The sequence below is a fragment of the Pseudopipra pipra genome, chromosome 3 (assembly GCF_036250125.1).
Source record: "Pseudopipra pipra isolate bDixPip1 chromosome 3, bDixPip1.hap1, whole genome shotgun sequence".
Classification (NCBI taxonomy): domain Eukaryota; kingdom Metazoa; phylum Chordata; class Aves; order Passeriformes; family Pipridae; genus Pseudopipra; species Pseudopipra pipra.
The window spans coordinates 3,152,172-3,296,350 of NC_087551.1; the positions used below are offsets into that span (position 1 = coordinate 3,152,172).

Here is a 144,179-nt window from a genome sequence, read left to right on the forward strand (position 1 = left end):
AGCACTGTAATCCGTCTTACTCCCAGCTCCACAGTATTTCTCATCATTGTGAATTTCTCACAGGCCAGCTGCTTTAAAGTGAATATCCTCCCTTCCCGGTGCTCACAAGCAAGTTGAAGTGGCTCGCCTGAAAATTAATTGTGCAGAGCAACTGCTGTCTCCATGAATAAGCCTGGTGATACTGAAACAGCATTTACACAGTACTTTGAAATAAACAGAAGAGAAAGTTTCAGAAAAGCACCTGTGTCACATTTTGTTAGGTTTGGGGTGGTTATTTTTCTCCCCTCCTTTTTTGTCTAGAGCTAATTTCAGAATCTCTGCATCTCACCTGCACATTTTTGCAGGTTCTGACTTCTGATTTCATTGGACTCTGTCCCTGCAGAGCTGGAGCAAAGCCCAATAAAGCCAGCAGGAAGATTTTCCTCTACTTCATGGGGTTTTTGATCAGGATCTCAGTGCATAATCTCTATACAAATACAAAAAAAAAGAGCTACTGTCACAGGGCACAGCTATGCAAAGGCTTCCCTCAGACCTTTAAGTCCACCTCCTGGAGAAAGGCAAACATCCACTCTGAAAGGGCTTGTCCCAAACTGAGCTGCAGAGCATCAAACCCAGATTACCACTGGGGAGAATACCAGATATCCTCCAGCAAAACCCAGGTCTCAGTTGTAGAACTCCCTGTTTGCAGCAACAACAGTATCTCCTAACCAGCAAGTCCATTGGACAGGGGACTGAAAAACAACCAGGATGACCTGTACGTCTGGAAGACGCTTCAAGCTCTGACCAGTGCCTTTAAGGCCACAGGAGGTGTCAAACAATGTCTTCTGCCATGCACAAAGTAATCTCTGATAGAGAGTTTCTACCAGCTAAGATACAAGGAGCTGGTCCTTGCACTGCCCAGGAGGAAGGGGAGATGCCCACAGGAAGCTGTGAGGTGTAAAAAGTGCTTCGAAAAAAATCAAAGTATTTAAATTATCCCAGAGCTCTCCTCCATAAAACTACACAAGAGCAGAGACAATCCACGGAAAGCAGATAAAACTTGGCACACGGAGAGCCTTGAAATCACCAAGCCCACAAAGATGCTGCAAAGGAACTCAAACCTGTCAGAGGGTATAGCCTCCGACTCGACTGGTCCCCTCCCACCTGTACCTGGCTTTTTGCTTCACCCTTTAGAGCCAGAAGCTTCGACCCACTGAAGCTCAGGCTGCATTTTGGGTCACACAGACAGCTCAGGGAAGGTCTAATCCCAGCTTCTTGGGAGCGCAGCAGGGACCCCCTCGGCTCTCCCTTGCGACACAGGCCAGGGTTGCAACAGCCAAGACCCCTGACACAACATATGTGCTGAACCTCCTTACAGCAGCACCCTAAGGTAAGAAAAAAGGCTCAAGTACTCATCCTAGATGCAAAGAGGTTGCTTGATTTAGTGCACAGCAGGGGCACGCACATCTGAGCGGTGCAAGAGCGCAAGTCCGGGTGCTGGAGGTAGAAACTGCTCGTGCCAAGGAAACCCAAGGCAGAGTCACAGAACAGCCCTGGGGAAGCCCAGGCTGGTGTCCCCTGTGCAGGCATTGGGCTCCAGCAGGGCTGGGATCTTGCCCCATAACTCCAGCTGCGGGTACCTCCGTGCCCGTTGCGACACGAGGCAGTTCTCAAGCCTCGTACCTCCCGACTTTCACACAGCAGACGATGGCTCGGCAAGCCGTAAACCTCTTAAAAAGGGGTGCAGAGCTTCACAAAAGCCTTCCCTTAATAGAGTATTTGCACCAGCCCTGCAGTCTCAGCAAGCGATATACCGTCATAAAACCCATTCTCATGCTGTTACAAAACTCCTCATCAACACCCGCCGCTGCCCTGGTAGGATTTTATTTGCCGTGTTACCCGAGCAAGGAGGGTACATTCCAGTTGCACAAAATGCAAACGGGGAGCCCTGGGCCATTTTACCACCCACGCAGTTAATTACACCTGCAACAGCCAGCAAAGGGTTGGGTGCAGAGGATCCAAGCCCTCCTGTGGCTGGCAGAGACACGAAGACTGGTTGGCACCAGGAGCCACGTCCCACCAGTGCCCTGTATCACAAGCTGGGCAAGACACGAGTTAATTTTTACAAGATTTGGGTGTTCATGAGCCTTAATGGAATTTCTCAGGTTTTTTCCCCCCCCCAGTGACTTCAAAGTTCCCTCACACTCAGTTGTTTCTCTTGTTTGGTTGTTTTGTTTGGTTTTTTTCATAGGTTACTATGAAGCAAACTTGGAACATGAAATTTAAGTTTTCAAACTTGTATTGTCCATGAGCTGAATGGCAGGTGAGTTGGAAAGAGATGTTCCCTAAGGTGCCTTCCAACACAAACCATTCTACAATTCTGTGAAACTTATTTCAGAGTTCAGTGAGAACCCCTCAGATTTTAACCACATTTTGACCATTCACCAAATTCCATTTGCCTTCCTGACATGCTTCCAGATGGACTTTTGCTTTTCCAGCCCTACTAAACTTAAAGGCAAAAGCAGTGCCTGGCATAGAGACAGAAAAATAAACATTGGCCTTCTACAAACCTATATTTAGGGCGCTTCCAGGGTCTGGTTTCAGTGACCAGTTCCCTTCCACTTGAATCTGCTTTCTCCACATTATTGCTCTCCCAGTCATTCAACTCAATCTCTGAAAAATTACTCTTTGTGTTTTCTGTACAGAAATCTCATTCTAAAGAAAGGCCAGCATGCCTGCACAATTTTCTTATACCATGAATGTGGAGGGCACAGAAGAATTAAGAAAAACATAACCCTACTAAATAAAGAAGAGCCTACTTGATTAGCTGCTAATTGAGAACTACATGGCTCTTAGTACTGAAAATTTATTTCTAATAGCTTTGGGAATACAGGCATACAAAAACCCTTATCAGTTTGGGTTTGGTTGTTTGGGGGTTTTTTTCTCCTTTTTTAAATAGTAGTGCAGTTGCATTCCACACACATTAATATTATACCCAAGGAAAGGAAAAGACAAGATGAAGTTATCCAGAACTTTTACCTTGGCCCCTTGCCATTACGTACCAAGGTTGATGTGTGCTTCCTGTCATGGGGCTTGGCCTTTCTGGCAGAGGCTTGGGGAGTGGTGGGAAGAGATGATAGGAGAAAAAGAAGTTGCTGGCTCCCATAAGTCTATAATTGACTGACACAGCCACTTACAGAGCGTTACTGCTCGAAGGGGAGTGCTCGCAGTAAATTGGGTTACTTGGACTAACCTAAACCACAGGTTATTCACCATTAAGATTTCCCCATCCCCATTGCCCCCAGTGGACCCGAAGCTCCAGCAGACAGTGCTCCAACCCAAAGGGTTATCCCGTGCCATGAACACCCAAACCTGTGAGGTTTGGTGCAGCAGGAACGTTTGAGGGACCCAGCATCACCCCTAATCCATTAGGAGAGGTGGCTGTTTTGGATTCCTGCCCTAAAATCCCAGCCTTCACCAACAGATCCTCTGATACACCCTCACCGCCCCACGACTCCAGATGTGTTGCCCAACACCAGGCACTTTAGCTGATGGATCTCTGTTGACCACACAGGTGTTTCCTAGAGCTGCAGATCAATTTCTAGGAAATATCCCAGGAAATACTGAGCAGAAAAAAAAAAGATAACGGTCGCACAGACATCAGTGGGACAGTTCCTATAGTGGTTCTACTCCTAGAGTTGATGGCCCACAAAGATGAGACAAGCCAAATACTTGAAGGTCCTCCAGCTTTATACCCAATATACTTTTATTCCCAATGCACCAGGAAAATGGACTCTTCCTGGGCTGGAAATAGATACTGCAGCCTTTGCCAAAACCACTTCCACAGATCTGTACATGCAGGCTCCCAGCACTAATGTCCACAGGTGCCCATCACAAGCTCCCTCCACTGGTACTGAAGTTGAGGAAAGTTTTACCATTATCAAGCAATTTTAGGCTTTTCTTCACAAGTTACTACTCAAATAACATGAGGCTACATGGGGAAAAATTTAGCTTTTGAATGTCTAGAAATTGGCATTCAGGTACTATTTAACCACCTAATTTCCAGGTTCTCTTCAAACTTAGGATCAACGCTCATAATATTACTTCAGCCCCCACATCCAGCTGAGTGTGATCAGTTTGAGCAGAAAATTTAAAATACCCAACCTACTCATATTTTGGATGTGTTAAAAATAATCCACAATAAGCATAAATCTGATGGAATGCACTTGGATTTCAATGCAAAGTTTTATGAGGTTATTAAAAAAATAAAAATCTCTGAAGAAAACTTCTTTCTGGGGTAATTCCCCCAGCTCAGCACAGCACCAGGAAAAAGTAATTCATCCCAGTTGGAGTTGGGACTTAACCACAGTGTCTTGAAACAGATCCAGATCTGTTCCTCTCCTTTCTGGGGGGTGTAAAAATGTGGGTTTTTGCTCTGACCTGGCACAGAAAAGAGGTAGAGGTAGCATTCAGATGAGGGGTTGCATCTCAGCTCCCCATGAGAAGGATGAGGTGTTTGTGTGGGAAGTGCTGGTCCTCGACCACCACTGAGCTGCCTCGTGGACCACTCTCCACATATACACTCATGCCACGTGTTAAAACACAAAAGTAATGCTTTCTCAGACCTCTGGATATTTTACTTCATCTCAGCATCACTTACAGCTGCCATAAATCAAGCAGTCCCCCCCCCTTTCCTTCTCTAACGTTTTATAAACTGCAGAAAGTTGGAGTATGTTTTGGCCCAACAGCCTACATATCCCCATAATAAATGCCTCTTCTAATATTGCTTTATTTTATCAATATTGCCAGACTTCTTAATGGGACTCTAAGCTCCTGACTAACAAAATATATTGTCTGTCATATTCTGTATTTATTTTTCCTGCAAGGAACAATGATGCTCTATCAGCACCAGCGCCGGGTAATGGAGGTCAGAGCCCATTAATTGGAAAAACACACGGTCTGACCAGCCAGTCCCACACCCTGATGGATAACCAGCACCCAGCTCACAGCCACCCCTTTCTGGGGCTGTGAAGAACCTCTGCAAGAGGTTCCCAGACGGGGAAACACCACCTAAAGGATATTTCACAGCACGTTACGGATGAGTTTTGGGGAAAAGCAAAACAAAAAAAAAAAACAAAAAAAAAAACCCTCCAGCCAGGGTAGCACAAGGTTGGCTTGCCTTCAGGAAATGCCTGGTTGTATGCAGCAGCTGTGGTGCGAGTAGTACAACAAATTCACTTACTGAATGACAACAGCTTTATTGGCAAGCCAATTCAATTAAAGCCACTGCAACCAACAAAGTCGCAGGCAGCGCTCGCCGCATAACGAATATGGAATCATGCCTATGTTTCCCCAAGTGCCCTCAGCCCTCCCTGTCCCTCTGCATGAGAGGGAAAGGGATGAATGAATTAGGCTCAGATGATGGTAATTAATGGCTTGGCTGTCAGAGAGGCATTTTGTCGGCCCAGTGGTTGAAAGCTCCATATTACAGATAAAGTCCCAGCACTGCTCAGACAGGGCAACCCTCCTCCCGTCACAGTGGGAATGGGAAAGGCTGGGGGTGGGGGGGGGGCAGTGTTGGTCTGCATTGATCAACCTTGCTTAGTATTGATAGGTAAATAATATGTTCATTTTTCATTTTCACAAAACACGTCCTTCGGGCTACAGTTACAGGAGCTCTGACATGAGCTTATTAAGAAAAAAGTATCCTTAATGCTGGGCTAAACACAAAACAAATATTCTTATAAAATATACATAAGAATTCGTTTTAGCCTTCGGTAAAATAGATAAAACCTGGAATTTTTTTTTTTTTTTTTGGAACACTGAAACTTTTATTTCTAAGGCAACATTTGAGGCCTCCCCGGCACACACATGCACGAGATTCATTTTCTAACCTCACTGAAATTACCCAGGTTTTATTGCCTGTACTATGACAAATAATTAATTGATGCTGCCCACCTAAAATGACAGGGTACTGCTTTCCCACAAATTTCAGAAAGGGAAGAAAACGAGCCTTAGCTCCTAAGCTCTCAAAATATCTTGCAAAGCTTCTCTCATTAACTTATTTATGAATAAGAAAAAGAAAAAAAAAAAAAAAGAAAAGAGGGTACTGAAAGCTGCTGGGCAAAACCCTTGAAGCCACAGGGACTTTCGGTAACACAGTGGTGGTGGTCAGATCATCACCCAAACCTGCACATCCATGGGCACATGGCAAGCACATGTCCCACCTCGGGCAAGCCAGCTTTGCTCCTGGCTGGTGGTACCCACCTCCACCCCTCACGGCATCCCCCTTGCTACAAAGGGCAACCAGGCTTCATTAATCCCAATTTTTCTTTCCATGGAAAGAAGAAACCTTTCAGAGATGCCTTCCTGCTCTCCTTCCCTCCCTCCTCGCTTCCAAAGAACCAACTCTAGCTCACAGTTAAATACAGCCCCAAACCCCACATCCCTTTTTAACATGGAGTGGAGGCAAATTGAATTCAGAGCAGCAACCAGGAAGCGCAGGGAGTTCTGGGCCTTCCTTCAAGTTTCTCCTTATGAAATAAAAATCTCCTCCTTTCGGAGCGCGCCAGCGTAATTGCCTGACTGCTTTCCATGTCAAAGTGACCAATACTTCCTGCGCCTCTGGGAATGTGAAACTGAAGAAAACATCACTCATTTGGACATTCATTATGTGACTCGTTATTGTACATTAAACATTTGTATCCTTAAAATAATGGCCTCGCTATTACCAGCCACAAGATTCCCACTTCTCCGCTCAGTTCAAAGATGAGGGCGTCGCCGGAGCTCCAGTGGGGTGACACCCAACACTTAGGGGACCATACCTCTAAGTGGAAAATATTCCTGCTTTGTTTGTGCCGCAGAAAACAGATGCCTTTTCATTTCCAGACAGCATTTCAATATTCATTAAGCAGCAGACTAATGGCACAATCCTTAATCGCTCAAACAAGAACTGATGAGCGCGGCTCCGGGTCCACGGGAGTCAAGGATGATGTTTTAATGGATAAGCCTTTATCTTGCAGTCCTGGCTGCTGGGGTTATTCAAAAGCTAAAGCCCTGTGCCCCGTGCCACAGATGGAAGGAGTAGCCAAAATAACTTCAAGATATCCTTATGTTTTCTCCAAGTAACAACACCAACTACACCTCGGGCCACCACTGGCCGTGGCAGGACCACAACAGAGGAAGCTGGGATGCACTGGGTGGGTGTATAGCGGGACAGACACCTAACAGTGCAAAGCCACAGTCCTGGTGAGTGACTCATTCCCTGGGAGAGGCAATCCTGAAACAAGCTTGCACGAGACCGCAGCTGCCACCGGGCATTTTCAAACCAGTCTAGCCAGTTGTAGCATGGGTTTGCCAAAAAAAAAAAAAAATGTATAAAGCTGACCTTTGCTGGCATTTCCAGAGGGGAGGAAGGTGGTTTGTGGGGGAGATAGAACAGGACTGTGGTGTGTCCAAGTACAGGGTCCCCCCTGTCACCCCACCAGGGGATGGGGGGGGACACCATGCATACTGGACAGACCCTTGCGACCCAAGAGACGTGGCCTGAGCTCAGCAGACCCCAGACATACACTTGGTGGCACTGGATAAGCCTATCCCACTGCTTCCATGAGGAGGAAAAAGGAAGAAAATGTATCCCCTGGGCTGAGTGTCCTGCCTGGAGCCAAGCCAAGGGAGAGGGTGGGACCAGAAGGAGAGGGTGGGACCAGAGGAGCTGGTGTGGCTTTGGTGCAGGACCAGTATGTCCTGCACTTTCTCTCATCCACCAGTTACAGGCAGGACCAGCTGTGGAGGTCCCTCAGCTCCAAATCCTCCTGCCCACCTTCCTCCAGCCCCATCCTGCCACTTGCAGGAGGGGGGAGAGGCCATTTCAACAGCAAAATCCAGCAGTTCTTTTACAACCTGATCTTCAGTGACCACATTTGCTTCTGCAAGGTCCCTGCTACTTCCCCAAGGTAAAGAGGAATTAGCCTGTCGTGGTTTCATCCCTGACTCACCAGCGAGAGAAACACCAGTCGGGGTACAAAGCTGCCCATCAGAGAGGTTGAGCATTCCCTCCCTTTCAGCACTTCCAAGAAATGCTGCTGTTTCAAAGCAATATATTTTGGTGAATTTTTTAGTTTATCAGCACTTAGGGACCTCCAATGAGCTTCAAATCCCCAAGACAAACCTGCCAGAAACTTAAAGCCTTCTGCCCAATGCAGCAGTGAAGTACAGCCTTTCCCAAAAATATGAATTTCAGGTACAAAAAAAAAAAAAAATATATTTCTGCCAAAAAAATGGGACTACACATCATCTCACAACGAATAAACCAGCACAGACCTTGCCTCCAGCTCCAAAACTGTGTCTTCAAAACAGCACTACACAACCCTGCACACTTGTAACACCCAAAATACTTCTCTTGCTCAGATGAAGGGCTAAGCTGAGCCCGTTGTGCCAGGGAGCAGAGAGGCTTTCCAACAATCTAATGCATAGTCCACACTAAGCTCTCCCCTCTGGCAAACGTGGGGGAGAGACTCTGAGATAATAGATATTGCAGGTGCCACACCGTGGGCACGGGGAGATCCTCGAGAGATAATGTGTATTTACAAAGAGCTACGGTCTTAAAGGCAGGAGTGCTTTGAAGAGCAGCAGGCACAGGTACCACTCACCTTCCCACGGAGAGCAGCTCCCTGGTGGATGTCCCATCCTCTCCATCAGGAATGATCCAAGGCGATCACACAGATGAGCAAGTGGAGTCGAGGTGCCACCCGAGGCTCAGCATGGTGCACGAGGGAAGTTCAGCTGGAAGTACCTCATAAAAGCCTCCATCGTCTCTAAGCTCAGCGAGGACATCCCCTCTTTTCTCCCAAAGCAGCACAGCTTTGCTCCCCTGTACCCAGAGCCTGCCGGGTACCCACGGAAAGCTGGCACTTCTAAGCACCGACCTTGCACAATCCCAAAGGCTTTTTGAGCCAGATAAATGCAAATGAAGGCCGCAGGCAGCGCCTCCCAAGTCCAGGCAAAGACGCAAAGCCAGCTCAGGTGCAAGCAGGAGGCTGCAGAAGCCCCAGTACCCCACACAGTCACAGCTCACTCAGTGCAGGGGACCCTCTAGGATATACACAGAGCATCGAGGCAAACCCAGAAACGCGTAAGCTTCTCACCCGAGGAGCACAACTTGCTGCTTCTCCTTCCAAGCCCATCTCCAGCCCTCTACTCCCAAACTTGCTGCTGGCCTGTGCCTTTATCAAGTGCCTCGTGGCCCTCGGAACAAGGACAGCAGTTGGAGAAGTGGGCGGGGTGCCCCACCTGAGGGCAATTAAGGAACGATCAGCGTGGCCACAGCTGAAGGCAATTCACACCCCTGGCCAAGCAGGGCAGCCCTGAATGCTGTCTGAGCACAAAGGTGATTAGTGGGACAGCTTTCTGAATCCTAAAGGATGTAAATTTGTCTCCTCCATCCTCTCCCTCTCTGTCCACGTATCTTAGCTGTTCCTAGGATGGCTCCTGGCCCATCCCTGGGGCTGTCAGTGAAGCCTGTGACCTGTAGCAAGTTCTGCCCACCCAGGTCAGATCCTACAGGACAGCGAAGCCCCAGCAAGTGCTGATATCACCCTTGGCTCACTAATGGAGACAGCATGCTCCAGTGTCCCTTCTCCACAAGTTTCCCAATTAAAATCATCCAAGAGTTGTGTTTTGGGGACATAAGCTCACTTTTCCAGCTGAAGGTGACTGTGCTATCAACACACTGATTCTTTTCATCATTCCCCAGTAGAAATTCTTGCATGATATCAATAAAGCCTTGCAAAGCACAGATTGAGTCGAGCAGTGGGGAGAACAAACTCCTTCAATCCAGAACTTACAGTGTTCACCAAGGGTTAATTTTTTTGAACCATCAGCATTGAATTTTCTAATAAACTGGGAGCTGTGACCTCTTAGGGGCTCACCAGGACTCCCGAGGTGTGGTACCTCATGCCGGGCATCACTGCCCCACCTCTTGTGCAACCACCAGGTTTCAACAGCACAGGATTTCGGTGGAAGGTCACCAAAAAGCCCTCAGTGCTCACCTCCTATTGAATGAGACCTGTCCTGAGCTCAGTTAAGGGGAAGGGGACGCCCCACACTGATTTGGGATACCTTTTCTTCATCCTCACTTCTCCTGGCTTGTGCTCTCTTTTCTCCCCACGCCCCTCTGCAGTCCACAGAGCCAGCACATAATTGTATATCAACTAAACATCCTCCCTTCTTCCAAAAAAGAAAATATACAACATACATCTGCTTTAATCACGGCTTAAAGGCATTTGGGACTCTGGAATTATAGAAGGTATTAAAAGAGGCATTGCCAAACTAAAACTCCCCAGCCTTTAGCAACCCTGGAACCAGACGGGGGGGGAAAAAAAGAGCAGAAGGAAAAGCCATGCTGAGGAAAAGTTAATTTTTTCCATCGAGCTGCCAAATTATCCCTGAATGTAAAGCCTGAAACAATGCTGGTCATGAGGGAGCAGGCTCACCACACTGGCCCCTCAAGCTGCCCCACTCCCTTGGTTTGGCAGGGGGGCTGCTTTCCGAGAGACCCATGGTTGACCACGGCAGGCTGAGCGTCCACAGGGCAGAGCCAAAACACCCCGGTCATTAACTACAGGTTAATCATATTTACTGCAGCTCTGTTGTTCCAAGGTTCTCAGACAAAGGCTAAATTCAAGAAAACTTAAAAAGAAACAGATCTTCTGAGCTGATTTATTGGTAATGCAATTAGGATGAGGGAGACAATCTAATTACCAAGGACTCTCACTTCTCCCCCCTTGCCCCCCCCCCCCCCAAGCTGATTTAAAGAGGAAGCTCTCAGTGTAGTAACTACTTTCTGGTTTACTTTACTTCTTAGCACAGCAGTTGTTGAAACAGCTTCAGTGTTTTCCCAGCTGCATTTTTGTGTCAATACTAAGAAAGGGATGAAATAGTTCGGACATGTCAAAGGAGGGGAAAAAAGAGAAGGCACTAATTTGAAAAAACACCCCCAAAATATTTCAGAGGAGCTAAAAATGCACCCGAGGCTGCAATGTGATTGAGGAGAGGCCAGAAGAACAGGTCATGCATGTGGCTGTCCCCCCACTTCCCAGAAGCGCACGTAGGAAAGCACTGATGGAGTGCCAGGACGGTTTGCCCTCGGGCCTATCCCATGCAGATAAGTAATCCCGATGGGAACCAGTGCCACAAAACCTTGCATTTAGCCCAGCCTGGTGGTGCAAGGTGTTCAATCTGCAGCAGGGAGGTACCAGGAGGCACAGCCAGGCTCGACTCTGGGTGGGCGATCTCCTGGCATTGGCAGGGCTGGGGCTGCAGTGATTAATGCACATTAAATAATAACAGTAACACAAATGCAAAGCAGCTTCTCAGCTGCAGACCCTCACTCTCCGCTGCAAAAACCTCCTGCAATTCAGAGCAATACAGTGTGTGCATCTAGTTACTGCTTGTTATTTATCTCTCCACGAGCCTTGGAACTCGACCCTTGAAAGATTCCTACGTGTGTTACAAAGAAACTGCCATTCTGTTATTTTTATTATTTCAAGCATGGCAATACCTATGTAAGTGTGAGTTGATTCCCATCACTTACGTACCCCATGAGGAGGGAGGAAATGGTGGTGCACTGGGAGCCCATTGACCTCTTTGGAGAAGGGGAGTGGTTTTGAGGGATGGGTGGGCAGAGGAGGAGGAGAGATGCTGAGCAGAGGTCCAGGGTGGGATGCAGGTAGTGGATAAAAGTGCACCTCCAGCAGCCCAAACCCTTCTTCACTTATCTGTGGGGCAAAGGCAGAGCAGGAGAGCCTGACACTGCTTTCAGCAAAACTAAACAGATTAAAAAAAAAAATCCAAACGCGCAACAAGACACCTTAAAAGCATTCCCACAGCCCTTTGCCAATCCACCTAAATCCTGATCTGGTAGAAATCACCCCACCTTGTCCCGGGCTCCAGTGAGTCATGGCAAAACCTGCCAAGCAGTGTGGGGAGAAGGGCCCCAGCCACAGGGGGCTCCTGGTGCAGGAGCAGCACATCCCAGCCAGGGCCATTGGCAAAGATCATCCCTTTCCTGGCTGCACCTCCCTGTCCAGGGGGGATTCAGCTCTACCTTCTCACTGCAGTGCAAGAAGCAGTGTTAAAATAAAAAAAAAAAAACAACCAGCAATTTCCAGAAGTCCCACCAATTCTTAAGGCTGTTCACTGATTTTGAGGCTTCCTCTTAAATCCACACAAGTGCAACTCAGAGAGGGGTTCAGTCTCTTCCTTTAAAGAAGAACATAGGGATGTGTGAAAGGAGAACTGAGCTGGCCCTGGTCTGCAGAGCTCCAGCCCCAGGGGTTATTGGAGCAGGTGAAAAAGAACAAAAAAAAAAAAAAAATCAGACCTTGCATCATCCTCATGGTAAGGTGTAAGGGAGGTACAAAGAGAAGCACCTCTGGAAAGACATCTTGTCCTGAGCAGGACCCCTGCCACACTCTTCCAAAGGAAAAGAAAACATACCTGGAAAGACTCTTGCTGTGGCTGGATGTATCTGGGAGCCCTTGCCCAGCTGATCCACTGCAGGCAGCCCACGAGTAGGAGGGAGCACTCATAACCAGGCACAAGGCAGCCACTTGTGCTGCTGCAAATCAATCATTCCTTATTTCTCGTTATCCCCAACCACCTCAAACACACAGAGAGAGTACACTCCAGCTTCATCCAGCCCCACGGCACCTCCCAAGGAGCTGCAGTCAAGCCAGACTGGGAGCCATCTCTGGAGTGATGGCAAGCCAGATATTGGGCATCACTCCAACCTGGATAAACCCTCCCTGCAGCCCTTCCAGAGCATTCCCAGTGACAGAGCAGCCTAGCTTCTGGGAGAGGCCAGCCCTCCACTGGTGCTAATCCCGGGGCCTTTCTAGGCTTTGCTGGTGGAAACACCAGTGTGCGAGACACAAACACACCACCTACTCCCAAAAGCTAAAGACTTTCCAGGCTTAAAGAGGGAGGCTGGATTTAGGGCTGCGCATTCCCAACCGCTTCAACCGAGGCACGAAGGGCAGCTGAGTTTTTTGTTGTTGTTGTTGTTTTTGTTTTATTTTATAAAACAAGGTGCCACGTGATATTAAACGCTATTTCCAAGGGGTGCCAGAGCCACGCACGGGCACAGGTCTGCACCGAATCTCCCGGGGAGGTTTTACAATCACTTTCATAACTCGCTCGCCGGCGGGGTTTTTGTTTCCCTGACACGTCACCCCTTATCTCAAGCCCGGCTGCAGGGGAGTGAAATCTGGTGTGGGACGCAGAGACACAGTTGTTCCCTTCCACGCCGTAATTGCAAGCCATGGGGAAGAACATCCTTCCTCATTTCGCAGCTAAAGGGCCACGTAACCACAACTGCCTTCCCGGTGGCAGTAGCGGCCGGCTGCGGAGCGGCGGGAGCGGGAGGATATCCCCTGCACAGATGTTCCCCCCCCACCACCCACACCGTGGTTTTGCAGGGAGAAGCTGGGGGGGGCTGATAAAGCATCCGGGTCAGAAGGATTTACGAGGCGCCTGCTCCTAAAAAATAACTGAGGGGAGAGGGAGGTTTAGGGGGCGCACAGCGAGCTTGGAAGCTGCGTGGAGAGTTATAGCCAGGTTTGTCCAAAGGCTTTATAATGTCCTGATGTTTACCCTTCACCTTCCCACAAAAGTTCACTTTGTAAATGACGAGTGAAATTCCCATCTGTCTCCACAGCCGGATAATTTTTGGCCACGCGTGTACACACGATGCTCCAGGTGCTCCTACGCGGATTCGGGAGGAGGCGGAGGAAAAACACTCCTCAAAACGCCTCTTTTTATGGATCTCTGGGAGAGTTACCCTGCTCTAGCAGAAAAGGTTGGTTTGGTTGTTGGGGGTTTTTTAAATAGGTGTTTAATACTTGTTTGCAACAAGTGCTGAGCTCCCCCTCGGCGTGTCTGGCCAGCACAGCCCCGTAAATATTCCCAGCCTAACTAACCTATGGCCCCATACAGCTGCCCAGCTGGACCACTGGCCCTGTTACCTGCTGAATTTATGATTCTTAAACAAAATAAAAGGGTTACAGGATTTCTTTTCTTTTTTTTTTTTTTTTTTTTAAAAAACATCCCTCAAAGCAAGGAGTCTGTTTCTCAGGGCCTGGCCGGCCCAGTGCCTGACACAAGCATTACCCACCAGCATTTTATGGTCTTTGCTGGCTGGGGGCATCAGTGCTGCTTTAAAAAGCAGCAATATTTCTTGTAAACAGTGGTTTGGAAACAAGTCTTCAACTGCCAGAAAGAGGATAAGGAGACAGACTTGGGATGAGAAACAGCTTTCAATGCACAGCTCAGACCCTGTCCGAGCTCAGCTGTTGGTGTCCAACTGGAGACCACGATTTTCCTTAACAGATTAACCCAACCTTGGGAAAACCCCATTATTTCATGCCCTGAACCCCAGGCAGCAGTTAAGGTGGGGGAACAGAGTCCAACCCCAAAGTCACACTGCAGGGCCCCCATCCCAGTTTCATCCCCACAGCTGGAGAGATACTCTACAGCACTGCAAAACAAATAAAATCACCTAATCCCTGGGTTTCAAATGAACATATTTACCTGGTCTCCCTATTTTTACTCAGCCCATGATGTTTGCACATTACATAGGAGAGCAGTATAATGCCCCTCTGAAAAGCAATCTTCCAGGGTAGGGCTTTTGTTTTATTTTCAGCATTTGAAAAGACAATTCCAGGCTCCCAATGGCTCCAGCTGAACCAGCCCTTTTGTCTTTAAGGATGTGAAATGAGGGTACCACCTTTTCTCTGCTTTTTGAAAAAGTCCTGACCTTTCAACTCTAAAGCTGGATAGAGAGTGGGCCCAGCACTCAGAGGTTCTCTTTTTTTTTTTTTAATCCCAGCTGTCCCCACCTTGCGTGTCAAGTCCTTCTCCTGGCTCGAGAATTTAACCTCCAGCATCTGACAAACAGCAAGGGCAGAGCCAAGAGCAGTGATTACACCATCTTTCAGTTTCAGAGGGGAGGAAAAAAATAAATAAAATAATTTAAAAAGGCTCCAGGAAACAAGAAATGGCCAAAAAAACCCAAACTCAGCAAATATGGTTAAGCCTCAAATCACTCCCATTGTGAAGAAGTGCCACAAGCAAAGCACCCAAAAGCCCATGATCCCTCTGCCACTGTATGTTTTTTATAACCTATGACCAACAACGCTGTTGGCAGCATTATGGCAGCCCAGAAGGAGATACAACACCAAGGACAAGGAGCAGGTTGTCCAGAAAATCCAAAACCACAGACGGGATCTCAACCAAGCGCTTCTCCTCAGCCTGCAGGGCACTGCTGTCACAACTGAGATGCACAGGGACCCAGCCAGCTGCTCTGGAGATGAAACACTTAAAAACAATGCCCAGGGCAGGTTCTGCCCCTGTTTTACACCACTGAAACCCCACTGCAATGCTCCTGGCTTTAGCCACGGGCTCCTCATTCGAATCCAGTGTGAACACATCCTCTCCTGCCCTCCATAAGCACAAGCTCCTGCCTCTGACACCCAAACCCCACTCAGCATCCTCAACTCTGCCTTCAGCAGCTGCTTCGTGGCCTGACTTACTTTATTCTTTTTTATTTTAAGTACACAGCACAAAAAAACCACACACAGGCCAACTTCAGAGATATTCCCACTAGAAAAATTAAATACTCATAATGCTTTTTTAAAGTGAATTGGGCCCCTTAATTTGCATCTTATAATAAGGATGTTATCATACTGGTTTATGGCTCAGCTCTTTAGTTTCTATCTCTCAGGGGCTAGATTTCCCCTCATGAGTTCAATAGATGTCTGTGAACTAATGTAATTTTTTAAAAGGCTTTTCTTCTGTATTAACATTACAACCTTTATGAGTTAAAGGTTCTCCTTGCCGAAGCACGGGGGTGTGTTGGCATTCCAGAGCCAAGCTCCGCACTTTTGCCAGGAGGATGCTGCAACCTGGGGTTAATCCTGGGCAGCAGGTGGAAAACCTTCCTCACCTCCCCACACCGAGCAGAGCTCTCTCCAGTGTGCTCCATCTCTTACATTTGGCTTAATTATAAAACATTGTCACTCGAATATTAAAATAATGTTTAATACACAGAAGGGAATAAGCCAGTCCGGAAAAATGCATAATTTCCCTGCACCTGCCCTGGTAGTCGCATGCAATGAGCTCTGTTCTTTTCCTCCCTTTCTGCTGACTGCCTCTCGCAGCCAAGCTGGGAATACGCTTCCAAGAGCTTTTAAAAAGCATTTAAAAGCCAGGGAGGCTTTCCCCACCTCCGCGCCATCCTCTGATCCCCTCACCCTCCGGGAGGGCGGAGCGAGCCCGGGGTGGGATTTGTCCTCCTGTCCCCTCCCAGCCCCGCATCCGTACGGCGGCACCCGGGGCTTCAGGAGGGGGGGAAAACAGCAACAACTTGCCTAAATCCCAGGGGACGTTTTTAAACTTGCCCGAATTAGGGCCCAGGGGCGGATGCTCAGCGTTTCAAAACAGCCGGGCTCCGAAGTGCTCAAACACGCCGCGAGTAGGAGCGATGTCGAAAATGCCAGCCCCTGCTTTAATGTACCCCGGGATCATTCATCACCTCCACACCTTATTTTATATTGCCAGGCTCTGCTTTAAATAAGCTTTTTTTTTTTTCCCCTCCCCTTTAATCACTACAGCTGCAGAAGGTGCTGTCTCTTCGGTAGGGGAGAGAGGGAAGGGGGGAAAAAAAAAAAAGAAAGAAAAAAAAGGAGAAAAACAGCTAAAAGGAGATTTTAGGGAACAAAAAAGCCAAATGGAGCAGCCAGGTGCAGAGCAGCTCCCAAAGGGATGTTCCTCCCTGAAGTCTCCAAACGGAAAAGCCAAAGCTCAGGGGACTGTGCCAGGCAGAAAGCAGGGAAAAGATCTGTTGGAAGGAGAATAACTAAAAAATAACTTTTGTCCATAGTGGAACTAGGGGGACAAGGGGTGTTTGGGGACAGCAGTACAGGCAGGGGCCCCACTGTCCACCAATGGTGGGTTTCATGGACACAAGCCATGGAACAAGGGCTACCAGAGGACACCCTCAGCCCACAGGGATAGGGGACAGAAGTGTCACAGCCATCGGGCTCTGCTCGTCGATGTAGAGCTGCAAGAGGAGGTCAGGGAAAGGACAAACACTCACATGAAGAAATAAAAAGAAAGGTTTATTTAGGGCTCCATCCCCTGCTCCCTCCCTGCCTTGAGTGTCCCAGGTTTGCAAGGGCACAGCTATATATAAAGAGGGCTCTGGCATTCCCATAGGCACTACAGATACTCAAAAGAAGCAAGTTCAAAGCCCCATTTTCTGCTGCCTGCAGGTGTCCTTCACAGGAGGCCCCTGGCCACCAGGACCTTCACCCCACCTCTCATGTACAGATCCAGAGAAACCTGACAGAAAGGGTTAAGCAGCCTGTGGATGCTCTGCCTGTGCACTCTCCACCTGGAGCGGCTGCTCTCACAAATGGGAACCATTAAAGGTTTAGCATGAGCTGGTGCAGGTGGGAGAGCTTTTGGCTGCGGGCTCTTTGATGCCTTGGGCTTGGCAAGCTCTGGGGATCATCTGCCAGACCATAGGGAGAGGCCACATCTTGCCAAGGGGACCCTGTCATCGAGGTCAGCCCCTCACCGGCTCCATGGGGTTGGGCAGGGGTCTTACTGCTCCAACTAAACCCCCTCATGGAGGGAAAAACTCCTGCCTGAGCCTCTGAGGTTGAACTGAGCCACACTGTGCCGGGGGAGCTGGGGAGCTCCAAAGGAATCACCTTCTTCGTGCCCCTTAAATTAAGGTGTTGTAAAACGTGAAAATAACTTGAAAGGCAGTAGCCCCAATTTATTAATAGCAAGTATTTATTAGCCTCCTTGATTTACAGTACGTTTCTGAAAAGTCATCAAGTCCATCACATTCTTCAGCACGGGGGCTGAGGTGTTTTTTTTCTTGGTCAACACAATATGGAATATAGATCCGAATATGAGAAGCCAAATACAACCTTCATTTTGCATGCACATATCCCACCGACGGGAGGCCCGTAAATGAATCCTGTATAGCCCTTAGACACATGCAGACATTGGGGGGAGAGGTGGGAGCTTCTATACATCACCACTGGAAACCCGGAGGGTCATGGAAAAAAATTGCCAGGGAAGAGCCATCAGGGCTAGAGCAACCTTGGGAAGCCTCGCAGCACACACACCCCCAGCCACGAAAAAAAGGTGGAAATCCACTTTATCATCTTGCTTCTGGGTTTTGATATGAGAAACTGTCCGTCCATCCACCCCCCCCTCACTGCAGTATTCGACGCTCGCACAGCGCAGGCACCTCCACCCACCTGTTATCATCCCTATTCCCAGATTTTTGTTTTTCCCCCCTCCCCTCCCACCCTCACACGGGGGTTTTGCCTGCCCAGCCGTCTGCCCACACCACTCTGCCCATCACCAGGGCACGGGAGTGCCTTCCCTGCTGGAACTGCAGCCGAGCCAGCATTCCCAGGGATCACATCCTGCTCATTACGGGAGGCCAGACGAAATTAAATTGGGGCCCACTGGTTCTGCCATCTGAACTTCATCACTGCTAAAGATGCAATAAAAGTAATGGCAACAACGAACGAGCCTCTACCAGATGTGTAACTCTATCCAGGGAGATTAAGAGCCATATTTGGGGTTTGGGTTGTTTTTTTTTTTATTGTTGTTCTCCCCTTTCCACAACTCCATCTTTCCTTGGGAATAGTTGATTACTTGGCCCCCTCTAAAGATGAATGTTAAGAGGGTGATTTTTGGGGGGAGAGGATTAGGATGAAGGGGCAACAACATTTAATTGACTTGAAGCAGGTACAACATACAGCTGAATGATAATGCCTAATCACGCCTGAAATGGGAAAACTGGGTGGGAGGAGAAGCAGAGAGTGGGAAAAAAAAGAAGCAAATGAAGCACCACTCATTTTTGGGGGGATTGGGGGGTGTTCAGCTCAATCCCCAATAAGATTTTATAGTGGAATCAGGTGAAATACCACAGCAGAGCAGGGAGCCCTGGAACAGCAGTGATGTTTAGTAGGTCCTCTGCCTCACCACCAGAAATCCACAGGTAAAGGCTCATCCCTGGGTCTCACCAGCACCCAGAGAGCTCAAAGACACGCAGCAACACAAGAAATGAGATGAAAAACTAAAGTACAGAGCAAAGAGCACAGTTGGTAAAATAACCTCCAGCAGCCCAAGGAGGATGGAGCTTCTCTCCACCTTCCCCCAGAGTCCAGCGTCACACTGCCACCCACCAACACCACGAGGGTCCCCAGCCCGAGGCTGCTGCTGGCCCCACAGTCACTTAGTGGGACCCAACACAAAGCTGGGGTTGAAACAAAACACAGGGAGTTGTGTGGCTTGAAAACTCATTCAAAGGATTTAGATCTGTTTTCAGATCCCTTCTGGAGAAAGGGTCTCTCATCTCTTAAAAGTCCACAACCCAAATGCATCGCAAATCCAAAACATATTATTTTGAAAGCAAAATTTAAGTTAAACTTCACAAAATACTTGACCTCTGCTGCATTTTAGTGTCAGGAAGTGTGCTTAGAAATCAAACACAGCACAGTCAAATCACCTCCAAGTCTTTTTAAACCCAAAGCCTCAAAGCTTTGCTTTGAATCACCCAGTTTCTAAGCTGGGTGATTCCCAGGTATCCCATCACTTACAAGAGGTTCTCAGCACAGACATTACACCTGTTTGTAACTTTAAGGCAACATGAATTCTGAAGATGTTTTAAAGTCCTAAGAGCTGGGAGAGAGTTTAACATCTATATTAAAAAATAGACATTTTAAGGACTATTTCGTTTTACCTTCAGCACTTCAGAAGAAGACAGGTATCACTTCTGTGCTTGGCAGAGCATATTCAGCCGTCACCTCTTTGTTATTTCCTGCTTTTCCTGGGAGAAACCCCTGCCTCATGCTGGCTGCTGAAGGAGAGACCAGCCAAGCCAGAGAAAGCAGAGCCCATCACACTTGTTCCACCAGGCAGAGCAGCACAAGGATGACCAGTTACTCCAGAAGGCATCCATGAACTGAGCTTGGTCTGCACCCAGAAAAAGTAAGGATCAGACACCTCCAGAAGCAGCCAGCTCACTCAAACCTCTTATAAAGCAGCTTCCCCTCTGGCCTGGGACAGGCCTGATGTAGATATGAACCAGGTGAGTCCTGATTTGCAGCCTGGAGGAGAGAGCAGAGCAACCCCCTTGGCAGTTAATAACTCAATTAGCCCTGATCTGACACAGCTGCCTGGCGCAGACACCCCAGGGCAGGAGTGGGGGTGCCAGTAGCTAATGGAGCTGCTAAATCCCCACCAATCGTGCACTCACAATCAATAGGATGCTTAATCCAGCAGGATTCACCCTTCCAAGGCTCAAAAACCCCTCATGAGCAGACACAGAGGTGGTAGCACAGGCTGGGATAGGAAGAACATCTTCTAATGATAGAAAAAAAGCTGAGGGTGGGCGTTAGACTTTTGGGTACCTTGACCTCAAAGACCAAACCACCTTAAAAAGAAGCAGCAATAGCTCCCTTTGGGTCCCTGTGCACCAAGTCCTCCAGGCTCCCAGTGTGGCACCCCTGGGAGGTGCTCCTTCCTCCCACCCCGCCCCCTTGCCAAATTTTAAGGTACCAAAGTGTCTGTGCTTGTGCTGTGCCCAGACCACCATGAGAACTAGAGCCCAAGGCTTTAAAAAAAAACAACAAAAGAGCAACCAGCACCCATGGAAAAGGCAACATCGTTTTTCCCTATGGGCATTTCACCAGGAGAGAGTCACCACAAGGGAGGGTCTCGCCCAGATTTTAAGAAAGGAGTCGAATTAAACAGAAGTGAGATCGCAGTTCATCCACGAAGCAAATAAATCCACTGGCCCCTGCCCCACAACTCGGCTCCGTCCCGCTGATCCTGGCAGTGGGTGTCCTGGCAGCCTGACACGGCCAGGCAGCCACTCCACTTGCTACCCAGCTGGTTTCTTTCACCAAATAAGGTCCATTCCCACTCGCCGGCACAGACATGAGCAGCTACAGCCTGTAAATCCCATCACAGACAGCGCACGAGCTCACACTTAGCCCACCCCCTGCTCAGCAAAGCGCCGGGGCCCCCAGCCAGCAGCTCCAAGCAAGGGATGAGCATCACTGGCAAGCAGGAAAGCTCGTGCCTCTTGTGCAAAGTCTGGAGCGCTCCATGGGAGACACCAGGACACCAACCTGACAGCAGGTCCCTCAGCTCAGGGCAGGGCTCTGCATCCCCTGGCACTGACAGCATATCCACAGCAAGACTATTGCTCCTCCCCAAATCTGCCTTCTCCTTGCACGGACACTGACGGGCATTACGGACCCCACCAGCCCCAAAAGTACGTGGTTTGACAGCAGAAATGTAACATGACAGCTGGCATTCATCAGGAGGAGGTGGGTGATGGAGGAGGGAGCTGGGAGGACCCCCCCATCAGCATCACCAAACACCAGTGGGGGTTCACCAGTGCTCAGGTACCACTGCCATAAGCCCAACTCCTGGTCTAGTTACGTGGGACAGGTCTGTCCCCTGGGGCCGGGCAGCCCCTCGCGGCAACACCAGCCCTGGTGTAAACTCAGCACTTGGTTCTCTGCAGCCGATACGGGAGTACAAAGTCATACCAACCGCCTGGCCCTTGTTAGCATTAAAAATTAAAGACAGAGCAAACAAAACCTAAAGCTCCAACATTTATTATGGCAATTTCCCACCCACCCACAGACCTACACTGTGTTTTGTTTTATTTTTAATTCATCACATCAGATGCGCCTCCCGAGAAATGGCACATCGCGGGGATAACCAACAGGCCAGGTTGTCCATGAGAGCAAGACAGTCTTTTCCACGGGGAAGGGAGCTGGTTGAAGCCATCAGTAAGCCCTTGACCTTGGTGGGTGGGTTTGCTTTTTGTTTTTCCATTTGTTTGTTTTTGTTTTTAGAAAATAAAATAAAAAAAAGAAACAAATGAACGAAACAAACAAAAAAAAAGGAAACAAAAAAAACAACCCCAAAGAAGTGTTGTACTCTATTACAAAATATAAATACGATAGTCTTGCAGGCAAGGAGGAGCCCGGGGAGCGCTGCCTTCGGCGGGTGACTCCTCAGGCTCTCCCGGGGATGCGGCGAGCCAGCAGGACAGAGGCCACCTCCGGACGCCGAGACGCCGCCGGCCGCTCGCCCCAGCTTCACCTCCTTTCAGAATTTAAGTGCTCTTGAACTTCCATCCGAAAACTGCCAGACATCCGGGGCTCCCTGGGCGCTGCGCCAGCTGGGGGGGTACGCCGAACCTACAGAGAGCATGGGGACAGAGGAGAGAACAGGTGTGACACGGCCCACGGTGTGAGTCATTCTCTTATCCTACTTCTTTTTTTTTTCTTTTTTTTTTTGGGTCTCTTTTTTGGCTTTAACAACTAGGACACCCAACTGTCACACAGGGATACGGCAGGATGGAGCCCTTCCTCCTCTCAGGCCACACTCTCGCATCCGGCATCCTCGGCACCATGCAGGAACCACAGGGATCACTTAGGAGGGAAAAAAAACCTCTGGGCTTTACTGAGACACCTGGGCAAGGACCAAACAGACTGTCTCGAAACCTCCTATTCTTTCCCAAAACCTCAGGGACTTCCCCCAGCACCCACAGGGCATCCAGGTGCTGAAGACCCTGCTAGAGCTGGTACTGTTAATAACGGCACACGGCAGGTGGTTCACGGAGGACTTTTCCCAACTCATTACATGCTGGACGTCGCGCGGCCTGGAAGCGCACCCTGCAACAGCAAAGCTCAAGCTGCAAAGCCCCAGCAAAGCCCCCAACTCCAGCAGCACGGGATGTGTCACCAGGACAGCAGTGATTCCCAGCTCCACTCGGACAGAGCACAAGAGCGGCTGCGAGCCACTGCTCGAGGCCCGTCACCAAGCACCACGTTGCCCCACGCAGCAGACTAAGACCACAGGTGGTGGTGGTGGTGGTGGTGAGGCCGGTGCATCTTCAGCACACCCCCCAAAATCCACCTCCACAGCCCCACCAGGGAGCTGGTTTCTATGGAAATTGCTTCATTAATACTTAAAAGAGCGGTTGAAGCGAGCTGCCCTCAGGACTAAACAAGCAGCTCCTTCCTAGGCCACATCTTCACCAGGTGTAAACTGGAGTGTCTCCTCTGAAGTAAAGAGCACGTGCCCGATTTCCCCCCCAGGAGGGCTTGTTGCTGCTGATGCCTGAGCCCAACAGGTTTCCAGGCTGACATGAAAGCTGGCTGAGAATTCCAAGGCAGCCAAGAGTGCCACAGCCACCCCAGCCACAAGCACAACACCACTGCAAACCTCACATCCCTCCAAGGGGCACGGAGCTTGGGATTCCCTCATGCCTCCTGCCCCTCCTGGATCCCTGTGGCTCCTTTGAAACCAGCAGCTGAGCATCTGGGCTCGGGGAGCAGCATCTTTTCAGCAGCTCTGGCAAAGAGCCCTCTGGGCAGTATCACTCTCCTAGTCAATACTACAGTTTGCCCATGCACCCACCAAAAATGGGTTTCAACCTTTATTGGAGGAAAAAAGAGAAGGAGGGAGCTAAAAGAGCAGCTGGTATCTCTTTTCTTTTTTAGTACAAACTCTGCACTTCAGATAAACCCCAAAACTGTCTCTCATCAGATATGCCAAAACCTCCTGAATGTCAAGCAAAGACATGGTATCACTTATTCCTGTATTATCTCAGCCCTTGGAAACACAATAAATATGAAACATCTGTACTCTAAAATTCTGGATACTGTTTCAGCGCCTTCATTACATTAATCATTCAATTTGGAGGAGATTAAACACTAACGGCGAAGGGGTCTCTGCCACAAAACCATGTTCCTCCTTGAAAGTTAATGGGGTTGAGATTTTAACAATAGAGACACTGTTACCCAAATATCACTCTTATTTCTAGAGACATCATCTTTCTGCACAGAGAAAAACAGGGAAGTCTCTGGGGAGCGCAGGTCACGCGAGCGCAGGATGCCAAAGCATCTCGAGAGCACGTGGTGGGGCCTTGGACATCCACACCCCAACCCAGCAAACTCCAGTGGGTTTATCATGCCATTAACTCATTGCCACTGGCAGAAAAACACTATGTTTTTCCCAAATTCTGCTTTGGCGTGGAGGTGACAGCACGTTGTTGTTTGCAAGCTACACTCCTGCCAGCCGGTGTTCAGACAACTTCTCCTACAGGAGCAGGAGCTGCTTCTCCCAAAGCTCCTTCCTCCAAACCACCACCCCAGCCCCGTGTGTGTGGCCACAGGGCGACACAGCACCCACAGGGCTCGTTTAGCTCTCAGAAACCTGTAAAATTCAGCTTTTGGAAACGTGTAAATCAAATGCACTGCTGTGCAATTTAATAAATAAATCAATTGTACACTTTCCCCTGGTTAGTCTTGTAGCAGCGCACGGAGCCCAGATCTACCTAGTGCTGTCTGTACACGGATCTCCATGTGGATGCCTGTCTATATGCTTGTACAGCTGATTATTCCATATGTAAAATATAGTACAGAGAAAGGGAGTAGAACAACCACCACCATAGGATAGACACAGGGAACAGCACCCACTCCAAAAGACAGCCAGGCTACACTCAACCCCGGGCACACCAGCTAACCAGAGTCCTCTAGACAACATCTTGATCATGGTCTGAACCAGCAATAAAAATAATGAGAGAGGGAGAGACTGGACTCTGTACAGATACTCCACGGCACGGGATCAAGAGTCGTGTCAGCAAGGCAGCTGCAAAGCGCATCCCTGCATACACCAGCCCTCCTGGGAACAACCAGTGTCCATCCTGACACCTCGAGCTCACCACGCTGGTGGCAGGCTCTGCCTCCCCTACACTGTGCTAGGGATCCCTCTGGCAGTGCCTGCATCCACACAGCTCCAGCTCCCAAAGGGGGAGTGCAGTTCAAGGGCACTGCCAGAGCTTTTCCAGCCCCACTGCAAGCTCATCCCGCTACCCCGGACAACACAACCTTCACTCCTTCTGTCCCAGGATTAAAATGGAGCTTTATTTTTTTTTTTTTAATCTCTCTTATTAAAGGAGCAGGCCTTTTTCTTTAGATACCTATTTCTGTCTTTTTTTAAATCCCAAAGTTTCCCCTTCAGAAGGTGCCGGGCAAAATACAGGCAACAAACGATGCCATCACAAGAAGACAACAGAACAACTGGAAGGTTTTACAAAAATCAAAAAAAGGAAAAGAAAAAAAAAAACTATTAAATCCATTACACTAGGAACAGCAAGAGACAATATCACAGCGGTACGTGCTTTAATAAAGTAAAGAGATGCTGCAACATGCAGTATTTGTCAAACTGACAACATATACAGACCCCTAAGGGGGAACAGGGGGGACCTGAACTCCGGGTTTTAGAGACAATGCACAGAAACCTGCGATTCCCACCAAAAAAATAAAAGCCCAGGGGACAAGAGGGGGCAGCTCCCAGCTCCAGCCAGGAGCGGTGCTGGGCTGGGGTCAGTGCAATCCCGGAGCCGCGGCGTAAGGTCTCAGCCCCCCGAGAGAAATCAGCTCCTGCCCACGCGGCTGATTTCACCCCAGGTCCCCAAAAGCAGCCGGGGACTGGGGAGCCTCTGGGAGGGCTGCAGAGCTTTTTGTTTGCTCACCTCTTCTGCCAAAGCACTGCCAAACAGGGAGGGAAGTCCCTGCTGCAGACCGAGTGAAGGCCAGGGATGCCGCAGCTGAGGGGGTCACAGCTCAGTCCTGAACTAGAGGGGAAAAAAAAAATCCCAAAACTACGGGTCCAGACTGCAAATGCTTTCCACTGGCCGGAAAGCAAACTCCTTAGCCCAAAAATCCTCTTCCTGGGCAGAGGCGGCTTATTTAAGGCCTGGCTGGGTGGCGGGCGCTCCTCGGGGATAGGAGCACGTCCCCCAGAACGCCCCTGAGCGGGACCTTCTCCTACATCCTGCTGCTGGAAGCCACCTCCAGCGTGTGTCAAATGAGGACACCAGAAGCTGACACTGTGTACTTTAAGGTTTTTTTTTTATTTTTTCAATAAAGGGACAAAATGGGTGTATGAACAGGATAATGCAGACAACTGCCAAAAAAACACAGACAGTGGTTTTTCCAATAGAACTTAACAAAGACCAGAAACAAATACAATAAAAAGCCAGGTTGTAATGACCTTTGGTCATCCAAATAATAAAAAAAAAAAAAAGTAATAAAAAAAATTAAAAAAAAATCCCCCCCCCCAAAAAAAAAAACCCCAAAGAAAAATAAAAGATCAAATTAAGTGCCTCTGTTTTGAACAGAGCACATAAGCAATAATAAATAGTGACTCCCATAGTAAAAGATAAAATTTCAAGTTACGACAAACAGCTTTCATTACAGGAATAGAAAAGGCCAATAACAAAATATTCTGCATTGCCATTTACAAAAAAGTATTGACTCAAGCGGGCTTTCTCTTTAATATGCTTTGCATATGAAATTCTTTCCAATCTAAATATAAAGCACCATTTAGTTTTTGGCAATGAAAAAAACTGCAAAACGGTTTTTTTTCTTTTCTTTTTTTTTTCCTTTTTTTTTTTTAGCTTTTTTTTTTTTTTCCTCCTTTCTTTTCTTTTCTTTCTTTTCTTTTCTTTTACTGCATATGAAGTTTTTTAAGATGCTGGAATGTCGGGTGATAGAAGGAAAGGGACATAAAGCACACTACATAACAAACCAACGTTATTAGCTTGCAGTACTGCATACAGTATGGCAGCAGGAAAAAAGAACGAAAAAAGATATGTACACCCCTCTGTGACGGCCAGCAGCGTGACATCGGAACAGGTTTCCCCCAGAGAGCCATTATATGGCCTCGGATCTGTACAATGTCACACTTTTTTTTGTCTTTTTGTCTTTTTTTTTTTTTTTCTTTTTTTTGAAACATACAAATAATTTGCACTATATTATCCTGCCAAATTAAAAAAATATACTGTGGCAGCCTGTGGTTTTTTTTTTTTTTTTCCACTACCAAAAAAGGTACATCGATACCTTTTGAGAGAACAAGCAACAGTTAAAAATACAAGCTTCAATATAAATACTATAGTGCCTACACTAGATGAACATTTAATTCAAATACCATTCTAGAAATACAGAAAAAAGAGACCATAAATGTGTTTTAGCATAGGAATCAACATGAGTGTGCATTTTCCTATATTTAAGTACTATATAATCTTAAACCTTTCCCCAATGCATGTTTTTATACAACCTGAAGAGCTGTGTATATCCAAGGCATAGAATTTCCACTACCATTTTAAAATGAATAACAAGTCTTGTACACCACCAAGACGATGAACCCTAAAATACAGTTTCCCCCTAAACATAATGAAGTGTTGTGGTTTGTTTTTTTTTTTTTAAATTTTTTTTCCTTAAAAAAATTTTTTTTTAACATTTATATTTAAAAAAAGTTTTTGTGGCGGTTTTTTTTTTTCCTCCTTTTTTTTCGTACAAAAAAAAAAAAAACCAAAACAAACAAACAAAAATTTTCCTTGCACTGTAGGAGCGAAAGCAATCATTCATTTTATGTGAGTGTAGAGTCTGTTTCCATTCACAGCGCTGTAATGTCGCGTCCGAGAAGATAAGCTCATTAGTCAAGTAAATGGCTGGCAAAGTTTGTGGGGTTTTGTGGTTTTGTTTCTTTTTTTTTTATGCTCATCAATGAGATCATGCCCGATTTTTTTTTTTTTTTAATTTTTTTTGTTTTTTTTTTCTCCTCAGTATTCTTGCAACTTTTCCCTTAAAGTATAGACCTGTAAACTGGGAAAATTGTACAGTGCACTTAATTGTCCTATCTGAGCAGTCTTATTTTATACTCAACCTCTGTACCTTCGATTAAAGAAAAGATACAGACATCACAGGCAGAGTCAAGTGCTATTTGAACACCAACCGGGGCGGGCGCTAGCTTAAGAATAAAACAAGGAATCCTCTTCCACGTCAACACAAATAGCACACAGAGGATGGGAAAAAAAAAAAAATGAAGGACAACTTTTAGGGAGCACAGACAGATCCTGCTACTCTTTCGCTTTTTTTCCTCTTTTTTTTTTTTTTTTTAAATTTTCTGTTACTTCTTCCAAGCGTCACATTAAAGGCAAGTCTTAATAGCTCATAGTTAATCATCACTGTGTCGATATTAGCTTATACACCTGTTCTAGTTTTAAATGGCAAACAGTACCACATTGTGCTAATAAATCACAATTTATTTATTTTTTTGCTCCCCTATCTGTTACACTCGGTAAAATATTATTGCCAGTCTTTATTTTATTTTTTTTTTATACGGTATACAGGAGGTCTTAAAGTTTATAATTTGATTGTCAGCTTGACAACCAAGTGGCTCCGGATTTATTTGTTTTGGTGCCAGAATCAATAAAAGATATTATTAAAAGTAAATATCTTCATAAAACGGATTTCCTTTATTGTGTGTTTAATGGTGTTCAAGGGCCTCTGCGCGTTTCACATTCTATTTAATCATCGATGGGGAGGGGGAATAAAAGTTTGGGGAAGGCGGGGGGGGGGGGAAGATTCTACATCTCGTTTTAAGCTCTCTCCAGGAGCCAAGTGGGTCTTTAGACTGGTATGATCAGTTTGCTTTAAAAATAATAATAGTAATAACACTAGTAATAAAATAATAAAGAGGCAGAGGAGAATGATGATTAACTAGGACTGAGCGGGTCATTTCTTTCTCTTCTTTAGTTTTTTTCTCTTTCCTCTTCGTTCCTAGGGAGCCGGCGTGGTGAGGGGGCGCGAGGCGGACTCGGGCGCCCGGCGGGGAGAGGCTCGACACCGCGACCGACGTGGCGACGAGCTGCGCGTGGAGGACGAGCAGAAAGGAGCCATCGGCATCGGCCGCGACAGATCCAAGGCACTCAGATTATTTATTATTATTATTATTAGCGTGTGTGTGTGTGTGTGTCTGAAACCAAACTAACAGAAATCTACCTCTTCCTGACTGGTTACTTTCCAATTAAAGGCCTTTTTTTTTTTTTTAATTCAACTTTTTTTTTTTTTTTTTTTTTTTTTAATGTTCCTAAGGGGAACTTTCTTTCTCCAATCGGTGGGGTTTATTGTTTCAAGACAGCAATCTAAGCTAACGCAACGCTTCTTCGGTGCTATCGGTCCTGTCCGCAGAGGGTCACCCAAAGCGTGTTTTCCTTCGCACGTCACAAAAACAAAACTGTACATGATATGTATTACAGGATGTATGCAGCATGGTCGGTTTTGTTTGCTCTCGGGTTTGGTTTTGTTTCACTTTTTTTTTTTCCTTTTTTTTTTTTTTTCTTTTTGCCTCCTCCTCCTCTCTCCTCATTTTTCCTCTTTTTTTTTTTTCTCCTTTTTTTTTTTTTTTTTCCCGAACGGAATTGGAAACAGCGACGTGTTTGCTCAGCAACTAATCAGGGACAATTTAAAAAACAGCCATAACATACCATACATGCTGTCTAATCCAAAAATTAAAAAAAAAAAAAAAAAAAAAAAAAAACAACCAAAATAAAATAAAAAAAACAACCCAAAATAAAGAAAAAAAAAAACCCAACATACACAACATGTAAATTATTGCACAAGAGAAAGGCTCAAAGTTTGCGTAAAATGCAATAGTATTGCCCCGATACAGATCATGCATTCAAACGGTGAGAACAAAAAGAAAATAAACAGGGTGTGCTGGTGACAAGCACTTTCCGAATATCCTTAGCTTCCATGACTTCCATCACAAGGGACTAGAAAACCTCTACGGGGATGCGGGATGGGTTAGGGACGGGGGTGGATGGGGAGGGGGGGGTACGAATATACCTCTATTCAGTTTTTATCTCGTTATTCAAGACTCGATCACTGTGCCATTTTTTCATGTGTTTCTCCAGGGTACTGTACACGCTAAAAGGCATCTTACAAATCTCGCATTTGTAAACGTCCTTTCCCACCTGCCCGTGTGTTTTCATGTGCCGGGTGAGCTTGCTACTCTGGGCGCAGGCGTAGTTGCAAAGCTCACACTTATACGGCCTCTCGCCCGTGTGGCTCCGTCTGTGGACGGTGAGATTACTACAGTTCTTGAAGACCTTCCCACAGTACTCACAAGTGTCGCTGCGTCTGCCCTCTTTTGAGCTGGGCCTGCCAGGGCCCGGGCCACTAATATGGGGGGTGCTCCCTCCGCTTCCCGTGCCGCTGCGGCCTGAGATCCCTCCGTCCAGCTCGCCCGGCGGCGTGGAGAAGCGCAGGCTGCCGTTCTCCGAGGAGTGCTCGGAGGAGGAGGCGAAGGGCGATTGTCGGGAGTCGCCGAAGCTGAGGAAGGGGTCCTTCAGCTGCCGGGAGGCGGCGTAGCCCGCCAGCCACTGGGAGTAAACGTTCTCGGTGTTGGGCATGGCGGCGGCCGGCAGGTCGAACTCCTTCTCCAGCTTGATGCGTTTGGAGAAGGGGCTCAGGGAGCTGGGGCTACCCAGCAGCAGCTTTTTGGACAGGCCTCCCGAGGCGGACTCCCCCGGGGAGCAGCCCCGGCCGTTGACCGCACCCTCGTCGATGCGGTCGGACTCGCCGGCCACCGAGTCTTCGTCGCAAGTGTCCCTGTGCACCTCAGGCTCGGGGAGGTGGCCCCGCTTGTGTTTCTCCCCCAGGACCTGGTGGAAGGCCTCGCTGAAGTGCTGCATGGAGCTCAAGACCATGCCCTGCATGACGTCCGGCATCGACCGGCCCTCCTCGCCGGCCCGCGAGCTGTTCTCGTGGTGGCGGGCCGCCTCCAGGCTCATTCCGAAGCCATAGTCCGGCCTGTCGCTCTCGTTCAAGTCCTCCTCCTCTTCCTCCTCCTCCTCCTCCTCTTCCTCCTCCTCCTCCTCCTCTTCCTCATCCCCGTTCTCAGGGATCATGTTGGGGTCGTTCTCGCTCTTGAACTTGGCCACCACGGACTTGAGGGCGCTGCTGGCGCTGCCCACCAGGTCGCTGGTGCCCGGCTCAGGGGAGCTGGCGGTGGAGAGCCCATCGTCCGACTTCACTGTCATGGGGGAGGACTTGTGCATGTGGGTCTTCATGTGGCGCTTCAGCTTGCTGGCCTGCGTGCAGGCGTGGTCGCAGAGGTTGCACTTGTAGGGCTTCTCCCCGGTGTGGCTCCGGCGGTGGACCACCAGGTTGCTCTGAAACTTGAAGGTCTTCCCGCAGAACTCGCAGGACTTGGACTTCATGGGGGGCTGGGAGGGAGGAGGAGCGGACTGCAGAGGAGGAAGGGGCGGCGTGGCCAGGAACGGGGGCTTGCTGCCGGGCTGGAAGGGCTGCAGCAACCTTTGCATAGGGCTGGGCCGGCTCGGGGACAAGGGTGGGCTGGAGGTGTTGCCGGCCAGCTCCCGCAGCCTCCGGGAGAAATCCATAGCGGGGGGCTCCATCGCCATGGGGTTCAGTCGCAGCACCCTGTCAAAGGCACTAGGGTGATGGGTGGCCAGAGCCATTTCTTCCGCACCCAGGCGCTCAATGCGATGCGGATCCAAATGGTGCCTCGGGGGAGGGCTAAAGAGGGGCGGCGTGGGTGGGAAACGCCCTTCTCCCAGCCCCGACGCCTCCCTCGAGACCGAGCCGGGTATTCTGAGCAGGTTAAAAGGGTTATTGTCTGCAATGTGAATCCCGTGGAGAGGTGGCTGGGAAGGGCACTCTGCACCTAGTCCTGTTGGGATACCAACCCGTGGCGTCAGGGGGCTGCCGTGCTCGCTTTCTAGGTAGATCCGTAAGCCGTGCGTGTTCTGTGCGTGCTGCAAGAGGAACCAGGCGCTGTTGAAAGGCTGTTTACAAGTCGTACACGTGTAGCTGCTGGGCTCGTCTTTACCTGCAAAATAACACAACAAGCAGCGTCAATCTCCGGCCGTCCACCGGCGGGCGAGAGCTCAACTCCCCGCCTAAGCTCCTCTCCTCTGGGACACTCAGTTGGGAGCTGGGGAAGGGACACCTCAGCTCAGGTGCAGGGTACAGGGACGGGAAGAAACAAGGGGCACAACACGAAGGTCCAAACCCACCCAAAGCATATCCACCTCCTCCCAACCATCCCCAGCTCCCGGTTCAAAACTGAACAGTGGCAGGTAACCACAGCACAAAACAAGCTGTGAAAAAAAAAGGAGGCACTAAAGTCAATCAGTGCCAGCTCCAACTCAGCACAAGAGGCTGCATGTATTTGGAGTGTGGGGGGTAAATAAATAGATAAGTGAGTATAAAATAAATAAATCCCCCTCTGAAAAGCACTCACACTGATCAGTTCAAAGCAGCAACCCAAAGCATCACAACCGCCAGCAAGCTGGGCATCAACACGTTATTATTAGTCTCCTCCTTATTTTGAGACTAACAATGTATACAAAATTAGGCATCAACTTCTGCTCCTTAGCACAGATTCCACTCTGGGGCAAATTAAAAAAAAAAAAAAAAAGAAAAGGGAAGAAAAAAAAAAAAAAGGGAGCATGGGACAGGGAAAGGGGAAGGCAGCGGGAGCGGCAGCTCCGCCAGGGAAAGAGCTGGAGGGTGGCCAGGAGGCCTGGCCGAGCGCCCTGACGGAGCCGCATTATTTCTCTCGCGCTGAAAAGAAGCTGAGGATGGTAAATGCCACTTTGGCAAGTAGCAAGCTAACTCTATTTCATGATAATTTATTTTTGGAGATAACACGGACATTATAAAAGAGCAACCAACTAATAAATAACTAAACAAAAAGCCGGCTAATAATGACAGCAGAAAGCAGCCCCTTCTAATATACGGCAAAACAAAGGGGGATGAATAACTTTTTGAGGGCCGCCCGCGAGGAAAGAGTGGTGTGAGATATGGTGAAGGTGAGGGTGCTTTTATTGATTACTGGGATTTTGAAAATAATTCACTTCCATCCCCACACGGATGCTCTTTGCTGAATGCTGGTAAACCGAAACCGGAGCTAAGGGAAGGATAAAAATTCATTTCCAGCCTTGTCCAGCAGTTCTCACAGAGCTGCTGTTTAGGGATATTGTAAAAAACTAACACGGTGTTGAGGTTTGCTGAGGAATAAACCAGGAGCCCTCTATGGGCATCAGGGCTCAGGGTGATACCAGCCTTCACCACATACTCCTGCACTGACCTAAGACTCACATTCAAAGGAATCTGCTCCTTAGTCTAAACAGGCTCTTAGGGTAAACAGGCTGCACTGAGAGTTGCCCCCATTAGGTTTCTCCTATTTGCTTAATATGAAGAAGAGGAAAATTAAAAAAACAAATCAGGCAGATTTGGAAAGAAAATGTCCATATTTCCTCGCTTTATCTGCACCTGTCGTGTTTCCTATCTCACTTGGGAGGAAGGGAAGAAAAGCTTCGTGTGCACATTTTCTTCCTCAGGTGAGCTGAGTGATGCTCTGGGGGTACGAGATGGAACCAGATACCTTTAGATATCTTTAACTAGACATCCTACCCCTTCCAACCCAAACCATCCCATGGATCCTATGAGATCCAGAGCTGGCTGTACTGCTCCATCCCAGCTTTCCTCCCTGCCTCCCGGCTCTGCCGCTTTTCTACGTTTGGCCTGAGAAGCTGAATCAGGCGAGGGAAGAGACTCAATCGTCTACAGCAGGCATTTAACACTTTAATCACTTTAAAAGCCCTTGGAATAACATTTAACGTTTCATCCTGAAGCCGGAATAAAATGCACTGTGGTGTTTAGCATGTGCCAGGCGTGCGAGCTCAGATAAATACTTAAATCTGCTGAAATTAAGAGGGAAATTCAATTGGACTTTCACATTCCTATGCTCATTTGTGAGCTCAGGGAAAAAAAAAACAAACCAAAACGAAATCTTAAACAGGAAAATTTCATCTTGCTTCACCGTAATGAAGTGTAAGTTTTTAACACCGCAGTAGGAGCTAACAACGTAACGCTACCTCGCCTCTCTACCTTATAGATCAGGTCAGAGAAAACAGCATTTTATCTTATAATGAGGATACAACATCAAGCTTTCACTACCACATTTTAGTATTCCCATCAACTAGATATTCCAGATCATAAGGGCAGCTCGTGTAATCATAATGTCAATGAGAAGGGCTGTTACGACTGAGACTAAAGATTACATGGAAAAAGCTGCTTTGAAACTGGTAATTATTACCAGTCCACTAATAGCAAATGATGCATTACAGTTTCACCGTATAATCTGTATTTCACTCAGCTCCTGCCAGTACGGCCTTATTATATTACAGCGCTCACAAATTCTAAATTCCTAAACTACAGTCATCAATAAATGTGTTACTTGCCATAATTTGCGAAATTACTTTGTTCATAACATCTTCGACTGTTATAAAGACTGGAATTGATTTCCTGCGTGGCAAAATTAGGGCTACATTGATTTAGTGGAGTGTAAAATGTAAGATTATTCTTCATGTGCTTGCCTGAAAAACAAGTTTTCAATTCACCATCCGTGTTTGGTAATTAAGACAATAATTTAAATTTAAAATCATGTTTATGTACAAAACTCCCCTAAACAAAGCACCATTTTCAAGGGACCAACCTAAAACCAGGCAATAAAATAAAGGAGCGAAACAGTTAAAATCCACCGGCCATTTGTCTCCACCTCCTGCTTTGAAGAGACGTGATTTCTAATTTGTCTATTAGTGCCTGATTAATTATGAAGGCTATTGACTGACCATATCACCACCTAGAGATACGTTCCAGTCTGCTGCAGCCTTGCCAAGCTGCAGGAATGATGGCACTAATCCACGCGTTGCCCGTCAGCGATGAGACAGGTCCTTACATCGCCACGGCGATCCCTGGTTTTGGAAGGGATGTGCCTTCCCTTCCTCCCATCCCACCACCACTTTTTTTTTTTTTTTAGTACAGCATTTGGGTCCCCTCAAGAGTCAGATGGGATTGCAGGACCCAAAGGCTGTGTATCCACTGATGTCTCCCAGCTATGGGCCAGCCCCTGTGTCCGCAAAGGCTTCCCAGCCAACACATCTGGGCAAGACCGCAGGCAAGCAAGGGGGGTGTCACAGCAGGGCCAAGGACAGAGCTGGAGAATGTCCCACAGGGCTCCTGGTGCTTCATCGTCCACCGGGACAATGTGATGGATGTGTTATCCATTGTGATGCCATCAGGGCTTCAGCCGATTTCCAGGCTACCAGGAATCCCCCATATCCAGATGCAAAGCTGGTCACTGCTGAACCACCCTCCTTGGCCACCAGCAGCAGGGCTGGAGCTCACATCCTTGGCTGCTTCACATCGAGGAATTCAGGGCTGGAAGGGCCCACCAGCCCTCACTCTCTATCTTTCCTCTGTCACCCTGTGACCAACACGGTGCCTTTCAGTAAAGCATGACCTCCTCAGCATCACAAACCATCTGTAGGGCAAAGCACGAAATCTCAGTGAAAACTACTCAAACCAGCTCAGAAGACGTGAAAAACACCCCCTGCTTGCCACCACTGTCAGTTCCCACAGCTAACCACACTTACAGACGAGTACTGGGATCCACCTGAATTTCTCTGGCTCCAACATCTACCTGTTCTTTTTTTGATTTTTTTTTTTGTGGTTGATACACTGAAAAGCTCTTGGTGCACAGTGGGCCCCCCTCATGCACAGCAAGGGTACTTGTGCAACCAAAAATCAAGCCACACTTCAAAATTTAGTTATTTTTCCACCCCCTTTATCCTCCTCCACTACTCAAGGACCAGCCTAGCCCTTCTCACACTGGCACCATGCTGGGAAAGAGCTGATTTTCCTCTAAGCCTCCCACAGAGCTGCTGCCTTCTAGAGTACTGTACTCCAGCTGTGTGAGCATGGCCCCGATTCTGCTCTTCTAGCCAAGGAGCACAGCAGGCTGTACCCAGTGTGTTCTCAACACACTCTTGACAGTCTGCCCAGGCCACCCCATAAACCCACCCCTCTTGCTCTTCACCCGTCCACCCAGCTCTGCTTCACCCACAAAGCGAATCAGCCACAATTGCATATTAATTTCCAGATCACCAATGAAGCACTAACCACCACTGTGGTCCCTGCTGACCTCTCCAGCTAAGCCCCCACATTCCCAAATCTATTGGCCAGCTCTGAATCGCCTGTGCCAGCAGTACCACCCAGTGCTCAGTCCTCCCATGCACAATATCACAAGGCGCCGTGTCCAACACCATGCAGAGTCTATTTCATCTACATTTATCAACCAAAGTTGTCACCTACAAGAATGAAATCAGCTTTATTTAACAAGATCTATATTCCATAAATCTAAGTTGAGTGGTATGAATTATATTTCTATCCCTTAATTCTTTATCAATTGAATCTTATGTTGGCTCTTCAATTATTTTGCCCAGAAGAGATAAGCAAAGTGTTGCCAACTCTCCCACGTTACCCTGACCAGCTCTTGACATCATTTTCCCAGTCCATAAGCTTTTTGAAAAACTAGCATCACGTGTCAACTCTTCAGAGTTTCTTGGGTGCAAGCTGTCAGGGCCTTTTTGTTTAAAAGTATTTCTCTCCACTGTACCTTGTATAAAATCCTCCTTGGCTACTAATGAGCTAGAAAAAACGTCACCACCCTCCCATGACACAGAAACACAGCAAGGCTCCTTTCCAGGTCTACAGCAGAAGTTTTTAACAAAAATTTCTACTTTACTGTTTCTTCCATCTATCACTTCTCTTTTCTCCAGAATCCCGAGGAGCCTTCTCTCCCCTTCTCCCCACTGGTGCCAGGCACAAGTTTTCCTTGGCATCTTCAGCTCCCCTGACCAGCTCTCTAGCCGTCATGGCTTCTCACTGCGATTGATTGTTATCCATTTTCCATTTTTTTAATTGTCATATATTGATTTCTTTAATATCTAATTGCTGTTCTCATCTCGCCACTGAAGCGAGTGAAGTGGGTTTTGGATTTGGGCCAAAGTTGTCCTCTCCTTCCTGGACAGCTCATCAACTCTTTACAAATAGCTTCCAATTACCATTCGCTTTTTTGCGTGTACATTTTTCCTCCCAGTCAATTTTACTGCTCATTTTCTTCCTATTTGGGAAATTACCCCTTCTGGAGAATTACACAAGGATACCATGTACCAAATGCAAACCTGGGGTTAAGATGACACCTGACTGGTCTCACCCAGTGAAGCCTCACCCACCATTACGTATTTATTCCTTCTGTACATCCCAGTCAGCAAAAGACTAGTGACAAGGCACAGCATTTCACTACAGCACGGATTTTTTAAGTGCTTCTCGAGTTATTGGCTCCTGCCTTAAAAAAAATGCAGCAGAACAGCTCTTGCCTGCCATGCCCTGAAAAGAAGTGACTTAACCAGTGACACACAAGTGACAGATTTAGCTTCTGATCCGCAAAATGTTAACAAATGAGCGGGATGGATATTGGCATTTGAGTGCCTTTAAGGGCAGTTGGCACAATTACTCGGTAAAATATGAAGAGATGGCTGCTTTCACCATTAAGGGGCTTTTTTTATATTAAGGAAAAGCTGGTGGTTCTGGACTGTGCTCACAGATACACCCGGCGTGCTCAAAGTCCGAATCGAAGCAAGCCAACACCTCCAGGCACATTATAGCTGGCTCTGAGCAAGGCCCAAAGCCATGTCCAGAGCCACCAGCAGCAAAGCCAGACAAGATGCTGGGGAGAAGACCAGCTGGGAGGAGAAGCTGTCAGCTAGATGCCACTGCTGGGAGGGGAAAAAAAAAATTAAAAAAAAAAGATTTCTGGAGCTAGGCATGCAAGTTCAGGCATTGCCAAGTGAGTAATGGAATAATCTGCATGCGTGTGCCAATGTGCTTTGGAAGAGCTTCCTTCGTTTCTCAAAAGTCAGGGCTGGATCCAGGAAAGCTGCTCGCCGGACACACCAGCGGCTTCACAGAAGAGCAGCGCTGAAATACCACACACAGCAACATCCTCTCGGTGCCCCTGCCCGGGACAGGCAGCTCAGGGTGCAGGACACTGCTGGGGAAGGACCACCAGGGTAAGGAGTGACTGATACAACATGTCTTGTACCCCAGGGCATCTCAGGGGCTGCTCACAAACCCTCAGTGTCAGAGACACCCCAGTTTTCCCAGTGTTTTCACAAACAAACCGGCAGCGAAAGCAGCGACTGCGGACGTGCCAATGGTGTTCACAAAGATTTCATTCACAGCTGCAGATTTACTCCCTCAGAGAAATCCCCGTGCCAGAGCAAGCTCCGAGCAGACCAAGATTTGGCCTTTGCTGCCTGGATGGTCCAGCCCTTGCTCTCAGCAGCATCCCCTCTACAGTCCAGCACCACAAGCCTTGGTGGTTTAGCTCCTGTGTTCTCCTTCACATTCCTAAAACCCACACCTGTAAACAAAGCCAAGGAGTCTTTACCAGGCTACCTGCACCTACAGGGCACACACACACCTTTCACTATCAAATGCAAAGACAAAAGTGACTCGAACACCTGCAACCTGCAGTAAGCATCCCCCTCCCTCTCTTCTGCTCGCCACCAAACAATTATGGGAGCAACAGCCTGAGCCAAACCCAGGAACTTCTTTATTCAGCTTTAATGTCAACTGACTGCTTGATTTTTTGGACTGATGAATTTGGAGTTGTTATGGTATTTAAAGGGGGGAAGAAAAAAAATCGAGTTAATTGTTACCACTTGTACTTGATTCAGTTCTTCTCCATCTGGCTTGTCAAATATCTCTCTTTTTTTTTTTTTTTCCCCCTCTCTCTCTTTTGGAAATCCACACTGTTGAAATTCCTTTCAACTGAAAACTAGAGAAGTGAAGCAGTTGGGACACAGGAAGCGTCTCAGGGCTGGGAGATAAGTGGGTCCACTCCATGCCTGCAGCAGCCCAACTTCTCCCTTGGTAAGAAAGAGCTGCTCTGGCATGACTCACCTTTTCCTGGTAGTGGTGGCACCAGTGTAGATGGGAAACCGTAACTGTCCAAACATTTTTTGTTTTCCTTCTTGCACTAATTCTCCCTCCTGATCCTCCAGATTGCAAAAGGATTGTAATTAACCTGGCCCATCATTAACTGGTTTTAAGTAGCTGTTACGGCACTGTGAGCATCAGCATTGTCACTGCTGTTGTCATAATAATTAGAATAATATTAAGTAACAACAGTAGCTGCATTTATGTACAAGAAGGTACTTCCTCTCTAATCTTTTTTTCTTTATCATGAGATGAACCAGATTCAGAAACACTGAAAAAGGAAAATATCCCCGAAACTCTGAAGGAAGTTATGCGGTATTGCTTGTAAAACAAGAAGTACCACTGCTGTTCTGTCTTTGAAAAAATAAGATTCTGCTAACTGAGTCCACTTTCTTTATGCACAGGCCTGGTGGAGAGTCTTGGGAACCAGATTAGTTGTGAAAATGTCAAAAAATCCAGAAGAAATTTTGCTTTACAGAACCCTCAACATCCCACTTGCCATCTTTACTAGATTTTCCTTACTTATGACTTATTGATAAATGATATTTCTGAAATGGATATTCAGTGCTGAAATTGATATATCAATATTGATATCCCTGAAATCATTTTTTGCCCGCAAATTCAAACTTCCTGAAATCATATTAATAAAACTGGGAAAATACTTTCTAAACCAAGTACCAGTAATGCCATTTTTTTCCCATTATACCTCCTTTTAAAAACCATCTTTTAAGGAAGAACCAGGACAAAACATTAATGCCACGAACCCAAACTTCAAAAAGAATCCCAAGCCCCAGCAACAGCAGAACAACAGCACAGCTGGCATTGCCTTGCCAGTCCAAGATTTAGACTGGAGTTAAGAATTGCAAGAATTCACCATTTTCTCCCAAAGCCACATTTTCACTGGGTTTTGCAGCAGCGCTCAAGTTTCCACAAAACAGAATTTTTTTTGGGCCTGAGGAAAGAGCAGATGGGAAGGGATGGAATCAGGGAGACCGGTTCCTCCCCTGAAGAAGAAATGGAGATTTCATGGACGACCATTTTGGTTGCAGCCTCCACATATTCTGACTATTTACTCATTCTAAGAAGAACCAAACCCAATACACTTAAATTCCCCCTTCCAAAAAAATATTTCTTTAACAACAAGCAACAAAACACATGGTTTGCCAAAGCCATGATGGGGAGAAACAGGGTGCTGGGGTCCCACCGGAGCACGCCAGCGCTGCCAGGAACACCGGCCTGACCTCAACGTCTGTCACCATTTTCAAGGCGATTACGATTTGGCCACCAAGAAAACCTGCTTCGAGCTCCAACTTGGCAAGTAAGGTATGAGAGGCTGAGACTGATTTTGTGCTTTTTTAAAACTTGAGGGGGGTGGAAATCTGTCGCGTCTCGATTAGCGAGGAGCAGAAGAAACCTGTCATGGGAAAACAACACTGGGCTTGAAATTCAGCTCTGAATGAAGTTTTAAAAGAAACCCCTCAAGCAAAGACAACCTAACCAAGTACACGTATGTACCCTATACACTAATGCTTACAGGGATGGATAAATAGAGGCAATGCAGGCCATAGCACCACATGAGTAACAGCTCCATTAAATACCAACACCAGTGTGGGACCTAAAGGATGAACTACATGGTGGTCAGCCCTGTAGGAGGAACTCCCCACTGATACCACCTCATAGCTCTAAAAACATCCTTAGCAAAGTAACCAACATCCCAGATGCCATCTCTGGAAGTCTTCAGTGCCCCAGGCTGGATGGGCACTGAGCAACCTGGTCTAGGTCCCTTTAATCCAAACCATTCTGTGATTCTTCGATGCGAAGCCTTCCCTGCCTGCCTCTCCCCAGCGCAGGCACAGGGATTGTAAAGGAATGGACTCAAACAGGAGCGGCCTGGGATTGACACCTTCTAAATCAGTTCCTCTGGACCTACCTGGCACAAGGTGTGTCCCCCTCTGGAAGGTCTGCCTGAGCTGTGACCTTCCAAGGACCAAGCATCACCCCAAAAAGAACATCAAACCCCTTTCCCAGCCTATCCTGATTATCCAGCAAACAGTACCTGGCTACAACAGTCTGCAATTATGCATTTACCCAGTAGCTGCTGGGGACAATCACGTCAATAATTCCCTCTTTAAATGCAGTGTTGTAATTATACAGCTACAAAGAGCTTCCAAATCATTTCATTCACTTGTACACCTACACAATGAATTGTTTCCTTTTCTACTGTTTTCTCTCTGGCTGGCAGCACCTGAAGGACAGGCAGGGCACACTTCAGAAAGTTTCTTGCGAAGGAGAGGAAGGAGATGCTCTAAGCAGGACAGCTCAGTCAGTGATGGGATGTTTCTCCTGGTTTGTATCACAATCCTGGCATCACTCAGCTGTGCAGCCACAGCACAGGTGACTGTGCATTGTGGATACTCTGCACTGTACATCGAACACACACGGATCTCTTACACACAGAGACTCCCAGATCAACGCCAGGATGGTGCTTTCCCGGGAAGAGTTGCTAATGCTTGGTGACCTGATTAGTGCTGCAGGACCTTGCTGGAGGATGCAGCAGCTCTGCCAATGGGTATTCTTGGAGAGATGAAGTGTGCTGCTTTGGAACGGCTGAGCCCCATCCCAGGGAGAAAGGGGGGCTGGCACCTTCCCACTGCTGCTCACCAGCCATCAAGTCTCCTCAGCACCTTACAGATTTGCTTTGTTTTTGCAGATTTTCCACATCTTACAGTCTCTATTTGACGTGCTCAGCTCTGCAAAGCAAGTGCATTTAAACCATCACCTTGCAGAGATGTGGTGGTCGCCACCAGCCCTCCCCAGCCCTCCTCATCAGCCAGGCACCACCAAAGTCCCCTTCTCCCCCCCAGAGCACCCCTGCTCCCCCCCACACCTTGGTGGAGCCAAAAAATCCCCTGATGTGGCTGAGGGGCTCTCCTTGGGAGCCTTATTCCACCATCTCCTTCCCAAAATGGATCCTCTTCAGACTCTCCTCTTTCCCAGCCTTCCCCTTTGGGTCACTTTCCTCTCGCTTTCAAATTAATGATATTTAGCCAGCAGCAAACCATCCTGACAAAGTGGGTCAGGGGAACTGCAGGTTCCCCCAAACGACACCTCCCCCTGCAAATCATCTGCCAAGAAGGCAAAGGTTTATTCTGTCCCCGAGCAAGTTCAATGTCACCACGGAGCTGCAAGCACAGCAAGTGCTGAACCAGATCCTACAACACTTAGTTTCATAACTTGCACAAGCAAGTATTAGTAGAATTGATAAAATATATGTATTTTCCCCCTCTCTGCTTTGCAAGTAGGACCAAAAGGTGTCGTAAAGTTGTCCAGTCTCCTCCAGTTTATTCTGTATCCTCTCCACTGCTGAGATATCCTTGAAGTTGAAAATGATATAATACTCCGAATATCTGGAGTTTGGAGGATGGAAGACTTGCAAGAATTGCTACAGCTTTATTGCGTTCTCGGGGCACAGAGAGTATTTACCACACATACATCAAGTCCAGGAATGCAAAAAGGGCACAGAAAACTTGGCGCTTCGAGCTGAGGAGCTGAAATTCCCAGAAAGGCAGATAAAGAGCGGATTTTCTTATTTATAGATTTGCAGATGAAATCCAACAAAACCAGCCCTCTCCCCCCCCCCAAAAAAAAACCCCCACCTCCCTCTTTTATGTCAGAAAGGCTGATTCAATTTCCAGGCTTGCAAGGTCTCCTCTCGCCGAGTATTACCCGACCCCAATAACACGCACTGTTCCAAGGTTAAGATCCGTTTCCTTACAATAATGCAGAAAGCTGTTGTTTCAGTCGTGGCTGCAGAATTCAGCTTTGAAGGACAGGTTAGTACCACACTACATTTAACTGAATTCAGTTCATCTGATTATACAGTGCCTTGCTTTCTGGAATATGTAATCATCTCTTTCTGATGACATTTTAAATATCCAACTAGACAAATAATTGCGGCAATAATTGATAGCTGAGTCAAGCTGGAAGATTATTGATTGGCACAGTACCCGCTGAAACAAATGTTCATCTTTCAAACATTACAGTGAGGATGCTTAAATCTAACTTTTGCTGATAAATGATAAAAATTTGATTTACTGATAAAACCACCGGAATAGAAGATGCACTTCGGGATTTGATTACCTTGGGAAATTTTTCAAAGAAAAATTAGGCTGTGGGATTTATATTCTATTTCACGTGAATAATTGCCAAGATATGGATAAGCCGTTGGAACATAAACACACGCCGAGAAGTCTTAAGAGTTGCTGATTAACTCTCTGCCTTCCTGAATGGAATTTATCTGTTCCAAATCACTCCTTTCCCAGGATGTATCCATGGGTCTCATTACCGGCGGCAGGAGTTACGTGTCAGAAAAGATCCCCCCTTCGTTTTCCAGCGGCTTGAAGCCCTCAGTTTAAATGTGCATAATCTAACTCTGCTGTGAATGCAGCTGAAATGAGGGTTGGATCTCACTGCCCATGGTGTAAATCAGGAGCACCAGCACCCAAATATGTGGTGCTGCAGAACAGCAGTGGGAGGGAGGTCAAGATCAGGTGCATTTGCAAACTGCATTTGCTGCCTTAAAGGGAGGGGTTTTAAAGCTGAAATCAAACCACTTTGCAGCTCTTATTAAATAGGGGTCTGCTTAAAGATGGGTTTCCTGCTCATTATGAAACTCCAGACCCCACAGCACTACCTATACATCAGGGGGAGAGGAAGGGGGAATTTCTGAAACCTACTGATTAGAAAGCGGAGCGAGCGGCCACGGCAGAGACTCACAGGCGGGGAGAGGCAAGCGATGAGCTGCCTAGTTAGGGCAGAGGAGCTGTCGCAAGGCAGAAGGCTGAAATTAAGGAAAAGCGCCGGAATATTTGAGCAGGGGAACAAAGAGCATAAATTCCAGGGTAAGAGATGAAAAATGCACTGGAACGTTTTGAAACGGAGCCATTAGGCGCTGATTGAGTCTCCGGAGCTCCTGCTAAAAATCAGGCGCTTGTTAGATGCGGCGATCAGCTGAGCCCTGACACTTAAGGCGTGCGAGGGGGGCTTGTCGAGTGGCTTCGCTCTAATTTAGAGATCCTCAGCTAATTAGAAAGCCCTCAGATTTTCCTGCAAATGCAGGTCGCTATCGACAGCCCGTGCTTTTTGATGCTTTCCGGGTGACAGTTGCCGGACTGACCTTCCCGGGGCTGGCAGGGCTGCCCAGACCCTCGCCACGCCGGGGAATTCAATCAGCGCCGCCAGCGCCGGAGGGAAGTTCCAAGGAAGGTTACTCCACTCCTAGACGCCGTTTCCTTCTCTGAAATGAAATCTGTGTTTGCTTAATGCTATAAATAGCTCCAGCGTGGAATTATTACTATTTTTCCTCCCTGCTGAGTGGATCTCACGGCCAGCCCAGAACTTCAGGGCGGGAGTTTATTGAAGGCGGCGCCAGCAGAGGTTGGGAGAAGAGAATTGCTTCATGGGGGATGACCTGCTCACGCTGAACCCACATCCACAACTGCAGGAGAGAAACCTCCCTTGGAGATGTTCATTTCCCCAAGGCCCACGGCAGGTAGTGGTGGCTGCAGAGGATGGAGCACCTGCCCAGGGAACGGCATTCCCCAAGCTTCCCTGAGCATCCAGCACCCCCATCCCATGGGGATGCCTTCCCCAGCCACCAGCAGGCTCTGGTGTTGCTCTCCACGTAAAAAACACTGATAACACCTAATGCAGGGCAAATAGCAACACAGGCAACCACTGAACAAAACAAGGCTTGTTTGGAAATGCAAGGAAATGCGTGGAAGTTATAGTGACAACCCAAAGGCGAGATGACAGACCTGCAGTCACACAGGGAGTTGGCGGCAGACGCTAGAAAATTAACTCTCAGGAATAGTCTAGCATTGGCAGGGAAATGAATGAGATGATCTGAGAGATATTTTCCACCTCTAATAGGATTTGATGATGATTTTGCATAGGCTTTTGTGCTAGCCTGGCTTTTGATAAAGGCATGGTGTCTCTTTTCAACCCACATGCAAGGCAGAGATTAATAAGTTGCAAACTCGGCCCACCTCGGCTATAAATGGTTCCTGTGCCTATAGGGGAGAAAAAGCCAAGCTATGACTGAAAAAAAAAAACCCCAGTGAACAGAGTGCAGTTAGTGCTTTTACACCCAAATCCTCAGTTATTAAGAGATTTGGAAAGGAGAGAAAAATTCTACTCCAGCATCCAAAAAAAGCATCAATTTAGTAGCCAGATGGGGCAGAGATGCACAAACCGTGGCCAGTTTAGGAGCACTGGATTGAGACCTTTCCAGGGAGAGCTCTGCTGGGGGCTGTGGGAGGCAAGGGGAGATGAGATGGCTCCAGCACATCCTGCAGGAGAAGGGATTAGGTGAGGATGGCACTCATGTGGGCAGACCTGGCAAGGACATTTTTGCCTGCTCACAGCCTCAGACTGGCAGAGGATAAGACCCAAGGACTGGCCTCGGAGGAAGCATTAAGATAGCACTGATGGCAGAGAACTAAATGAAAATGAGAATTTTTAAGCATACAAAACATCATAGAGAAACCCATTTTTTAGCAAGATAAGTATTTTCTTACAGGAAAATGCAGTTAAATGTTATAACTGCCAGCACTTAGATACCAGTAACAGCCATTAAAAAAACCCTAACCTCACCTGATCAAGCAAATAATCTTCTGCGTAGTCCACATGGTCATATCATGACAGGGTTAGGGACAAATGCCCCCTTACCCCAGGGGCTGTTCTGCTGTTATTTTTCAGCAGGAAAATTTGTGCATCCAGGCCCAGCTCTTCAGCATCTTTGGGACTAGACTGAGCCTTGCTGCTGTCTAACCCTTGCATTGGGCCAAATGAACAGAACAGAACAGTTGCTCTCCTGCTCTCCATCCATGAGTCTTCCTGTTCTGGCTCTTCATCTCTTTGACAACGCATAGGATAAGGGGGCTGGGACCACCATCACCCCTCAGCCCACACATGCTGCTGTGCATCCCAGTGCACAGGACGGGGGGAACACTGTGACCTGCCTGCAGCACCTCTACATCCACACAGCCAGGACAACTCATCTGGGAGCCACATGCTGGTCCCTGCTGGCATCACTCCCCTTGCTGCTGATGCGCAGAGCAGCTCTGCTCTGTGAGAAAACAGGCCCAGCGGGGCCAAAGATGGGCAAGCAGATACATCTCTGTGTGCCTGAGCACAGGCTTTTGTCTGCAGCGAGTGCTTCAGGTTCAGGGCTGCTGTTGTTTGCACTGCAGCCCAGGCCCAGTGGCCACCACGGGGGACCAGAGCCCCTCAGAGCGCGGCGCTGCACCCAGAGATAACGAAACGACAGTTCCTGCCCCCAGAGCTGGCAACTATCATCATCTCCATTACAACCTGATGAGAGGGGCTGCCAGTTTAAACAGCCTGGACACCAACACTTCCCACTCCTGGGGCTTAAAAGCATGGAGTATTCCAGAAGGAGAACGGCAGAAGTCGCAATCCACCCCATTTGCTGCCACATCTCGCAGCACTTTTGAGAAACCACAGCAGCCCATTCATGGTTGGAGTAGAAGAAATTGGCCTCACGTCATTTTTTAGTAATAACACAATAAGAGACAATAAGGCTGAAAACTATTAACACCAAGATGTTGCACTTAACTGCACCTTCAGTCTGAGGAGCTCGGTGTGCTTCGCAAGTGGCTGTTAATGTCTGCAAGGCTTTATGGGGGAAGAGTTGCCTGTGGTCCCATAGGGCATTTTCCATCTGCTTACCTCTGGGTCCTCAGCACCTGCCTTGTACCTGCCACCTTCAACACCCTGACTGTGCCTGACACCCTGCACTTCCCAGGAAAGCGTGCTGGACACTGTGGTGGCGGGCAGCAGCTCTATAAAAGATGCACAAGTCCTTGAGTCATCACTTTACCTGAAGGTGTTATCAGAAAACGCCCCGTGTCCAGGGGTAGGCTGGGAGATGGCCACATATACAGCAGGTCTGAAATTGCCATCAGCTTCACCTCGATCCTTTGCTGATGTCCTTGGCCATCCAGTTAAGATCTGACAGCATTTAAAGATGACAGTGCTTGAGGTAATGGGACAATGCTGTAACAGGATTACAGGAAATGTGAAAGAAAGGACATACGTACGTAATGTCATTTAGGTAATGTCATCTATGAACAGTTTTGCTGCAATTTTTGCTGACAAAGAAGTCAGTCTCACTTATACAATTCCTTTTAAACTCTGTTATTGCTGTAAATAAGTTTACTTCTTCCTGAAAGAAAAGCTTTTTAGACGCGTAGTCGCAAATATTTTGTACAACTTTCTGCTCTGAGGCGGGGTATCCCGGGGAGGGGGGGAAGTAACACAAACCAGCATGAGGTGGTGAGCAGGACGAGGCAGCGGGATCGAAGGACTCCCCGCCACTCTCCCAACCTTGCTGCAGCACCCGGACTTCATAAGATCCTCCCAATTAATATCCACCCAGCCATTTCCTCCCCGCGCCCTTTTTCCATCAGTATTCCCTTTCAGTCCCACCGCAGCTGCCCCCGAAACAGCTTCCTCATTGTCCCCCACCAGAAGTGGTGTATGTGTGCCAAGCAACTGACCGCAAACAAAAGCTTGTTTGACCAACGCTTGTTCCGAAACAAAACCCCGGCTGGAGAAGGAAATCCCGCAAAGGAGGGGGGATTGATGCTGGCACAATTTGGAAGGCGAGCCCAGGCGCGCTCACCCCCAGGGACTCACATTCTTGCCAGACAATGGTGTCTGGCCTCTCCATTCACCGCCTGCCTCGCACCCCTCCCCAAAAAGTCCCCCCTAAAAGCCATGTTTATTATATAGTCTGATAAGTGGGAGAGATGCCGTTAAATTGAGCCCGTGACCATCTCACGCACTGCCCACGGCGTCTTGGGGACACAGGGCAGACAATAGTAGAAGCCTCTGAGGGACTTGGAGAAGGGTTTCTGGGGCTAAACTTGTGGCTGGGAAATACTGCAAGGAGTCAACTCCTTCCCCATTTCATGGTGGAAACAATGCCCACGGGCACGTCTGTGAAGTCCCCCCTGTGTTACCCTTTCTCGGGGAATATTTACTTGTCCTAAGCAACACGTTTCTTCCAAGCTCCCCAGCCTCGCCTCAGGTGGCTCCTTCCCCTGAGCCCGGCAAAGCGGCTGTTAGGAGAAGGCCGAGCCTTTTTGCCCCCCGCACATCTGCCTGCCATGGGCATGTGAAGCTGGTGATTAGGGGAAACACCCTCCCCGGGCAGGCAGCCCCCTCCCTCGATAAGTACGGTTGGAAACCACAGGAGTTGCACAGGCCGGGCCCGTGTGCCGCGCGCGCCGGCCCGACCGTCTTATCCGTTAATAAACAGACGTTCGGGTCTCCGTCGCATTGAGCAACGACAACATCTGCCCCTTTAGGCAACGCGCTGGGCACCAGCTGGGTTTGCGGCCGGAGGGGTTTGCTGCAGGCTCCCCGTGGGGGCAGGATCCTACCACCTGTCTGTCTGTCCAGTCGGGCACGGGTTACTGCCAGAAGACACTTGTAGTCAAGGCAGATACATTAAAACTCCTCGCAAAGTTATAATACTCAGCCCTCGAGTGGGCGCACCCCAGAGCAGTTGTCACCTGAGTGCACCTCATCAACCCCTGCACCAGGTAGGGATGGAGAAACCAGCCAAAGCAGCTCTAGGCCCTTCCCTTGCACCTGTGCTCTGGTCACCATCTAAGTAGAAGAAAAGCTTTTCCATGATTAAAGGCAATTTTCTAAAGCATCTTTACCATTTTGGTGCCGAAGCCGCTCACAATGTTCAGAAAGCACATGTATCTTTGCAAGCAGATGCACACAGCTTTTATTTCTGCCCCGCAGAAGTGCTGATGCAGGTGCTGTAACATGGTATCTGTGGGATAGGAGTCTGCAGGGACCAGCCACAGAACTGAGGTGTTGATTTTGGTACTGTTTACAGAGTGCCAAGGCTACAGCCCCACTCCTGCAGCAAACTGCCAGTCCCTTGTTTTTAGAGTAGGATGTTCCACACTCTGGACACTGTCTATCTGCCAGTTTGGCTGCTCTTTGAGCTTCCAGCTCTACACAGATCCCGCCACTGCTGAGCTTCTGCAGCCTCAGATGACACTAAAATGGGAGCTGAGGGGTTGGACCATCCCCTTGCTGCAGCTCCAGCAGCACCTGCAGCTCCTGCCTATTGCAACAGGACATGTGGGTGATCAGGATCAGATCAGGTCACAAACAGCTGCAGTGCATGCACCTACTGTACATCCCACATTTTTAAGCTGTTTCAAGCAGTTCTGCTCTTACTTTCCCATCTTCTCCAAAGCTGAGCTTTTAAAAAGTCCTCCAAAACAGTGTGTTGCTACAGTCACCACTTCTGGAACTCAAGGTGAGGATGTCCCATGCCACTATGTCCGTCCTGAGAGGGACAGAGCTACTGGCACTAGAGGAACAGCAAGGGTGACCCCTTCAAAACCTGCCCACTCCAGCTGTGCTGTCTGAGAGACACCAAACAAAATGTTTCTGGTCCACAGAGCAATACCCTACACACAGACTTCTTTCTGGGTTCATGACATTAATAATGCCGCCTTAAACTTGCCCTGAGCACTTACTGTTTCCATCTGCCTCCTCCAAAGCTGGGATGCTGCAGTGGCAGAGCACATCTCCGCTGGAAGCTAAAGGACAGGCTGCCAGGGAAACGTGCAGCTCTCCTGAGCCCATTTAGGCACTTTTAAGGACAAGCCCACTACTTCCAGAAAACCATCCCTAATCGTTCTTGTCCCAGTAAAGGCTCTCTGAGCGCAGCACTGCCCCACAACAGCACAGAGGGAGGGGATCTACCCCATGCCACCCACTGCAGCCGGGTTCAGCAACAACCCGCATCTCACAGACAAACGAGATGATTCAGACACAAGGTGTGCAGGTGAAATTTCAGGAATGGGGCTATTCCTGTCAGAACACAGACAGAAAAAACAGGGTCAATGCCCTTGTTATCTGGCTAACCACATTGCTGCACCGTGCACGGTCTGTCCAGCGATACTGGATGGTTGGGAGAGCAGGGGTTATGTGGCACTGGGTGCTGCAGGAGCAGGGCCCACACAGTGGTCCCAGAGAATTAACCAGTCATCTTGGAAAACCTGGCTTTGTTCCTCAACACAAGCATCAGGAGGCGATTTTTCCCTCACTGACTCACTCGATCCTCTCCTTGCATGTCCAAGCCAGCGTGTTTGCAGCAGCAGAGGGGATGTGCATGAAGCAGCCTCGTGGCTCTGATCCCACTGTACGGCAACGGGTCCCACGTGAAGGGTTGTCCCAGAAGACACACTGCTCTCTGCTAAACATAAAAGGCTGCCAAAGCTCTGGCTGCTAAACCTGACAGCTTGGACACTGCTCCAGAAGGCCAGTGCTGAGGCACACGTGACTCATTTATGAAGTGTATACTACCTTTTTTTGTCCTCAAATACTGTTAGGCAGAAATTCCCCAGCAATGTGCTTTGTTTCTTTGATCACGGGATTGCTACTCTTCTTCCCTTGGGGAAAAACATGCCCTAAAAACAAACAAATGCTGCACTGGAAGTAAAGAGCCCACTCCTTTGAAACCTCTGGAGATACACTTAGAGAGCTGTTGGAAGACACATGCTCATCCCTAAAAACCAAAGCTATCCTGAGCCGTGACACTGAAGGACACCAAGAACTCTGCAGCAACCCCGGACTTCAGTTTCACAACCTTGCAAATATTTTCCAAGCTCCTAATCTTACAAATAAGTGGAACAGAACAGGCAACCACTATCAGCATGTGAAAACACAGGGCTTTCTCTGCCAGGGCTGGATCAGCTACTGATGAATTCCAATCCTGCTCTGGGACAGCCACTTCTTTCCACTGACAGTGCTCGATTTACTCAAATCACTTTGGTGAAGCCTCCAGCCTTCCCAACCACTGACTCAAACTCTTGTTGGTTTTGCAGATCTGGAATAATCCCTTTGGCCTCATGGCAGCAGGCAGTGTGAACCTTGCCTGTGTATATCCGATCTGAAGTGGGACTGAAGTCACAGTTTCAAGTTTTATCCCAGAGTGCCAGTAGGATCCTGTAATCCCATGGCTTCGAGAAAGCTTTAATTAAAAACACAGAACCAGTGAAAACCACCATCAAACCATACACACCAGTAATGCCTGGCTACCTGCTTACATGGATATTTGGACTAACTTCCAGCAGAAAAGGCACAAGATGAGTTCTCCTCTACACCTAGTCCAATTCCTTCTACATCTGGCTATGCACCCCTCCTGCACATAAGCCACCACAGCTTCTTAATCTCTCTTTTGGGGTGACAACTGTCATTTTCAATGTGACGTTCAGTCGATAGGAAGCCTCCCACCATCAGCTGCAGACCTGAGGCCAGACCCTCTGTGAGCAACACAGGGAGGAACAGCATTCCAGGACGAGGTGGGAGTTTGCAGTCTGGCATTAGAACACGGCTCTCACATGCAGGGGGGTTACCTCTCCATCACCCTTCGCAGGTGGCCCTGAGCTTCTTCAGCCCACAGTCTCACTCCCTGGCTGCTCTGAGTCAGCCTCGTGCCACATAATTGCATAAATTCAGCGCTAAGCCTGAACTAATAGAGCCAGGCTCTCACGGGGCTTATCAGCTGGGGCTGGGTGCTGCAGGGGCTCAGCACCTTCCCCGCTCCCGGCCGGGTGATGGCGCGGGTCCAGCCGGCTCTGAGCGGGAGCGCAGCTCCCTCGCATCCGCTGGCAAAAACGCATGCGAGCTGCAAGAAGTACAGCCCTGGAAAGCCTGGAAATCTGACAGCTTTTTGTGTAGTAATAATGCAATTCAAAAAAGACTATCGGGATTGTATAAATATTTGTACAGACACTTATCGCTGTAGCACTCAGACGCTCGGTCCCCCTGAATCAGCTGATCGGCTCCCAAGTCCTCGCCTCCAGTCTGCAGAGCTCCGCTAAACCAAAACCGTGCAACCCCAGCGTAACCATCCACACAGCGAAACATAAAGCCTCTGTTTATATAAATAGTCTCCAGTCTCCACCCTCCCTGCTTGCTGGGAGGTTGTCAGCAAAATAAAATAAAAAGCGGGATCGGATTCCCAGCCCACTTAGAAAGAACGCGAGCAGGATGTATGTTTTAGCCAAGGAATTAATTAATTATTATTAACACAATGAATGCTCGCTAGGAAATGTTTGTACTTTGCCACTGTAATTAAATATTCTCACTCATGCAGCTCTCAGCCTTCAGAAATTAGTATTGCATTTTATAGTCCAGTTTGTTTTTTTTTTTTTAATAAGAAAGCACTTTCACACTGAATTTTTCATTGTCTGCTGGCATACAAAGACAGGAGAAGGCCTCTTAACATTCATGCCCATTTGCCTTTCTGAACAATTACAAATACTTTTTTCCCAGCAGTTTTCATAATGAAATGTCCTCTCTCCTTTTTGCTCCAGTACAAGCTTGATCTTGATGAATAAAGTGGGTCCCATCACCCTGGGTGCCTCTCTCTGCACATCCGCTGCTTCTGTTTCCACCCCTGTGAGCTAAACCACCAGGTTGCTTTATGAGCAGGTACCTATGCAAGGCTTCTCAGGGAAAGCTTGTTCAAGAAAGGACTGCAACACCTAACCCTAATGAAGGGCTGGTTTCTAATCCCTTTACTCAAGGTCTATTTGCTTCAGCCAGCTGCTCACGAAAAACAGGCAGCAGAATCCAGCCCTCCATCTCCCGTGAAATGGGTCAAAGACACGCAGGATTATTAGTAATTTGGAAAGAAAGCACCCAAGACGTAATGTAATTCCACCACTAGATTTTATCGCTCTTACTCACAATGAGCAAATAGCAGGGGAATCACTGAGCAGAGGCTGCTCACCCTCTCTCAAAAGGAAACCAGACCCAGCTCCTTCCTGCTGCAGCCACCTCCGGAGCCAACCAGAGCCGCCGCCAAAGCCACGCAGCCCCGGCTCCCCACATGGGTAACTAACCACCAGACCAGGTGAGCTTCACCTGCCTCACCCTTCCCACAAAATAAAAGGCACTAGAGCTCAGGTTTGGGGATTTAATTTCTTCTCTTTACCCTCAAATGGACATGAGCAATCGCTCCGTTTTGCCATCCCCAGCCATCATTGATTTAGCTAATGCTCCGTTCCAGCAGGAAACATCTTAACTCCGAAGATCTGATGATTGCCCCAGCAATCAGCTGTTCAAATAGTTGAAAATTAAGACTATTGCACACAAAGTAAATTAAGTAATTTTCTACCCTCCTAGGGTCTCCCAAGTCTATCAGATTTCCCACGACTGGTATGTCATGATGCCTCATTACTGTAAAGAAAATACAGCTCCGTGAGTCATTTAAGTGGCCTACCCTCAAAGACTCAGGAAAAAAAAGATCTTCACAAACACAGATCCCACTGCAAATGTAACAAACAGCAGAAGACAATCAGCACAACTTGTTTATTTACTCCCATGCTCAATTCTCATGGCTTAGGCTGCACAAACCTCTGAGAACCTCAAAAAGGGTGTATGCAGCTGTTCTTTATCACACCAACTTTGTCAACAGTGATGGTTTTGTTCACAAGGATGCCAGCAGAATCAGGGGTGAAGAAGATGCCTTCCAACCCCAAAAGACTGCAATCTGATCCTAAAGCAGGTACCACTTCAGCATCCTTAATACAGCAGTCCTACCTCTCGGTCTCCTTCCTAAAACTAAGTAAGCAAGGCAGCTTTTGGGCAGTGACTGGTTATTTCCAAATAAGCATTTTGAACTCAGCCTGCAAATACTCCTCCTAAAACACCATGGGATGCTCTGTTAGCTTTAGTCATTAAAACAAGCCTTCAGCATGGGGATGGTGCTGCGCCGCTTCCCGACGCTCCCTGGATCCCTTCCACCCTGGCTGAGGCATCTCAGAGAGGTTTTGTTCCCAAGCTCAAACAAGCTGGAATCACTCCCAAGCATTTGGAAACCTTGAACTGAGCAGTAAGCACTCGGCATTATGGAAATCACCTGGTGGAGGCCACTGTAACTTCAGTTTTACGTTATGACTTCTCTTGAAACCCTCTGATTTTGAACTACATTTTTCCTTTCAGCACAAGTTCTCCTGTTGGTCTCCAGCCAGATGTGAGCTTTTGTAAGATGAAAAAATATAAATCAGTCACTTAATTTCAGCTAAAAATAGAGGGCACGGGAAAACCCCACTGATAAGAGGTTTTTAAAGCAGTCACAGGTTACCATGGGAGGGGACAAACAGCCACCCCATGTTCACATGCAAATCAGGCCCTCAAAGAACTGAGCCTTTACAGATCAATGGGGAAAGTAAGGGGAAAAGAAAGCAAATGCCATTAACACAGTTAAATATTTTAGGATGTGCTTCAAAGCACATCCAGCGATCACTCTGCACTTCAGCAGAAGCTGGTCCGTGAGGCCAAGTCCCACCACAGAGGTCCATCAGGACACAGGGGAAACCCCACCTTTGACCTGAAAGATGGGGAAGAAACTGAAGCTCTTGGGTTCTGCAATACCAAAGAAGGCTTTCTGGAAAGTCTTGACTTTCTGAAAACACCAGCCACGACTGCCCCAACACCAGATTCACTGAAAGCACCTTGACCTGAGAAGCCACGTTTCAACACTACTTGTCCTTTTGGCATGGGCTGGAAGCACATGTCAGCCCTTCAAGACAAGAGGCACAGTATAGGTAAGGAGGTCAGAGGTTGGGGAAGAAGTAGGCACCCACTGCCCAAACAGCAAGGCCTGTCACCAGGAACTGTGCCAACGCTCCTACGGACTCCTTGCACACACCTTTAGCTACTAATTCCTCTGGTTCTGCAAGCATGGACCGCATCATCCCCTTCTGCTTCTCCAGGCTCTGTCTGCACTCACATCCCACCTCGATTCCAGCCACTGGCGAAGCCACACTCACAAAAACCTCTTGCACAGGCATTGAATCTCCTGTCTGGATCAGGAAACTTCCTCTAGTCTCCACAACCAGAAAAATGCCTTCCTTTCATCTGTGCAGGTGTTTTGCATTAGCACAGAAGCACCACTGGCTGTTACCGACATCAGCACCTTCATCAGGAGGAGATGCCCCGGTTGGCCCCATTTGCCATGTTTGGGTTCAGTGCAGCGAGGAGTTTTTGTGCATTTTTATCAGGTGCTTTGCAAGGGAAACCAAGCGGAATGCTTCACCCTGGAGTGTGCCAGACGTTCCCCGAGCCCCGCTGCAGGCACAGGAGCCCAGAGCAGCGCCAGATCCCAGGGCAGAGCTCCCAAAGACAGCACCTGGGACCTAATCCCAGGTGTACAAAAGGCCGCAAGACAAAACCTGGGTCCAAACAAAAGCTGAGCAGAAAATCTATATGCTGCAGAAAGCAATGAGTAAGACTGGGTAGAAGAACACAACTACTCCTCAGCCATCTGCTAAAGCCTTGGGGTGTTAAGACAGGGTGATCTGCACATTTATTTCTGCTGTCACCAGACCCCTGCCTCAGCCATGCCCTGTCTAGGGATGAGTGGAGTGATCACCAACTCAGAAAAGGTGGGATTTGGGGGAAAAAAACCCCACACCTCGGTTAACCATCCCAACCCAGGTAAGCACCAGGGAGAGGCTTCAAGTCCCCCCACACAAGTGTATGCACAAAACAGATGGAAAGATCCCAGTGCTCAGCCCAAAGCATTTCTCCTGGCTTGTCTGCAATACAAAAGCCTGAGAAATGCCAGGGGCCTGCTCTGCCACCAGCTTAATTCCAAGAGCTTCCCACTGTCTGGATGTTTAGGTGTTGCATATCCCCCCTCTCTTCCTCCTCCACCCTTTCCAGCATGCAGGCACCCAAAAGGAGATCGCCCACCGTGGCACAAGAATGTTGCACAAGCTGTGACTCTCCTCTGGTTCTCCCTTATCTATCCCTGAGCCCTGATAAAAACCCACCTATGACCTCCTGCTCCTTTTTATTTATATTATTTTTTACCTTTGAAACCAGACTAGCTCAGCTCTCCAGATCCTAAAAGGGAGCTGCAAAAAGCCCAGTCCTGCACCTGCTAGAAATGCCACAACTTTGGCATTTTGCTTGGAAATGGGTGCACACAAAAGCCAACACAGTGTAAGCAAAACCAAACAGCGCCAGAGAAGTTTCTCCAGTCCTCTCCCAACCAAGTCTGCTATTCTTGGGCACCGTCAAACTGAAGGAATCTTCCCCCTCTCTCTCCTGACAATACGTTATTTGTACATGTTTATGCTGAGGATTAAATCCCCATCCGGGCTGGAGAGCGTGGTTCATTCACAGCTTCTGCTCCTCAGCGGTGCTTCCTCCAAGCTGCCTATCCAGGGCTGTTTTGCAGCTCCCTGGACAGAGAAGGCAGCCCACGGCCAGAACCTGCGGGTACAATCCGGTACAGCAGCTGGCAAGCCTGGGAAATCACTTAGTTCATGACTGCAAGGACTTGGTTTCAGCCGGACAAACATTTTCTCCGCGTTGACCAACGCACGACTCTCTGCACGACTCTCTGCCCTCCTGCAAAGCACCAGCTCTCTCCTTATCTCTCCATCAGGACTCACAGGGGCCGTTTTTCCTACCCCAGGGCACTGGATGAGGCCAAGCAGACGCCCAACCAGGTAACTCCCTGAGAGCTCCCACTACGGGAAGGGGAACCCAGAGAGGTTCCCACCACCAGCCAGGACAGTGCCCAAAACCCCAAGCGACTGCACGCACTGTACTCCTGGTGAAATACCCAATTTCTCCCTCAAAAACACTCAGTGGAGTTTCAATTCCCCGCCAGCAGGCTTGAATAACATTTTAAATGCCAAGATTTATATGCAGACACTTATAAATGTGTTCCATTATAGCCTCTGCAAAACTACATTTCAACCTAAACATTCAATTAATGTAATTAAATTGCTACCTGGCGGTATTATCTAATTTCACTTCGGATCTGTGCTATTGAAAAGCATGTGTCTTTTAGCACTCCGACTGGCAAGACATGTGATAAACAGACCTATAAACATGTTGGCTCAACCGAGCTGTTTAAAAATAAATTAGCAAACTATAAAAATAAACAGTAACATACATATGTACTCAATTATGAACTAACTCTAATTTTTGTTCTGAAATACTGTCTTTGACCTTAGTCATAAACAAGCACTATTAAAAAAACATAATATCTCAACAGACAGAAGGGCAGGGATTAAACGCTCGTCGCGCGCGGCGGAATGCAAAATAAGGGATGAAAAGAAAGAAGAAAAGAAAGAAAAAGGGGGGTGGAAAAAGCTCACCCTTTATTAAATGCAGCAACCTATACCCACCGCAAGCATTTATGCTGATTAAAGCTGTTTGGATTCAAGACAAAAAACTTAAAGCCTACAGAAGTGCCTATGGTTAAAAACTTTGTAAGGTTCAGGGGGAGGAAAATATCGTTTTAGCTTGTGTGGGAGGGAGGGCAGCATGGGTCCCACAGAGCCACCCGTGGCCTTTGGCTGTCCAGGTGCAAACCCTGCTACTGTCTTGCAAGAATTCAGCGAGCCAAGAACATGTGGTAGAAAGGTAGGAACCACCACACCAGAGCAGAGGGGGAAAAACAAACAAACAAACAGATTTTTTTGAAGACTGTAGAGGAGTGTCCAGACCACGTTTTTGCCATTAATTCAGCGCTCCCGCAAGAAAAGAATGAGGCATCATGCTATGACTGTCAGCACTGTTCTGTTTTCTCTGGGAAGAAAGGCAGGAAAGGAGGAAGGATGAAATGCTGATGCACAAAAGGCACATTTTGCACCCAGGGATATTTTCAAGGCTTTCAGGCTACACGGCAGGCACCAACGTCCCTCCCTGTGCCCACATGTGCACCCATGTGTAAAACCTCACAAGAGACCCAAAATCAACAGCAAAAGCAGTTAAGCAACTGCTAAGCTCAATCATGGAGAATCAGCCTAAGACACCGTGGGGCTGTCTCCCCAAAAACACTTATATAAATAAACAATAGGAGGCAACTCGTGTTCATCAACACATGGGCACAAAAACCAGGCAGAGAGAGGCGGGTGGAAGAAAGGCTTTGCCCCAGGCCAGCTCCTCGCCAGCAGGGAGTCACGTAGACTCAGCCCCGCAGTCAGTAACGAGGCAGGGTCTGACATTTCCACGAACAAGAAGGGCTGCCAGTCGCTGAGACACAAACAAAACACTCACAAGGCGTGTTTTTTCAAGGGATGCGACAGGAAGGGCCCACAGGAGACGGTGACAGCAGGCATCTTTTTTTTAATCTTTGTTTTCCCAAGGACCTCCTCAGCAGCAGGAAGCAGGATGCCAGAGAGCTCCGTGCACTGGTGGAAACACCAACTGGATGGTAAAGGAGGGTGGAAATGGACTGCCAGGGCTGTGCCAGGTCTCAGGAAGACCACACAGCTTAAGCAGTGTGGGAGTCACTTCCAGCCACCAGAGCTGGCACACGCTGCTGCTTGGTGGGGAGCAGCAATGGCCTCTCCTCTACAGACCTCAATGCTCAACAAATCCAAAAGGATTCCCCTTAATTTCTGGAGCAAATATTTGCCGGTTCCTAAACCCCTTTGGTTTTTTCCTATTTTTTCTTATTTTTGTTTTTATTCTGCAAATAAATGTCTGCCATTCCCTCAACCAACTGCTGGACGCTGCTGCTCAGGAATGACCATCAATGATCAGTCAAATATCAACCAGCGGAGCAGCAGTGCAACCCAGAGCTGCTGTCAGTGCAGTCACTTTACATCTCATACACCTGGACACACCAGCCCCTTCCAGGATGTTACAGTCATGTCTCAGTCCACACCATAGCTATCCCCTCCCTCTTCTTTCAGAGTTGGGTCTCTCTCACACATTATAAGAGCAAAACAAGAATAATATAGGTCCTGTCTGGACTATCTGCTCCCTTCTGCTTTCTCTGGCAAAAGCCTTGTACTTGAAGCCATGTCCCAAAGCACCTCCCCAGCCCAGAGTGCACCCTGACCAAGAAGAGACAACAATTAAAAACTGCAATTAAAGCAACACTCCAGTTTGAAAATGAACACCATTTTCTGCCCATCCTCCTGCTCTGTTACCAATAAAACACTTACAGACACTATTCATGCAGACATAAAGTGCTAATGGCTACCTGTTAACGTGTTTCATCATGCCAACATTTTTGCTCTGATTTTGACAGTTCCCTTTTTGTTATTTCAAACTAAGGGAGCACTAATCTGGGTTGGAACTGAAGGCTGCAAGAATTACAATCTACAGCAACTGCACAACTAATGACACCATTTCCTTCCACTCTGCACCATTTCATGGACAGTTTTCTTGCAGCCAAGCTCCTTTCCAAACTATAAGAAGTTGGAAGTGCAGGAGCATAGAAGTAGGGTGGGAAGATTGTAAGGTGTTGCTAAGAAGTCCCATGAATTCTTGGCCCTGCCCTATGTGTTTGGGGGCCAATGTGGGGGAAAAGAGCAATGTGAACACTAAAATCAAACATACTGGGAAAGTCACTTTGAATGGCTTAAGGAGAAAAAAAATAAAGTGGCCGTTCTTATATGACTTCAGGGATGTGTCTTCAGGGTTAGGACAACTGCTGGTGCAAATTGGCCATGTGATTTACACCTCAAGGGCTGCCCTAGGTGTGACTACAGGTGGTTCACCAGCTCTTCTGGATGTGGAAAGAACAAAACTCCCTGGGTGTCACCTCAGCAGTCGCTGACTCCAGCTGGACATTTGGACAGGTACCTAACGCCTGGTGTCCTCCACACTCAAAAATGTGCTGGGCATGTCTCTGCGTGCCCCACATGAGCACACACTGAGAATACACCTACTGACATCCACGGTGTTACAGCAGGTGAAAATCTGCTTGTGTGGAAGAAGAGCCTGGTCCTCTGTGATTACCAACAGCACGGGTCAGAGCCATGATCTGATTTTCCACGGAGCAGGAGAAGAGCAGAAACTCTCTGGTCTCCAGAGCAGTTGCAGCCCTGCAGAGATACCCAGCGGCTTTGAGCATACACAGAGGGATAATTCCTTTCCCCAACTTTGCAATTGTTTGTTAGAGCAAATTAAGATTGCTAACAAGTCTTACTGGAGCCCATTGCAAGGAGGTTAAGAAACACGACTTATCTGATGCAATCAGCAATGTAATGCAACCTCCCAAGCCCCAGTTCAGGTAAAATATATGCAAGTAACCAAAAGGGATGGGCATAACCTTGAGGGAAGAGTTGGGGATGCTCCAATCCAACCTGCAGTGCCAGAGAGGAAAAACAAGAGAGCACAGCATGGAACAGAGAATTCCCTACCTGCTTGGTGTCTTTTGCTGCTTCCAAGGACTCCCACTCTGTTCAGGCCAGAAAGAGGACACCGGTTTGGAAGGATCTCTGGTCTGACTCAACATGGGTAGTTTTTAATTTTTTATGAAAGAGACTGCTCTGCAGTACAAGGTGAGGAAGACCTTTATTTGTTGGGCTGAAAGGTAAACATGGTTGAAAGGTAAACATTCACCTCCTAAGCCTTCTCATTTGATTGCAGCATCACAACAGGTTGAGGCTGCCTCATCTGCAGACCCCTTACACTCCCGGGATCCTGACCATGATGCTCCCAGGATCCTGACCATGATGCTCCCAGGATCCTGATCATGACAGGTGAGCGTGGGTTCCCATGGGAGTCCTTTGCCAGAGGGTGTTTACTTACAGCGAGTCCCGGTGTGGAGCACCAAGCCTTGCTGTGCCCACCTGGCAAGAGGGATGGGAGGACTGTATGCCCACACGGGGAGGTTTCCACCACAAACCCAGTCGGGAGGCTTGAAAGGCGGGAGAGCAGATAGTATTTTCGAGGGAGCATGAGATAAGAGGAGGTGGAGTTTCCCCGATAAAGAGGATTTCCCTGCTCAAATATCAAAGGATTCACACTAAGAAAAGGGGGGAGAAGGGGAATTACATCAGTCTGAGGCACACTTTCTCTTTTAAACTCTGACCTTCTATTGTCTGTCTTCTTGACTAGGATTTAAAAGCCCTTTGTTGGGCTGTGTTACATGGTGTGATCTAGAAAGCCGTCACAGCCGAGGCACCGTGGGCTTTCGGCTGCGCCGACGCTCGGGCTCCCCCCTTGCCTACACTGGACTTTGAGAAGGCGTTGAGCCAGCTCAGATAAGTCAGCACTTTCTATCAACACCCCTTCCAAGCCAAGCTGCACATTGCGACGCCTCTTCCAGCACGGGCTGGTGGAGCTGGGCTTCACCCTGGCACAGCTCCCAGACAAAAGGTGGGCTGCTCCACCATGCTGCTCCAGCATGCTGGCCCACTCTCAGCTCCCCCCAGGTCCTCTCCTGGCAGCGTCCTTCCCATCCCAAACACAAACAAATGAGTGAGGAGCAGGTGACAGAAGCGTAACAGATGCCTAAAATGGTTTAGAGTGATCTACGAGCATCTTTTGGTTGTAATGCTCCATTAATGTGACATTTATGTGGGGTAATATAATACCGCTCACTTAGGAGCACCTACACCAGCCAGTCAGGTTTCTGTGTGCACAAAGGATGATGGGGATAACTGGGATGGTTCTCGCATGACCAGAGACCCTACAGATGGAGTTACAGGGGACAGGAGGCACCACTGCTCAAAAGGGACATGCTGGGTCTCTCCCTGAGGGAGTGGAGGACAGAGCAACGTCTCAGGAGGCAGAACGAGAGAGCCACAAATGGGGAAAAAACCTGGCTTGAACCTATGGAGCTGAACAGTCCCTCTCTGCAGAATGGGAAACACAATATCTAAGGAAGGTCTGCCCCAGTCCAAAGGCACAGCCTTGCTGTCATCTCCATGCATCCATCTGATTTCACAGCATGCAGTGTTACACTCTGTAGCTAAATCCACCTCTAATGTCACACGGGCCTTATAAGGGCTCCTGTTTTGTTACCCTGATTTATAAACACCACTGCAGTGGGCTGGAGAAGGGATGGCCTCGCAACCGCAAGCCTTCGTTATCCCCCACAAATGACTTGTTTGCAGCTCTTGAACTGCCTAATTTATTTTGCCCCTACGTTTTGGCCATCCATCTAGTCTTTTCCTAATGGTGCTCCGAACGCTGACACTTTGGGAAACGTCTAAAATGCTGTAACCCTTACATGGCCCCGCAGAGGTGAAAGGACCAAGGGCAACCGCTGAATCTTCCCAGAACAACAGAGGGATCATCCATCTCCTCTTCCCTCCTCCCCGCCCACCACTCCACCCCAGGCACTGTTCCCATCTCAATGTGCTTGAGCAAAGCACAAAACGAGGCGAGATGTGGCCACCTCAGCACCTCTGGATGTCGAAGGCCACAGACTGTACCCGGTGACCTGGAAGGTGTCCCCCCCTCAGACATTTGCTCCTACAGCTCTGCCTCTAAGAAAAACCATCAGAGAAAAAAATCACAAGGCCGGTTGGGTTTGGGCTGTGGCAATGCCATTTGGAGAAGAAGCGGGAAAATCAATAGGTACAGTCTGCATTTCGGGCAAATGGGGAAGGAATTTAAATCAAAATCGAGTCTGATCAAAAACTCAAGTCAACAGAAAGAGTTCCACGGATTTGGCACCAGGTTTCATCATTTAGGTGCTCACTGAGTAGAAAATGAACAATCAGCACTTTGGAATAAATGCAACAAGTATCACAGGGTGTTGTCACCAGCCTTTTGTGGGACACCCACGAATCCAGAAGAGGCATCTAGTGTCACAGGGAAAATGCTGAGGACACAGAAAGTGTCACCGAAGGACAGGCAGAACAAACACAGAACAAACTCCTACCAACAGATTAAATTCACGTCGCGGTATTTTACCCGCATTTTGCACTAGTCAGATACCTTGAAATATGTGCACGCAACCAGAGCCACGACACCAGACCTTTAAAGACCTGAGAGCCGCAGATTAAAAACATGTTGGAACGCTTACCGTGTCCAGTGCCAAAAATGTGTCTCTAACCTGTAGGAAGAAATGGGTGTGGAGCCGCTCACAGAACGATCGCTGCACTCACACGGCAGGGTACAACGTCCCCCTCTTTGTTTCTCCCTCGTGAGAAAAAACAGCGACTAAAACATGACCGAGGAGCTGCCTCAGCTCCCCAAATTTTTTGAGAAGTACACAGATTCGGATGGGAAAATGAGGTGGGAATTAGAGAAATCCCACGTAATTCACAAAGACTGAAGCCACTTTGCCACGGACCAACATGAACCACTGATCTCAGTGCTCAGTTGGTGCTTGCTGCTTCTTTTTGGGGACTTCAGTCAGCTCCTGCATGGCACTGAAGCGCTGTGAGTAGATATAAAAACGTACACAAAGCCTAAAAGTATTTCATTGGAATTGAAGCTCAATTTACAGCTCCCAAGACTCAAGGGTGTGTTTGAGCAGCTCTTTGTTGCAGGGTTTTGTCAAGGTATGTTCTGACTTGTCCCCTGCATGGTTGTGCAGTAATTCTTGATACTGATAGTCAATTACTTTGTTCACGTCACTCAAACACAGGCTTTTTTTTTCCCTTTCTTTCTCTCTCTCTCTCCCTCTTGGCACGGCTAATCCGGGAAAGACAACACAGAGCTGAACCACTGCTGCCAAAGGCATGAACTCCTGGCCAGTTGGGGTGGTGCTGCCCTCCAGCCCTGCCAGCACAGGTAGCAAAGTGACCTCTGGAGCAAAGAGCCCTCCTTATCTCTCTTAAAATACCAGTGGGCCCAGGCTCCGAAAACTTCCTTCCCGACGGGATAAGCACTTACCCAGGTAATCTCATTACAGCCATTGTTCTCTGAAGGTTAATAAATACTTACCATGATGAGTAAAGGCTCCGCAATCTGACCCCAACAGCAGCAGAAGTGATTGCTTAGGGCCAAATTTTCACTCTTATTATGCTGAACACCATATTCCTCTGCGAGCAGAGCAGCGTTAGCACCAAAATAAATGTGACTGCTTGCAAATAAGGTGTTGGCCCCACTTCTGGCCTCAAGTTTTTATGTTGCCATCACTGTGAGAGCTCTGAAAATTAGCAGATGCTGCCAGTTCTTAATAAATACATGACTAAATTATTCTGAAAACAACAGAAAAAACAAACTATGGAAAGAATAAAATTCAAGGAGACGCCTTTCTCTCCAATTTCAACATGCGGAAGAAAATAATTACAGGTTTTTGTTAATTTAAGGAAACACTTTTTCTCCCATCAGACATGAGGTGTGAATTATGCAAAAAAAGATTTGAACTTGACAGGGTTTACATACTGCAGCCCCAACAACTAATTTAAATTTGAGAGTTACAGAATGAAAAACCAGGTTTCCAAGAGCTTCTTAGAAAGAGCAGCAGCCACCACCTTCCACAAAGCCAGGCCAACATACATCAAGGTGGAGAGCAGCACAATCAGCACTCTATAAAATCCTGCTCCTAACTCCCAGACTCCCAAAATACAATGGACGAGGAGGGCTTTCCATACAAACAACATACATTTCAAAGCAACAGCACCAGAGGTCAGTGGGGATGATTAAAACACATTATCCACTTATTGTAAAACATCTACTGGCAAAAGGTGCCCAGAAATCCATATGAAACCTCCATCTTGCCACAACACTAAACAAAACTCTAAATAAAGATGAGCAGATAACTATTTTTCAATGGAGGCTGTCAAGCTGTTGCACAGTCATTAATAATTTAAACTTCACCCCCTTCATTGGAGCTCCATTTCCTAATTTGTGTAGGACATAAACCAGATTTTCCATTTGATTTCCCAACAGAAAATTCAGAGGGAAAAACTGCACTGAAATAAAATAAAAGATGTTTAGATTTTGGTTCAGTGGCCAAAAGTTTTCTAATTTCTTTTTTTTTTTTTTTTTTTTTTGGACAAAGCTGTACCTAAACTCACCCAATCACACTTTCCAGCAAATACATTACCTGCCCAAAAAAGGTTCTCATTTTTCAGATGAACGCACCACCACGTGCTGAAATTGAGACAGAAACCTCCCCCTGCAACTAAACAAACACCCTGCCAAGCTGAATTATTTGTGACTCTCCCTGAGGTCCCCCAGGGAACGAGGAGAAAGCGCCAGGACCAAAACTTGGCCGGACTCGCTGCGTGTCCCTGCGGGCTGCTCGAGGAGGTCTCCAACTTGCCAAGAGTCGCAAGGGGCAATCAGCCTCCCACGCCGAGGCTGCGTCACCGCCCCGTCCCTTCTCCCACCACTGTCCCCACCTCATTCGGAAAGGTGGCAAATTTAACGTCATAACTAAGTCTCATATCGACCAAACCCAAAAGCGAGGCTGAGCAGAGAAACCCAAGAGGTGTTTCTGCTTTGCCCTTGGCTCTGGAGCCTCCAAGCCCACACAGCACCTGTGCATGCTCCCCCTGAAATGCACCCTGCACCCAAAACCACAGCTGCAGGGAACTCTCCCACGCCAGGAGGCAAATAAATGGGAAGAACGGTGATGAACAGGGTGCAGGACTGAAAGGAAAGCAGGACGGCCTGCCAGAGCTGCACACCAGTCGGTGCCAGGTTATGCAGGAAAAATGGCATTTCTTATGCCAGTCATTGACCCCAGAGCCATAAGAAAAGACACCAATAAATTCAAGAGACCCAGACGTCACCTTTTGTAACATCTGCTAGTTCCACCCAGGCTGACTCAACACGTGTGGAGTGGCTGCTCCCCCCATCTTTGGGCCAACCTTGCCCCCCTGCCCCACAAATCCCACTGCCTCAGGTTTTGGGGACAATGCCTCATTTCAGGAGGGCAAAGCACCAGCTGCCCCGGAACAGTGTCATCCTGGTGAAGAGAAAAATAATCTCTTGACACAAACAACCTTGCTGACTCCTGCCCTTCTCTTCTCGAGGAAGGTTATTGAGGAAGCAGCTTTGGAGCAGGGCCAGCTGTGTCTTGATCTTGCGAGGTGGCTTTGATCCCTATCAATCTAACTTTAAAGACAGAGGTGATATTAGATCCGATGTCTAAGAATGACCTTCAAGCAGCAGTTGAAGACCTCAGGGAAAGGTCTTCAACCAGATTTTTCCACCCATAGCTGGCTCAGAAGAACTCTGTCTCCAACACCGACCTTGTTTTTGAACTCCTTTGCCCCCCATCTCCACTTGGGATGACCATCCCTCGTGCCGCTCACCGGCAGTGACATTTGGCAATTAAGTCAGTTGCATCTCTGCCAAAATTCTGGGCCTAGCCTTGACCTGGTCTGCTTTTAGGGCAGAATAAACTTGGGGAGAACCATCTTGCAGGCCTGCTGCTTTTTAGCCAAACATGAGTAAGACAAAAACATGCCCAGCAGCAAAAAGAATGGATTGCACCAACAGACTCATCAATAAGTAAATAATATTTATCACGGGCTCTGCACTAGAGCGTTTGGACAGACACGAAGATAAGCACCAGTTTGGTGCCTGCGCTTGCCAGCTGGTCACATCCAAATGCTCTCCATCTCAACACACTTTGGTTGGTAGGGACATGGCCCCCCCACTGAGCTGGGGATGCAGGTGCTCACGCTCCAAGGGATGGTGCTTTAGGTACCTGCTACCCAAAGGATCGGCTGCATGTCGAGACCCTCCAAGCCCAAGCCGCAGGGCAAGACCAGCCAGTGCTCTCCACGTTCTCCGGTGCCAGATTACATTTCCACGGCAGCTGCTCCTTTTGTCTACACCCAGCAAAAGCCAAACCAGCCTAAAACTTAATTTAATCTGCCGTAAACCCAAGTGTCAAGCACTTAGATGGCAGCTAAAAGCGCCACTCTCAGATAACCGAGTGACACCGGCTAATAATAGCCTGCGCATTAGGGGAGAGGGAGCGGACATTTTGTGTAACCAAAGAGGAACCTGTGCCTGGGAACAGCCCGGGGTGCCCGGTCTCAGCCCCGCCAGCAGCAGACTCGCAGTGCACCCGAGCCCACCCGGCCTCTCCCGTGATTAGCTGCACTAATACCACCAGTGACCTCTCTTTCAAGCTCGGAGGCTACAATAGTCCTGGCTTTTGTTAGCGGGGAGAACAAAATGCCACCTTTTACAGCTCTGCAATCATAGCTGCTTCCCTTTTCATCTCCCAGGGGCACAGCACCAGACCCTGCTCACCGGGGAGGCGGGTTAACCCTTGCCAGGCAGCCAGGCCACACTGAGGAGGGAGGGGTGGCAGGGTCCACAGGCTCTGCTTCTCCCACATCTCTTCATTTGCACGGAAAACACCAAAGAAGCCCTTTCTGGTGGAGGATGCACGTGTGCAAGAGGGCTCTTCTATGCCAGATGTTGCGTAGGCAGTAAGTATCTGGCGGCCACTTCAAGCCACGGTGGTGCATCAGTAGGTCACCAAAATCCATGCTGAGCTCTCCCACCTCACCCTGTCCTTGGGAACTACCTTAAGGAGTAAAACACACCCACTGACCAGGCACTGGTTTAACTTAGGTGACCTTCTTTTGTCCAATCTTAAGAGCAGTTCAGAAGCAAAGGAGACCATGTTTTCCAGAGCAGCGCTTCCCAAAGCTGCCAGGGCTTAGCAAATCTCCCAGCAGAAACACCAAAGCCATGTCTCACAGAAGGGATGTGGCACAAGGTGCTGGTGTGACCGTGGATTTGGGTTTGCATGCAAAGCTCTTCCCAAAAGAAGGGGATGGATGCTCAGAGGTGCTCGCTGGAGCAACGCTTGCTCAGGACCTGGAAAAGACCAGCCCTCATCCACTTTGGGATTCCTGAGGGAGGCAGGGCACCTCATCCACCCCCACCATGCCTCCCTCTCTCCTTCTTCCCAACAAGGGCTACAAGGAGCAGGGGGAGCTTTCTCCTGGGGCGTGCAAGGGTCTTGGATGCACAGCTGACTGCACGTGTCAGTTATGCTCCAAATGGGTTGTCACAGGTCAAGGTTCTGCAGGCAGCAAGAGCAAATGCTATTTTTAGACGGGATAAGGTCACGGTGCTTTTAGAGACAGTGAGGTCTACAATAAAACCTATTGATCAGTCTCTGGAACTAGCGCTCCGGAGAGACGCCTAAATTGAAACAAAAATTGCCTGGCCGTTTTCTCTATAGACTCGGTGGGTAAAAGCTTGTTGGACCCTTTCAGGAGATAAAATAAGTAAGAAGAACCCGCGCACAGACCACAGTTGTCCATTTAGGCGGATGCATGGAAGGGGAAAAAAGGGAAAGTGAGACCTACGGGAGACACCAGTGAGAAGCTTCAAGGATATGTCTGTCGCGGTGACAAGCCAGACACCCCAAGGGGAAAGGTCATCCTTGCCATGCCCTGACTCCCACCTCTGCAGCCCACCTGCTCCAGGTGTAAAGGCACTTTACACCTGGTAAAGGCACAGTAAACTTGATTTTTAAGAGAATTAATGCTTTACTTGAATCTTGGAGGGTAAGGGTGCCTCTGAAGACATTCATCACTGAGGTCCCTGACAGCACACACGCATACACCACCCCTGGAAGTGTTCAAGGCCAGGCTGGATGGGGCTTTGAGCAACCTGGTCTAGTGGAAGATAATCCTGCCAAAGGCAGGGGATTGGAACCAGAGTTTTAAGGTCCCTTCCAACCCAAACCACTCTATGAGTCTATGATTCTATTTGGCTGTTTGTGCTTTGGTGATGAAGACTACCCAGCTGACACTTGGAAGCTCAAGGATGAAAATCAGAACCAACTTTTCAGCCAGGCAAATTATTTCACTGGGTGGTTCATTTGCAATTGGTTTTCACAGCAAAGTCCAAGTGTTTATCCAGGTCACATAAGAGCTTTAACCAAAAATACCAAAGCACTGGACTATCACACCTCCAAGCTCAGTCACAGACCTAAAGCTTTAAGCCCACTACAGGCATGTAAATACCCCTCCATCACAAGAAGCTCTTGATTGTGTTGGAGACCTGGGACCACAGGGACAAGTGTGAAACAGTGGAGTATCTTCATCTGTCATCTGCCCCACTCCCACAGCCTGGCTCACAAACAAAACATGCCACAGTAAACATAATCCATACATCACACCCTGACACCAGTGACCCCATTAGCGAGCCCAGCCTGTCCCAGCCGGAGCACCCCCCCAGACATCAGCAATATAACGACCGATGCACTAGGAGGGTATAATAATAATAATAATAATAATTGACAAATACTACTAAGCTGTGGAAAGCTACTAGTGGATGGTGGTATACATAGTTTACTTTTTACTCCAGACAATAACAACATGAGCAGAGAGACACACTCAGCTGCTCAGGTGAAAGCAGATCGTGTGGGAATTACAGCACTCACAAGCCTGTGGCGTGGCTTGCTCACCATTCCACTGCCAGGTTAGGCTGCAGTTTAAGTTCCTGCATAAAAGATATGACAGGATGCAAAATCTCAAGCAGTGTTATCTGTACAGCGACTGTGCTGCAGAGGAATCACAATAAAAAACCACGTTTCACAGAGGAATCACAATAAAAACCTTGTTTCAAAGCAGTACAGTAATTGTGATTCAGGGGAAAAAAAAAACCAAAAGAGAGGCTGATCTTTCCAAAAAATATATTGCCGCTAGAAAAGCCAAGGTAATTATTCTTCTATTTCGGAAATCAGGCTTGGGTTTTGTTTGGTTTCTTTATATAAAGGTCCTTAAGCTCCTACCAACAGTTTTATGATTTTCTTCCTAGTGCCCTGTGACTCTAGGACAAAGTTTGAGATAAAACGATTATAATAAATAAGGACAAAGTTACTCGGGAATTAAGGACACTGCTGCAGCCCCTCATCTTCTTAACTGATTAAATGAACGGAGCTTTAGTGGAATATATGTCTGAGAAAATTCAAAGCTAATTTCTGTTTATAATTACTGATAGCACACAAGCATCCCTTCCAGAAAGCCTCCTCTATCACCCAGAAAGCAGATGCAAATATGAGCATAAAGAGGGAGTGCAGTGAAGCCTGTGGCAATGCTCACATTAACTGCCGTGAAGTCAGACTTTTACCCCATATATGTACATGGCTACACACACACACACACTCCTCTGGTGATTTTTGACAGGCATCACTGGTATCCTAGCTCAACTCGACGCCTGCCACCTTCTCCCAAGTTTTTCCTGGACTTCAGTGGCTGGTAGATGAGGCTCTCCGTTAATCTGAACATAAATAACCCTAACGGGGTTTATTTACACCGCTGTGCCTACCAAGTGACTCTCCTGGCTGCAGGGGAACCACTTGGGATTTACCCCCAGGGTAACTTGGAGCAGGATCTGCCCAGCAGACACTTTCCTCTACACCTGTCCCTGCCCTCAGGTTTTGCATGAGCACAGAAGCAGGCAGAGGACTTCAAGCATCTCCTACTGCTGCGCCCAAGAGGAGCTTTTGTAACCTGCTCAGTTGCTGTTGGGCACAAAACCAAAAAGTTGGGGAGGCTGGCATGGCAAAAAGCTGCTCCCTCATTGTTTTTTACTGCAAGATGCATCTGGCTCTGTGGGGCTTCCAGGACAAGGGGGCTTCAGGAGCAGCATCTCCACGAGACAGAAGCCAGGGACATGATGTTCTGCTCCCTGGAGCCACCTCCATCCCTCTCACAGGAGGGCACAAGGCGCTGAAAGACCCAGCAATTTCCACAACAGGCAGGGGGAGGAGGGAAATAAACCCCTAAACTTTTAATTTTTGTCTTTTCCATTTATTTTTGAATTAGCATTCAGCGTCTGACGCTGTGACATGGATAGCTAAAAATGTGTGTGCGGATATGTCATCCATGAACAAAGTGGCTCATGTTTGTTCTTTATTATTTAGGAAATGCACATTAATTACTGCAGATTTTCTCCTATACATCTACAGTATCTCAGACAGAATTGCTGAGAAGGTCTGCAGAATAAAAATGTATGGGGTAATTAAATGGATATTTATAATTAGAACTTAATAATTTGCATCAGGGACAAATGAGCTCTGATTTCAATCTGTAGTGCATTTAGATTAGCCTGAAGATAGTGTAATTTGATGTTTTACAGTCCTCCTCTCAGATTATGAAACAATACAGTGTCTTTAAAGCGGCCGTGTTTGTGTCAGGAGCGTGTTAAGAAGAAGCCGCAATGAAAATGTTTGACAACGTGAAAGCAGCCATAAATTACACGACAACTGTGTAAAAGTCGTGATGAAACAAATAAAGAGCTGACCTATAATGCATCTGATTCAGCGCCGCGCCCGGACCGCTCGGCTCATCCCGGCGCGGCGAGCGCATCCTTCCGAGCGGCTACTTAGCACCGGGAAAACTGTAAATTATCACTAGTCAACCACATTGATTTTTAGTCGACGTTTCAATCAGTTTGAAGTAGAAATACTACCCGGCTGCCCCGGCAGCCTCTCAGCCAAGCCGGCTGTTCGGCCGGAGCCTCTCCGCTCGCAGCTCCGTTACAGCCCCATTGTTCCCACTGTACAATATTTATCGCGGGCTCTCCAGACACAGGTACTTGACCCCAGGGTCACCGCCTTGTCTCCTGGAAGTACAACCTACCTTTGTTCCCAGCACCGTTTACCCCAAATGCAGGGAGCCCCTGCAAAGCCCGCTGCCCCTCCTCACCCCAAACATGCACAGATGAATCTCCCCGCGGGGACGTGGCGTCTCACGTGCGCCCCCAGACCAAGAGTCTGCACCTCCACGGGGCGAGGCGGCCAAAGAAAGCGAGGGGGACTCCTTACCAAAGAAAGGTCTTGGTAAAGAGCAGGTCAGTTTGGAGATGCAACCACACCTTTGCTTATCTTCCCAGTTTTGCCCAGCCACCAGCAGGGAAGAAGGGCAGCGTGGCTGGGATGGCACCGGGCTCTTGTCCCCGCTCTGCCGCAGCTCTCCTGCCCTACCTGGGGTGGGTCACCCCACCTGTGCCCTGCTGTCCAACAGGGGTTGCCTATCTCACCCCAGGACTGCCAGGGTGTACAGGGTGTATTCATTAACATCTCCAAGGCACTCAGGTCCTCAGTAATGGATACTGTAAACACCTCGATCAGCAGATAAGAGGGAGTCCTGTGCAGGCATTACACACGGGAGCCGCGTAGGCAAACATCTGGGAAAGAAATTCCGGGGTGCCAAGTCACTGGCAATCAAACCAGTTACAGTTTGACACGCAACGTGGAGAGTAAGGGAAGAGAATCAGCTTCAGGAGGGAGATTTCCAGACCCAGAGCCCTGGCACCCGGCCCTCATGGAGCTGTATCCCACAGCCTCTTCCCAGCCTTTGTACTTTCCTCCCACAGAGCAGAGCTCAGTGCGCTGCAAATCACCAGCTTCTAGCTAAGGATGCAAAGGAGAAGGAGAGGAGACAAGGCTGGGATTTTCAAACCGTGGCATGTGACATTTCCAGCCTCCTCAAAAGCGAGGACCCACAGACCTGGATGCCCCACGTGGAGCGAGGTGGCCAGGCAAAGCTTTCACCAGAGGCCATTCCTAAGCTTGCTCCCTTTCCAGGAGGGACAGTCATGTGAGACAGAGCCTCAAGTGCCAAGCAAACCTCATCATTCCCAGCAAGGCATGATGCTGGGAATGCACTGAAGGGACACAGGACAGGCAGCTGACCCCACCTGTTCCGGCCTACCCTCAACACCTCTGCAAATGCTGCCCTTTGCAGCGGGGGGAGCCTGTGTTTTCCCAGCTATGCCCTTTCCGTGCATTTTGAAATCCACCGCCCGTCAGCGTGATGGGAAACAAGGCATCGAGATCCTCCTTTGAGGAGTCTCTTGTTTGACCAGAGTACACATTATTCAAATCAGCTACAGTGAAACGCAGTTAAGCTGCTGTTTGTTCCAGCACGATGAGACCGGCCTGTTAAAAAGCAAAAATGTCAGGATGTTACAGGCTCAGCCTCCTGCCAAGACTGGTAAGTAGCTGAACAACTGTCAGAAACAGCATAATCAGAAACAACAACAACAACAACAAAAAACCCCTAAAACACTGTGAATTCAGACTGTGTTGCCGAGTCATGGGCACGCTGGGGCCACCTACACTCCCAGCCAGGTTCCCTTGGAAAGATCAGATCCAGTGACCTCCCAGGCAGCATCCCTGCAGCCTCATTTACTACCTCCCTACTACATCCACCTCTTGCAAAGCAAGGAACTTTAAGTAAGAGAAAGGGTAACCCAGGAAAGATCTCAGATTTTGCCTTCATCCTCACAGCAGCTTTACAAGAAAGCACCTCGATGTCATGCACAGCCCAGCAATGTTCTGTGACAGTCGTGCAAAGGTTGGAAGCACAGCCACCTTCACACCAAGCACGGGTCTGCACTAGGGGATCAATTTGATGTGGTTTCCAATAAGGTCATTTAAATGGGTGGGAGCCACCACGTAAAGGTGCTGTCCTTCACAGTCTGTCCCTGGGGTTTGCCCTCCCCAGCCAGGCAGGCATTGCCTTACAGATGCTTTTCACCCCCCAGTTTAACTCCTCTATCTCTGAAATCTCCCAGACACACGCACGCCCCTCCTGCTCTCACACTCTCCAGTTTAGTTTGCCTCTCAGAACACCAACCCCCTTTTTTTTTTTTGTCCTGGGCCCTCAGGTTACTGGCACGGCGACAACTCTTTTTTCCCCAACAGCGAGCCAGGAAAGATGATAGAACCTGCGTGCGTGGCCAAGGGACTGGTCTCAACTGGTTCAGAGGGAAAAAATGGAGCTGTGTCTTTTTTCCCCCCTCTCTCCCTCTTCTTGCCCTTAGCCAAAAGACCTGGGAGCATTTGATGTACAGTCAGCAGGTATTAAAAAAAAAAAAGAAAATTATTGAAAAGGCTGGCCGGCTCTGGGGCTGTGACACTCTCTCATCAAACTCTGGACTTCAGCCAAGTTCATCTGTTAATGGAGAGCCACAGCCAGGGCCTCCCCCGCCACCACCCCCCTCTCCCTCCTCTACCTCTTCCTCCCTCCTAAAAAACTAGACATCGATTATGTCTGTGCTTTTCCCTTTCTATTCAAGATAAACAAAGTGCTTCAAGTTCAGGGCACACCCTGGGACCCTTGACAAAGCAATCTATCATCCTGTCTGCTAAACCAGTCTGGCCACACCACCGCCGAGGAGACTAATGCTTCCAGTGTACAATTTTCCCTTTGTGCTGCTGCCCTATTACTAGTAACCTCTTTTCTTCCCTACCTTCCCAGGAGCAGATGTGCTTGACCACTTTGCCTAAGCCCCTCCTGGCAAAGGCATTTTTTGCTGAAAGCAACCTCAAGAATTAAAAAAAAAAAAAAAAAAAAAAAAGGAGCCGAGCCCCTGCCTGCCCCCTCCTCTCCCCGACTCCTGACTCCATCCCTGTGTCCACCAAAGAAATCCAGCACCGAGCGTGATTTTTCCTTCCCCACTGAAGATTTCTTCTTAAGGAGTGAGTTCGGGTTTAAATCATATCCACTAATTCATTCTGACTTGCAATTAAATGCAAATACACTTTTATAGCCAGCATGGAGTGTATTAATTTTAACAGTAAATGACAAAATAAGAATACAGTCCCTCCAATACCAATAATGAATCGCACTATAAATCACGTTAGTGGTCACATTCATTAAAGCTTGTAAAGCGCTTGGAGATCCGCGGGCGCAACGTGCCATCAGCCTACGAGGTAGCATCAGCTCACCTGGACCCCACTGCTGTCACCCAGGTACCCCAGCCAGGGGGCACAGCCAGCCCCCTCCCACAGGGAACACCCCACCAAGTGCAGGGGACCCAAATCCACGCCCTGTCCCCCCTCCCATCAGTGCCACAGGAAGGTTGGTGCTTCCCAGGCGAGATTCACAGCCCAGTGTTGAGGTTGGGTCTCACAGCAAGGCCAAAGCGTCTGGGCAACACGATTTAGGTTAAGGGAAGGGTGCTCTAAAAAACAGGGCAGTTACAGAAATTAATAGGAAACCACAAATCACCACTTAAGGGCACTTATTAACGGCCAGCCTGGCCTTTTCTTAATGCTCCCGGCAGCTCTTACCCCTTCCCCAGGTCCACACAGCGCTCCATTTGCTTGCCAGCACTAAGATCCTCTGCACTGTTTATTAGCCAACATGGGGGAAAGTGAGGTTTTTCTGGCTCCTTTGTTTTGTTAGGACAGCTGTGTGCCATTCCCACCCCCTCCCACCCATCCTCTCCTAAAGAAATAATTAAATCCAATTAGGACCAGAAAGTAATTTACATTTTGGTTCTGTGTAAGATGGGGAGGTGGGGGAAGGAGAAAAAAAAAATCCCATAAAACACACTGCGATGAAATTTCATTTCTTTGCTACTTATTTGTCTGCTTCTGCTTTTGAGGAAAGCTCAGGCTGCACTTTCTCTCTTTTAGAGGTTGTACAGTTTGTTGCACGGACCGAGAGGGAGAAGAGGAAGGTGGAAGAGAGAAAACTTGTTCCCCTTCCCTGCTCTGTGAACAAGACAGTTCTGCTGGGCAGCCCATCCTGCTCCTGCTCCTGCTCCTGCTCCTCCCCTCGCCCTGCCGGGGGCTCCTCTGCCGCGGTTTACTGATTTACAGAACCTTGGTATGTGAATGGCAAAAATTCCTTGGCATAAGTGTATGTTTGCTGATCACATTTCAGATCATGTGTTGTTCATTATTATGACTTGCTCAGAAACAGTTTTGCTACAGTTATGTGGGTTTGCCTTGGATATTTTTTCCTCTTTTAGTACATTGAAAACATCATGGGGGGGGGGGAAGTGAATGAGAAAATGTTTTTGTGTCTATGTTACCTCAAACGGCTATTTTAAAAAAATTACGGAAAGGAATACACAATATTCCAGGACTGGGAAGCAAGGGGGGAAAGGAAATGAGATTAACAAATCATTTCTTAAAGACCAATGTGATGTCAAATTTTGAAGTGGAATATTTTCCTTTGGATGTGGATGGAATTATATGTGGATTTGGTATTTATACACTTCTGAACTCTCTAAAAATACATCCGGCCCAACCAATGCCTTGAATTTAATTTGGTGCATTATTTAAGCAGCCAGAATAGAAGACCTTTTTGCCAAGCAAGGCACCAATGTCAGGACCTTCTGCAGCACAGGGCAGCAAGTCCAGGACACACTGATTTCTAAAAATACTCCCCCTTGCCTCCTGCAGAAAACTTTTTTCTGAGTTCACATTCTGGCAATTAGAAAAAAGCAAGTAAGTCACCGCTCAAGAAAAAAATAAAGTTTCCAAACACCAGTGTTTCGCTTTCACCTGCGTTGTAAAACTCCAGCTAATCACAGAGAGTTTGCTCTGAACTTCTCCAGCCATCCACCTCCATTTTTGCTCGTGGGAGATGGGACACGTGGGTTTTCCCTCCCCCGTGCTGGTCACCTGGGCCCTCTCCTCTCCGCACCCGGCGCAAAACACGAACATTTACTTTTTTGTCGTTTTCATACAGTAAATTATCCATTAGATTTCATCATATCTTACTAAAGCAATTACATCAAGAAAATGATAGCGCGTGTGGAATCAATTATGCATGCACTTGGCCAGGGACCAAAGGCTATGAAGTCGGAGAGGGCAGAATCGTTCGACACACACAAATAAAAAGCCCCTGGATCTCACAGATGGACCCCATCAGTTCATCTTACTGCCGAAAAAGTTCATGCACTTAATAATTTATTTGTGTTCTGGATACTGTTTCCCAGCTGAATATTAACAACTTTGAACTGAACCACGCTTTTAGCGTGGTATGGGTGGAAGTCATGGAAGGGCAGCAGTAGGTCTCCACCGAGGTTAAAATTATACTTCTGTTCCTTCCAGAATGGTCATTTTCCCTCTCTGTTTATTTTCTTTCATTAAGCTGTTCCTTTAATCAGGGTATCAGTTTCACCCTTGCGATTCATCTTCTTACCCAGTGATAAACTCTCAAACCAAAGCTGAGCATCAATTACCAAAGACGGACAACTGAAGGGATGAGGCAAAGGCAAGAGCCCAATCCTGCAGCCAGGAGTCACGGTGCTCTCAGGACAGGGACCCACAGGCCAAGCCCCATCCAGGCAGGAGGGGTGGTGGACGGCCTCTGGCACTGGCCTGGCACGGGATGCCCGGGCAGGTTACGAGAGCTGGGCAGGCTTCCAGCCAGGCTGCTCCCAGTTTCCCCTCCCAGTTCACAAGGAAAGTTGGACAATTAATGCCTTGCCCGGGCAGGCAGGAGAAAAAGACCCTTCCTTGCGATGAGGCAACTGGAAGACTTGACTGGAAGAGGAGCAGCACCCACAGCACAACTTGCTCCTACGAACAGGGCGCTCCCTCCCTGGCACAAGCGTCCCCCAAACGCAGAACCACCACCCCAACACCACCAGCAGCTTTGCACACACACACACAGAGCACAGGATCAGGCCCGGGGGGTGTTTGTCTTCAAGGCTGGTCACGCACAGAAGGATCCAGGCACTACCATATCCTGCCCTGCCATCACCTCTCCCTTCTGCCCTGGCATCTCCAGATCACGGAAAAAAATTCTTCTCTATCTGTGCACGTAGAATTATTTTTTAAAGGAATGTCTCCCCCAAATGGGAACAATTTCCTTCTACACTTCCAACCAAGTGTACTTAACATTAAAAGAGAACTGATAGAACATATTTAATTACTCAAGGTTAGACTCCTAATTCCTCAATTCACTAAAGGAAACTTGGCAAGAAGATGCATCATTTTGCTGCTTTCTACTGGAGCATCTGAGGGAGAAGAGCCACTGAGGCAGCTAATACACAAAACATGATCAAAAGTGATTAACAACAGCTTCATATGCAAATTGCATTAATGAAGGAGTGCAAAGTCATCATGTAAATTAAATATGTCAAATCTCTTGGTGAACTTTCAATCTTGAGAAGAAAAAACACCGCTTTAATTTTTTTACATCATCAATTTTCCAAGATTGAAAATCTAAGAATCTTGGTGCTATAAAACAATTTTCACCTTTTTTTTCTCCTTCAGCAGCCTGACAGGCTGGCCTGATGTGTGCCGAATGCACATGTTAATAGGCCAATCAAAAATGCAAAACAATTCGCAATTACTGCAAGGACCTAATGGTCATTAGAATTTACAACTAGGTAATGAACTAAAGTCTGCCCACACCATGCATATTCATAAAGCAATTTAGCCTTTGAAGATTAAAGAAGTGCTTAAAATTCAAATGAGCTTTAGCAAATTATCAGTAAGATTCATCCAAAAAGCAAAAGGGTTTTTCTTCCTGTGATTTCCTTATTTTTTTAATGCAAAATTGTTATATCTTCCAGACGGAGCTTCAACTAAACACAGGGCTCCGAGTCAAGCCAAAGGGGCTGGAGACAAACAGAGGCAGAAAACATTGTTATGGACTTTGTTCAGAAAACTAAGCCCTTAAGAGCCAAACCTATCTCTAAACATGGTAATTTATCAAAAGCAGCACAGACTTGCTCATAGGCAGTATTGTGTGCCGCTCTCCGAGAGCAGATTAACAAGATTTCCACCACCCTCCAAAAAAGCCTTTTTCCCCTCAAGTCACATCTTCCGTGTAAACAGCAAATGTATTATAAAAACATTATTTTCATCAAAGTGCAGCAGCATTAATTTTGGGGGCTCGCTGCGTTCAAAAAGGAGGGATGAAAAGCTCTCCGCACCGGAGCGCGCCACCAAGAAAGTCGCTCTGCTCCCAGGGAGCGGAGCCGCGGCCGCCGACACCGAGGAGTTTGCGGGGGCACCGCTCAGCGCCAGCGGCCGCTCCCAAACTTGGCTCTGATCTCAGCCGGCCCCCAGCAGGGCCTGATCCTGCCTGCACCTTCCAAAGGGTGCAGAGGAGGGGAGGCCGCTTTTCCAGCGATCCCAGGGGCGGGAGGAGGTTGGGGAGGGAAGGCTGCGACCGCCTCCTCAGCACCCCAACTTTGGAGGATGAATGAACGTCCATACAATTTCTCACCAGGCTTCCCCAGCCTCGTGGCTTATCCTACCTGCACACCCCTGCAGAGCTAAAGAGAGGATGCCCAGAGCTGTGCTAATGCCTTGTTTTTTTAACATTTTAACATTTATTGGACAGAAAGGACCCGTGCGACAGCCACGACAGCAAACATGTGGATCGGCCACGAGTCCCCAGTTTTCACAGATTCCCCCCAACACCAATGTTACTTCACACGAGGAGAGTTCAGGGAGGGCCACGGTGGGATGTGACAGCATAAACTGGGATTAGATTAAAGCCAAAAGTTTAGAAACTACTGCCGGGTCACCGAGCTGTTGAAGGCCACGTCTCCCAAACTGCCTTCAAGACATCTCCCCCATTAGGACATTTTTCCCCCCCGCTTCTTTCGCTGCTTCCCGAGACGTAAAAAACACACCACTGGGCTCTGAGTATTCCTTAAAATAAAGCAATTAACTTATTTCCAGGCTCCAGCAAGCGACTGTGACAGCCTCCCCCCGGCAGAAAGTGGGAGCCGTGGTCCCTGACCCCCGGCCAACACAAAAGAGGCAGCCCCAGCACAATGCCTGCTGTCAGCAACTGAATTATTTTTATACAGGAATTTTTATCTCTATGGTACAAACAAGTATGTGTCTGTGCTGACTTGTTAAGCAATCCACTTGTATGTAGAATAAGATTTTTTTTTCCCTGCTACCAGTCACACAGCTCTAAGATCAGAAGAAATACATACTCTTTGAAGCTCCTCAAATGTTTTAGTTAAAAGGACAGCAGTTGTTTTCAAAGATCCAAGAGTATCTTTATCAGAATTTAATTTTTCCTTATTGATTTTTTCTAACGTAACACAAATTTAACACAGGACAGTTTATAGTTTATTACAAAATAATACAGCCTCTATCTCTTTTTCCAAATGCATCCCACTGTGTTTTAGCTCCTCAAAGAGAACAAGGCTCCCCAACTACTGTTTCCCTTTGCACAACAACTATTTCCTAAACGTGAAAATCAGCATCAATAAGAGAGAAACACAGGGAAAAGCCCCCGGCCACCCTCGCACAGTAAACGCTCCGTGCACTGGAGATGCCCCAGCTGAAGAACGACAGTTTTGCTGATCTATTCTCTCACTCCACAAAGAATAAACTCAGTAGCTAAAATGCAACGAAACCCAGATGATTCATTCAATGTCCAAAAAAAAAAAATAAAAAATAAAAAATACCCAGCTGTGATGCTGAAGCGAAGCAATTCCGGGTGACAAATTAATTGCTGTGAATTTTGGGGAAAGGGGAGGGAAAACAACACATTTTTATTTTTGCATTTTTTTACTTCCCTACCTGCTAAGCCAACTAAACAAGCAATGAATGCAAAATTAAACTCCTTACTTCCTAAAGGAATGAGGAAACTGTGTAGTCATTTTAAAAAGGTACTAGTTGTAGTAATAGCAGTAATAATAACAATAATAATATTATCCACAACAACAATAATAACACCACTAAAGGCAGGGCTCTTCTTTGAGCCTTTGTTGTTCAGCAGTAATTCCATTGTTTATTTAGGCAGAGGTTTTTCTATCTGCAGCTAAGATCAAATTGTAGGTGTAACTGTTCAGCGTTCAGGCAAAGCAGCAGGAGGGTGGAAGCAGAAAGCCCTTGGTTTTGACTGACCAAAGCTCCCCAAAGGTCTCCCTCCAGCAGAGCATCCGCTCCGGTGTGGATCCCGTACCCTCTGGAGCTGCTTCAGACCTCAGCAGCACCCTGACAACGCCTACCTGGAAGGGCAGAGTGGAAGCACTGCTTCTCCCTACAGCTGTTTCACAGGGATATCGAGCCTCCCTGCCTTGTCAGCAATGCAGTTATTTGGGTTTTGCCTCTTGCCCCACTCTTGGGTGTTTCGGCTGTTTAGTGCAAAACACAAAAATCTCAGCTCCATACCCATCGAACGGGGGGAAGCAGGGGGGTTTGGGGATTTTTTTTTTTCTAACAGCAACCTGTTCAGGTAAAAAGTTCCAGCAGAATTGCAGCAGGCGAGCGGGGAGAGGTCTCCGGGGAGAGCGGAGAGAAGAAACACTTTGGTGCACTGTCTGCAAACCCAGAATTCAGCAGCTTTTTTTTGGCAGCCAATTTGTTTCAAGTGTTTTGTTTCAGGAAACGTATGTATTTTTCTTTGTGCATTTTGTGGATTTACTACAACTGCTCCTGACAGCTGTTGATTCAGTTAAATGAGCACATTATTAAAAATCCTCGAACACAGCCACGCTGAAAAACAGACACCTTTGGATGGAGCTGAAGATTCGAACACACAAGATGATGCAAATGAAACCTCTGAGATAGGCATGTACAGCCTGGGCTGTGCCCGCAGCTGGGGGGGCAAAGGAGCCTCCAGCCCCTGTTTGTGGTGACTCTTGTTTTCTTTGTTTCAACCAGACCCAGACGCTAAAAAAAAAGAATGAAAAGCAAAGCAAACGATCCCAAGTATAAAAAATAAATGTTTGCTAATACTTGAAAAAATTACATCCCCAGTGGGCTGGCGTTGATGTGCCTCAAATAATTCTGCACCGCACTTTGTTTTCTTTCCTCACTCACTAACCAGTTTTGCAGAGGAAGGACACCTATGTGAAACCAGGAGGGAAAGAAGTGGATGTTTTCATTTTGGTTTAGATCAAAGGCAAACAAGAATGCAAACTGTGGCATATTGAATATTTTTTCCACTGCTGTCATTCACACCAGGCCATCGAAGTTTTATACAATTCCCCAGCCCGGCTGCATATTAAGCTGGCTGTGTACAGCTTTATTATAGCGTGGGGCTGAGGAAACATTAATATTCCTGTGTTGCATCTGACAGGACATTTACATGCGCCCATCTGAGCTCACACCTGAGAGCTGCTCCAAGGTACAGTAGCTGTGCTCCGATTGTAAAGGCAAATGAAGAACACAAATTCCCTGCTGGGATCGGGGCTGACCTCACCACACCCCACACCGCAACCCTTTCCCTTGCCAACCCCAGGCAATGCCACCTCCGAATGAAGAATGAGCCACCAAGCTACCAGCCCTCGTGGAAGAAGAGCAAAAAAAAAACCTCACTGAAATATTTTAAAGATGCACAGCGAGTGCAGCTGGCCAATAAAGGTTGGAAAACAAACTGGCTGAACCCCGGGCGGGATGCGTTGCATACTAAACCTGATTAGAAAGATGGGGAGGATGTTTATGGGCTTTAAAACGGGTTTGGCATTAACACAGGAGGGTTTGAATACTGTGAGCACTTGGTCTGCCCATCCATGGGGGTTTGCAGTCGCTGGTCCAGCTCCTGCAAGAGTTTGGTCCAGGTCTGGAGGAGCAAAGTGCACCCAAGATGGGGGCCCTAAAGAGCAAACTGTGTTTCATGGGAATTCACTATCAGATCACCCCAACAGCTTGGGGGATTTGTGGGTCCATTAATGCGCCTGTTATTTTTAAAAGTGTGTCACAAATCACAGCAATCCATGTACTGATACCAACCATTGTGGGCCCAAACCTGCTATGCCCGACATTACCAGGAGTCTTTGCACAAAGTGAAATAAAATATGTTCATTAGCTGGGGGGGGGACACACACACAAACAAGCAACCAATGGTTAATTTTAGGGCCATGCTACTATATGAAAATACATATATATGTCTTAATGTATTAAAATATATGGGCTCGGTGTATTTTATGAACTCGTCCAATATCCCAGTAGCTGACACATAAAATCGAGCGCTCCTGGACGGAAGCTGCGTTCAGCCTCCTGCCAGAGGGAAAACACAACCTCCTTGGACTCACGACACCCGTGGCAGCACCACGACCCCAACAAAATCACAACAAGCAGAAAGGTAACGAGAGATCCTCAGCGATTAGCTAAAAAAAAAAAACAAAAAACAAAAAACCACAAAACAAAAACACACAAGTGGCAACGTGCCAGGCCATGTCCAAGCTGGATGCTAAACGCCTTTTATTGCACAAAGCTGGTCCTACTGGATATAAAAACAGACCGGAGCTTGAAGGGAATTCTGTCCAAAAAGATTCCCGTAATGAGGATGCGTGCAGGCAAACAACTGGAGGCCGAGCTCCCGTTGCCCGACGGTGCCTCGCAAGCCTCTTGAGTCGCCCTTATTATTTGAATGAAATGAGAAAGAGCTCGTGGGCCGAGGGCTGCATATACAAAACGGGGCGATGCTAATAGGCCTCCTCCTCTTTAAAAGAGGCATTACCAAATTATGGGAATGTTTAGGGAAGACTTCGTTTCTCCCACCGGGCTAATTAGAAGGTGTTTAATTTGCTCCCTGCCTCAGTTTCCATCGCCCAGCGCTGGCTGTTGGGACTCACCGCGCAGGGCCTCGCGTTTATCACGCGCGCAATTTTCAACGCTCTCGGCACGTGATGCCAACGTGCACCTTCCAAGATCCATGTGAAGCTCAGCATATGCCGGGCTGCCTCTTAAACCACGAGCTTTCTGGACGCGGCGATGCTTCTGTTCGTGGAGAGCTGCACAGTTCACTGTCCCACACACACAAAATATATTTCTCATCCTCTAAACCAGAACATCTGATTTACAAGAAACAGAAATAATAAAAAACAAAACAAAACCAAAAACACCAAAACCAAACCAGAAATATTCAGGGCACCGCAACACTCTGATGCTCCCCTGCAAGGCTCTCGCCAAGGCAGAGGGAAACTTTCTACCCTGCTTCTGTGCTGCGAGTGAACTCATATTTGTGTTTCCAATAAAGAGCCATTTTTACATTAACTGTCTGGAACAGCAGGGAATAGGAAAACTAACACAATCTTTACCTCGTACAAAGGATGATATTGGTGTCACGTGTTTGCTTCTTCAAAAAACGCTATTTATAAAAGGGAATGGGGAAAGCAGGGAAACTATTGACTCTTCTCTGCATCCCCACGCGAGCAGCATTAGAGCAACTTTTTGATCCCCTACGTTTTTTACATTTTTCCCCCCCGAGAAGTAAATTTCACAGCCGCACAGGCCACCGCCTTTAATTAAGCTTTCAAAAGTCTTCTGACAATGCCAACAATTGCAAGACACTTCTAGAGCTCAATCATGCAATCATCATGACACTTCTATTTACAATTTGTCTTAGAAAGAGTTTCTCTGACATTGTACTTTGACAAAACAGCCAAGCTGCCGGTTCACAACCTTTCTCTGTCTTATTTACAAATACAGCTTGTACGCAGCGCTCCAAATCTCGGGAGCGGGAGCCTTTGGGCAGCACCCTCACTATTTTTCCTGCTTGCCATATTTTACCCAGCCTGTGCCCTCTGTTTCTTTGTATGGGGAAAGCAGAGAGAATCTGACTCCAAAATATGCCCATATTCCCCATTCTTTCCCCCTCTCTATCTTTAAGCTTTCATCTCATTGTCCAGATGCAATGATAACTATTCCACGCAGACAGCAATATTTTTTTTTTTTGTCTCCAGAACAAAACAAAATAAGGAATCACCATTTAAAACCTACAGAATTATAATGGCAACTACTAATAACAGCCCAAGAAAATTTCTGCTCAAAGACATTATCTCCTGAGAACTGTAATAATCAAATATACTCGGTCTGAAATTTAGTACCAAACAATATCCACCTTCCCCCGGTTGCTGCAGACAGAGGGTTTTCTTACATGATTTTCCCCACGTGTTTTATTTGAATGCCACGAGCAGCTTGAGAATATAGGATTCGAGGAGAAAAAAATGACCTCCCCTCCTCCTCCTCCCCTCTTTGTACAGTAAATACAGCATCCACGGATACACACTCGGCATTATACAGGGGAATACGCAGCAGCACTCCAAAGTGTTCCTCCAACTGCATCCAAGTAACATTTAAGCTCCTTCTTCACCCAAACCCCAACCTTTCATTAATTCCCTCGGATTTATACATTCAACAAACAAACCGCTAAAAACCTGACACGGGCGGACGATAAATATTTCTCCAGCCTTTTCAATAAGTGAACAGCAATTTTACATTCACTGATCTCCAGATACTTCAGTTAATATTTCCCCCTATTGTAAAACACGAGAGCGGATAACTAAAGCCCCGCCGTCGCCCTCACTGCAAATCACGGGCTGCCGGTATCTGGTGGTGAGGCTTTGACATACATATTGATGAAAGCTGCCTCGTTGGACCCACACAACATATCCTATTAATTTTCAGTTAAATTTATGGCGTTTCAGCTCCAGCGCTGGATCAGCATCACTCAAAATTTTTACAGCAAGGCAGAGCTACAGGCAGGCAGACACCCACATGGAAGAGCCAGGTACCCACACATGCCTGCACCCATACGGATCTCACGGCTCCTGCACAGGTTGCACACACACATATAAGCTCCTGTACTCATCCCTGCCTCTGGAAAACGGCGAGGATAAAGAGCAGCCTAGCGACGCTTAAAACAGACATCATTTCTCCCTGCATTTGGATAATTCGCTGCCTTCCTTCCTCGCCTGTAGATCCTTAACCATTACTTATCTTAAGATGATATTTTACTGTAACACCCCAAGTTACCGACTACAAAACTGCCGGCAGAGCACATACCACACCCAGAGCTCACCCACCTCTGTACCCAGGGCTAACCTGGAACTCGTCTTTCAGCCTCACAACTAATCGGGAACATTTTTACAGTGCTACAAAATACATACCTTCTGGTTTCTTACCAGAAAGAATCACTTCCCCCAACTTCTGCGTGTTTTTCTATAGGCAACCTGTGTCTTTTTTGTACTTTTTAATTACACACTCATATCTTTAGCTTTTTGCATTCTTGCACAGAAATCAGATATAAAATAGGAGAATTGGAAGAGCCTGATGTTCACTGCAGGGGCCTTCCAGAAGCCTGAACTCCACAGCTCAGGCTCAAAGGCCCTCATTGGTAATTTTACTGCCAGACCCCACAAACTACTGGCTACAGGCAACGGGTCACTCCACCTATCATCACACTTCTTCACGACACAAGGGATCTGAACTCATCCAGGTGAAAGGGGAGATGAAAACACGAAGGGTAGGGATAGTGCAAGACCCCATAACTCCTGATGCACCTTCTCCCCTTCCCATAGCCAGGCTGCATTTCCAACCAACAGGAACAACCAAGTGTCCCTTGGTTCTGGCCCAGCCAAGAAGGTGCAGAGGACCTGCACACTTGGACCTGTCCACCAGCACAGCTGGGCACCACCACACAAAAAACCTGGGGCAGGAGAGCCCTGACAACTGCAATTTGGTCTCTGCCCATCACCACAGACCCAGCACCGAGGCCGCTCCCAGCTGGGCCCGCCCGCAGAGCAAAGGTGATCCCAACAAGTAAGAGCGAGCGGGATCAGGCCCCTGCCAATGCACACCTCTCCTCACCCACTGCCTCTGCTCACCAAACCATTCACAGTCAGTTAAAACCACGGCCCTTTCGGAATTAACAGCCCCCTGACAGCACACGAGCCCCAGCCCTTCTCGCTTCGCGTCACCCGCGCCACGCAAAACGAGACTTGGCTCGCTGAGTCTCCCGCGCCAACCAAACGCCAGCGCGAAACCCCCAGTGGAGGAAGTCCCCCTCACGCAGAACTCCCCGGTGTGTCCATCCCTCCAGCCCAAGGACCTATTTGGGACCACAGGGAGGACAGTATGTTTTAATTCTTGCTTGACAGACGCTGTGTTTTGTCTTTTCAGCAGAGCGGCGCCGTACGTAAATACAGCGTTACATCACACCGCCGCTCCTCCATATTTGGTGATTTAGGATGGCTCCAGAGCTCGGAAGACTACAAATCCCTTCCGCCAGGCTCTTGCTTCATTAATCATGCCCTGCGCTTCTGCTCGTTTCCCGTCAGATCACAGGCAGCACATGGAAATGGGCACTGCCCTCTACCACTCTGGGAAAAAAACCCACCTTCAACATCCACGTCTGGGAAGCGCAATATGGGGAATTGCTGGGGTTTTTAAGTCTCACTCAAAATGTAGCTCAGCACTAGCAGAGCCTCTGTCTCCTCTTAAACGTACAGATATTCACGTTGCAAAGAAATACCTATTACTCTGCAGAAACAGTACGGACTCGCCCACACGCCGTACGCGTGTGCACGCACACGGCTTTGCACACAGACACGTGCGCAGACAGACACACACACACACCCCCAACGCTTATCTGCTGCCACCACAAAACCTCTAAAAACTCCAGCTCTCCAGCACGATTTGACGGCCGGTTTGGATAAGCCAGGGAGGCTGCGGGAGCATCCCACTGAACCTCCCTGCGCCTACTGCCCTATTATGGTTTAACTCTGTGGCCAAAGCAAGCCCAAGACAAGCTCCAGCACATCATGTGATGATGTACTGCGCCTCCGACAACCCCGAGCGGTCCTGTGGGCTCCCAGAAGAGAGGTACCGGCAGTGCCACATCCCAAACACCGCTGGAGGGGAGTTTGAAACTGGTTCAGGCATTTGTTGGTGTTGATACACTGCGGTCTCGCCTTTTTCAACCAGCAGTATTGGCGCGGTTTGAAGTGATTTGCAACGCTCGCTGCAAATGGGTAGTACTTTTGTTTACTAGCAGGGTTTTAAAAGCAGAGCGTGCCTTGTTACACTCCCAGGGCTCTGGGATTTTCTTTCACTCTATTTTTTTGACCTCATTTGTGAAAATATCTGCACAGCAAATGACCCTCCTTTTTAAAAAAAAAAAAAAAAAAAAAGCACTATGAAATGGTATTATTCACCCTATTTTTTTAAAAATCACATTTCATATTGTTTGTTGCACAAAACAGAACTCTGCCTTGGACATTTGTACGGCTGACATGTGGTTGTGTAAACCGCAAACAAAATCAAGATACATCTGTCAAAACCACATCAGAGACAAGAGAGAGCACAGCGAAGCATTTATCATTTGGCTGAGGAGGCAGGCTGCAGAGAGCAGCCTTTCCTGTCAAACCAACCTTTTGAAATTTCCAACATGCCCTTAAACTTTCCGAATAAGCATGTCTGTGCGCTTCAGCAACTGCCCTCTCTACTCTGGCCTGGCCAGTCGAAAATGGCATCTTAAAGTCAAGGTCGGTGGTGTCACTTTGCCATGGGGCTGTGTTTAATTACAGTCCATACGCTGACAGCCAATATGGAACCAAGGCTGGCTGATGCTCGGTTAACTCTTTCACCCCTGACTTTGCCAAAGACTTGAAAGCTCCTCGCTCTGTCGCGCGGAGGGCTCTGAAACCTCCTCCCGCAGCGCTACGGCAGGAGAGACACCGGGAGACGGTGGCTACAATACAGGCAAATCACGAGAGCGGCCTCAAACAATACCGCTGGAAACACCGGCTGGCACGGCACGTGCCTGTTGCTCCTGCCGCTGCGCAGGCACTAGGAAATACCACTCACCACCAACCCAAGGCAGGGAGGGTACTGAACACACCACGGGCCCGTCACGGCGAGCAGAACACAGACAGACACAGCAGTTCACAACTGCCAACACGCTACGTTTGCAACTGAAACGGAAACAAAACTCGCAAACACTTCTCCTTGCTTTAATTTACCTGCTATATGTTCCTGTTTAGGGCAAATTCCTCTAGATGACGTTGATAAACAATCGTCATCCTCTGGCGTAACCTGGATGCCAACCTCCACAGGATTGGATGCTTTTTTCAGCTCACTTGGTGAGGGTGAAGGTGGCTTATCCACAGCCTTCTCTAGGCAGAGACTGCCATTGCATTGTTTCCGTTTGTGCTCAATAAAAATAAGAATGTCCCCCAACGGAAAGTTCATCTGACACTGGCCACAAGTGAGGAGGTCGTGGTCCCCTTCCGGAGCTCCCAATGTGCCATGTTCAGGTTCGTCATCAGTGAGAATGGCTTCAAGAGGTTCGGCTGCAGTTTGAGAAACAAAAGGAGAATCATTAGAGCTCTCGGGAAAGGAACCGGGCGCAGAGGGGGGGAGGAACGCGCCGAGCCCCCTCTTCATGAATATTACACCCCGCTCTCCACGTCCGCCTGCTCCCCCCCCCAGCTAAAGCCATGCAACACGGCTGTCAGCACGGCAGCGAGGGGATGGATTCATCAGTTACGGGGAAGAGGTTTGGCAGAAGCAGCTGTAGCATGCAGAACTCGGGAGAGCGAGCACCGCAACTGTCCCCGTGTTCCTACACGAGGGCAAATTTCCGACTCGCCGAACCATTCGGTGCTAAAATTGAACGAACAGGCTGGAATAACTGCGAAACTCTCGTGCTACTACGAATACGGTGTTTTATTGCTGGATGCATTATTTATGTACATGAATCCAAGGCTAAAAGCACTGCACACACACACACGCTCTCTCACACCACATGGGTGTGTATCTTCCACGAGCCAGACCCACTTTCTGAAATTCAGAAGCCTGAAATACAGCGCAGACAAAAGGTGTTTGAATATATACAGATATCGCATATTCCCTGTCCAGGCCGTGCAGGAAGCGTGTGTATGTGTGGAAAAGAAAAGAGAGGGAGAGCCAGCCCGCATGGCCACACACACCCGGGCACCGACACCCAGGGCACACACAGCTCTCAGAACACACGTGCACACACATATGGATTTGTGTCACTGTCCCTGTCGGCCTGTTTGCAGCTTCCAATTGAAAAAAAAAATAAATCTAAAGGCAGTAGTTATTCGTGGGGGAGGGAGGGGATGAGGCAAATAAATAAATAAATAGATAGATAAATAGATGGCAGAAACCAAAATGATAAAAAGCAAGTGCAGCAGAAATGCCTGCGGGGCTGGGGGGGGAGGCACCTCTCACTTTTCAGCTACTCCTCAGGATTCAAATAAATAGCAAATTCACCACCGAGTCCACCCAGAGATATTAAATGGATGGGATATTTTCTAGTACTTAAGGAAACAAGGCAATCAGTCATTTTGTGCTTTTTAATCCTGAAATAAGGGAATACCTAAATTATCTTGAGCGTGTTAGCACTGGTGGCCCTCAGCATCTAAAAATCAGCCTGGCCAAGCAACTGCCACATTTCCTCGCAACAGTGAGAAGCGCCTTCTTTAAACTCAAAATACCTTGCCTAATGTTGTCAAAGTTGACAAATTTTCTGAATGAGCTCCAAAAAGCTTCATTATGAGGCTATTTCTGCTCACAGAATCGTCAGTGGATGCTCTAACGAGGTAGACTCGGCTCTCTTTTCTGTTGGGCTTTTTTTTTTTTTTTTAGGTTAAATTTGCAGAGAAATACCTTGGCAATCTCTGTGCAGTCTCCACCGCTATTGCCTTTCACGAGGTAAAAAAAAATAAATACCAGGAGCGTGTTGGTGTTCCTCTGCCTGCGCAATACAACACACACGCTAACAGCAGTGAGCAGGGGGAGAGGGTACTACAAATACAGCCCACCTCAAAACACTGCCAGGTAATGCAAGAGAGACAGAATACAACTCCTAAACAGTTAATCAGCCTGACCTTCTTTAGCTGGCTGCCAATTTCACATTTAATGAACTTAAAGCCACAGAGAATCAAAAAATAGATTTTAATTTGACTGCACAATATTGGAACTGATTTTGATAAAGTGCAAAAATCCAGTGAACTCAGGTTAAATTTATTTCAACCCTACCTAGGCTGAATATTGAGGAGGAAGATCTGGAGTAGCTCCCAGTTGTGCTGCGTAAAATAATATTGAAAGAGCACACTACCTCGCCGTACCTCAGCTCCAACTAGGACACAGGGATCCAGTCCATCATTTCTTGCCTCTAGTACTACTTCTAATTTAACGTAAGGTCAACCACAGGAATATGAAGGTTACATTCGCATTAATAAAAACAATGTCTTAATCGCTGGGGTTTTCTCCTAAACTTACAGACCGACAAGAGCAAAGAGGCAACAACGTGCGTGCGTCTCACACTCCTCGGGAAGCCGGGAGAGGAGCAGGGTGTTTCTGCGGGATTGCCGGGGCATGGCTGTTTTTCCTCCCCAGCCGTTCCTTGCGTTCGGACCGAGAGGGAGTAAATTATTGCAGGACTAATTCCACCAGTAGCTCGCTGCACGCCGCAGACAAAGGTATTTTGCGAATCTAAGTTCGAGCTCAGCGACCCTCCGCAGCAGAAGACACAAAACCACCCGTATTCCCCTCAGAACTGGCTTAGCGAGGAGCTCTGCATAATCATTACTCAATTATAATGTTTTCCCGCGGCCTGATTCCTTTCTGACGCTGTCACTATTATTTAGCAGGGGAAGGTAACCCGCTGCTTCAACACCAGACAGTTAAAAGTAGCGCTGAGCAAAAATAGACTTTGCTAAAAGTCTGTACGGACTGGGCTGATTTACAATCAAAACCAGGAAATGAAGTGGTAATTCAGAGGTTGCTGATTACACCTCCACATTTCACCTAATTAATTTTATAGGAGGCAAAGTTCTTGAAAATAACAAGATGATCAAATGTACAGATATAAAATCTGTAACCTCAACATTTTCTATGCTCTTAACGTAAATTATTGCTAATTAACAAGAATTATATACTAATGTATGAAATACGGCTGGCACCGTGTTCGCTGCAAAACATTTGGCTCCTGGTGGAGGCAGAGCCGACAAAAAATATGCTTTTTATTATGACTGCTACTTTTAAAACAAAATATAAAATACCGGGATTACAAAGAAAGCACCGGAATACAATTCACCTGGTCTTGCCTCCGATATGCAGGATCCATCTTTTAATTCTGGGGCAATCAAAATTCCCTGCCTGGGTCCCTAATCATCCGTCTCTATTTTTCATGCAAATTGCCCTTCCACCAACATGTCTTTTCAGCTTTCCCCCTTCGCCCTCCTACTCCCCCCTTCTTCCCCCTGTTCCCAGTCACCAAAACAACCGCACCGGCAAAAGCGGGATGGCTTTTGGAGTGTCGGGAGAAAGGAGGTACTGGGGGTGATGGGGCGGGGAGGGGGGGATGCCACGGTACGGTGCGGGGAAATGCCCGCGGGGCAACGCGGATGCGCTGTCGGGGCATTTCCCCGCACCGTACCGTGGGAAGGATGGAGAGGGGTGGTTTAATCCCAAGTTTGTGTCCTGGGATCGTGCGGTGCAAGGAAAAGACTTGGGGGTACAATGGGAACCGCCAACACGTTACGGGGGAGGGAGGGGAAACCCGGGGAGGGGGAAGGCGAGCATCCCCCGCTGCCTCCCGGAGCAAGCAAACTCCGCGCAAAATTAAGAACAAAGAAGGAGAAGGAGGGGGGGCGTGGGGGGGTGGAGGGGAGGGAGCTGGGCGCCCTCCCCCTCCCGCCGGCCGGGAGGCAGCGGCGGAGCCGGCCAGGTTCAAGTTCGCGGGGCTGCCCGGTTGTTTGATCTCGCTGTGCCTCCTAGCGACCGAATCGGGCACGGAGCCCGCCCGCCGCCTCCGCCGCCCCGGCCCCGGCCCCGCCGCCGCATCCCCCCGGCTCGCCGCTCCCCCGGCCCGGCCTCCCCTTCCCCCCCTCTCTGTCTGCCGGCCCACCCACCCCACCCCCTTCCCCATCCCGGGGGCGGCTCTCGCCGCAGGGACCCCCCCGGGCCCGTCCCGGCCGCCGCTACCGCCCCGCACGTGCGGGAACTCCGCGCTGGCCCGCGGGTGCCTCGGCGAGGAGCAGCCGCGGGGATCCCGCCCGTCGCCGCTGCCCCGGGGGGCGAGTGGGAGTCCCCCACCCCCTCCTCCGGTCCCCGGTCCCGCCGCGATCCCCCCCCGTTCCCCGCACTCCAAGGGCCGACCGGGGAAAGCACGCCCCGTACCCCATTTCGAGTGGGGGGGCGCACCCCCGTAACCCAGTGATGCTGCACCCCGAGCCCAGCCAGGCAGTCAAAATAAAAAAGCGCCCCGAAAAGTAGCGGGGAAAGAGGGGAAAAACGAGCGGGGGCGGGGGGAGGAGGCGAGGGGCCGAGACCCCCCCCGGGTTTTAGGGTAAACTTGGGGCAGGCAGAGCCTCCGGTCGGCCCTGCCCGCCTGCAAAGAGCCAGCGCTGCTTCGCTCCATGTGCGAACCTGGCTGGAATGTTTGGGCGGCCGGAATGTTTGGGGGAGAGAAATCGCGGCGGAAAGTTTGGGGGGTTTTGCGAAAGGCTGAGGGAGCCAGGGATGGTTGGCAGGAAGAAACGGCCCTGGGTTTTCTGCCATCCCTGGGAGGGAACAAAACCCGCGGGGAGCAATGGGGGAAAGGAAAGGAAGAAATAAAGAAAAATAAAAGAAGAAGGGGAAAAGGAGCGAGGAGAAGCATGCAGCATTTCCCCTTCCCCCCGGCTCACCCCGAGGAAAAGGGGATTTTTTTTCTCTCTCCCTTCCTTCCCACCCCCCTCGCCCCAAACCTTTCCAGCTCGAGTTGCCTTTTGTTGTGCAAAGAGCGCTCCCGCTTATCTTGCATCTAGCCCTGGTGTGTGTGGTGGCGGCTGGAGGGAGGGACGGAGGGAGCCGGAGAGTTTTTGTTGCGAACGGGGTGGTGGGGCTCGGGGTTTGTTTTTTCTCTCCCGGGGAGAGCGGATTTGGTTTGGGGTTGAAATGCGGCGGCGAGAAAGGGCCGTTCGCGGGTGTGAGGGTGCGAGTGTGTGTGTGCGTGTGTGTGTGCGCGCGTGTGTGTGTGCTCAGCCCGGGCTCGCTCTCGCCTGTGTTTGTTGGCAGGAGGCTCCCCGCACACGCGGTGCTTGTAAACATTCAGACACGAGATTTTTCCCAATCAAAATCCACTTCCACTTTTTTTTTTTTTTTTGAAAATCTTCCAAAAAATAGTAAACGAGCGGGAGAACGCGAGGCGAGGGCGAGGAGGGAATCCCAGCCGGCGCGGCGCGGCTCGGCTCGGCTCTCCCTCGCCGCCCGGTGCCGCCCCCCGCCCCAGCCCCAGCCGGAGCGGCGGCGGGGCGGGCGCGGGGCGAGGTCGGGGCGGCGGGAGCCCCGCACGGCGCCGGCCCGGGGCGGCGGGGAGCGGGGGGCGGCGGGACGGCCACCCCGCACCCCGCGGCGGAAACAAAAGGGAGGCGGCCCGGCTCGGCCCCCCCCGGGAGGGCGCCGCGGGGCGAGGGGGCGAGCCCGCCGGTAGCCCGGGGGGCTCCGGCCGCCGGACCCGCTCCGCGCTCCGCTCCCCTCGCAGCTCCCCGCCCGCACCGCCACCGGGGGTGTCCGGCGCGCAGCCCGCCGCTCCCGCAGGAATTTCTTCCCACTTTCGGCCGGTTCTGCCCCCGGCAGCCCCGCACCTCGCCCGCGCCTCTCCCGGTGCCGGGGCGAGAGCTGCCGCTCTTGCCGCCAAAGAGCGCGGAGAGCGGGAGGCGAGCGCGGAGCGGGGCAGCGGAGTGCGCGCCGGCGGGCGAGGGGCACGGGCAGAAAGAGAAGAAAAGTCATCAAGGTGATTAAATTAGAGAGGGAGAAATTAACCGGAATGCTGCGAATCCCGAGCCGGCGCTGAGTTAATTTTTTTTTTTTTTCCCCGACTCGCTCACTCGCTCTCACTTTTAAATTTTTTTTTTCCCTGCTCTCGCTCAAATTAAAAATTAAATCCGTGAAGGGGAAATTAAATAAATTGCTCTCCGGGTTACTTACGTGAAAATTCCCGTTTGCTTAAGTGCTGGGGTTTGCCTTGCTTGCGGCGCGACATGGTGGGTTGGTGGCTTCGGTGGCTTGTGAGTCGCTCGGTTCACATCGGGAGAGACGGGTTAGAGAGGAAGGAGACTCCAGAGAAAATATCTTCATCAATGTCTTTTGACATCCAAAATAAATTAGAAATAATACAAAGATGGCGCAGGGAAGATGAATTGTGGGATAGCAGTCATGGCTTTTTTTTTTTTTTTTTTTTGTGCAAGGAAAAAAAAGAGAGAGAGGGAGAGGGAGAGAGAGAGAGGGAGAGAGAGAAGGAGAGAGAGAGATGAAAAAAATGGCAAAAGCCCCCCTGAGCTGCAAGTTCAAGTGCGGACGTGACGTCCCTGCGAACTTGAACGTCAGGAGCCTGGATGGACAGAGACATACAAAACATGGGCAGGGCAAGCCGGGGAGAGGGGAGGAGGGAAGGCGAAGGCAACACCAATGGACACTCATCAGGGGCTGGACATGAAAAAGAGAGCAGGACAAGCCAATGGACAGTGATCGCAGGGGGGAGAGGGGAGGGGGCGCGGCGGGGGGGGGGTGCACCGGCCGCCCGGCGCACGCTGCCGAATGGAGCCGGGGGGCCGGGGGCGGAGGGGGCGGCGGCCGGAGCCGCGAGTGGCCGCGGAGGAGCGGGTGCAGGAGGGGAGCCGGGAGAGGGGCGAGGGGGGGAAATTAAACACGCACACGGGGAGAGAGAAGGGAGGAAAAGGAGCGGGAGAAAGCGAGCAGGCAGGCAGGCAGCGGCAGCTCTCGCACGCACACCCCCGCCGGAAAAGCAAACACATCGGTGAAGCCAGAGCCGGGCAGAGAGGGCTGCGGGGCACGCTGGCCGCGGGCTGTGCCGAGGAGCTGGGGGAGCTGGGGGAAGCCAGGTAGGACCGGAGACCACCCAAAAAGCAGGGGGGGGCATCCGGCTCCCGGCTTCCCCGCTCGGCCCCCCCCGCATCCCCCTCGAAGCCGCGGAGTCCCCTCCTCCCGGGAGCTGCGGCCCGTCCCCGGGGGACGGCGGCGGCGGCTCCGCGGGGAGCTGGGGATGGCGGGGGCTCGGCCCGGGCCGCGGGAAACTTCGGCGGGGAGCGGCGGGCCTTGCCCCGGGGCGGGCGGGGGAGCAGCGAGCGGAGTTTGGCGGGCGAGAAAGCGGCAGGCACGGCAGGAGAAGCCGCAGGAGCGGGGCGGGGGGGAGCGGAGGGCGGCGGGACCTCGCGGCTTTCCCCGCGGGCTGCTCTCGCCCGCCAGCCCGGAGCCCCCCTCCCTGCCCCGGCGGCGCTCCGAGCCCTGCCCGCAGCCACAGGCTCCGAGCGAAAGCGAAACGCGGGTCTGCCGGCGGCGGGGCGGCGCGGGCAGCGGGCTGGCACCGGGGGAGGGCGGGAGAGGGGGGGAGCCGAGGCGGCGGGAGGCACCGAGAAGTGGCTGGAGTTGGGAGGATGCGGCGGCGGCGGCGGCTGCAACTTCGCCGAAAGGACCCGGAGCGAGGCGAGCGCTGCCGGCACCGCGAGGGATCAGGTTGCGGTAGAATTACGCTGCGGAGGCGATCGGGCGTGCGGAGCAAAGTGAGGCGGCGAAGGGAGTGCGAGGGGATAACCGTGCCCGGGACGGCGGCGGAGAGCCGGAGCGGAGCGCCGGGCGGGAGCCCCCGGGCAGCGAGGAGCTGCCCGCCGCCGTAAGAGACACTTCGCCGGGCAGAGCCGCGGCCGCCCCGGGGAGCGAGGGGCGGGCGGGGGCCGGGGCTCGGCGGGGACCTGTTGGCGAGGCGAGCCCGAGGCGCACCGGCGGAGCTGTCAGGGGCCGGGCCGCTCCGCCGTGCGATGGTTTCAGCTTCCCGCCAGCCGGCCCCCCAAACACCCCCCGGCTCCGCCCGCCGCCGCTCAGCCCCCCGCTCCCCTCCTTTATAGAGCGGCGCGGGGATGCTCCCCGCGGTGCCGGGGCGCGGTGCGGGAGCAGATGCGGGACGTGGCGGGGGGACCCGGCCGCAGGTGACAACAGCGGCGGCTCCGGGGCTCACGCCGCTCGCAGGGCTGGCTGTGCACATGTCCCTGCGCGAAACCCACAGAAACGGGCGTGCGTGCCTGTAGCGGAGATGTAGATATATGTGGGGGTTGATTTATATCTAATGGCACGTATAAAGCTTTTGAAGGCGGCTGCAATGTAAAAAGTAATGACTTTATTACCCCTGAAAGGTTCTGCGGTTCGCAGTTAACACTCCTCTGAATTACAATTCATTACGCTCTCTAAAGCCAACCTGCATCAGAACACCTACCTGTGCTTATTCCTAGTCACAGGCATCGTTTCATTGATTTTCTTTTAAAAAATCATAGCAAATTAAGCACTTGGTGACAACTAAATCTGTTTCATTATCGTGCCGTGTTTGAGATTCCAGAGGTGACTTCCCAGACCGCATCTCAAAACCTACAGTCAGAAGCTAATTTTACAGATGCTTTCATGAATGGCAGCGAGGATGTTCCTTCCTACCATCAGCATGCCCTTAATTCCAGCACCGTAAAAATGCCTCGAATTAAATGGAAACTCGCTGCCTTAAAAATAATATTTCATCCTGGCTGGATAATTATTAATATTAGCATTTGATCGCAATAGTGCTGGGCTCCCCCTCGTTCCTGTCTCCCCCCCCTCCCAGCGCTTCGCATTGTCATGTGATTGGAGGGAGATAACAAACCTCAAGAAAGAAAAGGAGTGAGAAGACATTTTTAACACGGCATGACCGCAGATTAATAATGCAGGTGGGTTTTTATTTCATTGTATTTTTAGGGGAAGGGAACGAGGCTGTTTAACGAGCAGTCGTGGACACAGAGTGACTATATTTACAATCCTTGATGTGGCTTTCGGTGGGTAATAAATTATGACAATATTAAAATTATTTTCTGGCAGCCCAGTTAACTGTGCTGGGGACTGTAAAGCCCTTACTGATTCCATTTATGCCTTGTAATTGAGGTCCACGGGCTCTCTCTAAACCTTTTGGTGTATATTGTGTGTAAACTTTTAGCTAATAGACTTTTTTTTTGAATGGAGGGACTTTTCTCGGTACTTCCTGCCGTATACATTCTGTCTCTGATCTCTATATTTAATGGCCAAGTCCTGGTTTATGCTTTATAATGTGTTGACAAGTTTTCTAACAGACTTTCTGAAATAATGCACATATATTCACGTCGGTTAGAAACTCCACAGTATTTTTAGAGTCGAGTAGATCTATATCCTAATGCACTGAGAGGGAGTGTAAATCATAGAGGATTTCATAGCCCTTTCAGTAGTTTTCTGTATGAAGTATGAGCAGCGTGGCCTCCAGACGTAACCTTTTAGAAAAAAAGACAGTGCTTTTATTTTATGGTGTAAAGTGCTTTTAGCTTCAGGGCTCTGAACGTGAATGTGGTCAACAAACAGCTCTTGCGAGGGAGTTTGCTACAGCTCAGCCCCAGCGCCGGGCGCTGCCTTCGCCATGGGGAGGGTTCAGGGCCGCCTCCGACCGCAGGACCGGGCTGACCCCCCCTTCCCCCAGAGACACGGGACCCCCCGCCAGTGCCCTGAGCTCGGACAAGGGGGGCTCGGATGCCCCCCAGCGCTGCCGGAGAGGCTGGTGATGGCAGGGCCAGCCCCGCGGGGACCGTCTCCGATGCATCCGGGGGCAGGGGGGTGAGCTGACTCCGAGCTGGCCCCGGCAGCAAAGGCAGGGCCAGCTGGGGGTGGGAGCACCCCAGGAGAGCTGTGGAGCAAGGGCGGCGCACCCCACCGCTGCCCCACTACACCCCAGAACCCGCATCCCCTGCATCGTCCCCTTTGCGACACCCCGAGCGTCTCTAGCCCTGTCTGCACCTCTTACACACTGGGGTTGCTTGTGGGGTTACACTGAGGAACCCAGCGCACGTGGCAGGTAAACACGGTGAGAAATGCCCAAATGCTGCCTGCTAACACCCAGAAACGCTGGCAGATTGGAAAAGCAGGTGAAAACAAACCCAGGCCAGCACAGATGATGACCCGGTGATCACGTTCTGAGGATTGACGCAAGCTTGTGTCACCTCCTGCACCTCCCCAACCGTTCTTTGCCCAAGCCACAGAGGATGCCCTGCAGTCCTACTGCAGCAGTTGGAGCTGCTGTCACCCCTGGCCATGTTATCAGCTGCTCTTTGGCTATGGACTCCCAGCCCCAAAGCAAAGTCAGCTGGAGGAAACATGGCCCCACACCTCCGCAGCGTGAGGGCAAACTCTGAGGTACACGCTGAAATCAGGGCTGTGGTGGTTTTCAGGCTGCCTACAAGGGGAAACCAACCCCAGGGAAAGATCTGCCTCATGAGCTGAGTGCCTGTCCTGCCTCAATCTGTCCCATGTAACCAGAGCCCCAAGACACCAGCTCATACCCTGCAGCAGCTGAGAGCAGAGGTGGGCAGCCATCCCTCTCCCAGGGCAGTGGCAGTGACCTGCAGCAGCAGGACAGAGTGCCCAGGTGAGAACACTGATGTTCTGAAAACTAGCCTAAGATTTAAATCTGCCAAAATCTATCTGTTCCTTTCCTCATGCCTCAGCTCTCTGCCTGAGAAACAGTGTGATCCTCCTTCCACTCAGGCACGTGAGATATTTAAAAGGCTGCCGCAGAAAGGGACATAAAACTCCCTAAAACTGAGAAGTGTGGCCTTCCTCCACCTCACAGGCAGGCACACGGTCCTCCCTCACAGGACTGGGACCTGAAGGCACAGAGGAGCGTGACACAGTCCGTGCCACGTACTGCTGTCCCTGCCTATCTGCTGCTTCAGCGACAGACTTGGCAGTGGGTGAGTTCAGCAACTTCGGTGGGCAAATGTTCCTGCTTCGAAGCTCCAACTGTCATTCACTCAGAGCAGGAATCTCACTTGCCAGCTCGGTACAGAACATTAGGACCAAACACAAATTCCAGAACTGTGCCAGTTCTCGGGAGCTGGGCTGCATTATGTAACGGCAGATCGCACGGGGTGCTTCCCGACACCGTCTTGATAGTCTCAATCAGGCGGAGGCAACGTGGGTGGAACTCTTATCACACCAGGCTGACTCCCGTGAATGAGCAGAGGACTTGCACGTTCTAGAAATAGTACGTGCATTAGTATTCCCACATGAGGAGCTTGGGTGCGCTGCTTTTCCTTCTTTTTTTCTCCCTCCCCCCTTTTTTTTTTCTTTTTCCCTTCTCTTTTTGATAAAGGCTCAGAATAAACTCTTGATTTTGCAAGCTCTTACTAGCAAGCACTGCGCACACGGCAGCGAGTCCGTGCAGGATCACAGACATCTGAGCGCCAGGTGACAGGATGATTTTGTTATCGGCTTGCCCTAGGCAGGACCTGGAATAAAAACCTTGAACTTGGAGAGACTTTTTTTTCCCTGGGTTTCAGCAAGGTCTGGGATTTCAGCCTGCCTCTGCTTGCACAGCACCTGGCATGGTGGAGGCCCTGAACCTTGACTGGGCTTTCTGGGGATGACTGTAAAACAAATGGCACAAAGCTCTCGGGGAATAGACTTTGATATGGCAAAAACCCTCCCTTGAAGCACAAAGAGAGCTTTGCCTGTGTGTGGGCAGGCAGAGGAAGGCACTACTAAATGCCCATAAAACCTCATTTTTAATCCAATGTTTGATTTCAGCCAACCTGGTTTTAGTTTGCACTGCCCCAGCACTTAGCTATTTGTCATTCTGGAGGTTTGGTATTTATATATCTTTTTATAAGTAAACCTATAGCATGCTCCTGTTTCTGCCCTAAGTTTCAAGCCAACGTGAGTTAAACTATGTGCATTTAAAACCTCCCAGAACTTGACCTATAATGCAAATCCATACAGTCTTAATTATGGCAGCCACTGCACGAGTGAGGTAGTTGAGCTTTCACGACTAAAGAGGCACAGTAGTTACGGTCTGTCAGTGCTCCTGTTACAATCCTCATCTTGAAGAGGTTATAACTTGGGCTGTGTGAATTTGATTGAGCTGAAACTTGGGACTCCAACTGTCAGTCCATATAGGGAATTATCTTACAAATAATTGGCTAACCAACTGCTTGATTCACAGACTTTTATGAAACGATTTTTAATGGGGTTTAATGTTTTTTTCTTTTACTGACATCTAGGGTATGAATTTGGTACTTCTAGCTGTTCTGAAGCTCCACACTGAATGGCATATGTGTAGGTACCCAAGGTAAAGCTACAGCTCCCCTGAGGATTTCATGGGGCACACCTGCCACCCTGACCCACCTGTCTGTACCTGTACACTGATAGGGGACCAGGAACAAAAAATGGCACTTAAAATTATCTACAAAAAGGGTCCTAAGTGTGTAAGATAAAGAGAACATAAATAAATATCTTTGCTAACAGTTTCTTGGAATCTTTTAATCTTCTTGGGCTTTATCTTCCCCCCAAAAATGCATGGAGATGAGTCCCACCTGTGCGTTGGCATCACTTAGAAAGGGATGAGCCATTCAACTTTGAATACTGAGCCTTAGTTTGAATATTGCTTTGTGTTACAAAGGATTTTGCTGAGAAATGCTCCCCTCTTTTCACTAGTCTTAAAATTCTCAAAGGTGGTTTTTATCACGTAAGGCAAAGAGTGCATAATTGGTTTTCATGCAGACTTGAGATTTTCCTTGACCCGAACAGCAAAGACAAGCCCAGGGCCAGAAAGATGAGCCACACGTTGTGAACAGATTGCTCTCCTAAAGCTGGATCCCACAGAGCTTCCAAGCCCACCTTCCCACACAGTCATCAAGCTGTTCAGGGACACCTGAACTCACAAGCAGCATCTCCATCTGTTTCAGGAAGAGTTTTGACCAAGCCAGGCCGCAGCACGGGGCTCTCACTCTGGGTTATTGGCTGCAAGTCATTCCCAAACAAAGCACTGTGAGAAGCCAGGTTCTCCTGGCTGTTTGGATGTTCCACTCATCCAAATCCCCCCACTCATCAGGACTACTCTGTCTGCCCACACAGAAACCCACGATGGCACAAGTTGGTCCTTTTGAGTCACTGCTGAGGTCCCAAGTCACGTACCTAAGCAGGTCACTAAGCCCAAGCCTATGAGCAGCAGGAAGAAGGGTCAGTGACACAAACAGCTTTTTTAAATTCATTTTCTGACTAGACCTGGTAAGTGCAAGATTAGATCCAAGGGGATCAAACTCTCCCTAAGAAGAAATCTGGGAAGCCCCACTCCGGATGTGGCAGGCAGGGAAAAGGCAAACATTTTGTCTTGAAAAATAAACCCAACTATACCTCAAATCAATTTGAAGAAGTAGAATAACAAAAGTAGTTCACTAATCTGAGAAACCCAATATCAGCAATCAAAAAGAAGTTATTTCTATTGAGAAATTAGTTTTGCTACACAAGATGAGGAAAGATTTAGTTGTTCTCTTGTCCCTCCTTCTCCCTAGCACGCTTGGCATGTGGGACAGTAGAGAAGGAACATGCAATAAAAAAGGATTTTCCTCCTCTAAACCTGCTCAGCATATCCCCTACCAGAGGAACCTACTTGGCCTTGGGTACTGCGAAATTCCTAAGCACATATTTATCTTTGGGCACATCAGCTGCACTCACATGCTTAAAGCAAGCCTGTACTCAAGTGTGCTGTTAGATTGGTGCCTTTAACATCTTCTGGAAATAACTCCTATTGCATTGCTTTTTGGAGCTTCAACTTTTGGTCACTTAGAATGTGAATGAGCTGAAATTTAACATATGCAATCATCATTCTCTGTATTCTTTTTATATTACTATTTCAGGTGACATTTAGGTTTAGCTTTTAGCTTCAGCAAAGAAGGAACGCTTTTCAAAACACGGCGTGTTTTGTGTGAGGGCCTAGATGAAAAATAATTAACAGCTGAAATAGCAGGGATCTTTCTTCTGTGTTTAAAAATAAGGACAGCTTTACTGTGGGTTTTCTTCTTTGCCATATTTATTCCGTGCAAAATTTCAGCTTAATTGTTCAAATGCTTACAATAATATTTTAATGCAGCTCTCTGTAGTCGGAAGAATAAATTATTATATAACCCGAAGCTGCACAGAAAGACACAGCACTGAGGGGGAGCAGGAGTGGTGGTGAATAACCTGTGATAAGAGCCCACTTCTTTGAGCAGTTTGGATAGTTTTGCCACCATTTGTTATTGTCAGCACATATAATTTTGTCAGTGCAGTATGAATCCTGGCTGCAGTGAAAAGAATGCCTTCTCCCACCAGCATGAATAAGATTTCACTCAATTAAAATAACATGCAAGTATATTGTATGGTATTACATAGAAAGCTGATGTGCATTAAGTATGAATGCTGGGGCTGGGGGGAGTTATTGTACTAATGCTATTGTTCACTGAGCAACTATTCCCCAGCATTTAAAAAAGCAAGGGAAATTAAATACAGAAATCAGAAATATGGACAATGTTTGATATTACCATACTGAAATTAATGTTTTCACAATTTAGACTTTAATTTGGCCTATCCTATTTAGTTTCACAGCATCTGAGTGCCTAGAGAGAGAGAAATAGAGGTAAACACATGGAGAGAGAGAGCTCCATGCCTCTGTCTCTGGGACTGTCTGTGCTGACACACACCTCCCTCAGACGTTTGGGTGCTATAGATAACCACGGGGTAAATCCAGGCCATAGCACAGCACCAGTCTGTAAGTGCTACTCCCCACGGAGAACAGGGAGAAGTTTGGTCTAGATGTGGCTGGAACTGTGTGATCTGCTGGGATCCTCTCCTGAACAGCCCTGAAAGGCCCCTGAGCACGGGGCTGAGGTGAGTTACAGGGTCCTGCTGCCCAGAACTGAAGGTATCTGAACACTTGGGGATGTGCAGGGACACAGCCATGGCAGTTCCTACAAGGAAGGCCAAAATGTCCCAGGATAGATGTGTCTTAGGGAGCCACTGTACTCGGAGCCAATAAAAATGAAACTATTCTCTACTGAGACCTAATTAAGCTTTCACATTCACTGCACATTTGTACATTGCTTATGAGTGGGACTAAAAAATATATATACACCATGACACTGTACTTTTATAAGGTGTCTATGGAATGCCTTTCCCACTCTCCAAGGATTGCCTCCTCCTCAGATGTAAACATTCAGCGAATACGACGAGGCTAATTATTTTTTCCTGGAAGTGATCAGTGCTCATCTCTAGCAGTTTGCACGGAAGCAGGGAGCTCACATTTTCAACCTCAGAACTTTTAAAAAAAAAAAAAGAAAAAGGAAAAAGAATACACAACTGCCTTCAAATCCTAAGACAAAAATCAGTCTGGTAAACAAATTTTCCTGCCAGGGGCTTTACCGGGATTTATTCTTCCATCAGAGCCCCCGTGCACGTAGAAGCCTCTTTGCCGTTTTTTTTTTTTTTTTGGGGGGGGGGTGTTTATAGATTTTCCTGTTACCTTTCCTGCCTGTAAAGCAATCAGGGAGAACGGCAGGAGGCACCATCAATATGCAAATTGCTGCCAGATAACTGGTTTCGCTGGTTCCGCCTTGGGAAGCGGCACGGCCGCCGCGGGGGGATCCGGGGGGCGCGGTGGCCCCTCCGCGCCCGAGCCACCCCCCCTCCGCCGGCTCCGCGGGGCCCGGCCAAGGGCACCGGGCAAGGAGAGCGCTCCTCGGGTTCCCTGAGTCCTCCCTGCTGGCTCACACGGCCTTTTTCGGCGTGTCCGTGGGCTCTTCTGCCTCGGAATTTCTTTTGCGAGGGGTATATCCTGAGTGCTTTTCCTTCGCCCTGGGAAGCGCTGGCGGTTTGGTAGCGCCTCTCTCTCTAATTACACGATGAAGATTCTCGTGCCTCCATGAGCTCACCTGAGAGGTGATGCTCCTGCTTCTAGGCACGGAGTAGGAAAAAGACTGGCTCATCCCTGCTCAGCATTGCACTCCCGCTCGAGAAAATCTGTGGATGCTCACATGTGGATCCGTATCCAGAACACACACCCGGGCCCTCTCTTTTCTAACTCAACATTTAAGGGATTAAAAGGAGCTACTGGTTTCCAAATGAAAATGAAACTGGAAGTCGCAGGTAAGCATTTGCAGGAGAGTGCAAGACCATTTTGCAAAGCACCAAGAGAAGCAGCAATCTCAGATGGGTTCTGGGTTGGCTCTGCTGGCAGACCCAAAGCAGCACTGCTCATCACACTGACCTGCAGGACATTCCTCAAAACCATTCCAGTGTTTTTTAAAACCCACCAAAGCAAACAATACAGCTAGCTTACAAGTGTTCAGATGTGCAGTATCTTTATCACAAATACCCTTCCAGCATAGTGGTGGCCCCGTGTAACACAATAAGGCACAATTCAGACCTGTGACGGTCTGTTGAATGCATGAGTTTTTTAAAATTGCCTGGAAATGTATTCATATTGTAAAATCTAATGGTTCAGGTGGAGCTTTTACTCTTGATCAAATAATAAAAATTGTTAGAGACCACTCTGTCATCCCATTGCTCACCAGCCTCCGTGAGGACTGTTTTACGTTCCCATTTATATAGGACAGGGGAGCAAGAAGGAAAACATAAACCACAGAAGAGTTACTACAGACATTAACTTTTAAGCCTGAAAAGCAAAAGAGCTGAGAAAAAAAGCAGGGGAATAACTTTTGTCACTCCACATCCTACAGCTGAAGCCTCTGGGCAGTGGATGACATTAGGGTAAGGTTACACTCAAGTCCTGGGGGCTGTCTGGGGCAAGGTCCCTGTCTGGCCTCCAAAATACCTTCTTCCTGTGGATTTAGGTCTGCCAGGGAAGGGGACTGGTGTGGACAGACAGACAGAGCCTATGGACAGGTGAGACTCCCTGTGGGACTGAGTGGGTGGTGATGGCCTTGTCTGCAGAGGAGGAATCTGAAGTGCAGACTAGTGACAGTAATAATAGTGATTACTATTAAAGCACACAGCTTTTCATTACTGAAAACTTCAAATAACTCTCCTGAACTATATTTGAGACATTTTTTTCTTGATGTTAACTCCGGATTTGATTGCTGAAAAAGGTTGACTGCTAGAAAAGGAAAACCAGTGCAGTGCACAGCAGTGGGGAATCGAAGCCCTTCTTTACCAGAACCCCTGCCATATACATACTGTCACTCACCTTCCAGACACTCAGTACAACCATTCAATCTATTGAATCAAGAGACTGTTTGATCTTATCTGCATCTGTGAGCTGACTGTCAACCTGCTTAGGCTGCATATTAAATCATCTATAGTAGCTGTATCAAGCTGGGATGATCTGTTAATTCTAAATTTATTAACCCTTAGAGTGCAGTCATCATGTTTAATCTAGTGTAGCCAGCATTTATTTTACAAGACTAAACCCTTCTTTAAGATATGGCTGTGCTGTAGGTTAAAGAGTGGAGGAGATGGTAACAGAGAAGAGCTCCACTTTGGTCCCTGAAATCCAGCTGACAGCATCGCTGCTCCAAACTCATGTGTGTGCCTACGTCATGCTCCTGTGTCCAGGACGTGGGGTGTCTGCACATCTGCTCATAACATTTCCTCACAGAGTTTTGCCTGAGATGAGCAAGAAAGAGCGGCCTTGAGCAACTTCTGAGCCCTCCACGAGAACCTCAAATCAAAAATCACAGGGGCGGCAACCACTGCAACACGAGCTGGGGGTGGCTGCAGGTGGAGTCCTGCAAGGACCCACCAACAAACCTCTCCTCCTGGTCAGCTCCCACTTCTCGGTCCATACCTGAGGTCCAAATCCATTAACAAACACCCTCGGAGTGCTGCAGGACTCGCAGGAAGCCGAGTGCTGCTCTCTGCGCACGTACAAACACACCCCGACACCGGTAGAGATAATTTTATACAGATACACACGCCCGCATCAATATGTTAATCTGTTCCTTACACACACACACACCCCTCCCTGCCCCTCTCTCCTGTTATCCATTATCCTTGCACATCGCCGATGGTATCAACGTATTCACAGCTTTTATTTCAGTCACAAACTGCAAGGCATGCTTCCTTTTTTGGTAATCATGTGCCCGGTATCTCTCTAATGTAGCCTAATAACAATTTTAGCATTCAGATGAAGCGATTTCATTCTGTGACTGCCTTTTCTATTAGATTTGATTCTGAGAAGCCCCAGTGGGTGCCTCGGAGGCAGAGATCTATCTGTGAGGCTGCAACCGATTCAATAGCAGCCTGAGCTAACCTTGACCTTTCCCTAGACCCTGCTCCATCTGGTGCCAGCCTGGTCCCCCCCTTCTCCTCCTCTTTGCTTCGCAGTCAGCATTGATCAAGGCGGAATCGAGCGTCTCTCTCCCTCCAAGGGCTGGGCAGTCGTGGAAAGGACAGCACATTTCAATATATGGAAATGACTGAGCCTCTTATGCAATCATAAATCTACATAGAGCCTCGTGATTTGATATTTCATTCACCTCCAAAGATTCTCCCCCTCCCTCCCACCAGCAGGGATTTACAAACTATAAGACAACGGCTTTCCCCAACACCTGGAAATTACAAAGCTCGCTGTTTACCGGGAGGGAACGCCTGGCGATTTCATCTGATTCACTTCGCAGTTTATTTATACATTTACGGCTCGCTCCGTTGTTTTCCCTTGCGTGCCTGGGTTATTTTATTTTTTTTCGGCGGGTCCCCCTCACGGCCCCGGTTCGGGCGGTGACAGCGGCTCCGGCGGGGGCTGTTGCAGCCCCCGGTGCGGTGCCGCGGAGGGAAGGGGCGGACGGGCTCGGCTCGGCTCCGCCAGCGGCTCGCAGCGCACCCGAGCCCGTCCCGCTCCTCTCCGGGAGCCTTTCCATAGCTGCGAACGAGCGGAGCCTCCTGCAATAAATCACCGCTCGCCACTTTGTCACCTTCCCACTTATACTCCGTTTTCTTGTCCCCCTTCCCCGCTCCCACCCGCCGTGCTCCCGGAGCCTCCGGGATGCTCCTGCTCGCTCCTGGAGGGCGATTCCTGCTTTAGCGAGAGCCAGCGTGGCTTTTACCGCCGAGCTGCTCCGTGCTGCAACATCCCTCTGCGCTCCCTCCTCGCCAGGACGTGCCCTTACGATCAATAATTTTATTTTTCTTCCGAAGAATTCTGACGCAACCACAGTTTCTCACCGCATACCAGCCTCGAGATTACATAACCGATTATGTAAAATTATAATTGCAAGATAATTTATGCAGACTCTAATTATTACCTAGAGTTTCCCGTGTATCTGTAGCCAGGCACACAGCACATATGTTAAGAGTCGGTTCTGCAATATTTGCATAGCCAACACTTCTGGCTGTAGACACGGTGTGGAAAAGGAACGGGGAGATATTTGACAGTACATATGTATGAGAGAGATATATTACTTAATGGGAAAAGGTATCTGGAAATATATTTCTCTCTGTTTTGAGGAATTTGTTTTGCTTTATCTCCACGGGTAGTAAAAAAATAATAGGAAGAAACTGTGAATTACATTGAAAAAAAAATATATTCAATTTGTCAGTTTAATATTACACTTCCTCTCTGCAGTGCTACAAAGATTTAGAACATTTCCAAAACTTTCAGCTCTAATCTGTGCCTCGGGTTTGTTTGGAGGACCTGCCACCACACGCCAGCTAAAAATGAGTGTCAATTAATAATAAAACCCACTCTTCCTTATTTCTGCACTCATATAATTTAACAGGTTTTGAGAAAACCACGGATGCAATGGTGAGAATTTTCCAATGCGTGCAATATTAACAGTTTTCATTCCAAAGCACTGAAACTTCCTGAAATAGAACTGCCAAACGTTTCTTTGCTTTTCCCAATGGCCATCTCCACATATTATTAGGCACTTAAAACATAAGAGAATATTCAGCTCCTTAAAAAGCGTGGTTTGTTCTACCAGGAACGTTGGTGGTGGAAACGATCTCAAACCGAGGCGGTTCAGCTGAGCGCGCCGCGTTATTTGTGGCCTGCAAAATTAGAAATAATTTGAAACAAGAGGTGGGAGAGGTTTCAGCTCGTGTTTTCCACCACGTGAGAATGTAACCGGAAAACATTCGACCTCGTAATGCAACAGGATTCATAAAGTCTTTGCTTCCTGAGCTACCTGAGCAACCAACGTAACCTCTGCAGAAGTGCCTGAGCGCGGCTCGTCGTTGAAAAGCATATTGTACTTATTAGTAAAATGTGAAATGGCTTAAGAAACAGTTTGAGCTATGAATTGCCATCTGCTCAATGGGGAGAAACAGAAAGTAACTGAATATATTTTCTCACCTTTTTTTATAGTAACATAAACAACACTCCAGAACACTATAAACTCGTAGCTGTACCAAAGGCGGCGTTGGTGCAGTTCCTCGTGCTTCAGGTCAGGATTTTGTCCACACTGTTACACGCTGTTTCTTTTAACTCTCTGCAAATGTCCCCGGGTATTTTTTTTTTTCTCCCCCTATTAAACGAGATGTCCTTTTTAGTTTCAGGGATTAAAAGTTTGATCCTCCTGCCCACGTGACGCTGTGCAAGCTGTCCCTGATACAGAGCTAGCCTGAGATCTGTGCGTGTCTTGAGACATCCAAATACAGGTAAAGCAGCGTATACAACTTGTTCTGGTTCTCTGCGTGGGAGGGGAGGAGGGAAGGGTTTATGTTACTCAGCTTTTATGCAGTGTTTTGCATCACTAGATAAATTAATCTTTGTCCTCTCTCTCTGCCCCTGCCCCCTTTTTTGCAGGGAGAACCCGAGGAAGCGCATGGAACTGCTTCCTCTGGTGTGGAGCTTAGCCAGCGCCAAAAGCACATTCCTCCAGTGCCTGCAAACGCAGTGACCTTCCCGAGAGCTGTGGGGGCAAGGCCATGAACCCAGCTCAGAGCACGGGGAGGCCTCTGCCTGTCCCAGGAGAAAGGCCCTGCTCTGTGCCGGGAGCAGAGCTCCCTGTGAGCACTTAGGGAAACCATCCGTGCTGGCAGCTGCTGCTCCCCGAGACTCAGCTCACCCCACGAACACTACAGCAGAAAGAACAACATAACATTTTTGTTTGTTTGTTTCTTTTCTGCTTAGCTGGGGTGATTTCTTTGCTCTCCTTCAGCGTTACCCACCTGGGAACGCAGTCTTTCTTTAACCTGTTTGTTCCATTTCTTGCCCAACAGCAGATCAGCTATCCTGCCCCAAACACTGCTCCTATCAGCTGTGGATCAGAGGGGAGAGAGCTTCTGGAACCAGGGAGCCATTCAAACAAATGGCCTGGTTCAGGCACGGGAAGGAGGAGAACTAGAAGATCTTGGCTTGGAGTGAGTTTCGCAAGGAGCAGGAGAGCTGTGAATTGTTAAATTCCATCCCGCAGGACAAGCACATGTGAGAGAGTAACTCTGCAGTGCAGAAATTGTCTTCACCTGCCTGCCTGATGCTTTCTCCTCTCTGAAAGACCGACTTGTCGAAAGCATCACTTAATAACAACACAAGGAGCAGCTTTTCTGCTCCCTTGGAACTTGGCAGGAGTATAAATACACAGTGAGGGAAAAGAGGAATCGAAAACTTGACATTAGGAAAGGGAAATACAGTGGCATGAAGCGGCCTGCATCCCCTCATATTTTAATTTCCACCAATGCCCCTGGCAGAGCTGGGCACAGCAAACCTCCTCGAGATTGATATGCAAAGCGTGTGAGCTCCTTGCAATAGCTGCACCAGAGAACACGCCCAGGTGTTCTACCCCTCGCACACACATCACCCCGCAGGATTGAGATTCAAATCACCTGTCCTCCGTCTCTAATAAGAATGAAATATAGTAGGGGAAGTTTGAATACAGTGGCTTAACAGAGCACGTCGCGTCTCACACCTCACACATGAAAAAAGGCGACGAGCGCACGATCAAAAAGCAGCCACTCGTTTCCGTGGCACGAGATTTTTCTGTTTCAAAGGGCAAAAAAGTGTGGTGGGAGACAAGGTGAGCCTGAACCTTAAACTCCTGCGGCCCCTGAGAGTACAGCGTGAGGCCAGATCAGAGCTCCCTGCTATGAGGAAGATATTCAGACGTTTTTATGAGACTCACGGATTTTCTTTCTGCTTTCAAGTGTGCAGGACATAAGCAAAGCACAAGAAGCAGCACTGCACTTCAAGTGGTCCTTCCCCCATGAAAAAGTTGCCAGAGCAGAACACCACCCTAGGGTGGAAGTTGTTGATCTTGTCCTATTAAGGGTTTGCCAGGGTTTCCATTGTAAGCCTAAGCCATCCCAGCCTAAGATCCACATCCTACAAAGAGTTTCTGGAGAAACAGTGTGTCAGCCGGGTAGATGAGCACATCTCCACAGAGCTGACAGGCCTGGTAGCTTTTCCAGCCTGTCCTGGGCTCAGTTTTTCAGGAAAGCAAGAAGCCAGACAGATTTTGGGACAGAAAGTGTGTAGGCTTTGCCTCGGTGTTACAAAGCAGCCCACAACAGACATCTGATAAGCAGCTCCAAGTGAGATGCAAACAAAGGACAGGGACTGGCATTAAGGAACCACCACCCACAACAGGTTAGTTTGTTCTGCTTGAATGGCTTCCACTATTGACACAAGGATGGACATTACCAGTTCAAGCCCTGCAGGAAGCTGTGCCCCTCCCCTAGCTGAAGGGTTAAAATTCAAAAAGGTACATTACAGCTCCAGGTGTCAGAGCCAGAAACATTTGTAAAGCCAGAGACAGCAACTACTTCAAAAATTGCCCCCACTTCTGATTGGGATGCTTTAAGAGGGTGCCAGAAGCCAAATCCCAGGCAGCCTCAGGGAAAAGCCTCCGTGAAGGTACATCAAGTAAGTCTCCAAAACTGCTACCTCAACAGGTGGTTGGTTTCTCTGGAGAGGCACCAGAGACTCTGGGGGGCCCTCTTCCCCCTGAGCTTGTCCTTCCTGAGATCAGGGTGGTGGTAGAGGAAGACAGAAGAGGAAAACTTAATGTGCCACTGCTTGTGCCATGATCTGTAGATAACATGAGGACTTTGCTCCTCAGGACTGTCCATCTGGCGCCATTCCTGAGCAATAAAAGCTCACCCACAAAGTATTTTAAAGCAAACAGTTGCTGTAATGAATACCTTAATACTCCTAATACAATACCACAAATAGTAACTACTATAAAAATACCCACTCAGTGAAGAGAACCCAAGTTCACAGCTCAGCTCCTTCGGACAGCAGGACCCACGGAGGCTGTGGGTTCATGTCACAAAGGGGTGGCTCCTTGTACCACTCCCCAGCCATTCCCTGTGGCTAATCCAGGCACCCCTGAACCCTTTCCAACAGCAGAGGTGCTCCAACAACCCTTGGACCTAGTGAAAAGGTGAGGTGGCCACTGGAAATGGGAATGTGTGCATAGGGATGTGGGATCAGGCATCAAATGTTCTTGGGGGAAAAAAAAGAAAAAGAAAAACGATTCTACAATTTACCACTTCTTTGTTATCTCTGCACAGATTCTCTCCCTGCCTTCTTCAGATTTAGAAACCAGGGTCACTGAAACAGCCCCAAGAGCCAAATGATGAATCTCTGATTCATCAGCACCCATCACACACAAGCACTGATTTCATAAGATACCTGGAACAAAAGCTCTTTATCATGTAAGATCACAATTTGTTTACCAGGGGCATTATTTAACCTGAGGAATACAGGCAGAAATCTGAAATTCTGTCTTAAATTTACTTTATTATGATCTATATTATTGTTCTTGAAGTTCTCTTTTTAGGTGACTTTACAGTAGGTGGGCTCGAGCAACGCAGGACGAGATGCTCTGAGGAGAGTTGCATCCTAAGCTCTGAATCCCTTGATTTGAATTTTGATGACCAGATTCACCCCTTTTTTCCCCTTTTGAAGTTGTTTACTATATGAATGTAAAATAATTACTGAAACCAGATGTATATAAGTACTGTACCTAAGGAAGGCTTAGAGTGTCTCAAAGAGAAAGAGCACTGAGTGGAATCTTGTTTTGTTTGGGTTTTAGCATAGTATGTCAGTTATTTCATGCCATTTTATATCATTTTACCCTCATGCTTCAACCTAAAAGGAAAACAGTATCAGTTCATAACCTCCTCTTTCTAGTCCAATACAGGTAAAAATTAGGTCTCTTACTCTTTTCAAAATTAAGTGTACCTTCCACTAGTCTTATGTCTTCTTATTTCACGAAGGCAGGTGCTGTTTGCTGTGTGTGGCTATTTCAGCGAGCTAAATATTTATTGAAAGCTCAAAGCATTCACCGGCCTCATTTTCTCTAGTTGTTCCATTCAGATTAATAAACCCCTTCCCTACTTAAAATGAAAAGAGAATTCAGAAACGTTGAGCATCAAGTGAAAAAAAAAAAAAAAAAGGCAGCAAGAAAATGACTAACAGATACCAGCACCTTGCATATTTATTTTGTCCTGTCAATTATTTTTAAAGGATCCCTTGCTGATGGAAGAAGATTTTTTAAAAAAAACCCGGACTATCAAATAAAGACGTCCACAAACACCGGTTTCTTCATTTTTCCTCATTTTGGAGAAAGTGAATACTGCAAGGGTTTGGTTTTTTTTTTTTTTTTCCCCTTTATTGTACTTTTGCCGGCGGTGGAAAAAAAAAAATTCCTGTTTCAAGGGTCATGGAATAAACTGGCATAAAGAGTTTATGACACTACGGTGACGCATTTACGAAGCCGAAGGCTCGGGAGGCACTCACAGCATTAGGGAAACACCAGTATCAGATGTTCTCCTCCACACTTCAAAGCTGCAGCCGAGTGCAAAGTTCCATAGGTACCAGCCACGCTGGGGTCAGCGGTGGCTCCCAGCAAAGGCTTTCGGAGGCCTAGACCTGGAGGTAATTTCAATGTGTTCTCATCCAGTCGTGAACACACAATCACCTATTGAAAAGTGTCTGGCTTGGAGTGCAGACAGATGGAGAGCACAGGGGTTAGTACAGCCAGGCCTTGGACTGACCTTTGCAGAGAGAATTAAATCAGTCTGACCTTGTTGTGAAGCCTAAATTATATCCATAGACCCCCAAATAATGCATCTTTAATGCATCGCTGCCCTCTTTTTATCAGCCTCTTTACCTCGAGGGTATCTTGTTTGCTAACTACTGATGTTAAATTGCAGCTATTTATGCTTACATTTGTGACCTCCGTGGACATCTTGTCACATTTTTCATGAGCACTTGAAAAACTAGAGAAATATTTATCTAGAGAGAATATATAAAAACCGAGGTCTTGTTTCACTCAGACAGAAAATAAACATTAATGGGAAAAGAAACCTGCTTCAACCACAGGGCCCTGTATTCATTGTATGAGTCTAACACAATAGTCATTGTACAATTCTGAGCTTCAATTTGATCCATAACCTATCATCTGGACAACCTGGAAAACAGAACGGTGCCACGTAATAGGATTTCCAGTATCTTACAAACACCTTTTCTTCTCAAGATATTTTTAATATTTCAGGATTTTTTAAAAATTGAAAATAGTACTAAGAGCAGAATAACCCCCGTGACACCTATCGGTTTCGGTAGTACAGACCTCTGGACAGAAACAATACCGAGTCCAGGGGCTGGAATCTCGACTGGAAACCAGCTCGGTTCAGACTAGGAAGCGTTTAATTGGCACTTGTGTTGACTGTAACAGCAGAGGAGCCCAGTGGAAGTTCAGGAGAACTGCAGCCCTTCCCACCGCCTGAAAAGACTCCGTTTTGTGGTTTTCTGTTGTACCTTAACCCGAACAAAAGGTGCTTGGGAAAAAAAAAGAGAAGACCTTAGTCCAGGATGTTACTTTCCAAGTACCTTTATTCTAAGGTGCATGGAGTTACTTTTCAGCTCCTGTTAATCAAAATAGAACTTTGATTTAAACCACAGAAAGGAATGAGGGTTTGTTCCTCTGCTGTTAGTTTGGGATTTCAGCTCTGTCTCTGTAATCTTGGGTAAATCACCAAGGACCAGGATGGGAATCCCTCTGGTAATCTCCATATGGAAAGCTGAGAGTCCTCAGGCCTGTCAAGTCCACCATCCACAGGATTGGCACCACACCACTTTTGGGAACACTTTTCCCAGGAGCAGTGAGCTGTTAGGGTGGCTCCCCCATCTCGTGGAATCACACCCGTCCACGCAAGAGGTGCTTCCACCCCTGGGCTGGCACTGCCACCCCGATGACCTCACCATCAGCTCTCTAAGCCAGCGGATAAAAAAAAAAACAAACACCACATTTGCTACCTTTTGCAGAGCCCTTTTTCTGCTGGTTTAGCAAACTGCTCGGGGGGAGTGAAGGGAGAGGTGAGCAGCAGCAGCAGCAGCAGCAGCAGCAGCAGCAGCAGCAGCAGCAGCAGCAGAGCACGCAGCTGCAGGGCGGGAGAAGAGCAAACCAGTGCAGCGCTGATTTAAATCAGCTGCAGAACCACACCATTAGATCAAACTGCCGATGAAGGTTAAGTTTGGTCTAACCCTTGGCACTGAAGCAGCTGAAATGCTGGAACGCGACTCTTTCTCCCAGTTTTATTCCTCACACTGAGAAAAGCCCATCGGAACTTTATTTGCATCACCAAAGGGCTGCCCTCCAGGGTGGGCTACGACGATAAGGCTCCTCAGATACACTGTAAGAGTAGCATTTGTATTATAATTAGTATTTTACCTCTTCCCTGCGAGATTAAACAGGTCGTTTTCAAAACAGAGACAACAGAACAGAGTCAATCCCAAACTGCCCACTATTAACTACTCAAGAAGCTCATTCCTTACTCCAGAAGTGAGCCCTGGGATCAAGTCAGGCACCAGGCATCCTGCAGATCCCTCACTACCGATATAGGCAGTAACCATTCCCAAGAATTTTTCCTGTATTGAGGGAAACCTGTCCACAGAAAGCAAAAGCTGCTGGTCAAAAGCAGCAGCCCTGGGCACAGGAAGAGTCACAGCTGCACATGATGGGAACTGTGTGGTGCTGTTTTAATGGGGTTTCTTTAGCTTACAAATCTCCAGGTGCTACTGAGAACCACGTAGGGATAATCTGCTCAAAAAGCAGAGGTCAGTGCAGCCCACAGTGCTGGGCTGTTGGCACTTTCTGCCTGCAAACATGCTAGAAATCCCTGAAAAAGGAAGTTTTACATTGCCAAAAGCACACAGCAGAGCATGAGCACCAGGCTCAACCATGTTTCCTGCAGATTCTTTCTGATATTTTAAGAGTCTTCCAGATAAATACAGACTCCTGTATTTCAAGGGACAGGAGCAGCAGCTCATTACAACAACCAACCAGGGTCTGTCAGGATCCCAAAGCCAGGGTTGCTGCTGCTGTTGCAGGTGGCTGCTGCAGCCCAGGTTGGAAAAGCAGGTCCTTTCTGACAGCAGCAATCTTTCCCTACCTTCCAACCTCTGACAGTTCCCAGGTCACCCAGCCTGATCCCAAGATCTCACAGCTGAGGCAGCAAAATTCAGCCTTGCCAGCCCTGCTGAGAAGTCTTGCTCCAGCTCTGACCCCACTACTCTTAGTTCTTCTTCCTCTTAGATGTGGTTCTCATGTGGTTCCCTGCAAGGTGTGTGGAGTGAGGAACAGAGCCCTCAGGAGTGAGTACATGCCTGTCTGTGTTTGTCCAGCCACAGAAGAGACAATCACAGGATGGAAAGGACATGGGAGAGAAACAGGCCAGGAAAAAAAAAATCTACATCTTCAAAATAATTTAGCTCCAAAAAAATCAAGTCTCATCTAAACAGTCATATAGGAAACAATGACTACAAACTACCACCTGCTTCTTTGTCTATACAAAGCAAAAAAAGGCAGTGATAATCACACTGTTTGATTCCACGATCTGATTCCTGTGTTACCTTATTTCTCAGAGACTACAGCTCTGCGTACCACAACATGCCTGTCAAGATGTGGATTTACAGGTTACACTGTAGTAGAACCTGCTGGTTTTCAGCTCCAATCGACATTTGCTTGTCAGTACATGCCTGACAGAGTTGCAGTCCAGATTAGGAAACATTTGTTTATGCCCCAAAATCCCCAACATATTTTTCCAGCTATGCTCCCAGTGCTGAGCTCCATGCCACTGCAGCTCTCTGGTAGTCAGCTCTCACACTGCTTCCTGGTATAAAATTGATTAGAAGCAGCATGAAGTGTTATCAAGCTGACCCTCGGGAGGCTGGGCCCAAAAATAACAGATGGGGAAAAGTGGCCTTTTGATTAAACTTTCAAGTGCCACAAACTGTACATTTCCCCTCACCGTGCATGTGCACACACGTCGCAACTCCGGAGAAGTCCACACGAGCTGCAGGTACAACATTAGTGAGCTTAGAACAGACCTATTCTTAACAACATTAGTGCTGCTGAAGTCAGCAGGACACTTGCCACCAGCTTCAGCGGTGGCAGGAAAGGGGTCCTTTGTTCCACTTTTTATTTCACATCTCCTTCTTCCTGGTGTGGGCTCAGCTGATGCCAGAGAGAGGATGCGAAAGTAACACGGAGCAGGCCCAGGCTGGCTGTCCATGACACAAGAGCTGCTGCTGGGGGTGGTGGCAGCTGCTTGGGAAAGCCAGGCAGATTTTCAGGCATTCTCTAAAGCCCATGCCAACGTGCTTTCTGGGTGGTGCTGGGTATGTGCAGTTTGTACCTTTCCAAGGTCAAAAAAAAAAATAACCCCAAAATCTCTTCGGGTAAAATCCTGAGAGACAGCAGGTCCCCACTGCAAGGAGACAAATGAGCCACAAAGGATTTTGGTGGGAAGAAAAAAAAAGGCAAAGGAAGCAGCACATCTCCATGCACGCCTATACTGATATGAACCTCTGATAATACAAATCTGATTTACATATTCATATATTTATATGCCTGAGTGTTCCCATTTCAAAGAGTCTTATTGCCTAAATCGCTGCAGAATAGCCAGATGTAAAGGAATGAGGGAAGGATGGAATAGCAGACTTTGGAACCTGAATTTCCAGGCCTCAGTAGCTTTGCCACAGCCTCGTTTGCATAGGTTTTCTTACTCTGTTCTACAAGTGCCAACTTACTTTGAGCCACTAGTACATAGAGCATCAGTGCTAGAAATTAGTAACAGAGCAGCTCAACCAGGGATCGAAATACAAATGATTATTTAGAGCTCCCCCTCCTTCATCTAGGTAAAATTGGTGATATCTAGTGACAGGCCATGAGCTGCTGCTGCTTTGAGAACATCCATCAAAATGGATCACTGCTTTCCTGGACAGTTCAGTACTGCCCAGATCAGGACCTGCCTCTGTGGGGTTGTGCCTGGGCCACAGCAGGACCCTGTGGTTGCTTTTTGGCATGTCAGAAGAGCCATGATGAGTTTAAAACTGGTTTTGAGGCCTACAAATGAATGACGAGAGCCAGGCATTGAAACAAATACTGATTACTATTATTCCAAAAACAGGCCTTGAGAGGACCCAACAGGAGCTAACAGGATGGATAGCAATACACAGTCATCCTACCTCCTCTCACTCACACTTCTCTTTCTCTCTTTTCAGAGGATATGAGGTCCTTTATGTCTCAGCTCCAGCTGTAGTTCCTCAAAAACTGAGAAAAGCAGCACCATCACTGCTTTCTATACTCATTTTTCTCTCTCCTTCCCCTTCAGCCACCGGGTTTAAAACGTGTACAATAAACAAAAATAGTTTCCTAAAGACTTATTTAGCAGTTCTCAAGGATTACACCAAGCCCATTATTGAGAGGGAAGCGTGGAAAGAGAGAGAAGTCACCTGTGCTTGGTATCAGGGCAGCACGGTGTACCTATGTGGAGCCTGCACACCCACATCAATTTAAGGTAATATTTTGGTCAGCAGGTGGAGACCCCAAGTACACACGGGTTTAAAACCAGATTTGTGAGAGGCGGAAACCGGAATCGCATTCCAGGCCTGTTGTTTAACATTCTACGTATGCGAGACAGAGAACGAAGGAATAAGAATTATCTTTAAATCCCTGCTAAATCATGCCCTGCTTTCTCAAGGCAACCTCGAGCTTTAGCAGTTCAGACAGATTCTCTAGCTGACAATTAATATTAATGGGTAGATTTCACAATGTGGCATTATCACACTGTGCGATGGGTGGGCATACCATCTGGGTTTTGGCAGGTATTAGATGTAATCAAAGGGATTACTTGGCTCAGGAAGAAATAGAAAACCTTGGGTTTGTTTAGGCTTCTTCTCCTTTTGTTTGGATGCAGCTCTAGGTGTACTTCGCTATTTTCCCGTTGTCCTTTGTTTCTCGTGATGAACGTTTCCGAGTTTACAGGGGAAACGGGAGTCAGACAACCAGCACATTGTGTGGGTGGGAGTGAGGACCGATTGGCTTGAGAGCTCCCTCTTTCTCATGCATTGCTGTTTTGGGATCGATTGGCAGCTCGTTTAGGGGTCCGCCCGCTGCCTTTCGGGAGGTTAAGCTACGAATTTAAACAGTGAAGGAATTAAAGGCAAAATATATTTAGATAAACAACCGAACGGACCCTTTTCAAGATAAAAGCTGAAGAAATCAGGTGTGTGAACAGATGCACACAGAGGACTTTGTCCTCATCTTCCCACAAAGCAAATACTAAGTGCCAACTTTCCGGGGGGAGGAGGGAAGGAAATTCCCCTCCTTCCCTTTTCCTCCTCCCAACCCAGCCGCAAACAAGCCCCCGAGCATCAGCAACACTAAAGGGAGGAGATTAAGTTTTTAAACTTTGGGAAAGCTATTGATTTGGCAGCCTTTCTCCTCTCCTGTCTGTGCCCCAGCTGATTGTAACTAAGTAATCCTCATCAATCTTTGGTAATGCAGGACCATGTTTATTGCTGTAGTAGTTAAGTTGTTGTTAATTTTACACTAAACGGTTGTTATGATGATGAATGAGTAGCTCGGGCTGCCACCCAGGGGACTTCAGCCCGTACAACCGACAAAAGGGAGATCGCAGAGGGAAGATGAGGGAAAAGCCAGAGAGAGAGCCCAGGCGATAAGTTTTTGCGGGACCTTAAAAAAAAAAAAAAAAAAAAAAAAAAAAAAAAAGAGAGAGAGAGAAGAAAAAATAAAAAGGCAGAAGCTGATCTTCAGGTTTGCATTTGAATTTGGACGCTGTGGGGTAAAAGTTGCTGCTTAAGTGTAATTGCAATTCTTTTACATATCGCCTGGGATCAAAGAGGGGAACGAAAGCACGAGCGATTTCCCTTCCCCGGCCCACTCCGGCCTGGCAAAGCAACTGGTGGGATCCTGCCCAAAAGCGCCGCGCTCGTTCACTCTCAAAAAAAAAAAAAAAAAATAAAATAAATAAATAAATAAATAAATAAATAAATAAATAAATCCCTCCCAGGGTTTTTCCTGCGGCGGGAAGAAGGTTCGGGGGAGCGGGGGAGAGGCGTGAATCGCTGCCAGGTCCCCCGGAGCTCCCCGTGTCCCCCGTCCCGGGATGCCGCGTCCCCCCGGGGCGGTGCCGGCCCTGCCTTTGTCCCGCCGCCACCGCCGCGTCCGCGGGCGGGCGGCGCCCTCGTGCGGCCACAGCGCGGCACTGCCGGGACCCAGCCCGCGGAGAGACAGACAGACAGACACAGACAGACAGACAGACAGGGCATCCCGGCCCCAAAGCAACGCCTCACGCTGGGTGTTTGCCTTACCCTCTGCGTCCTGGGGGAATCTCATCGCTGCGTATAAAAATATATATATTTTTATATATTTATATATACAAGGGGAGGTTCCAAGAATCATAGAATCAGCTGGGTTGGAAGGGACCTCCGAGATCATCAAGTCCAACCCTTGATCCACTACCGCTGCAGTTACTAGACCATGGCACTAAGTGCCACATCCAGTCTTATCTTAAAAACCTCCAGGGATGGAGAACCCACCACTTCCCTGGGCAGCCCATTCCAATGTCTTATTACCCTCTTTGTAAAGAAATTCTTCCTAATATCTAACCTAAACCTCCCTTGGCACAACTTGAGACCATGCCCTCTTGTCTTGCTGAGAGTTGCCTGGGAGAAGAGACCAACCCCCACCTGGCTACGACCTCCTTTCAGGTAGTTGTAGAGAGTGATGAGGTCTTCCCTGAGCCTCTTCTTCTCCAGGTTGAACAGCCCCAGCTCCCTCAGCCTCTCCTCATAGGACTTGTGCTTGAGTCTCTTCAGCAGCCTAGTTGCTCTCCTATATATATATATATATATATATAATATATATATATATATATATATATATAAGGGGAGGTTCCAAGAAGTTGGACCCCAGGAGTGCCAAGCAACAGGACAAGAGGCAGTGGGCAGAAAGCAACGCGCAGGAAGTTCCACCTGAATACTGAGGGGGAATTTCTTTCCCCTGCAGGTGACCGAGCACTGGAACTGATTGCCCAGAGAAGTGTGGAGTCTCCCTCACTGGAGATGTTCTAGAAGTGTCTGGATGCAATTCTGCGCCCTGTGCTCTGGGATGACCCTGCTGGAGCAGGGAGGTGGGACCAGAGGACCCACAATGGTCCCCCCCAACCAGCCCAGTTCTGTGACTCTGGAAACTGGGGCTGTCCAGCCTGGAAAAGAGAGGGTTGCACGAAGACCTTAGAGCAACCTTCCAATATCTGAAAGGGGGCTACAGGGAAGCTGGAGAGGGACTCTTCATCAGGAAATGTAGTGACAGGACAAGAGGGAATGGGTTCAAACCAAGAGGGGAAATTGAGGTTAGATGTTAGGAAGAAATTCTTCCCTGTGAGGGCAGTGAGATTCTTTACCCAGGAAGGCTGTGGATGCCCCAACCCCGGCAGTGTTCAAGGCCAGGTTGGGTAAGGCTTTGAGCAACCTGATCTAATGGGAGGTGTCCCTTCCTATGGCAGGGGGGGGCTGGAACTGGATGATCTTTAAGGTCCTTCCCAACCCTCAACGTTCTATGACTCTATGAAAGTCAACCCTCCATCCCCAACACAGCACACGTGGACACATCCCAGTGAGAATTTGCCTACAAGGAAGGTATCCCTGGAAACGGGATCATCAAGGCGCCCTGCAGAGTCCATGGAATTCACTTTCTAAGCCATCCACACTTATCCTGACTGTCCTCACATGTCAGCAGACCAGAGACACTGCACCTGTTGTGCAAGACCAGGAAAGTTATCAGTGTCCTCTCCTCATGCCAGGTTTTAAAATTACTAGATCGAGAAATAATTGGGATTGTGGCAGGTTCAGTTTTATTTCCTTGCATTTCTTAAGTCCGATTATGGTTCACAAATGCACAGTTTTCCCAAGCCATTACTGGTCAGAGGGGTCAGCATTTCCCCTCTGTGCTCGAGCTCAGATGGAACAAGAAGAACAAAATGTGGCAATTTAATCCAGGAGCTACAGGGGTTCCCAAGGGTTCAAGGACCAAGTCCCAAGACAGAATTAACATTATAGGTTTATCAGGATTTTCTTCCCCCTTTGTTCTCCATTTCTTCCCTGCCTGCCTCCCTCTATCATTCACTAAAGGCCTACAGGAGGAAAGGCTCCAACAGGACACAGAAAAGGTACAAGACAACACAGACACCTCTCTGTGCCAGAGTCAATTGTCAGTGGGACAGCATAGGAACCACATCCATGGGGGAAGAAACCAGGCTTTTACTTCCAAGCAACAGCCAAACATGGGAATGATTAAGGGTGTAATCAGACTGTAGCAATCAGTATTGTCTTCCATCCCCGTACTCTAGAGATGGAAAAATAAACCAACCAGACCTTCCAAGCTCAACAAGAGCCAGAACTGAAGGGCTGAAGTTCAAGAGAGACTTCAGCTATCTTAGAAGATCATTCTAAAAAGTTGTGTCTCACTAAGCCAATAGAGGATAAAAAAAGCATCTGTGTATCTACCAGGAAAATACTGTGCCTGTTTTGCCCAAATAGTGCTTTTACCCTGCCATGACAGCACCTCCATCGCTCAGCTTCAGCATCTGTGGGGGTTTCCCAGTTCTGAGGGGTGTCCCATAACAGTCTGGAACTGCTGGGATTACAGTAAACAGCTCTGTTACCAGGTGAGATCCAGTGTTCAGATCCCAGGAAAGCAGCTCAAGCCCATGAGAGGCACAGTGGGCCAGAAGACAGGATTTCAACTTGCTCTGGCCTGGACCCAGCTCCAGACAACACCGAGGTGTGCTCAGTAAAGCTCCTCAGTAAAGCTCCTCGGGCCTTTCTGAGAGATCAGAGCTGGGCAGCTCAGAGTGATAATGGTTCAGGTTACACTTAAACGTGGACACAGCCCTAGAGCCTCAATTCCGGGGATCAAAGGCAGATGCAGTCTCCTAACAAGTCCTCAAGAGCCATTCTCAAGATGTTAAGGTCTTTGTTTCCCTATCACACAGAGTAAGCTGATACTTTAAACAACAGCACCATTAACTAGGTAATTATGAGAACCTTTAGCCATGCCACCCATCCTAGTTTCCCAAGGTTATTAGCATCTCCACACTCAGTCCAGTAAGACAACAATCCCTCTCCACCATCTTTGCAACTTCAGCTCAAATGGAGCTACCACATGAGTGCTCCAAGGGCTGTGAGGCTCCTTAAGCCATATATAGCTATTGTATACTTTCCATACCTATAGTGAACATTAAATTTGGCATATAACTCAAAGCATCACCATGGTAACCCTCTCCAGATGCCAGCAACCAGCCCTGTGCCGAGATGTAACCATGACAGACAGGATTCTCTCAAGAAAGTCAACACAAAAAAGTTTTAGATGGCTCTAAAAGCTCCCTGATCCTTTGCACATGCAGATCAGTATCTATGCTGAGTAGGTGAGATCCACCTATCTGGAACTGAGGGGCTTGCTACATCATCACAAGTACCAGATGAGTAAATCACTCCATTAGCCTGCTCCATCACAACTTCAAAGTCACAGACCAGCCAACACCAACGAAACCCCACCATAAATCTGGATTACAAACAGCAGATTGTCTTGTATCCCCTCAGAATTTACATAAAACAGAATATTCCGTTCTCTAGGAGAACAGTAAGAAATTATTGTTCCCATGCTGTTTCAGACATTTAAATCTTCCTGGACCTCCCTGTCGTGCTCAGAGTACTCCACAATTGGCAACAGCTCACACTATCAGGCCCTGCCATAGGGTTGCTCACCTGCCTGGCTCCACCTGGCAGCTTTATCTTGGAGCAGGAGGGTTCATGTGATGGGCAACCTTCGCCCTCTTGTTCCCCAGTTGGAAACAAGGCCTCACCACATCAGGTGCCGAGCAAAAAGCCAACTTGTGCCACAAACCGCTTGCAATCCAGTGTGTTCCCAAGGCAGTGGCCAATATTTACTTCCTGTTATGATTAGCTGCAATTGGATACTGAAAACAGACAAGTGCATCAGCACTCCTTAAAATTAGTGGGCAATAAACAAAATGAATGAGTGCTGATTCTTCCTTATTGACGTGTCTGTACGGGTTCGGTGCATGCTGTTCCTGCCTCCTGCTCCAAGAGGAATGTGGCTCCTGCGCCACCCTAAGCTGTAAGAGGACACAGAACCCTACACAGCAATGGTCTCCGAATATATTCTATCACAGAACACTAGTGTTGTTGCTAGAAACAGCAGGGCTGGAGCAATATTCAAGTCTTTCCACAGATCTGCCGCTGCCTTCCAGCATTGCTTCCAGCAATTCACTCAGCCAGCTGCATTTATTTCCCCCTCCCCAAGTGACACGTTCCACACGTGAAGCCAGAGTGCCCAGTTCATGGCTACCCTTGTGCAGGACACAGTTCCCTGCTGGATTATCCTCTGTGCATACGGACCCACGCTCCCATGCAAGACTGAGCCTTTTGCCAAGGTCTCATGTCAGTGACTGCCAGGGAGAAGAGGCTGCTGGGTGGTCCTACCCCTAAATTACTTGCTGACTGCTTCCCTAGGGACCATGGCAACTGTGGCACAGACAAAAGAATCCCTTAGGACAGCACCGAATTGGGCCACAGCCAGCCACTTGCAGGAGAGGAAAATGGGAGATGTCCTCGTGTTGGCATGGGGATAAGGTGCCATCCCTGTTCTGTTGGGGCCAGAACCATCTCTTGTCTCAACAATCTCTAAATTAAGGGCTACTATCCATGTGAAGAAAAGGAAATAAAAGGAAGCAGTAGCAAGAAGAAGAGACCAGGCATTTATCCCTGGCTCACTTGCTCTTAATGGAGATAACAATACCTCACTCCTTGACAGCAAAGCAGGGAGACTTAATGCATGGAAGTCTGCCAAGTAAATTGAGATCTTTATACAAAAGGCACTTTCGACATGCACAACTCCTGACTTACTAAAGCAAAACAAAAAACCATTCACCTTGAGGAGTGTTTAGAAACGAGGAGCCACAGCTCCCCGTGGAACGATGCTCCGCAGGATTATTTAAGCTTGCACACATCCAGACAGCAACGCTGGACTGGTTTAAGTACCTAAAACACAAGGTGGAAAAGAGTGAAGACGCAGGACTGCTCGGCCTCTTCCACACAATTTTCCAGGCATTCTCCAGGGCCCCGCTCTCCTCCCTCTGAGCAGCGTCTGAGTTTCAAACAAGGCCTTGCGTTGTGACCTTATCACACGCTTACATCTCGTACAACCGCACGCGCGAGGGAGGAAGGGCCGCGCGTAAGTGGCCTATTTAGAAAGGTCCCAGAATACTTTTTTTTTTGTGCAATTTTCTTCTCACTTCCCCGTCCCTGCCTCCCTCTGAAGTGGCAGGTAACCTGAGCAAGAGCAGCGTGTGAATTGATTTGGAGGCGATCAGCCCTGGCCCAGCTGCCGTGGCATTGATCGCCTCGGCATCGATCCGCGCGCCATTCCCGCTCGGCGCGCCTGCCAGCTCCCACGGAGAGGGAACAGTGAAGTGAAAAGAGAATTATGTATTTGTGGTAGACACTTTCACCTCTCTCCACATCTCCCTCCCCCCCCCCCCCTTGGGAGAAGTTGAGGGACCTGGGCTGATTTCAGTGCTACTTTTAAGCAAGTGTTAGGAGACAAGTCAGTACAAAAAAAGACAACAGCAGGGATGATGCCCCCCCTTCCCCCAACAACCCTTTGACAAGAACCACCTAGAAAGTAAAATAAACTAATATTTGTGCCTCTAACAGAGGCAGAGGTACAACAGGACGGAGTTTTGGCTGGTATATAAATCTTTCACAGTACTATGCTCATGTGCACCAGCCATGGAGAATACAGTTTTCTATTTACTTACACCTCAACTACAAGAGGTACTAGACTACTCCAACACTTCAGTGTTTCACGAGTATCCACTCTAACCAGTGGCAACAACAATATTTCTCTCATGTCACACGTCCAATTCCCTAACACTGGATAACTCCAAGTGAAACAAAACCCCTTTCTACTGTCCTTCCCCCCCCCCCAAACACAAAAAAGCATTTGAATTGATTCCCTAGCCTTCACTCTCCAAACCCCACACAGATTCCAGCAACGTATTTCCAAAAATGGCTCCAGAACTCAACTCCCCTTATCAGCAGTGACTCTCAGAAGACCTGGTTTCTTACATTAGTTTTGAAAAGGGGTGTTGGGCTACTAAGTCAACAGGAATGTACTGCACGTGACACTGTGCTGGATAGGAAGAGCCAGATGCCAGAGGACAGAAACAATCTTAAAGCAAACAGATGCATAAATAAGGGAAAGCACCATTCTATTACACAAGATGCTTCAAAAGCAAACTCAGAAAATTCCTGATCTGCAGACTGCTGGAAGTAGGAAATTATAATCCAGGCAGTGCCACACCCTGTATGTCACATTTTATCTTTTCTCCTTTATATATCTACTATTGGTCACCCTCAGAGACAGAAATGTTGTATTAGAAGGGAGATTGGTTTGACACTGTAGAAACACTCCTATGCTCTTGCCTATTGGAAAATTTAATTTTCACAACATGTGTGAAATAGGTGTTATTTTCCCTTCCTGAAGAGTTTGGAGAAACAGGCAGAGTAATTAAAGGTTACACTTGCAGATACCATCACTATTATAGTTATTACACAATACAGCCACGGTTATTACAGTCACCACAGTGTTGTGTTGCTCTGGTTTCGGTTTTACCATCTAAGAGACACCTGCTTTCTAATTTCCAGGTACACTGCAGGCTTCCAGTGAAATTTGGGTCTGAGTGGCCATCTGTTTAAGAGTGCTGGGTAACTTTTGGCTCTGTTATCCTATTTTCGGACGAAGAACTCAGCTTTGCCTTTCAGCACTTTGCCAAACAAAACAACCTGGCACCATAAAGTGACCAGCAGTTTACAGGCCCTCCTGTGTGGCAGAACCTTTAAAAACTGCAGAACTATCAGAGTTCTGTAAAGGCCCTGCCCTCGGGAGCCCAAGACATCTATGAGTATTTTTCTCTCCCATTTACAGGGATTTAGATAATACAGGGGATTTAGATAGTAAGGGGAGGTATCCATACCTTCACACAGTTGTCCACATTTAGTCAAGTGACTCCCACCCTTTTATGCACTTCTAAAGTAATTGGTTTCAGAGAATAGAACATTCATTATTTATTTCCAGGTAACATGTCACAATAGCCCTTCTCTCTGCCCACCTTCTCCCTTTAGGCACTTCTTGATCCTTCCCACCCCACACAGATTCTGGAGGTAACCTTCCTCGCCTTTTGCCCCAGACATTTTACTCCGTGCTTTCAATTCCTCTGACAACCCCCACTGTGTCACCACATCACCTTCAGATGTCTTGGTCTGAGCTTCCAGCTTCCCCATCCTGCTTTTTTCATCCTCATTTCCTACCATCCAGCACCAGAACCTCCAGCTCTGCTACTGAACCATCATCAGTCTCGTGCACAAATGGCCCCACACGCCCAAAAGTCCCCTCCCACCTTCACCCCCTCCATAAACTGACCCTCAAGTTCCTGTTTTTCCCCCACAACATAACACAGGGCTCATTGCTTTTGTGACATCCACGAGAAACTGATAACAAAGCTCAAAATGAAGCTGTTATTGACTATTTAGGTACAATCATATTACACAAAGTTGATCAACAGCAGGTAAAACAAAGAGCAACTGGACACAGTGGTGATTCAGAAGGTCTGTTTTTCCTGAGCTAGGAAACAAAACTGTGCTAAGTATGTATCATCTGAAAAATTAAGCTTTTCAAGATAAATACATCTGGACACCAAAGACATCTGAGGTGACCCCACAAGGGTTTAAATAATTTTGAAAACCTGTTATAGCAACTATTTTTTGAAGAGGAAAAAATAAAAGGAAAAAGGCACTTCAGGTACAACCTTTACTCCAGGTTGTATGTCATTTATGCCTACTGGATTGAGTTGCAGACACATGCAGTAGGAATGAATAAATTCTTAAAGTCAGCTTCTAAAAAATAGATTGCAAAGTCATGATTTCAGCTTTCCTCAGTTCCAGTGGATTGCCAGCTATCCCCTGGGTTTTTACTGAAATTTGGAGAACTTTGTGGAGAATAACTGACCTGAAGACAAAGGAGACTTCAGAGGAGGCTGGAAGACAAAGAACATTTTGAAGATGGATTCTGATAGAAAATCCCTGAAGGCAGCCAGCCCAAAAGGTGAAGTGTGGTCAGCATTTCTCTCCACAACAGGATGCTGCTGCTTGCACCAACTGGCACACAACTTCCTTTATCCTGATGGCTGCTGGATGCTGAGACAGATGCATATTTAATGTTTTCCTCAGTCCAGCATACTAATACTATGCCTTACTCCACCTTTTGCTAGAAGTTCAGCAGAGGTACACACCTAGAAATGTTAAACTCCTGCCTGAATCCAGGTTCAGAAGCACAACCCCAGTCCTGCTGCAAACACAGCAATATTAAAAATATTCAGTCACACCGCATTTAAAATTGTGTGGCTTCTGCACTGACACGTTGGAGAGAAGCAGCACCACTGAGCACTGACCAAGTGCCAAGTAGCTCTGCACAAAATTCCTCCATAGCTCATATTAGACCTGGTGTTTTGGTGTATTTTAGGTGCTCTACAGAACAGTGGTTTATAGAGTCAAGGCTCCAAGAAATGCGCTGTATCACAAACTTTTGTTTCCTGCCTGAGAAAAGAGGTCGTCCTTCCAAAATGAAAATGTAACTATAACATTCTGAGCTCTAACTGCAGAACACAAAACAATTCATTTACAAATAATCCATCCCAGCAAATACAGTTGCTTTGAATTCTGTGCAGGATAGAGTTCAGTGTGAAACACATCAATTCTATCAAACAAAAAAAAAAGCAAACATAGCTGGGGGAATCACGATGGGTTGTGAAATGGAGGGAACCTGCTCTGCCCTTTGGGATAAGTAAATTTTCATCAATCTCCCCCTTCACTCTGGTCATCTCTAGAGGGAAGCAGATTGAGGTGGGGTAGTAATCTCCAAAACTAGAAGCTTTTTGCACACTCCTGTTGTCATGAGAAGGGAGAATACTTTGAGAAATCTCGCTCACAGATCAAGCTGACTTGGAACACACCAGGACATCAGACAGAAAGTCCTAAGTCCCTCTACTGCTTCTATGCTGGCTTGTCTCTCTGTGCTATTTGTAAATCTACTGTGCAGATAATCTCCTGGAAAACAGCTTGAAGCAGATAGTTGCAGGGAGAAGAAGTGATCTCTCCCTTTTTTCTTCAACAGTCCAAATGTCCAACACAGCAATATCTTCCTCCCTTCTGATGTGCTGCTGTTGTTCAGCAGCTGGGGCATTATTGCCCTTGGCCCACAGAGAGGGAACCCAGAGAGGCCATCCCACCACAGCTTTGCATTATGAAGGGACATTCATTCCTTTCAGCTGTTCCTATGAAGAGATAAGGATGGGCAGCGTGGAAACAAGGCACTTTTGGACCAACAGTTCTACCTCCATATAAAGGGTTATATCTTAAATTATTTGGATTAAAAAAAAAAATCACTACATTTAAACTTTCATGCTCTCACATTGGTGCACAAGCACAAGCCTAAGGTAACATTTTTGAGATGAGTTAACTAATAGAAGACACTAAATTATGCTTGAGAAGCTTATTTTATACTGTAGGTAATTAAGGAGCATTCACAATTTCTCTGGATCTTTTTCAGTTTACCTCAGCTTTTGTGGGATATGGGCCACTTCATCAAAGGTTCACTGCAAGTATAAAGTATTTCATACACAGAGAAGAGGCCACAGAGTATCTGTGCACTGCTCCACCTCCTGAAGTCCACATAATTATGAATTATTCAGTTTGTGAAATCTGTGTCACAGAAACTATATGCTGCTGCTTCTGCTGCTTAAATTGACTGGTGTAACTCTGATAAGGATCTAATTGAAATTGTTGCTTAAGGTTATCTAGATGTTTCATGTGCTGTGCCAAACCATGGCTTGTGAGCTCACCTTGTATGAGACATACCAATCCTGTTAGTAAACCTGGCCTTGCATCCTTGCATTTTATACCTATGACCCAAACAATTTTCCATCTGCAAATCCAAGCGACAAAAGTCAGACATACCTACGACTTAAGCAGGTCATTATTCTGTTTTCTAAATATTCTCTAGGAAGAATAAAGGTTTTGAAAGCTGGACACCAGAAAGAGATATTCAGATTTATCATAACTGACAGAGAAGACTTGTTTCTTGGAAGTAGGCAAAGGTTTAAGCCAAGGATTTTGGAAGTTGCTTTAGAAACCCTGCATGGGGAAGCAGCTCTAAGCATCTGAAAAACATTCACTTCCTTCTGGATCTCCTTTTTTTTTCCATTTGTCCTTCATTACCTTCTAAATCACAGAAAGGGAAAGGATTAAGATTTTGGAATGGACAGGGATGTATATCCCCGAAAATTCTTGGCAATTAATGACTGAAAGGGAGCAACTACCCAGATTACAGAACCTGACACAGGTTTGTCTTTGTTGAGAACAGTAGTTTGGTCTCAAAGAGGCTGGCAGTCAGTAGACTCAAATGTGTGGAGCCAGGAGAAGGATGGAATAAGAAGACCACAAACCTAATCTCTAATCTAATCTAGGAATGACACCAGCAGACATAAAAGCCCCACTTGACTAAACCTCAAGCTCTTCTGTCAACAAGACCAAAAGAGCATTAACTACCACCACCAAAAAGTGTAGGAGAATAAAAGGGCTGAGAGACCATAAATTTCAGCCCATACATCGCTGATGTGCTAAATTCAAAGACAGGAGCTCCATTCTTCCTAACTGGTATATTTTTTTTGAGCCTGAACAGCATATCCCAATCCTATGGTGTTTGAACTTTTTTCTGTTGTTTGTCCCTGAAAGAGAATCTTGTATGTTTTCCTCCAGAACAGAGCTTTAACAAGGCTGTAAACAGAGAGGAAAGAGGATTATCACTAAAATAGCAAATGCACTAAGGTGTCTTTGCAAACTCCTTCCACCAACATCAGCAGCAGTGCTGTTGTAGACCAAAGAAAGGATTATTTCACGTGTACACATTACCCTATAAATCAAAGAGCACAACTAGATCTCCTGCACCAGGTTCCTTTTAACTCACTAATTTAGGCAGATCCCTGCGTTACTAAAAACCCCTGATAATCTCAGAAACCAAGTAAACCAAACTTGTTTTGGGAAAACAAACCATAAATACCTATGTTTCCAAGTTCGAGTTTGAGAGCTGCCTGATGAAAATTGTTCCACAGTTTTGCTGTCAGTGACACCTGCAAATGGAATGAGGTATGTGCATCACACAAATTCCATCCTGCTCTGCCACTGAGAGGTCTGTACATGCTCAGACTGAGGGAGGAATGTTTTACATCTGCATAGTTGAGCAGAAAAACTAAAGAAACTCCAGAACTGCTTGGAGCAACTAAGGAAATAGGCTGATACTGATTTTGCAGGTTGGTTTTCTTTAAAAGTTCGAGTTTCTTGGCAAACGTAACAAGGAAAAATAGAAAGAAAACACATTAAACTGAATTCTATTTTTGTTGTTGGAATTTAAACCTAGAAAGTCCTGGAAAAAAAAAAAGAAGGGTTGATCTTAGCATTCCAAAAATTCAGAAGTGGGAGAAAGGAGTGCAGGAAGGGGTGAAATGTAGGTCAGAGGATGGTGTCTGAAAAGCACATGGGAAAAGCCTAAGTTTCAAAGTGTTTATAACCTACCAGCTGAAAGTGAGGCCTGTATCAAAAAAGCTCTAAAAGCAGATGGTATGAGAAACCAAGACTGCAGATAACAAGATAACTACCAAATCACAATCTAACAACTGTGGATCTTAAAATACTTATCAAGGTTGCCTTTGTGGGGAGTGTTTCAGCGTAGCTGGACAGGGATGGAGACACTGGTGCTCACCACACTCCCCCAAAACCCTGTAAGGCCACACAAGGCTACAGTTTAAGGGCCTCCAGCTCCCAGTCCATTAGTGCTCTTCCCACATGGACTCTATGTCCAGGATGGAACCTCAGTCCAGAGGAAACCAAAGTGAAATGTCAGCTTGTTAAAAACCCTTCTCAGGGCTCAGGTATCCACCAGCAAGTCCATCTGCCTTCATCCCCAAGTGCAAAACTTCTCATTTTCTTCCTTATCTTTCCATCTCATATTTTTTTCCCCAGGCAACTCAGCACATCACAGTAGCCTGTCCACGTGTCCCTGACCTTCTCCTGTTTGCTGCTTCTTTTTGTAAACTCTGCCTCCTTATTTTTGTTCACCCTCTGGTTCCTGCTGTCATTAAGACCTGTCTCCACAACACCACTCCAGTGGCACCAGCAGAGATAAGCTGTATCAGCAAATATGACCAAGGATGGATAACAGTAAAGATAGTTTTATGGCTGGAGAGTCCTATAAACAGCATATGTCATAACTGTATTATAGAGATGGACTTTAATGGGTTCACCTTCACCCCATTTAACTGCTCAATTACATCACTAGTCAACAGCAAGATAACCATTATCATGTGGTCATAACAGCCCAGTGTTTTTTTTATTTTTTTACAGTTACGCTGGAACAACTCATTTGCAAAACAGGACTTTGAATTTGATTCCTGAAGGGTAGTAACGGGGCTCAAATCAAAGAATAGTTTATGTTTTCCAGCTTCCTCTATAAGCAGGGATCACTATTACTGTGCTTCTGGAAAATTTGTCTGCTTTTACCTCCTATTTCCAAACAGGTGTAACTGTCACTTAAATAATGTTAATTAAGATGGATCCATTGTGATTGCAGGGTACTTTTTGTCTAAGCTTGATAAATTTATCACAGACAGCCTTAACAATACATAACGAGTTATATCTGCACTTTCTGCAAGTCTATGCAATTAATTTTCTATTTGTGAAAGGAAATGGAAAATGAAATATTGTGCCCTTTCTAATGCAGAGGCAGATGTAATGAATGGCTTTGGCAAACAGTTGTCAAAGTATGTTAACTAGCATCTACAAATCTTTTCCTTCCCCAACAATAGTTTTAGGGCCCAGGATAATTCACTCCCCTTTTTTGTCACACTGATATGACATAGTGAATCCACTGTATCTAGATAAAGGGAACATAATTGAATTTAAGTTGCAAAGCAATTGTCTTCATTTTTTTTAGCCACTGGCTTGAGAGATCCCAATTGCAGATTAAAAATCCACAGAGCTGTTTCTTTTCAGTGTTCCCACTGGAGAATGATGCTCTCTCACCAGAAATCTGGCTGGCAAACACTTAAAGAGAGGACTCCTCAGTTTTGGAAGAGGCTGCCAACACACTGATCACTCTGCTTCCCAAGGGAACAATCACTGTTCCCTGCACCTCTTGCCAGCACCCATTCTCTGTGTGGGGATGGGAATATTGGCACCCTTTCCATCTGGACTTTAGAATGGACTTCAACACCTTTAAAAGCATTAATTGTACTGTCAGAAAATATCTATAGGACTCTTGCAAGCAGAGCATCCCCATCCTGCTTCCAGACTGTCAGACAGTTTGCTGCAGCTCTCCAGGATTCCATTAATGCAAACAGTGATATCCATAGGGCAGACCCAAAGAGCTTGCCTTCTGCTGTCTTCAAAACATGGGGAGTTATTCACCAAAACCCACATGGGTTTAATTCTTTCAGTTTGCCAACTTTAAGTTCCAAAAGGTTAAGAAACTCTAAAATGAAGATTACCAGTAATTCCTTGAGTTGGGCCCTTTGGGGCACTCCAAACCAATTTTTAATGACATGCCCACATCCCATTCTACCCCTACCATCAGATTTCTCTCTGGGGAAGCAGAGCATGGTTTCAAAGCTTTAGGTTCTTTCATCCTTTTACACAAATAAGGCCAGTTAATGCTGCCCTGAACACAAGCCCATAACCTGAATTTATCACAGGACTACTCTATGTTAGGCAACCTGTAGTAACAGTATACCAAAATTAAAGTGTTTATTTTTTTTTTACAAAGTCATCATTGTTTATATTTTACATCACTTTAGGAAGTAATCAGGTGGTTACAGTGGCAAGGAGGACTCAAAACATGTAATCATTTAATTAAACTTGCTATTAACACAAAGTCTGAATTTAAGTTCTCCAAGTTGACTCTGGCTTTTCCTACTTTTGGAGGCCTTGCAACTCTCCTAATACTCTTAAAATAATTGCTTTTAACTTGCAAGCTTTAACTTCATACCTAGTGTGATGCAAACCAGCAAGGTTAAGTGATTTGTAAAGCCTGAAATAGTTTAACAGTCGAGGACAACAAGGAACAAAAAGAAAGCAACACCAAGCAGCTTGTGAGTCATCAGTGAACAAGAACTTCAAAGAAGAAAGCAACAGTGCATCCACCAAAGCAAAATTACAGTAATTGCAGTACAACCACACCATTCAATCTCCAAGTAGACTAAGGAGAAAGAACATCTGGTTGAAAAACTCATAGCACAGAAGCCACTGTTTGACCTAAACAAGTCATGAATACAACAGTATCCCCCATGGGAAAAGTCTTACAGGTTCTTCAAAGCCTCCTGATTTTGCCATGTTCAGCACTGCAACACCCCAGGAACATGGGACTGCCTGGATACAAGCTGCTGTTCCACAAGGACAGAGGTGCAACTAAACAGGGGAGACATCAGAACTGGTCAGGCACAAAACTCATGGACACTGGTGGCATTTCAGCATCTTGCCAGTCTTCACACAGAGATGGTCTCCCACAATCAAGAGCATCCAGCAAGGGCTTCCTTCCAGCAGCAGAGCAGTGCAGCATTCTGAATAATTTCCTCAGGCAAGGAAAAAAAGCAGTGAGGGAGAGTCCCTGGAGTAATCAGCTACCTACTGATTGAATACTCCCTTAGGAAATTCACATTCCTCATCTGCTCAGTTTGAGCTTGAAAACATTCCTCAAACTTCAGTCCTCTGGAACACCTTAACCACCTGAGAAGACTTGGTGTTTTGGACAGTTCTCAGCCTCCCCCCTCAAAGTCCCATCTCCACACTGTGTAAGTGCCAAACTATACACAGAGACACAGGAGAAGCACATGCTTTCTAGGCCAACAGTAAGGGCCTGTACAGATCAAAGTTTGGGTCCCTAAAAATTTTAGGGAGCATGTCAGCCATGTTTTTTGCAAGTGGGAAGTGGAATATAAGCATCTTTGAAGATATCACTACCCATACACACTCAAAAGCCCCAAGCTCAGAAAGGACTGACATCTCTCTCATATAACCAAAATGTTTCTGAAATGCTTGATGTCTCCCAGGAATGTTACACCTGAAAATGAGAACAACCTTGCCAAAACAGCACCTGATTCGCCAAGTAACCATCACATTAGACAAAAATAATGGGAGCAATAAAATGAATGCTGAAGGCATCATTGCTAAAGCCACAGAACCTACTTGGGTAAGCAGCATGAGACTACTGAAAAGCCAGGTAACTGTTTTGGGTCCTCCTTGCCACTGTACCCACCTGATTCCTTCCTAGAGGCAGGTAATGGCACTTTTATACAGGCACAGAAGTTGTGCAAAGCCTTTGAAAAACATTCATCAAGAAATACTCCCTGACTTGGCAGGAGCAGACACGCTCTCAGTGCTCCTTGCCAAAGACTCAGGCACGAGGCGTCGTGGAAGAATAACAGTTACCTCAGTGCACAGTGGGCACCAGCAGATGCCAAGGAATGCCATGTGGGACCCAGCCTGCCACAAAGGAATATTAATGTCAGCAGCAAAAGCAGCCAGCAGGGCTTCTGAGACCCAGAAGCAAAACCATTCTGGGGTATGGGCACAGGAGACAGCATGGCAGAAGAGGTGGCAGAGCACAGCTGTATCTTCAGGTGTTTGCCAGAAAGCACCAACAGGGGAAAGTTAAACACATTCATTTTTTTGGAGTCAGCTGCAAAACTCCCCACAGCCCATCCTTGCTCTTATTGCAGGAGACACAAGTTGAACCTGAAAAGCAACTGGGAAGATGCCACAGCTAAAAATGCAGCTGGAGTCAGAGGGTATTTGGGTTTCTTGACACCATCTTTTGAGCCCTTCAGGTGCAGAGGAACTGCTGGTAGGAGCAAGAGACAAAACTGCAATATGGACATGGATAATCCAGTGTAGCAAAGCCTTCCCAAGGAACTGGGGAACGAGGACACCGACCTCAGGATGCTGCCACATGAAAAGGGGGCATTCAGGGGAGCAGAATTTAGGCTCTATCCTGAGCTGAACAGTACTGAGGTCAGAAAATGCATCCATCCAAATTAAACAGGCAAATGCTCCTGGACTACACTGATTACATGTAGTCCAGGGATGGAAGAAGGAGTCAGAGGTAACAGAACTACACTTTTAGAAGCTTACAATTGGCTCACATGCAACAGTGATAGGTCAGTACAACTCAACTCCAGTTCAGTACACAAGTACCCAAAATACTTTCACTTTGTGATCCAAGAATGACTATACTACAGTTTGAAAATACAGGCAATTAAAGAAATTAATAAGAGGATCATACTTAGCTTCTGACAGCAGTGTGGCAGCATGAAGATGCTGTGCATAAATAAGACCTTTAAATATAGAAAAAAATAGAAGTGAGGCTGTAATAAGCTCAGGATGCTACTCAAGGCTGAGTTGGAAAGAACTGAGAACAAACCCTACAGGACCAAGAGTTTCATAAGTGTTTGTATCCATCTTTCTCTCAGGATGGCTAAAAGAGACAGCAACTCAAAACCTGCTCCCCAGGAACAGTGTAATTACTGTGTGAATTGAGCAGGTATGAAGTATACATAAGACAATCAAATCCTGAGGGACAGGTCATTAAAAAGGGCATGTTCTTTCCACTACTCCAGGGTAGAGGCCTGAGTGTGGAAGACAACAGATGCTGTATACTGGCCAGGCATGTCAAGTAATATCAAAGTCATGATGAGTAAAGATGAGACATGTGAAATGCAAGCAAAGCAACAAAAAGGAGCTGTGAACACAGACAAGAGACTGTGAAGTAAAACAGGAGTGGAACTACTGACCTCATCATATTCAAGTCTCTTCATTATTATGACTCCTTCGACTTCTGAGAACTCAACAGGTAATCTTTCACTACCATAACAACCATGAAAATGTAGCTTCAGAAAATAAGTTTTCCATTACCAAGAAAATTCATCTCCACCACAGCATCACTAGACCCACACACATCAAAAGGTCAAACCAAATTGCTAAGTTATGAACAGCAATGACAGGCAAGGCATTCCAGACTGGGGAACATCTGGGAAGGCACTGAGAACAGGGAGAGCCTAGTGGTAGAAAGAACAATGGATGAAAGAGAGGAACAAAGATGTGCAGCAGCCAAAACCTACCCAGTCTGAGAACTAAAACCAGACACCACTTACAGAGATTGTTTCCTTTCTCAAATCGTGCACTCTTAAGTAGTGCTTTGAACAGATAAGTTCTTATTTACATGACTAGGGCTGCATCTTTCTCACTGAAATGGCAGATATGTTCACATACCCCATAAATATCAGATGCACACATGAATGTGGAATTTAGTGAAATTAGTGAGAAAGAATTAGTGGGAAAACCACCATGAGCCATTAAGCTCATAGTATCTATACACTCTTTCAAAATCCCCTGGACAATAAAGTCAGGACAATGTCAGATTCACAGAGAAAGATCTCATTTACCAACCAAAGAGACAGATGCTTTAAAAGTTGAGCTCACCCCGTGGGTTTGGGCATTCAGATGTGCACACACATGTGATGTTACAACCTGTAGGGAAATCCGAGAAGTTCTGTAAGCTTGTTTACTTTTTATCTCTGATAAATACAACAAAGGAAGTGATTCAGACTTGCCCAGAAGGCAGGGATTCTACTGAAATAATACATGTCTGTGGTTATGTCTAGGAGCCTTCAGACAGGTACTGCTTTGTGAAAGAAATATTTAAGTAAGCTTTAAAGTACTGAATTCAGGAAGAGGTAACAGAGTAGCTGTGGCTGCCTGGAGCTCAGCAGGGGCTAATTTATCCTCTTGAAAGTAATCATCATGTAATTAATGGAAACATCAGTCTTTATTTTGGGGGGCTGGATGGTAAATCTACCACACAAGTTGCTAACTAAAATATAAGTAAGTTTGTTAAACACTTATTCTTTTTGCACCACCATGAAAGAATGATTTATTCTATTTGCAGAAACTCTTTTTTTGAGAAAAAGGAACTAGCAGACCATGCTTATGTGACAGGTCACAAGAAGCAGGTGTCATATGCTGAGACCAGAAGGGAAATCCACCCTACACCCTAAACTTCCCATCTCAGGTCCTGACCTCATGGCAAAAATCCTCAGAGACCCTCCCAGGATTGCTTCCTCTTCTCTGATAACATAAAGCTGCTGCTTCTCTCTGTGGCTCTTTTGGATAGAACAAAATGAGAATCTTAAGCTGTACCAGGAGAGGGTTTAGGTTGGAAATCAGGAAGAATTTCTTCACAGAAAGAGTGATTACATATGGGAATGGGCTGCCCAGGGAGGTGGAGTCACAGATCCTGGAGATGTTTAAGGAAAGACTGGACATGGCACTCAGTCTTTTCCAACCTAATTGATCTGTGATTCTCTGCAGAGCTGTGTTTCTGTGTGTTCTGACCTGCAACAGCTCAGCAATGGACATGGGCTCTGTTGCAAGCAGACTATTATCAAACTAACACACCCGTGTGAGTTGAATGAGAGGTGCCCCTGCCAGCTCCTCCAAGCCTTTCTCGGGGCATCTCCACCCAACAGGCACAGTCACTTCTCGTTTTCCAAGTTGACATTCACAGAGGCTAAGACAGAAACACAAAGGCATCGTTTAAACCGTGCCAATCCAACACCAAACAGGCAAAATATCAGCTACATGCTGCCTTTTCATCGAGACATCAATCATTTTAATTGCCTAACACAGTGGAGTTCTGGCTAGATCTGGGCTCCTGGGCACCTTGGATAAATATTTGATGATACTGGTAGCTCTAACAGGTGAGTTTATGCTTCAGTATTTGCCTTGCTGTCATGAGGGTTCCATGCCCTTCTCGCCCAGCCCACCCCAAAGCATTCCTTTCCCTTCTTTGTGTCTCACCCAACAAGATGCTTTTTCAGGGAACAGTTTTGAAGGAGCAGGAGACCAGATGCAAAAAAAAAAAAAAAACAAAACAAAACTAAAAACACACCAGCAAATGCAGTATGAATGTTTTAGTACTTATGCAAAGCCATAAAGGTATAAAGGATTTCAGGAATTAAGATGTGCCCCTCACTCCAAGGATCTTCAAGGTAATGCAGACAACTTAAAGCATGTAAGAGTCAAGATAAGAGAATGGCAAGAGGACACTGCAGTGAAATCATCAAGTACTAATGCTGCCTTTAGGGGCAGGGGGAAGATTGAGATGTTTAAAATCCACTCAGAACACTTTCAAGCCAAGGTATTACATGAGACAGTATATTCCTACCTGCACTGTTTCCAGGATGTTTATCCTGGATTTTTTTTTTTTTTGATACATGCACATTTCAGACTGAACTTCAACAAGTAGGAGGTTGCAATGAAGAGACTGATAGACTTTTTTTAGCAGTGCAAAACCTAGCACTGATTTCTTGGTCAGCTTGGATGGGTACCAGGGAAAGTAGGGCAAAATATTCCATTAACTTTCACAATTCCAGGGCTATTCATCTTTGAGAAATGTACTAAGTAATACAAATGTATACAGGTGTCCACCTAAAATGACTTGTTTTGGAGTTCACAAACCTTAACATTGGAGCTACATACACAAATGCTACGTGGGTGACACAGGATCTTTGCACCCACAAGGAAAAGGATCGTGGTCAAAGTGTTTACATGAATTGAATGGAGGGTCAGAGAAAAAAAAATGGCAATTTCATTTCAAATACATTTAGGGCTTTCTCATTAGGCCATGAAACTCACAGGTATTAATCATGAAAATAAATGTTCCTTGCCCCTAGGTGAGACACAGTTCTTACACAAGAGAAATGACCAATACAACTCTTTCTCTCATCAAATTACCAAAGATGAAATGAATCTTAAAACAAAATCCCGGGTGGATTATGCATTTAGCTACTTAAAAGGAGACTTTATAAGGACCCCCATTTATTACTTTGAAAAGCAAAGCCAGTTGTTGCCAATAATTAAGGCACAGTCTTGTTCACATCTCACCTTAAAGCCTTTGGAGCTGAAGAGCCCGTGGATAATATCCAGCTGCCCTATTGTACCTCACACTTTGCTTTGAAAAGTTTTGAAACAAGTAAAACCAAGTAAAGTAGATGGTGTCTTTCATCAGCACTTCATCATGCTGATTTATTACAGGAAAACAACAAATGTTTTGTGTGTTGCCTTTTAAAAAAAAGTGATGGAACCAATTCTATAGATGTGTACTTACCTATACACTATATGTAATCTCAGTAAAACAATAAAAAATAAAAATCACCGAAAGGCAGATGTTTAATTAGCTCTAGGCCCACGATTTAATAGCATTTCATTCAGGCTGGGCTTCTCACGAGTATAAAGTGAAGTGTGTGATGTGTATTTGCAGGATTGAGGCTCGTGGGCTGATTGCCAGACCTACCCTGCAGCTCCGCCGGGGTTGCGTGCAGACAGAGTGTCTCACACCCTGCACCAGCTCCTACACCCCTGCCAGTCCTCTGTGCCACTCACCTCCCTCTGAAGTTGCTTCCTCTGCTCCACTTAACCAGCTCAGGGCATTTGAAACCACAACAATCACAATTCGCATTCCAGAAGTGTCAGGGGCTTGGATTCTAAAGCATGACATCAGCAGCCAGTTGAGAAAAGAGTATCTTTTCTACTTGAATTGTACCTTTTGAAATGTTGGTCAATGGAACCTCATAGTGCTCAGGACACGTTTTCAAGCTTTCCTTCACAAAGTGAGAGCTAGAAAGTGTAGAACAAAAGCTCTGATTTTCAGGAAACTCACTGAGCTGGTGCTTCAGTATGAAGAAAAAAAAACTTCAACAAACAGCCCCACACATGGTTGAAAATAAGATCATGAGCAAAAGCACTATTGCTCTTTGACTCAGAGTACGGCTCTGTGCCCTTCCCGCCCCTCTCAGCCTGCCTTTCTCCTCATGTTGTACATCCCTGACCTCTTCCTTGCACCTAGAACTGGCATTTGTCAAACTCTGAGTTCAGCTGCCAACATGAAAGCTTTTCTGCAGGTTTAGGTTCTTGAACCTAGTTGGCATGAGACAAGTTCCTGTGCCAGAGCACAGAAGGCAGAGGGAACTTGAGCAGCACCAACTAGAGAGGCTTGAAGTAGGACCACAGTTACACCAAAGCCACTGGTATTCAGGTGTCCAGCAGAGTAATTATCCCCCCTGAAGAATGTTTCCAGTTTCTAAAAGGTGTAGGAATAAGCTCCTCTTTCAGCCATGCCAGTGTAAATCAAGAGCAGAGCCCGTGACAGCAGCAATCTGTCCAGATCTACCTCAGACTAATTGACAATTGCTTTGGGCACAGCTGACAAATGCAAGCAGGACAGTGTTTTAAAACCACATCTGAAGTTCCTACTGCAAGTGCTATATGAACTTCTCAGTAATTACAACACCACCTCAGTAATTACAACATAATAGTTATGTTTTAATTCAAGCCAGTCTCAATTAAGTGGCAATTCTGTGGTAATGTGATTAATACCCAACAATCAAGTAAATAGTTTCTTACTAATCTGCATCCACATAGCAAAGCCATGAGCTAAGCGGTGTTGGGTGAACTCTGAGCTTTGACAGATGATTTTCAGGGCACTGAGAACTGGATCCACTTCCCCCAGAAATCTTAAATCCTTTGTTTTAAAAGCCTGACCTCAGGTAAGTGCTGTTGGCAGCCATAACCAGGTTCAGTAGGTGGCTCTTTCCTGGACAGAAAAGACCCAACATAACACCAAGAAGCTCCCAGAACAAGAAGTATCACTGGAGATATTCAGCTGAGGTTCCACGTGGTATCAAAGATTCATAAATAGCAATAAAAAAAAGTGATTGATGTTTACAGGGCACTTCAGGGCTGGCATAATTCAGGTAAATTCCAGGTTAAGGAATTAACCTTGTATTGTGTCCACTGTAATCAGAAATGTGTTTCATCCTGGTCTGAAGTGTGGTAGAGCCTCACTGCACCATTAATCAGCTGCATGTTTGGGTGCTGGGTGACAATAATTGATCTGCCCCATTTGCAGAGTGTTACAGGATTAAAAAGTATTATATAAATGAAGAAATTTTCACTCAAAATGAGTAGCAGTGACAGCACAGAGGGGAATGGTTGTGTGTGGTCTCCTCATTAATGTTTCCTCCCAGTTTAAAACAAGATAATGTTTGAAAGAAAACTAAAAGAGGACAGAGGAGTTACAACACTGAAGAGTTCCAAACAAAAAGAAGAAATGGAAAATGGTACTGAAAGGAGTACATGAAATTAAACAGTGAACGTTTATAGACAATCTATAAGAGCAAACTATATGATGATCTACAGAATAATTAATTCTAAAGTTAATTCATAGGCTTATACAGCACTAAAATATAAAGTGGCTACTCCTGAGGGTTTTCCATTTTTGTTAACTTTTTAACTAAGGACAAAAAAATTTTAAAGGCACATTAAAATTATCATCTACCACTAAATTACATATTATACAAATGTAAATGTGATCACACCACACTTAACTTCTTATAACAATAAACTATTCTGTTTTCTTCCCCCTGACATTTACAAAATTCATTTGGAGGAGTAGGATATACCTTACAGAGATTAGTGATAAATCATGTATTTTTAATGAATATCAATAGGAGAAACCCCAGGACATAGCCCACCATCTAATTTGATTAAACTGTGCTTAAGGCAACACCACCTCTCTGGCTGGGGAATAGCACTATAATGACTTTGTGAGCATTATTGCAGGCTGTTTTAATGATTTAATGAACTGCCTCTATATTTAGTTCAATAGCCTTAAAATGATTAGTGTTTAAGAAAAATTAGCTCACTTTGATCCGATTCTATTTGATAGTAAGTTTAAATAACCTAACCCTTCAAAACACAGTGGAAAAAAATTTCCTAGAATCACAGCCAGCTAACTGCTAGAAAACATTATGGCAATCATTAATAACAGTTCATTTATGTTTAGCTACAGCATATGGAATGACATATTCATCCCCCAAGATGGGACACAGTAGCATATATTAAGTTGTATTATATCATTTTCCTATGTTTTTTTTGATGTGAAAATAATACCAATAAAAAAACCCCTCTGTGTGCTCATGTAATGCAAAAAATTTTCCCCCTCATCAATGAGACCACTTAAGAATTTTAACTTGTGGGTGCAGAGTATGGTTCTGTGTCATCCAGGGACTGGAAAACTGTGTTGGGATTCTGGAGGCACAAGCTACACTTGATGGCATCGGTCAGTGTTGGGAAGTCACCTGAAAATGCTCCAGCCATGAATGTAAGTCACGCTGCAGAGAGGGGAAACAAAAATACGCCATAATGCTAAAAAAACCTGGTTCCAATTAAAAAAATAAAATTAAAAAATATTGAACTAAGTTTATTGCTACTGTGGAGCTGAGTTTCTGAAAGAGGAAGGCAGGAATAGCTACTCAGCAGGGTCGTCTTTGCCCTTCACCTGTGCAGATACAGTGCAATCCACCCGGGATCCACACCATCCCAGGTACAGCACACCAGCACACTCCCTGACACCAGACAGCCAGAAGCAAGACCACAAATGTCCAAAGTGACCAAACACCAGGAATCCAACCTAGATGTGGAATTCCTCTCAAGAAACAGCCCCAGCAAGCAGATCCTTTGCTGTTTGTACCAAGGGAAATCCCAAGTCCGAGCTAAAACAAGAGACCGACGCAAGATTCCCCTCAGACCTTGTGTTATATTTTCCCACTTTCCTTTTCTAACACTGTAATCATGAACTGGTCCTTTGATTTCCAGTCTTGAGCACCTACCACTTAAAGTGAGCTCCAAACTGATGGGCAGCAGGAACCCTTCTTCCCCACCAAACAAGTGCAAATGGATTTGTTGCCAACCAACCCACCGCAGGTTGCGGCAGCAATTCCGGGAGCTGATCCCATCACCCCAGTGAACATTTTTCCATGCCCCCCTTGCAAGGGATGTGATCAGGCAAGTTGCAAGCACAAGAGTTCAATTTTGCTCAGAAGAAATATCTTGGGATGACTGATCCACACAAACAATGTTGAGGTATATCCAGGGCCTCATATTGCTTTTCCCCCCCACTCCATGGTTATTTCTTCATGTCTCTCCCGCTTTCCAGCCACCCATCAGCAACAGCAGGCCAGGTTCTCCCTGATGCTGGCTTTCCAAATCATTTTATTCAGTCTCTGTGTTCCTACACTGTCTTTTCCCAGCCCTCTGATTTCTATTATTTCTATTATTGGTCCCTTTTTGTGTTCAGTGGGTACTTTCCAATGTTTCATGTAGCCTGTAGAAAAATCTGGGACCACCACTTTCATTCCAGGCTCACAGGACTGGTAATACTTTTATCCCCAATAGGTTTGATTTATAATCAGGATTTGTTTTTTATTCTCCCAAGTGTCCCTCAAGCTGAGGAGAACTTTATTTTCTGTGAAATTTCAGCACTTCTAATTTTTATTAGAATCTAATCTAGAATCTAATTTTTATTTTATTAGAATAAAATAACATTCTATGGCAGTGACATTTGGTGAAAAATTTGCTGGCTACCCACATGTTCCATTTTAATCTGAATTATGGTAAACAAATTATTGCATAGTAGATAATAGCTATTGTACACCCAAACTCATATCTTGGTAGAACAGTACAATTACTTCAACTCTGCTCTGAGCTCCAACATAAAACATGTCAAATAGTTCAATAAGGCACACATTGTCCAAATGACACACTCCCATTACTAAAACAGTGAAAAATTGAGTTAATTTTCCCTTTCTGTCAAAAAGCTCCAGTCAGATTTTTTCATGGGACTGTGTCATTCTGATTTCCACTAAACTGCGTTTTCTAACAGAGAACTATTCCATAAAAAAAAAAAAAAAGAAATTAAAAAAAAGAAATCAGGCAGCTC

General features: G+C 47.4%; 1 protein-coding gene and 1 long non-coding RNA gene across 9 annotated transcripts; one reads left to right on the forward strand and one right to left on the reverse strand.

Moving 5' to 3' along the window:
• Positions 1 to 21,682: 21,682 nt before the first annotated feature.
• BCL11A (BCL11 transcription factor A) lies at positions 21,683 to 94,605 on the reverse strand. 8 transcript variants are annotated; one of them, XM_064647451.1, is made up of 4 exons: positions 94,012 to 94,605; positions 88,032 to 88,361; positions 31,658 to 31,800; positions 21,683 to 22,289 (listed from the first exon to the last, which is right to left on the reverse strand). In XM_064647451.1, exons 1-4 carry the CDS (start codon positions 94,064 to 94,066, stop codon positions 22,188 to 22,190), a joined length of 630 nt encoding a protein of 209 aa, XP_064503521.1. In that variant the 5' UTR covers positions 94,067 to 94,605; the 3' UTR covers positions 21,683 to 22,187. The 8 variants fall into 8 exon arrangements, with proteins under 8 accessions (XP_064503521.1, XP_064503519.1, XP_064503518.1 ...); XM_064647449.1 differs by having other exon boundaries at positions 30,073 to 31,800; XM_064647448.1 differs by having other exon boundaries at positions 29,921 to 31,800.
• On the forward strand, positions 48,117 to 64,565 carry LOC135410735 (uncharacterized). The gene is made up of 2 exons (XR_010428846.1): positions 48,117 to 60,418; positions 60,777 to 64,565. It is a non-coding gene; the product is annotated as an uncharacterized LOC135410735 (long non-coding RNA).
• Positions 94,606 to 144,179: the final 49,574 nt, after the last annotated feature.

What these genes read in the sequence shown, in the direction of transcription:
- BCL11A (XM_064647447.1), bottom strand. Translation starts at nt 94,066, where the DNA reads ATGTCGCGCCGCAAGCAAGGCAAACCCCAGCACTTAAGCAAACGGGAA. An exon ending in AAGCAAACGGGAATTTTCAC is followed by an intron (nt 88,362 to 94,011) that starts GTAAGTAACCCG and finishes CTCAAACTGCAG; the next exon opens with CCGAACCTCTTGAAGCCATT. An exon ending in TAAACAGGAACATATAGCAG is followed by an intron (nt 31,801 to 88,031) that starts GTAAATTAAAGC and finishes GTTATTTTGCAG; the next exon opens with GTAAAGACGAGCCCAGCAGC.